General features: G+C 41.1%; 6 protein-coding genes across 11 annotated transcripts; 2 read left to right on the forward strand and 4 right to left on the reverse strand.

Annotated features, from left to right (window-relative positions):
* Nucleotides 1-9,169: 9,169 nt before the first annotated feature.
* On the reverse strand, nucleotides 9,170-19,554 carry LOC117451355 (B-cell receptor CD22-like). 2 transcript variants are annotated; one of them, XM_071203858.1, is made up of 11 exons: nucleotides 19,389-19,554; nucleotides 17,941-18,288; nucleotides 17,592-17,819; nucleotides 17,126-17,452; nucleotides 16,709-16,918; nucleotides 16,009-16,263; nucleotides 15,500-15,760; nucleotides 14,514-14,777; nucleotides 12,963-13,187; nucleotides 10,292-10,491; nucleotides 9,170-10,059 (listed from the first exon to the last, which is right to left on the reverse strand). In XM_071203858.1, exons 1-9 carry the CDS (start codon nucleotides 19,441-19,443, stop codon nucleotides 13,090-13,092), a joined length of 2,046 nt encoding a protein of 681 aa, XP_071059959.1. In that variant the 5' UTR covers nucleotides 19,444-19,554; the 3' UTR covers nucleotides 9,170-10,059; nucleotides 10,292-10,491; nucleotides 12,963-13,089. The 2 variants fall into 2 exon arrangements, with proteins under 2 accessions (XP_071059959.1, XP_071059961.1); XM_071203860.1 differs by lacking the exon at nucleotides 15,500-15,760.
* A 1,184-nt stretch (nucleotides 19,555-20,738) lies between these two features.
* LOC117451339 (B-cell receptor CD22-like) lies at nucleotides 20,739-39,655 on the reverse strand. Of its 2 annotated transcripts, XM_034089604.1 has the most exons (14): nucleotides 39,476-39,655; nucleotides 36,659-37,015; nucleotides 36,307-36,522; nucleotides 35,835-36,188; nucleotides 35,412-35,636; nucleotides 34,382-34,651; nucleotides 32,331-32,600; nucleotides 31,787-32,056; nucleotides 28,594-28,863; nucleotides 27,625-27,885; nucleotides 25,691-25,772; nucleotides 25,534-25,594; nucleotides 21,358-21,581; nucleotides 20,739-21,243 (listed from the first exon to the last, which is right to left on the reverse strand). In XM_034089604.1, exons 1-14 carry the CDS (start codon nucleotides 39,528-39,530, stop codon nucleotides 21,165-21,167), a joined length of 2,994 nt encoding a protein of 997 aa, XP_033945495.1. In that variant the 5' UTR covers nucleotides 39,531-39,655; the 3' UTR covers nucleotides 20,739-21,164. The 2 variants fall into 2 exon arrangements, with proteins under 2 accessions (XP_033945495.1, XP_033945503.1); XM_034089612.1 differs by lacking the exons at nucleotides 31,787-32,056; nucleotides 32,331-32,600.
* Nucleotides 39,656-50,520: 10,865 nt separating this feature from the next.
* On the reverse strand, nucleotides 50,521-55,417 carry LOC117451395 (gamma-glutamylcyclotransferase-like). The gene is made up of 4 exons (XM_034089672.2): nucleotides 55,172-55,417; nucleotides 52,227-52,375; nucleotides 52,007-52,139; nucleotides 50,521-51,119 (listed from the first exon to the last, which is right to left on the reverse strand). Exons 1-4 carry the CDS (start codon nucleotides 55,286-55,288, stop codon nucleotides 50,994-50,996), a joined length of 525 nt encoding a protein of 174 aa, XP_033945563.1. The 5' UTR covers nucleotides 55,289-55,417; the 3' UTR covers nucleotides 50,521-50,993.
* Nucleotides 55,418-59,688: 4,271 nt separating this feature from the next.
* LOC117451386 (lysozyme g-like) lies at nucleotides 59,689-62,646 on the forward strand. Its single transcript, XM_034089661.1, has 5 exons — nucleotides 59,689-59,784; nucleotides 60,612-60,689; nucleotides 61,578-61,774; nucleotides 61,861-62,011; nucleotides 62,084-62,646. The coding sequence occupies exons 1-5, from the start codon at nucleotides 59,781-59,783 to the stop codon at nucleotides 62,215-62,217; spliced, it is 564 nt and encodes a 187-aa protein (XP_033945552.1). The 5' UTR covers nucleotides 59,689-59,780; the 3' UTR covers nucleotides 62,218-62,646.
* A 3-nt stretch (nucleotides 62,647-62,649) lies between these two features.
* LOC117451371 (B-cell receptor CD22-like) lies at nucleotides 62,650-68,369 on the reverse strand. The gene is made up of 10 exons (XM_034089643.2): nucleotides 68,279-68,369; nucleotides 66,781-67,128; nucleotides 66,481-66,705; nucleotides 65,751-66,020; nucleotides 65,229-65,489; nucleotides 64,875-65,135; nucleotides 63,297-63,384; nucleotides 63,153-63,210; nucleotides 62,833-62,930; nucleotides 62,650-62,738 (listed from the first exon to the last, which is right to left on the reverse strand). Exons 1-9 carry the CDS (start codon nucleotides 68,331-68,333, stop codon nucleotides 62,835-62,837), a joined length of 1,662 nt encoding a protein of 553 aa, XP_033945534.1. The 5' UTR covers nucleotides 68,334-68,369; the 3' UTR covers nucleotides 62,650-62,738; nucleotides 62,833-62,834.
* Nucleotides 68,370-69,404: 1,035 nt separating this feature from the next.
* Nucleotides 69,405-88,186, forward strand: LOC117451418 (rho GTPase-activating protein 19-like). Of its 4 annotated transcripts, none has more exons than XM_034089722.2 (12): nucleotides 69,405-69,491; nucleotides 70,705-70,979; nucleotides 76,810-76,890; nucleotides 77,163-77,372; nucleotides 78,063-78,289; nucleotides 79,215-79,301; nucleotides 79,420-79,485; nucleotides 79,771-79,965; nucleotides 80,168-80,275; nucleotides 82,171-82,284; nucleotides 82,444-82,542; nucleotides 87,747-88,186. In XM_034089722.2, exons 1-12 carry the CDS (start codon nucleotides 69,448-69,450, stop codon nucleotides 87,774-87,776), a joined length of 1,536 nt encoding a protein of 511 aa, XP_033945613.1. In that variant the 5' UTR covers nucleotides 69,405-69,447; the 3' UTR covers nucleotides 87,777-88,186. The 4 variants fall into 4 exon arrangements, with proteins under 4 accessions (XP_033945613.1, XP_033945600.1, XP_033945607.1 ...); XM_034089709.2 differs by lacking the exon at nucleotides 87,747-88,186 and adding an exon at nucleotides 84,277-87,232; XM_034089716.2 differs by lacking the exon at nucleotides 87,747-88,186 and adding an exon at nucleotides 84,280-87,232.
* The last annotated feature ends 55,993 nt before the right edge of the window (nucleotides 88,187-144,179 follow it).

Here is a 144,179-nt window from a genome sequence, read left to right on the forward strand (position 1 = left end):
AGCAGAAATAAGGCAACACTGGATTTCTGTGCTGCAACCTCAATCAAAAGAGGATATGGGCATGCGGATCAGAAGATCCTGGTGCTCTGCAATACTTTTCAAAGTATTAAAATATTCCAAACCGGAATTCTTTGTTGTGCGGATATATCTGTGTCAACATTCCACATAGTGTTTGTAGAAAACAGTGCAAAGGAAGTAACCTACTTTATGTCTAACTATTCTGATGCCTTTGTAATGTTATAATTTTTGTACTTAATATATGGTAAATATTTGTTCTCAATGTTATTTTTCTTCTGTCCGTGTGACGAAGGTAACTTCGTCACTATGGACTGACGGCTTCAGGCCGGGTAATATGGCACTTTATTAGCGTGATTGCACAGTATATGTTGTCTGTGGCTGATGATTGTGTGCACCTGGTGTCCTGTGTTGTCTCCTCCCCCCTCACCTGTGTCTTGTTGTGATGATTGGAGTGTGGGTATTTAGGCTCTGTTGCCCTGTCTGTTGAGAGGGCTGGGTGTGTGTGTGAGATCCTTGTGGCTGCAGGAGGTGGACAAGGAGAACAGCAGGATTGAGGCTGTGAACTTTGTGCCCATGTTTTTAATAAATGCCCACGTCGGGTTATATTTTTGGACGTTCTGCCTCTGCCTCCTTGCTTGGTCTGGGCCGCTCAACGGTCAGCTTCACAGTCCGTAAAGTTGCATTAGGAACTTCTTTAGTCATGTTATGGACATTAAAAAAATTGATTAAATCCCTCCTCCCCAAATACATTACAAATGTTAAACTTTGTGTGTTTAATCTACAGATTAATTTTTCTAGATTCATTGAAATAAAGTTATAGAACAAAACATTTGCGACCTAGCTTATTTGTCATGTTTTTATAGACCAAGCCCAAAAGATGTTGACTTTAGGTGATATATGCAAGTCCTCTTGTGGAATTGATTAACTGTAAGTCAAGTTACTTTACAATGTGTTTGTTGCACTATATCTTAATGTTTTTTTATAAAGCTCGTTGTGTTCCCTTTTGCAATACAAATACACTTACCTTTCCTTGTTGGATTTACTGAAGGACCATCATGACTTTGTTCCTTGGGGGGGTCGCGGTAGTACTGCAGACATATCGGGTGCCAGGAATAGTAATACAAACTGGTCAGTAGGCACACTACTCAGTTGCCTACTTACCAACAAAATACATTAATCAGGAGTGGAAATACACAGTAATAATATTGACTCTAGAAGAGAGAATACTATAGCTAAAATAGTACAATACACCATACAAGGAATACATTATAATAAACTTGTTTAATTTAGAGCAAAATATTTATGCTGAACTACAATGAACCCATGAGTAGGTGACTGAAATGTAGTAGACGTACTATTATCAACTAAGCAAATGTGGCTCTTTACCACCATCTAGCAGCAGCATTCAAAAACCACAACTACATCAGAAAATTACATTATGTCCCCTCCCTGTTTTTTGTGTTAACTAAATGCATAATCTATAGACATTTCTAAAGCTTAAAGGTGGGGTAGGTACGTTTGAGAAACCGGCTCGAGATACACTTGTTGTTATATTCCATGGAATGCTCTTAACATCCCGATAGCAATGAATATCCTAAGTGCTTTGACAATAAATACATAAAAAAACGTCATCTGTGGAAGCCGTGGCGCTGTAAAAAGCACGACTAATAATTGTAGCCAGCCCGGCTAAAATAACTGGATGGCCTACATGCCTGTCAGTCTTCCATCTGTGCACAAACTTATCTCGTGCCCTCATTGGTCATGTGTGCGTTCGTGTGTGTTGGAGGAGGGGCTCTGAAAGGAAGTGGCAGATTTTATCCGAACTCCAGCTGGTTTCTCCAAAATGACCTACCCCATCTTTAAGGTCAAAACAATCCTTAAAAGGCTATATTCACACAAACCAAACAATACATTTTACACATGTTATGTTTGGATCCTTAGTAGCTCAACAACTAGCTTACAAGACAACACTGTTAAATCCCCATAAAAACACACAATGCGTTATAAATAATTGGTTACTTACCCTTTACGCAGACATGAAGCAACACTGGAGTTATGTGTTGCAATCTCAATCAGAAGAGAATATGGGCACGCTAATCAGAAGAGCCTGGTGATTGTCAAAACGTCACAAAGCATTCAAATGATTTCATCTGGAGCATTTTTGGTCCGCCAATGTTTTACTTTGTACACTCCACAAAGCCTATTTGGAGGACAGATCAATGTTTAATCTGGAGAACTGGATAATTGTAGGCACCCTGAGCTTTAAAATATGTCCAGTGTTTCCCCTATATTCATTTTATGAGCACCACTGCTAAATGTCACAAGATAATTTACATCCTCTGGTCTTGTGTTTCAAGTGGCAGTCTCTGGCATGCACATAAGTAAGCAAAGAGCAGAGCGGAATAGAGCTGAACTACAACTCAAATACAAACACCAGTTACCTACTAAAGCTGGCTTTATCTAATAACTGATTGCCAGTTAATTATAATCAAAAGTTTAGATTGTATGAACCCATTCGTAGGTGACAAATGTTCTAGAAATACTTCATTATATTTACAAGTCAAATGTGGCTCCTTACCACCATCTGGCGGCAGGAGTCAAAAACTACATCTACATATAACCCCTCCATGTTTTTAACTTCTTAATTGGAATTTCACTTTTGAATAATAATCTCCTGTTAGCTAAATGCATAGTCTATAGACATTTCTAAAGCTTAAGGTCATAACAATCACTAAAAGGCTATATTTACTCTAACCAAACAATACATTTTACACACGTTATGTTTGGATCCGGAGTAACTCATCAACTAGCTTACAAGACACCACTGTTAAAGACCCCGTGAAGTGTGCGCCTGTGCATGATCTGTTATGCTAATACATATAGTAATGACCAAAATTGTCCATTGAAACCCATATCAAAAGATGTTGGAATAGCAACTAATTTGATGAGTTTTGAATTTGCTGCCGTGAAATCCGCAGTTGACCTCCGCCTTCGTGGGCGTGGCTTGCGAGCTACTGCGTGACGTCACAAGATGGTCGCCTCCGAAGTGTTTACATTCATCACAGTGTATTGTTTCTCTGTTTCAAAGTCGAATTTATCAAAGTTTTTGAGCGAGTATTTTACTGGAAAGTGTGTCGGAGTCGACTGGAAGTGATTGCCAATCGAGAAAACCTGACAATGGAGGCGACAGTGAAGAAAAAGGGAGGAAAAACACACGGGAAGCGATGCATTGCCGCTGGCTGTAGTAATGTCAAGTCTGCCGAAGTGGCGATGTTTCTGTTCCCAAAAGATGAAGGTGAGTCTGGCTGGTGTCATTGTTTCGTAGATTCGTTGATTGTTCATGACAAATAAAGGCCACTGGTCGATTCGAGAGAGAGAGAGAAAGAGAGACTGAGAGAGTTACAGGGTTGTTGTTAGCATCTAGTGCTAGCTCGGAGCTAACGGAGATTAGCTGTTTCAAGAGGGAGAGTCCTCTCCTGTTGGACTGAGAGAGATAATGTCAGCTCAGGGAGGTAAAGGACTGTGATTAGATTGTAAACTGTAGCCTAAGTTATCTCAGTTGGTTTGGTCATCTATGTAAACAAATATTTCCATCTATGTTAGTTGTGTAAAATAGGTTAAGAAATCCTTCCAATGTTTTTTGATTATTGAAATATATGTTTGATATGAGTGTTGAGAGCTGTATCCATAAATCTCTTAATGTTGCCCTCAAAGTGCACCAGATTGATGCCTTTAACTTCAATTTAAAGAAAAACATCTTCCCGGGTGAGGGTATGAGGTCATCACAAATAAAACAGGTTCACATGGATAGGATACTAGATAAGTGTGCACACTCATTATGTACATTACACATTTTTCTTGGATTTGTTAACACTATAGTCCCTAATATATTTGTAGAAAGGCAGGAAATGGAATTAAATCGAGAAAAACTGTCAAAATCAATCATTTCTCTCACACTTGTATCACTTTCCAAAGTCTCCGCCATGTTTACAATCACAACTGGGCCCATCTTGTGACGTCACCGCCGCTATCGTCTGCAACTTCCGGTAGGCTCAGACGGCCGTTATTATTATTATTTTTTTTAATTTTTCATAATTAATTAATCAATAATTAAAATTATTTTAGCCATGAACAGGCACAATGATATGTAAGGAATGAAACTGCCATTTCATTTTGGCGCAAAAAAATGCACTTCACTGGCACTTTAAATCACCATTAAAACACAAAAGGCATTATAAATAATTGCTTACTTACCCTTCCAGCAGACATGAGGCAACACTGGAGATCTGTGTTGCAACCTCAATCAGAAGAGGATATGGGCGCGCGAATCAGAAGAGCCTGGCGCTCGTCAAAACTTTACAAAGCAATCAAATGCTTTCATTGGGAGCTTTTTTCGATCCGCCAACGTATGTGTTTGTACACTCTACAAAGCCTATGCGGAAGACTGATCATGTTAGACACCCTGAGCTTTAAAATCAGTCCAGTGTTTCCCTTAAAGAGCCTGTGACACCATCCCAACAACTGTTGTGCAATGAAATATTGGGCTACTAGTAATCTCGAACCGTCAGTTTAAAAAAGAAAAAGCGATACCGTTTCGTTAAATATCAATAATTTCGAACATCGCGGGGAAATTCCTTCACTCATTTTGAAGTTTTGGGGGAAGCCGGAAGTGACGTCAATGCGGGAACGCTTCGAGAGCCAAACACGGACAAAGTGTGTTGTCATGCGTAGAAATGGTGAATTACTGAGTTTAGGCACGTTAATAACGTTTTAATGAAGTTGACGACAGTATATTCATATTTGTCAGTGCTTTCATGTCAATTCGGCGACATAAACATAAATGATCGTGGTGAAGATGATGATTAAAAATCGGGAGTGAGAGCTGCTGAATTTCCTCCCGTCGGATGTGATATAAAAACAAATCGATTATTTTTATGGTTATAAACTCAAGTGGATGAAACTACATTTATTAGTGCTTTCATGTCAATTCGGCGAACATATGATACATTAAATGATGAGTGAGGATGATGATTAAAAATCGTTTGTTTGAGCCGGTCTGCATTTACTGATGAGAAAACAAACCGATGCTTTTTGTAGTTGTAGTACACCAACAACGTGGATTAAACGTGTGTTTTTTTTACCACAATGTTGGGGAAATTAATGGATAAAATGCACGGATTATTATTATTATTCCCACTCCGATCGGGACACTAGGTCCACCGTTTCCCCGCAGCGAGGCTCCCCGGCTGGGTGCAGTGGCGGACTGGCCATCTGGACGAATCCCGATGGGCCGGTACCGAAGTGGGCCGGTCGGATAAGTAACTAGCACATCCCCCATAGGCGGCGCGTGAGGCTCAGGTTTGAGAAGGCTAAATAACTTCTTTTACCTGACGCTGCCCGCCTCCGGCGTCTATAGAAAAGAGATCAACTCAGTGTGCGGAGTTTAAATCTCTCAAGTCATATTACAGGATAAAGGAAATACAGTTTAAACTGCCGTATGCAGAGAAGACGCCGACGTGTCGCACTTATCATTCATATTACATCATCGATCAGATCATCGATCATATAATATCATAATATATCATATATTTCCTTATCTGAGTCAGCTTCTCCAGCCTCATCTGGCCGTGCAACACTCACAGTGTCACAGACTGGATGCAGAAGTATTATTTAACACATTATGTTGACGAAACACTCGAGACAAATGTAATTAAAGTCAGATCCACTCGTGTCTTAGACGTGAACGCGCTCTCAGCTGGAGAGAGAAACCCTGGCTTGATTTACCGAGTTGATAACCAGCGTCGTAGGACCGCTTAGCGAGATCTCGTTTGTTAGTTTGTTGTTAGTTTGTTTGTTACTCAAACATATCCAGGGTCTGTTGAACTGGTTTCGTAGTAGGCCTACAGGGCACAGGTGGCTAGCAGCGCTAATGTCAAAGACACAGACATTATATTTGTATTTTACATCCCCCGCTCCCCCCGTTGACAATTTACTAGCGGTACCGAAGTGGGCCGGTCGAGAGTCCCGGGATGATTTTTAGTCCCAGTCCACCACTGGCTACATGACCATATGATCGCCCATTGACGCACCTCATTCCTAAACTTCTAACAGATACAACATAAACCGATCCTTCAGCCTCATATGAGCTCTCAGACACGTTCAACATTAACCTGTCATCGCTGTCTGAGCGTGCTGCTGTGTGCGCCGTCGTGCGTTTACATCTGACTGTATATATATAAAGGTTTACATGCAGATGCTGGGATCCTGGACCGTGCAGCTGGAGCGCTGTGCCCGCAATGACGTCACCCATCATTTGGCGGGACTTGAAGAATCCGCGAGAAGATCCAGAAAATGGTCAACATTGAAGGCAGATTAATGGTTATCAAAGTACAAATATCCAAAATCAGTTCAGTAACGGTTTTCAAGGGGACAATATGTACTCAAATTGATGGGTTTGGATGATGGGGGAAAACCGTGTCACAGGCTCTTTAAATACATGTTATGAGTGCCACTGCTATACTTAATATATGGTAAATATTTGTTCTCAATGTTATTTTTCTTCTGTCCGTAAAGTTGCATTAGGAACTTCTTTAATCATTTTATGGACATTAAAAAAATTGATTAAATCCCTCCTCCCCAAATACATTACAAATGTTAAACTTTGTGTGTTTAATCTACAGATTAATTTTTCTAGATTCATTGAAATAAAGTTATAGAACAAAACATTTGCGACCTAGCTTATTTGTCATGTTTTTATAGACCAAACCCAAAAGATGTTGACTTTAGGTGATATATGCAAGTCCTCTTGTGGAATTGATTAACTGTAAGTCAAGTTACTTTACAATGTGTTTGTTGCACTATATCTTAATGTTTTTTTATAAAGCTCTTTGTGTTCCCTTGTGCAATACAAATACACTTACCTTTCCTTGTTGGATTTACTGAAGGACCATCATGACTTTGTTCCTTGGGGGGGTCGCGGTAGTACTGCAGACATATCGGGTGCCAGGAATAGTAATACAAACTGGTCCGTAGGCACACTACTCAGTTGCCTACTGACCAACAAAATACATTAATCAGGAGTGGAAATACACAGTAATAATATTGACTCTAGAAGAGAGAATACTATAGCTAAAATAGTACAATACACCATACAAGGAATACATTATAATAAACTTGTTTAATTTAGAGCAAAATATTTATGCTGAACTACAATGAACCCATGAGTAGGTGACAGAAATGTAGTAGACGTACTATTATCAACTAAGCAAATGTGGCTCTTTACCACCATCTAGCAGCAGCATTCAAAAACCACAACTACATCAGAAAATTACATTATGTCCCCTCCCTGTTTTTCGTGTTAACTAAATGCATAATCTATAGACATTTCTAAAGCTTAAAGGTGGGGTAGGTACGTTTGAGAAACCGGCTCGAGATACACTTGTTGTTATATTCCATGGAATGCTCTTAACATCCCGATAGCAATGAATATTTGAAGTGCTTTGATAATAAATGTGCTGTAAAAAGCTGTAAATGTGCTGTAAAAAGCACGACCAATAATTTTAGCCAGCCCGGCTAAAGTAACTGGATGGCCTACCTGCCTGTCAGCCTTCCATCCGGGCACAAATTTATCTCGTGCCCTCATTGGTCATGTGCGCGTTCGTGTGTGTTGGAGGAGGGGCTCTGTGAGGAAGTGGCAGATGTTCTCCGGTTGTGTATTTTCAAATTCTAGCGATCTCGAGCCGGTTTCTCAAACGTACCTACCCCACCTTTAAGTATGAGAAAATTGTGAAAGATGTACACCACAGCTTAAAAAAAAAGGCAAATCCCTTTTATGTGATGGAAAGATAACATTTCCATATTGCAAAAAACTGCATTTTCTGCTATTTTTGCATAAAAGATTAGCCTTAAACAATTCTCAAAACAGTCACCCAATACCAATTAAGCTAATCATTGCAGCTCTTAAAAAAATAAAATGTATTGGCAAACGATTTCAAAGTAATAAAGTATAAAGAAAAAACGTAGTTTACCTCAGTTCTTCTGTTCTCCAGTAGGTCTTTTGTCGCGCTGCGTGGTCTCCAATGCTAAGTGCAGATAGCTTAGCTTAGCATTTACCCAACGACCACCCCAATGCCCCCAGCCCCCCGTTCGGGCAGAGGTGCACATGCGTTCATCCTCTCAGGCGCAAACACTCACCTGCACACAGTTCCCCTCACTACAGTAATAACAGTTAAAAGAACTGATATGGACAGCTAACGTTTTATTAGCTGCATGTGTGCATATTCGTCTCCTACCATACACACGCGTGTCTGGACAGTACAAAAGTTAAAAAAAACTCTTTCAAAATCATCGCACTGGGTAGTTCAGGGAAGCTCGGAAATTCGAGTGTCGCAACAAAAATATACAGATGCCTACACGTTTTATTCTACTTTTTTATATATGTGGTATTTTATCCTGTCTCTTTACCTTACACTTTTTACTTGTGTGTTATTTTTACATTTTGAGGTGGAAAAATTACTCAGAAAGTGAAAGTAGAAATACCAGAGTGTAGGAATACTCTGATACAAGTAAAAGTCCTGCATTAAAAATGTTACTCAAGTTAAAGTACAAAATGATTGGCATCAAAATATACTTAAAGTACCAAAAGTAGAAGTAGTCTTTATGCAAATTGGCACATTACAAAATAGTATATTATATTTTGTTGTTATGATTATTGATGCATTTAAGTGCAGGAGCCATTGTATGGGTGTTGTTGGCATGTCAGTTTTTTTAATTTATATATAGTGCAATATTATTTTTGAACACTTGGTGGCGGGGGTTAGCTACACAAAAACAAAGTTGCTAAACAAAAACAAAGTGTTAAAAAAGCTTGTAAAGGTGCAGCTAGTTTTAATTACTTAGTTCGATTGTGGTAGTTACTCCAAGTCTAAATAAAGTATTAATTAAGTGATGTTTATCACTTAAATCCTTCATACAAATCTGCAAAGTATCTAGATATTAAATAAATGTAATACAAGTACAATATTTACCTCTGAATTGTAGTGGGGTTGAAGTACAAAGTAGCAAAAATGGATATACTCAAGTAAAGTACATGTCAGATGTTGGCAAGATTGCGGACCCAAAAGCAGTATAAATAAGGAGGCAGGTAAGGGGATGTAAATTAAGATATTTTAATTAAATAAAAGCTGTTACAATACAAAAACAACTGGAGCAGGCAACGGGGAACAAAGTAACAAACAAACAAACAAACCAGGACCATAGGAGGGCAGAACAGGGAAATCCAGAACACCAGGAACAGGAACCAAACCACTGTCAAACAACAATGAATTGACAAGGGACACAAGGGCAAGCAAGACTAAATACACAAGAGGGTAATCACAGGAGAATACACCGCTGGGCAGGGGAGGCAGAAACACAACATGTGAGCACAATGAGAACATTTGACACAGGAAGGAAGACCAGCGACAGGGAGAACAGAACTTTAAAATAAAACCATGACTAAACAGACAAAACTAAATATCATGACAGTACAAGCCCCTCAAAATTGTACTTAAGTACACCATGGCAATAGTTAAGATATTAATATGCATACATTATACAACTTTCAATACAGTAAAATAATCCGACGACTGAGAAATATAACACACATTTATGAACGTATTTGTATTTTATTGACTTTTGTTTGCACTCACTGTAGAATGATGATATAGTATTACGGTAAGTGACAGGAAGAGTTTACCCAAATAAAAAATACGGAGAAAAAACCCTGCTGTTATGGAGGTGGAAAAATAAATATCCACAGGGACAGGTAACTTTATATTTTTCTGTAATTTGGTTCAAGAAATCCTTGCAGAAATAATAACCAAGCAAACAGATATTTACAATTTATATTTTGTATGGGTGCATAAATAGTACAAATAGACTGATTCCTGATATATATTTGTTTAACTTGGTACAATAAATAACCGGTGACCGATCCATTTTCATTTATTGACAGTGCTGTACAGTGCAAATGAATCCTCCCCATCTTCTTGACGTCTCAGGCTGTGAAGAGAAAAATAAAACAATAATATCCAACCAAATGTGTGTGTCCTTAATCACGTAGAGATGTTTTTGTTTTGTTTCTTTCCGTTTACTGTCAAGTGGGAAATAAGTATTGTTTGTGTTTCTCTTATTATCCTAAGATACCGTTATGTTTGGCTGTGAATAAGTTTGGTTATGGACATGTTTTGGATACCATGAACGGCAAAAATAAAAATGAAATTAAGATGCTCACCCTGGAGTTTTGACAGCAGTATATTCAACCATATCCTCATCTTCCTCTGTTTGTCTTTGGGGTTGCACTCTCCCGATGTTAGAGTACAGAGCTTCTTCCTGGTTCTGAGGGAAGCGGATGTTCGAGTAGTGAAGGTCATGCTGCTCTTCTGCTGGTTGTGCTGTATCTGAAGGGACGTCATGCACCGGGCCCATGTTTAGCTGACGGGAAAAAACAGGCCGCAAGCAAAAATGCAGTTTGTATTGCTGTTGCACAGAATAACCTTACCGTTGTCATTAATCATGCTTACATATATGTCATCTAATGTTTGTTAATATTTGCTTTGCTCTATAGTATTTCACCACAAGAGGGTAGCATGTGCCAGTTTATCTGTTCAGGTGTTTCAAGGTCACAATTTCTGTCTGTAAGAATCTCATTTTGCATCAATAAAAAAGGTATTGTCACCATAATTGTCTCATGGTTTGGCCTTACTTGATACACATAAACAACAGTATTTTTCACTTATGTAAGTAACTGTTATTTGAGATAAATGTCCTAGGTTGATGTCATTGAAAGAAAACATTCAAGAGCACATACAGTAAGCACAGAAAAGTCATGAGCACAATGTGAGCACATGAAACCAGTAAAACCTGTTGGATTAAGGTTGTTCTTTAATTCTTTACTATTTCTACCTAAGTCTCTGGTCCGCCTTGAAATGGTGTTCGCAGACCGCTGTGAAGTGTTTTATTTTCCAGAAGGGGAAAGGTAAGCTGAAAGTGGGGGCTTTTTATTTATCCTACTGTATATGGACATTACATTACATTACATGTCACTTGTTAGCAGTGTTGGGACTAACGCGTTACAAGTAACGCGTTACTGTAACGTCGTTATTTTTGGCAGTAACTAGTACTCTAACGCATTACTTTTTAAATTCAGTAACTCAGTTACCGTTACTACATGGTGCGTTACTCCGTTACTGCGTTAGTTTTTTTATATAGTCAACAGCCAGGTGAAAAGAGATGAGAACTGTACTTAAGTACTTGAGTAAATGTACTTAGATACTTCCTGTGTCACATGCGGAGACGGGCTGTGGGCGTGTTTGTGTTGTTTACTAACAGGACTGTCATGGCGGCGGCGGCGGAGCTCAAGTCAAGTTTCTCCACCTGGAGATATTCTCACTATTTCACTTTTGTCGAGCACAAAGAAAAGAACGTTTTAGTTAAATGTAAGTTGTGTCCTGGCGGGTCAAAGAGCCTATCTACTGCCCAAACCAGTCATTCACATCTCTTAAAACATCTGCAGAAACAACATGCTGGGACGAAGCTAGTAGCTAAGACCACAGAGACTCAGCCGACGCCACTCCACCTCCACCTGCACCTAAGCAACAGCGGCTGGATTTTAACCAAGGGACTGCTAGCCAGGGGAAAGTCGATAAAGCCATTGCACGGTATGTTGTAGAACACATGCAGGCTGTTGCTACAGTGGAGTCACCCGCTTCCAGGGAGCTAGTTAGCATGATAGCATGTCCGGGCGGCACGCGGCATATGGGACGGAAAACTTTTTCCAACTACTTGGAGAAAGAATATACAAAAATGTAAAGCCAGCTAATATCGATGCTATCCAGATTGCATATAGTGCATGTGAAGTTGATCAACAGATTGTATTATTCTCCAATGCAATAACAGTACTGACATGAAGGCTGTAAGGGCATTAATATAATGGGAGCCCTTTTTTAAAGTAACTAAAACGTTACTTTTCACAGTAACGCATTACTTGTTGGTGTAAGTAATCAGTAAAGTAACTGAGTTACTTTTGAAATGAAGTAACTAGTAATGGTAACTAGTTACTGGTTTTCAGTAACTAGCACAACACTGCTTGTTAGACACTTTTATTCAAGGCGACTTTCATACTCAATACTATGGATAATCCCCACAGGAGCAATTTGGGGTGAAGTGTCTCAGGGACACAACCACATGCTGACTGCAGAGGGGTTTGAACCTGCTGTGACTCCCTGATCCCAACACCAACGCACAACCCACTGCACCACACGCCTCCCAGAGAAGAAACCACAATTCAGTTCAATGAACCCAAAAAAGTTAAAGTGAGACATTTTAAAGTCAATTATCTTAGCCTTGACGGTCTGCACATTCATAATTCTTAAGAAATGTCCCAAGCCAAAGCAATGGAGTTGACTGTGATTATGATTGTGATGCTGAAAAGATTAATAAACGTTCTCCAGAAACCAAATTATAATCCAAAGAACACAGTTTTAATCCATTGAACAATTTAAAATAAAAATGTACATTAAAACTTTTGCCAGCCTGCTTTAAGTGCTTCATTGATTTTGGGGAAATATATATTTTACTATGACTTTTTTCTTAAGAATAAATATATGTTATCTAAATCATATTCATTATCACTTTTTTTCTTCTATTTGTATTTTTCTATTGTTACTAGTATTAGTATTAGTTTAAGTATTAGTCTTAGTATATTCAATTCAATGAACCACAATTAAATGTGGGTCACCGCTGCTCAAAATCTCGACCTGAAAATATTCAAATAGGGAGTGGGTAACATTTGTATACTGATATAACTTTTAACTACTAATCATCTTTTATGAAATGAACCCCAGTACTGAGAGGGCGGGTTATTATTAAGCCATAAGAGGTACAGAAAGTGTGTGTTTTCTCACCTGTGCATTGTTGTCGGGCTTCTCTCCACCATTAGACTTATTTCTCCTGGATAATAGTTTGAGTAATCAAATTAATTAACTTCAACTGCATTAGAGACCACAATCATAGCGAGAGAAAATGGCTTACTTAAACCATAGGGAAGACAGCGATGAGGATGATAGCCAGGAGGACGGCAGTGATTGTTCCTGTAGCTGCTGATTTCCATGCACCTGAATATTCAAATTCTGAAAATAGTGAAGGAAATACAAGACGTTTGAGTATTTACAACTCATTACATTGCACCAAGATCATCTAAATGTGTTGCAAAGAATTAATTTACATTGGTTTTTCCCAGGACATTATTTTACTTTGATTGAATAGACAGTTGTTAGGTGCCATTTGCAGTGTAGTAGATATCTACCCTAGGGAAGTCGGCCTTTTCTAAAAGCTTGTGATGCTCAAAGCAGCAAAACCAACATTTGAAAAAATCGACATCAATGTCTCTCCGCAGAAGAAAGACACCTCGGTAGACCTTGATGAGAGTATTATTTTCTTTCTACATCCACCTGTTAGTGGCATGAATGAGAGTTCCTCTTCGACTGAGCTGTAATGTTATCTAGGTTTGTAGATGTACTCTTCCTCTTCACGGAAATATGATATCAAGACAAGGTCTGTGAATTATCTTCACTAGACGGGTCATGATTGTGTTTTTTCACATGTATCTTTTTGCCACTTTGAGCAAGCTAACTTTAAGCTATTTGCATTTAATTTGAGCGTAGGCAGAAACATTTGTTTGGTTAATAGCTTCAACATTCAACGCTTCACATAAAAACAATCTAGGTTCATAAACGGCACTACAGGTAAGAGGAAATATATGTAGTTCGGATTGAGGATAAACTGTTCCTTTAAGGCAGGGGTGTCCGAACTTTTTTCACCGAGGGCCACATACAAAAAAATATACGAAGGGCTGGGCCACTCACTAGAGACGAGGTATATTGCCTCATAAGTTAAGTTATAAGTCAGCAAAATTAATCAAATGTCGGTCAATGATGCTTGATACTTGAAAATGTCTGGAGAAAAAACCAGCCTATATCATAGCTCTCCTTAGGGTTTCATTTATTTTGTTGGCAGCGCATTCCTCAGTTTGCTTAGAGGAAATGTCTGGAGAAAAAAACAGTCTATATTTCAAGCTTGTTAGGTAAATACGTTTTTGGGCCTTTTTTGATCAACTAAGATATGTTAGAAAATGTTTCCAACTGTAATTGACTGAATTTATATGAAAAGTGGTCTTATTAACACCTGAATACTACTGTGTAATATATTTGTTACATATGTATTTAAGAAGTACAATATAAGACAAGCACAAGTTTCATTTGGGGGCCGTATTAAATTATACTTTTACAATTAGCTGAGGGCTGTTTCAAAATGGTCCGCGGGCCGCATTTGGCCCCCGGGCCGTAGTTTGGACACCCCTGGTTTAAGGGAAAGGATGTGAGAGGGGTTTCTGCAACCACCTGTCACAGATACATCTGTTGTAAAGAGGTGTATGTAGATACATTTAAAGATCTTACCTAAAGATCTAAAAAGTATAAGTAAGGAGGAGTTTTGACGTCCCATTTTGTTCTGGGCTTCACAGGAATAACTCCCACTGTGTTCAGCTCTGAAGTCAGTGATGTTGAAGATCTGTCCTGAAGCCTTTGGAGAGTCTTCATCCTCCTTGTACCAGGTGTAGTTAGCTGCTGGGTTAGCATCACTGCTACAGGTCAGAGTCACTGAACTGCCCTCCTCTCTCTCAGCAGAGGGACTCACTGACACAGAGGGGGGCTTTGGAGCATCTGGAGATTTAGAGAGACCCAGATGAGATGATGAAGTATGTTTTAAATGTTAACATTACTTTGCAAACAATGCTCATTTTGGACTTAGGTTATATATTTTGTTTAACTTATCTAGAACATTTATATACACTAAAGTATTGAGTCCTTGCTACTGTATATTTTTATATATATACTGATGCTGTTTATTGTTTTTAATTGTATTTAATTACGTTTATACCTTTTTTCCACCTTTAAGGTTTTTTAATGCATGAACACACTGCTGCTACTGTGACAACATAATTTGTGATCAATAAAGTACCTACCTACCTACCTACCTACCTACCTACCTACCTACCTACCTACCTACCTACCTACCTACCTACCTACCTACCTACCTACCTACCTACCTACCTACCTACCTACCTACCTACCTACCTACCTACCTACCTACCTACCTACCTACCTACCTACCTACCTACCTACCTACCTACCTACCTACCTACCTACCGACCGACCGACCGACCGACCTACCTACCTACCTACCTACCTACCTACCGACCGACCGACCGACCGACCTACCTACCTACCTACCTACCTACCTACCGACCTACCTACCTACCTACCTACCTACCTACCTACCTACCTACCTACCTACCTACCTACCTACCTACCTACCTACCTACCTACCTACCTACCTACCTACCTACCTACTAGCTACCTATTAGCTTATGTTTTGTACTCACACTGGACATCTACTGATAGAGGAGATGACTTGTTCTCTCCATATTGATTCTCAGACTTGCAGCAGTAGATCCCTCTGTCCTCTGAGCTGATGGAGGTGAAATTGTATCTTCCTTCTGCTCCCTGAAACACTGTTTGGTTCGCCTTGTACCAGGTGTAGCTAGCTGCTGGGTTAGCATCACTGCTACAGGTCAGAGTCACTGAACCGCCCTCCTCTATCCCAGCAGAGGGACTCACTGACACAGAGGGAGGCTTTGGAGCATCTGGAGGAGAATAGTTAGATTGTTATGAATTCATATTGCAGTATTTAAAACGTTGGACAAGGGCTTGTGAGGAAAAAGACGATGTAATTCCCTGAACAGTGCAGTCTTCACTTCTACTGAAACGTATCAATGAACGACAGCTACTGTACATGTAAAGAGAACAGCCATAATCTGCTAAACCTGTCCTTTGTGATCTAGACGCAACACATTTTACAGAGTAAAGCCTTTTAAAATACGTAATATCTCACATTTCACATCAATAAAGAAGCGTTTAGATGTCCTCCCCAGCTTGTTCTCAGCTGTACAGAAATACTGTCCAGATTCAGAGGAATTGATGGAGTTAAAGACAAGCTGTGAGGTCTCAATGCGCAGTTGTTGGTTCCTCTTGTACCAGGTGTAGTTAGCTGCTGGGTTAGCATCACTGCTACAGTTCAGGGTCACTGAACGGCCCTCGATAATATCACCAGAGGGACTCATCAACACCAAGGGGAGCTTTGGAGCATCTGGAGGAGATCAAATGAACAATAGTGATTGTTACTCATACACTTACAAACACCTATAGTACAAACTAAATCCATGTGTTGTTCTTTTGAAATATTGCAGTTGTCCTCTTCATTCTCTTTGCTGTCACATATTTAAGCTTCTTTTAGCATTACCACAGCCAAGCGTTGATCAGTGGAATCAGAATGAAAGCATCAGCAGTGTGTTAATTGAGAAGCCTGAATGCATGTTTACAAGATCACTCGTAAAAAAAACAATTCTCCATTGTACTAATAGTGGTCAAAATCTCCACAAAGTGCCTTGAAATGTAGCTTTTAGTTTACTGTGCTGCACTTCTATAGCTGTGAGAGACAATAAGGACATTAGCCCTAAATATTGAACGGATTTTAGGGTATTTGTACTTCACCAGATGAGATTTAGTTTGTGATGACGTGGAGTAAAACTCACACACTGGGCGAGAGCGGTGACCGTCATAGGCACAGGAATAATTGTTTGCAGAATCAACGTATTCTCCGTAAGAAGCAGATGTTTCTCCCCAAATCTCCGTTTCATTCTTGTACCAAACGAATGTAGGATGACCAGTGAGAAGACAGCTGCTGAGACAAACCAGCTTTGGACCAGAGGAAGACCCGATCACCTGCACCTCTAAATCTCGTTCTGTGAAGAAGAAACAGGGATTCTTTTTTTTAGGTCATTGAATAAATCATATTAACACTTTCCTAAAGACACTGCCTTATCTAAACATGGTCTAAAACATACACAAAAGCACTCTTAGGAATATCTTTCCCTGACAAATACATATATGTTAACAACCAATGTAATTCTGATACATTAACAACATTATCAGTGTGTGTTGGTCAGTACCTGTGACCGTCAGAGTGGTTCCAGGTAAAGCACTCCTCCATTCAAAGCTTGGTGTTTTGAATGTGAAGAGATACTGAGCTGAATCTGAGTCTCTCAGGTCAGAGATCCTCAGAGTGGATCCTCTCCATCGTGAAAAGAGCTGAACACGACCTGCATACTGGGAGTCTTCACTAAGGTCCTGATCTCTACGCTCAGGTCTGAACCAGAATTTAGATTGAACAGATTCATAACTGCTGTACGTGCAGGAAATGTCCACTGAGGATCCTTTGAAGGCACAGATGCTTCTTTCACTGTAAGCCACTGTATTGCAGGCTTGACCATTAACACCTGAAAATGAAATATCTTTGGTTAATCATTATGAAAATGTAATTGCCTTAACTCAGGGCTGAATGTTTTGCTGGGGACAGTGTCTCCCTTTTATGATAGGTAAGGCATCATGTTGATGGAAGACTGTAAGTGAACTCACACACTGAAGGAGAGGGGGAATTCTCATATCCTTTACCAGCACAGGCATAGCTTTCTTTGGGATAGAAATACGTATAAAAAGATTCTCTTGTTTCTGTCCATTTCAGTCCATTCTTGTACCAGATGTAGGGAGGACGAGAAGCTGGAGGACAACTGCTGAGACACTCCAGGTCTGCCCATATACAGCTTCCTCTGCAGGAACGTGTTTTGGTCACCTTCACCTGGAGACCTGGATTTGTGAGGAACAAACATGTTAAACTGATCTGTCATCGTACGTGTAGTAGATGCGGTAACATTCACTGCAGTGTTGACCAAATGTTGAGCTAACTTACATACAAACAAAGTGTTACCTGTGACAGACAGAGTGACCGGTTCACCAGCATACACGTCTTGGCTTGTTGTGATCCTGAACATGTACTCAGCTGAGTCGCTCTCTCTCAGGTTTCTGATTCTCAGAGTGCAGATGTTGTTTTCACAGCGATCCTCTACACGACCTGCGTACTCTGCGTCTGTGGTCAGATCTACAGGTTCACCATCTTCCTGTTTAGTGAACCAGAATGTTTTCTTAACTGTGTTAACACTTCCTCTCCATGTAGATGGGTATGTGAAGCTGCATCTTATCTCCACTGTTGATCCTTTCACTGCACAGATCTCAGTAGAAGAGCAAGTCACTCCCCAGACATCCAGACCCTGAACCACTGAAACACAGAGTACATCAGAAACATTCATCAGACTCATAACCATATAATTTGACTGAATTTAATATGTGCAGGTATATGAGCTTATTAAAAAAACATCGTCACAGCTCTTTTGGTGATACACTTACTATGCTTCTATGCTCACTGCTTTCTAAAACACTCTTTTCTTACTATGGACTGTTGCACATCGGCTCAATCGTGAATGTTTTTGCAGAAGTGTGATTAAGAGTCAAGTATGCAATCTTTTTGGAAGTAGTGAGCACACAAAGGAATAGACTTTGATTATAATGCACGAGTTGTTTGAAGCTTATAAATCGATGTTTTTATTCAGTTTTGTCTTTTATTAGACGCAGCCACCATTAACTTCCATTTTACATGACTTGTTTATATTGATATACAAATGCTCATTTCCATTTAAAGTATTCCTTTAAGCATCGTGCATTTCTTCAGTTATCTATCTGAGTAACAGAGAAGCAGGGCATCATAGTGTTTGAAGGATCAGTGAGGTAACAGGAAAGTGCTTTTCAGAAAAGAAGAAGTAGAGAATGAGTTGTTCGGGGCTGGCATGTCAAGACAAAGATAGAAAAGAGACATGCAACAAAAGAGATGTGAAACTGTTACTCTTGTTAATATAATGTCTTATTAGGGGAGCATAAATGGCTCAACGAGGTCAATGGCACTGTCTGGATAGTCTGCCTTTCAAGCACTTTGGGCATTTTCTTTTTTAAATCAGCATTTTACGTTTTTTAAGCCTTATGTTTTGAGCCTTTTGTCCATGAACACATGTTGTTCTTTCTCCGTATAAGCATGGCCGATCCAGACTAGATCTAAGCTAAAGAAACAGACATGTTGCTTTATACTAATGGAATTATAATTGTTTTCTAAACGACCAAGACTGATGACTTCCTCCACTAAGATACATAAAACTCAAATAAGTTCATTTTTCATTTCCAATTTCAACGATTGTGTTGTGTTGCATGATTTTAAAGGTTAATATCAAATAGATGATCAAATCTATCGGGGCTCCAGTGACTCATTACGGGTAATCACTCAGTCCTGTAGAATAGATCTTTAGAAATACAAATGAAGATGTACAGTACCTTGTAGAGAGATAAGAAGGAGAATAAACCCACGCACTGCTGCTGTTAGACTCATCGCTGCTCAACTCGTCTCTTTGTGTGTATAAACATGCCAGAAGGTACTGTGTGTTATCTGTTATTTAAATCTGCTCTGCTCAGAACAGAGAAGGATGTGGTGTTGAAACAAAACTTCTGTTATCTGGTGACATTACGAGACAGATGATAGAAGAGGGCCTGGCTTCCTTCCTCTTTACTTCGTTAGTATGCATGGGTTGCTGGATGCTGGGAATCCCCAAGTTGAAATGATGAAATTACCGTTGTTTTGCAAACTGGCTTATTCTAGCCCTTTACGGATAGAGGTCACTACAGTGGACAGATATTCAAAAGATGTTTTCTTGTATATGCATGGGTTTTGATGGCATAGTTGCGCATCAGACACTACAGTGGACGCTATGGCATCATCCCATACACTGCCACTCAGTGGCAAGTCGTTGTAAGTGCAGGATCCATTTATCAAAACCAAGATGGTCGACAGACAGCCAGACCCTATTGATGACTGACCCAGTCACACATCAATATCTTGCAAATCCTTCAATGGAAAGCGACCCTTGGAGGTATACAAATGTTTGTGACATCAAGTAACAACTAAGGAATCATATAATGCATAACATGTCACAGTAGTGATTTTTTGTTGGGAGGAAATTACGATTAATCATCTGTCCACTAAAGTGGACGTCATGCATCAATGGCTATATTTGAACTACAATTCATACAGTTACTGCTACTGTTGTTTTTGAAAGTACTTCATGTGCAGTAACTTTTTGGGCTGTAAATCAATATACTTATATTATTGAAGTGTAATTTGAAGTTTTTATATATACATTTTGAGGGAGTTGAGGCTGAGGAAGCTGATGGAATTGAGGATGAGGAAGAGGATGTAAATGCTGACATTGGCTCATATTACCCCACTCTCCCCTAAGTACAGAACTTTTCATTTCGTTCTTCAAGTATACTATGATGCTAATACTGTTAGTATTACTTACGTTAAATGTAATTTAGCTGACACTTTTATCCAAAGCAATACCTACACTTCAATACGGTAGACATGCAGGACCCAATGTGGCTTATACATCTTGCCAAAGGACAGTTTGACATGTTGACTGCAGGGGACAGAACCTCCGCCCCTTTGATTTATAGACATCCATGAGCCATCATAGCTCTCACCAATGTAGTCATAGTCACATTAGGAGTTCATAATAATACACTGTTTTGAGATGAAGCCCCTTATGAAACTATTAGGATGTCCCTCTGGCTCCCTTGTCACTTAAACATTAAACACCTGGCTTAGAAATGTTGACAATCAGTAACAGGTAATGAACTGAATAACTTTATTTAATGATATGATTACTTACAAACAATACACATCAGTGACATCAAATCAGTTTTACAAATTACAAAAAAATCTATTTAAGTTATGGGATGAGTACTTTAACAAAACACTAACTTATGATGATAATGAAGCAGAAGTTAAATATGAATAAAATGAAAATTATCAACATGTAAAACAATAAAAAGGCAATTAAACTGAACATCAGAGCATAAAAAGATGATGGTAAATATATATTGTACATAGAGAAATGTGGGCTACTTTGACAAGCTTCAAAATAGTTTTCTGTCTTGGAATTTATAAATTACAAGCTTCAGCATACGTTAGCTACATGATACTAGTAATCTAGCAGACCATATATTTATATGTATGTTTAAACTATTTGAACACGGTTTAAGAGAACACAGATGTTATGTCAATACTCTTGGTTTTTTGTTGACTACGCTGTACAATGCAGATGGATCCTCCGCAGCCTCATGACGCTCTGATCTGTTGATAAAGCAAAACATAAACTCACATTACTGACTAAGAACATGTTTTTGTAAAGAAGGATGAAACAACATAATAACTTTATGTAGGAAAGGAAAATGATATTTTACTCACTCTGCAGTAGCACTGTGACTTTTAAATGTGACAGTAGAGTACACAACATCTTCCTCCGTGTCCTTCTCGTCTTTCTTTTGTCTGCGGAGATGAGCGGGCTTGATGTTGGAGTAGAGAGCATCGTCCTGGTTTTTAATGAATCTCACGCTGGCATAGCAAACCTCGGCCTCCGGCTCTGGTGTTGCATTCTGTACTTCAGCTGAAGGGCGGTCATACATGCGTACCTGAAGGAAACATCACAAAGACAAACACAACATATATTTGTAGTTGATAGTGTCTCATAGATTGGCCTGTAAGACACAATTGCTTTTGCAATTTTTAAGGAAAAGGGCTTCTTTGAAATGTCAGTACATTTAAAAATTCCAAATCAGGCACCAAAAACTCCTCGATGTATTAAATGTCTTCATCTTTTAGGGTCAAGCGCAATTTTCAAAGCCTAAAAGTGATTAAAAGGTTTGAGGCATAGACTGTATTTAAGAAGTTATGAATTTAGCTAATTATGGTTTTGAAGCCTAGAATTTGGTATGTTGCCCACTGCCACCTCAATGTTCTGTTAGTGACATGAAAAGGTTTAGCAAAGAATAAAAAACATGTTACAACAATATTTAGGACTGCCAATGGGTTCAAGTTGTACAAAAAAACACTGTGAACAACATCATGTTTTTTGAGAACAAGTTGCCCAAAAAAATAAGTTATGCTGTATTAGAGAAGACTTTAAACCAGCAAGTAAGACCATAAACTCCTCAGGAAAATGTTTACTGAGGTCATAAATCATGTTAAAAGTAGGCAAATTCTCTCATAGAATTCTACACAATCAGATTCTGTGTTATAGCCAGTGGATTCGCTCTCTGCTGGCCATTGGAAAGAATGCAGCCTTAAGGCACTTTGGCATTGGCTTCATCTTTCAGACCTGAGGTGGCTGCTTGCTTTGAGATCACTTCTGTTATTGTCATTGTATCCCCCAATATTTAAAAAATGCTTACATGTATGGAAAGGTTTACATCCCAAGCAATGGAAAGACCAAAGATACCTTACACATAACGTTGATAACTGTATGACACAGAATGACTGAGGAAAAGCAAACTACGGCCCGTCCACACAGCGGCGTTAGAAGCTTCTGCCCATTCACTTTAAATGGGGTGACTTTTCACCGAATTGCATTGTGGGAAGCAGAGGGGAGCTTTCCTGCCGTTTCAGGCTGCAAAAGTTGAGCAATGTTCAACTTTTGAAGCCTTGGCAGAAGCATCAGCCAATCGAATCATATGCCAGTACAAGCTCTAGCCAATCAAACCGCTGCTTGTGTGTCAGGGGCGGGAGATTCATGTGATTGGTTGTTGGTCGAGTTTCAGACACGCCCGCCGGCAAGCTTCAACACACGCCGCTGTGTGGATGGGCTAACGGCCCGTCTACACTACATGCATCTACATAAATCTTGAAGCTGGGCGTGTCTGAGGCTTGGCGATTTCTCGCGCCCAAGGCGACCAACAACCAATCAGGAATCTCCCGCCCGCCCCCGGCATACAAAGCAATAGCAATGTTAAAACGAAGTAAACTGGATATAAAATCCCCAAACAGGCGAAAACCTACCAGTTTCATCCACTGTCTCTGCCACCTCCCTCCATGCCTCGCTCCTCCGGTTTGTATCCCGGTAGATGAACAGAGACTGATCAAACAGCACCGGGTGATTCACTACCGCTCCATTTTTTTGAATATGAGGAAATGACCTGCGTGGTCTCTCCCAGCATACACGCGGTTTGATTGGCTAGCGCTTGTACTGTCAGATTTGCATACGCATGATTTGATTGGCTGATGCCAAGCATCGAGCCTCAAAAGTTGAACATTGCTCAACTTTTGATGCTCGCGATGCTTGCAAAGCCATGCTCCGCTCCCCACAATGCAGTTGGCAAAGATTCAAAATCAACTACGTCACCCCATTCAAGTGAATGGGCGAAGCGTTGAAAGCATTTTTCGATGCCTGTAGTGTAGACGGGCCGTAAGGCAGGCCTATTCAACTAGCGGCCCACGGGCCGAATCAGGCCCTTCAGAACATTTTTCTGGCCCACAAGAGGTTGCCTGCAAATCGAAATGGCATATGTGTAATAGCATAAACAAAACTAATGTCTGATCACACTAAATCCGACGATGCGGCGAAAACGCTGGCTTTTCCATTCATTTGAATTATTTTGAATCCATTATTTTGCCTGCCGCGCTCTGCTCATTAAAAAAAACCCGCACTGTGTCCGCACTTGTCATTGGCTCAGTCAAACTCACGTTACACACTAGGTGCGCAGGCCACAGAGAAAGTGCTTTAGTTAACAACAGCTTCAAGATGTCTCTCTCCAAGCCCAAGAAACGTAAAGTTGATTCGGAAAATCGATAATTCCAGAATGAATGGACTGACAAATATGTATTTACTTTGCCAGCCGCAACAAGTAATAAACCGGTGTGTTTATTGTGCAACGAAAGTACCGTACTTTTCGGACTATAAGCCGCAACTTTTTTCCCCATTTTTTTTTACAGCTAACGGCCACTAGAGAACCTCCTAAATGTATGGATTTTACAGGTAAAATTAACCACCTTTAACTCTATGGGCTCTAGGACCGGTCCGCGCCCGCCACCTTTAAGCGGCGGGCTCCAGCAGGAAAAGCTGGAGGCCGGAAAAGAGTGAGACAGGTAGCGCGCCAAAGTAAAAGTGGAACCGAGAGACAGAACGAGAGCAAGACAGACGGACAATTTAGCTGCTGCGGCTTATCTGCAGGTGCGCTTTATAGTCCGAAAAGTACGGTATATCCGTGATGAAAGAATACAACGTAAAGTGACACTACAACTCAAATCACGGCTCGTTTTCTGCCAGTTTTCCCGTGGGCTCAGAGGAACAGAGAAGGAAAGTACAGGGACTGCTAGCATCATTTGATAGGAGTCAAGTGGCCAACAATGAGGAAGGTGGCCTTGCTTATACTGACAATGTTTGGATCTACCTATACTTGTGAGTCTAGCTTTTCTCATATGAATGCCATCAAAACAAGGGCACGTTGCTCCATGCCAATGAGAAGTTGCATGAGTGTCTCAGGATTGCTCTTACCATTTAGGAGCCAAACTATGCTGAAATAGCTCAATCAAGGCAGTGTAATTTCTCTCACTGACTCAAACAGGCTAAACATGACAGAAGTCTGATGCATGGTATGTATGCAGATCTGTTTTTATGGTCATTCATGTTATGGTCATTCAAACAAGCCTACTTACTGTTTTGAAAATTGTAAAAATGTTTCCAAGATATGTATGTTATTGTGAGTCTGATGGCTATTGTTTTACTATGTTCTATTTGCATTTAGTATTACATTGTATGGACTTGTGTTGTCTTCAAAGTACCTTATGTATGCTTGGAAGTGTTGAGGATATTATACACAGGGCTACTTGATGTGATGAATACTGTTTTATTATATTCATCTTGTTTTGTACATTAGTGGACATGGAACTGTTGGGGACAAAACCTCATGTCTCCTTAGTTTTAAAGATGCAACATTTTGCACTTTTGTGTCAAGACTTGTAACCGAAGTGTTCCTACTTTTTTATGGACTGGTTGCTTTCTGTAATGATTATGTTGATACAATTAAAGTAAAAAAAAAAGGGATGCACTTCACTAGTTCATTTAATGTATTAGTATCTATTAACACTACTGGAAGCAAGAGTTATTTGTAGTGATTCCTTGACAAAGTATTGTGTGGCCCACAAACCCCCAGTGATGTTCCTATTTGGCCCACTTGCTAATGAAGTTGAATAGCCCTGGCCTAAGGTATGACAAAAGCATAGCTATGGATTTATGAAATTGAATTTAACAGGAGGAACAAATAAAGGGACTGGAATGATAATCGACTGCACACTAGTAAGGCCTCTCATTCACCGATTCACCAAACTCACACACAGATGGCGACAAAGCTTCACAGAAAAAGTACCACATGGCCCATGAAGAGCATCTTGATTATGTTTATTTTGGTCTTTAAACCTACAGACAGGGATCAAAGCCTCAACACTGTGATTAATGGATGACTCACTCCACCTCCTGAATCATATTTAGTTTGGGAAAAGGACGTTTCCAAACAGGGACATGATGCACTGTTGAAATTAGTTTGCAGGTGATGGTTGACCCTTAGTGACACCTGAAATCTGCTTTCTCACCTGAGCGTCGTTGTCTGGTCTCTCTCCAGCTTCCGTGGTTGGTTTCGAGGACCTCTTTCTTCTGGAAAAGAAAGTGAATTAACAAAGAAATGAATCTTAACATTAAATAACTGTGTAGAATAACTGAACGTAATCAAAGTAAAACTGAACTGCTTACCTAATCAACAGAAAGGCAATGAGGAATATGATACCCACAATAACAGCAGTTATTAGTCCAGCAGCGACTGATTTCATTGAACCTGGGAAACAGTGACAATTAGCTTTTCTATTACAGGTATATTTGAGTTCCTTAACATGTAATGATTAGTCATTAAATCTGAGATCTTAAGAGAGAAGCATTTAAAATAGTAACTCATCAGTTTTTTTTTGCTTTTGCGTCCCATAAATGATCTACAGCACAATCAATCTCAATCTCAATCTTTATCTATTTATATAGCACATTTAAAACAACCTTCGGCTGACCAAAGTGCTGTACAGGGCAGGCAGTAACTACAATAGTGAATAGCCCAATGGGAGTACGATAATAATAATACGATAATAATAATTAAAAACATAATAAAAAGCACAATAACTAGAAACATATACAAAAATAAATAAATAAAAAAACACATAGGCCTACAAATATAAAAATGTAATGCTCAACTAGTATTAAAAGCCAGTGCAAAGAGGTGCGTTTTTAGCTGGGATTTAAAAAGTTCAATAGACTCAACAGTCCGGATATGTGCTGGGAGGCTGTTCCACAGTCTGGGAGCTGCAACACTGAAGGCCCTGTCACCTCTGGGTTTTTTCCTGCTCCGAGGAACCACCAACATATTCTGCTGAGCTGAGCGCAATGCTCGAGCAGGAGCATGGCGGTGCAACAACTCAGACAGGTAATGTGGTGCCAGTCCATGCAATGATTTAAAAACAACAAGTAAGTACTTGAACTGGATCCTGTAACTGACAGGAAGCCAATGAAGGTCTGCCAGAACGGGTGTGATGTGGTCATAACGTCTCTTCCCAGTAAGAAGGCGTGCAGCCGCATTTTGGACCAGCTGCAGGCGACGGATCAAACACTTGTCAACACCAATATAGAGGGAGTTACAGTAGTCTAAACGAGACGTGATAAATAAGTGGATTAGCTGTTCAAACTCCTTACTAGGAAGATAGGCTTTTACCTTCCCCAGAAGCCGCAGCTGGAAGAAGCTTGTCTTGACAACTGAGCTTATCTGTTTGTCAAATTTAAAACAGTTGTCAAAGATGACTCCAAGATTTCTGACAGAGGGACGGCTGTAGGAGGCTAAGGGGCCGAGCACACTATTAAAGCCATCCACAAGGGTGTTTTTAAACCGGGAACAATCATTGGTATTTGGTATTTGGTGGTCCCTAATGCTTTGACAATTGTGGGTCTGATTGTGGCCAACCTTGCTCCTCAGACTAAAGATTCATCTTGTACTCAAATGTTCAAATCTCTGTCTTGGATTATTTAGCAGAGCAGTCAGCTGATCCCAACTTAGTGATGAGGTTAATCACCTTATCAGGAATGCTGCCCACTCAAAATAAATATGTCATGGAACATTTGGGAAACTATAGTTTTCGATGCCAAAGAGAGGGACTCGATGATATTCTGGCAATCTGTCCGGTGACTGAAAAAAAGGAGTCAAGACCTTTCCTAGCATCTTGTCAAAAGTGAAGAAGTGCTGACCTCGACCAGGAGAGCAGTGTTGGAAGACTTGCAAGTATAGTCAAAAAGCCTCACTTTAGCAAGATGACAAAGGGTAAGGCAAAACAAATTATTGATTGGTTGTACTAGTTGACAACCCAATGCAGAGTAATGCAGAGGTTGTGGACGATGCCTGTGGCCTAGCAGAAAGGGGAAGTAGACTATGTGTGTGCTTGAAAAGATCGGGGTATCACAACAAGTCTGGCAACTTTGAGCAGCAAACCTCAGATTTAGAAAACAAAATACAAATTATGTCCAGAGAGTGTAACAGTAAATTGCATCTTGGCTCTTCAAAGAACTGTAGTGGTTCAGAGACTTTTCCACATGTATGATATCAACTTGGAAGTTGCTGTGGCTCTTGGGATGTCTTGTAGTGCGAAATGACTTACCTGACACATCAATCTGATGTAAGGTGGAGTTGCTACGTCCTAACTTGTTCTGGGCTCCACAGGAATAACTCCCACTGTGTTCAGCTCTGATGTCAGTGATGGTGAAGATCTGTCCTGAAGCTTTTGGAGAGTCTTCATTCTCCTTGTACCAGGTGTAGTTAGCTGCTGGGTTAGCATCACTGCTACAGGTCAGAGTCACTGAACGGCCCTCCTTTATCTCAGCGGAGGGACTCACTGACACAGAGGGAAGCTTTGGAGCATCTGGAGGAGATGCAAAAACAAATAATTTTCTAGGTTTAAATTAGTGTTTTTTATCCGGATCTTAATCTCAGTTGTTGAGTATCTCCTGAGAAATGCATAGTTCTCAATTGCTTCCGTGTACTGCACTAAACAGCACCCAATAACAAATCCTGACTTTATGATGAACCACATATGTGTTTTATATTTCTCTCTCCTCCAGTCAAATGGTGCCCAGTACTGATTCGTTGGTTGTTACTGAGTATGTTACCACCAATAACACAAATATATAAACAATTGGTGGGTCTTAAAAATAATAATTTGAGATACCTTAACATACATTAATTAAAGTAAACATTAGTTAATTTACAAAAATATTCATTAGGTGTTTCGCAATCAAGTAAACATTATCTGATCATAAGTAACGGCCTGTAAACAATTTGTTACCCATTTGTTTTCTCGATTCCATGCAATGTGTAGAGTTGTATAGAGTATTTATGACCATTCAAATCTTCTCATGCAAAAACTATACCGATTGAATCTCATTACCTTTAAATAAACTGTTTTACTATCATTTCAAATCATTAAAGATGTTTTTAGATGTGCTGCTATCCAGATGGATTGGTCATGGTTTTAATCTGGGCCCTTTAGCTGCACAAAGCTTCTATCTCCTAGAGTTCCCCAGTGAATTGCCGCAGACTGTAAATTACATCGATAATAACCAATACTCACATTTCACATCAAAAGAGATGTAATTAGATTTCCTCCTTCCCAGCTTGTTCTCAGCTGTACAGAAATACTGTCCAGAGTCAGAGGACTGGATGGAGCTGAAGACAAGCTGTGGTCCTTCACTGAGAGGAGGAAGGTCCGCATTTCCATTCTTCTTGTACCAGGTGTATGTAGCTGCTGGGTTAGCATCACTGTGACAGGTCCGAGTCACTGAACGCCCCTCATTTATCTCACCAGAGGGTCTCGCTGACACAGAGGGGAGCTTTGGAGGATCTGGAGGAGATGTGTGAATAGAAAATATTCAAAGTTAAGAATGTGTTGCTCACTAGATTAGCAAAAAGGGTATCTACATCATTGAATGCTGATTATAGCTGCATTTTGTCCAAAAGGTGCATCAAATGTCACTTTTATACTGCAATAAGGTAAACTCGAATGTAACCACTACTTGACGGACAGTTGTTGAGTATTTCCTAATCACATTTTTCAGTGTAGCTAATGATTACATTATAGAGAAACAACTGTTAAATATTATGTAAATGAATTAAAATATACTGTAAAATGTAAATAATTGTTCATGGGTATTTCAGAATAGTTATTGGTCATAATAAAGTAATGATTTGTCATTGGTTAAATACCATTGATTGTATTTGTTATGGACTCTGTTTTCTATCTGCTGTCATCTGTCTGTGAGTGTTCAGCGGGGTGAGTAGGACATGTAAATGAGCTGTGCGGTAGCCCTGACAACATTGGCTGCCTATTTCCTGGTCCGCCTCCTGAAGATGGTGATTGGAGCATGCCGGGCCCGACGCGCTCCAATCGCGGCGCACACCTGCTGCAGATGGTTACAAAGCCGGAGGACAACTACCACTCTGGAGGCTCTGTGTTGTGAGACAGACGACTCTAGCCTCTTGCTGTTCTATATCGTATAAGGCTTCGCCCTCTAAGGCTATCGCTATTGGGTAATCCCCACTGCACGTGTGCAGCACTGACAGACTTATTCCACGCCCACCTATGACGTGGGCCCCACCTCCAGGCTCACTTCCGTATAAATAGGAAGTAGGCCCGACAATCCACTCCAACAGCTTTTCTTCAGCACTCCGTTGCAGAAGCATTGACAGGCAAAACAAGTTATTGTAAGAGCTACTTACTGAAAAGCAAACATTCCTCCTAAAAAGCTTTGTTTTTCTGGTAAGGAAAGTCAAGGTTGCGTTAGGGATTGCCTCGTATGCGGGTCGGGCTACATTATGAGCTTTGACAGGCACTCACAGTTTGAGTCCTGCCTGGGAATAGAGCATGCGAACGCTGCTCTCACTCCCGGGGTATCATGCTCGCATTGTGCCCGTCTTCCGCTGGCCCTCTGACAGCAGAGAGCGGACGCTCTCGCTGCTGCAGCTGCCGAGGACGATTGGCCCGTCCAGGAGGAGTACTCCGAGGACAAAGCCCTTGATTTCTTGGATCCGAATGGCAGGCACGAGTCGGACGACTACGTCCCCTCCATTCAGGGATCACCGGGTGATTCCCCCATTATCTCTCCCCTCCGGACGGAGGAGACAGGTAGGGGACCCGGTGTAGGTCCGGTGTATGATCCCGTGATCCCTATCTCTGCCACAACGGCGTTGCCGTCGATTGGCGGGATTCTCCTGGAACTTCCGGAGATTATATCCAAGGCGGCCGCCTGGAGAAATCTCCCCGTTCCCCTAGCTCAGGAGAGCTCGCCTCCGGATGCTATGTCCGGGGTGTACACAGGGTAAGGAGTGACCCGGTCTGGCCACGCTTCCCGGCCATAAGGAAGTACCAGGAGGGGGTGGTGGCGGACCCTGGAGCAATGAGGGCTCCGATAGGGACATACGTGCCCCTCACGAGAGTGGTGGGATTCACGGATGTAGGTTTCCCGACCGTGCCTCCTCTAGAGCCGAACCTCACGGCGTTCTTTGGGGCTAGGCAGGCCAGCACAGTATTTGCCTTACCCCCCCCCCGCAGTTCGAGGGGATTCAGGAAACACTTCTGGCATCCCGAGAACAGTGTCTTGCGCTCCAGTCAGAGCTGCGGAAACTCCTGTTAAAGAGAGCAATTTCCAGGGTTCCTCAAGGGGAAGAAAATCAGGGGTTTTACTCCCGTTATTTTCTTATCCCGAAAAAGACCTTATACGATATAGCACTGGGGTTACGTAATGTAACCCAGCTTCTACGAGTATAGGCGCAGCCCTCTAAGGTTCGGGCCCACTGGTTCCGCGAATAGCTGAAGAAAAGCTGTAGGAGTGGATTGTAGGGCCTACTTCCTATTTATACGGAAGTGAGCCTGGAGGTGGGGCCCTCGTCATTGGTGGGCGTGGAATAAGTCTGTCAGTGCTGCACACGTGCAGTGAGGATTACCCAATAGCGATAGCCTTAGAGGGCTGCGCCTATACTCATAGAAGCTGGGTTTCAGTACGTAATCCCAGTGATTACTCGTTGTGTTTGATAATACTGTGAATCCTCTGTGTTTGTTATACTGCTTAGCAGGGTGTTAAGTAGTGTTCTGTGTTTAGTGAAGTGTGTTAGCTTAGATCCAGGTTAGCTTAGCGCCTGTTGACCAGCAGCAGCTGTGTTTTTGAACAGCCTTTTCATTTACACTTGTACCACGTTTAACGTGAGGGTTTTGTTTTCCCTTTTATTTAATTGTTACTCTGCATGAGCTGCCAAACTCCCTTTTGGAGTCCTCTTTTGTTTGTCCATAGTTAAGTCACCACCGTTGGCCCTTTTGTTTGTAACAGGCTGTTTGTCTGCCATTTTGTTCTACACTGGTTTATAATAAAGCCACTTATAATTATTACCAATCCCACTCTGGTTGTGTTGCTTCCCTTTGGTTCCCCTAGCCCATTAGGGAACGTAATAGTATTACTTAATCAATTACAAATGATTAATTGAGTTATGGAATGTCAGGATGTAGAGATAGCCTTGTAAAGTTAATAACAGTAAATATTAGTTAAATGTAACAATATTCAACAGTCGTTTCTCGATGATGTCATCATTAGCAACTCTATAAAATGTGATTAGAAGTTACTGCCAGTTCACTTTTCGTTACCCGCTTGTTCTCTGGATCCCATGTGATGTAAAGCAAGCTGAGCTGAAGAAAGTAGTGATGATAAGTAACATCTTCTCTTGAAACAACTAGACAGATTTAAGCTTGTTATCTTTAAATAAACTGTCTTACTCACATTTCAAGTCAATAGAGATGTTTTCAGATGTGCTACTCCCCAGATAATTTGTAGCTCTACAGAAATACTGTCCAGAGTCAGAGGACTGGATGGAGCTGAGGACGAGCTGTGTTCCTTCACTGAGAAGAGGAACGTTACGATTTCCATTCTCCTTGTACCAGGTGTATGTAGCTGCTGGGTTAGCATCACTGCTACAGGTCAGAGTCACTGAACTACCCTCCTTTATCTCAGCAGAGGCACTCACTGACACAGAGGGAAGCTTTGGAGCATCTGGAGGAGAAGTAAAAACAAATAATTTTCTAGGTTTAAATTAGTGTTTTAACAGTTCATTTTGTACAGAATATTTTAAATCACAAAATGTGAGAAGCTATGTGTAACTGCATTGTATACTTTGAAGGTGGTCTGACCAATGGATGGTTCACGGTTTAAATCTAAGTCCTTGAACTGCACTAAGCCTCTGTTATCTCCTGAAGCTGCTCAGTCTTGTACAGCAGACTGTAAATATAAAGCAAGTAGATGTAAGAAAGAAGTTAAGGTTACTCACATTTCACATTAATAAAGGTGTTTCCAGATGTCCTCCTCCCCAGCTTGTTCTCAGCTCTACAGAAATACTGTCCAGAGTCAGAGGACTGGATGGATCTGAAGACAAGCTGTGGTCGTTCACTGAGAAGAGGAACGTTACGATTTCCATTCTTCTTGTACCAGGTGTAGTTAGCTGCTGGGTTAGCATCACTGCTACAGGTCAGAGTCACTGAACTGCGCTCCTTTATCTCAGCAGAGGGACTCACTGACACAGAGGGAGGCCTCGGAGCATCTGGAGGAGATGTGTGAACAGTACATATTAACAATGTGTTGCTCACTGCATTAGCTCAAAGGTCTCTACATTATTGAACGCTGAATGAAGCTGCATTTCGAGTCATTACAGAGCATTGAACGAGGAACTCATTCCAAAATAACCCTAACTTGAAGGACAGTTGTTGAGTATTTACTAATCACATTTTGTAGAGTACACTGAAAACACTAAAACATTGACTTTAATTAAATGTATTATCTCATTAAATTAATAAATGTTGCATTAGGTGAGTTGAAAGAAATAATATTTAGTTGAACTTAATATTTTTCATTTAAAATGTATATTATTGCTTTCAACCAACCTAATACAATTATGTTTAATTTGTTGACATGATACATTTAATTATAGTCAACGTTTCAGTTTTTTCACTGTAGCTAAGGAATATATTTTAGAGAAACAACCGTTAGATATTATGTAAATGAATTAATATGTAATGTTAATAATTGTTCATGGGTATTTCTGAATTCTTATTAGTCATAATAAAGTAATGATTTGTCATTGGTTAAATGCCGTTTAGTGTATCACTTAATCAAGTCACAACTATGAATTGAGTCATGGAATTTAAGGATTTAGAGATAGCCTTGTAAAGTTAATAACAGTAAATATTAGTTAAATATAACAATATTCAACACTCGTTTCTCAATGATGTCATCATTAGCAACTCTATAAAATGTGATTAGAAGTTACTGCCAGTTCACATTTCGTTACCCGCTTGTTCCCTGGATCCCATGCAGTGATGTACCTGAACGCGTTCAATGAACGATCGTTCATGAACGCGTTCATATTTTGGGCGAACGTGAACTGAACGTACTGTATTTCCGCTAGATGAACGTAATTGAGAACGCGTTCATTCTCAGCGCTGTATAACGGCGTTCAAAAGTGCGTTCATTCTCAGCACTGTATTATAACGGCGTTCAAAAGTGTGCCAGATTTCATATGCCTTTCAGCCGAAAACCCAGTTAAAACACACCGTAAACAGGCTTCAAAATAATGCAGAAAACCACCCAATCTGGCAACAGCAAGCTGCCTGTGACGCGTACGCGCCTGTCACCCCTGGCTGTCGCACTAAAATATAAATATACTAAATATATCAGACTCCTCACAAGAAACAATGTGGAACCGCGGAACCGGCGAGCATTGAATGAATGAATGAATTAGTATGGACAAGCCGAGAGCAGCTGCAGCAGCACTCGCTCAGAGTGAGACTCTACGGCATCGGCGTATGAGCATTTAAAAGAGTTTTACGTTAAAGTCAGTACCGACTCAGACGGAACAAATCAAACGTTTGCCTGTAAACTGTGTCCGCCCAGTTTGAAAAAGCAAGTCCGTACATCGACGACGTCGACAACAAACCTTAAACGGCACATTGAGAATAAGCACACGACTAGCCTTTCACGGTATGTGCGAGTGGCGAATAAAAAAGAGAGCCAAAACAGATCCACTACCACCCAGATCCCATTAACATCGTACAGGAGACAAATAATAGCTCGCAGCAACGTATTGGAAAAATAACTATAAACTATAAATTAGTTCATTTTTGAAACCATGAACTTTAGTTCAACATTTTGAATTATGAACTGTGAACTGAACTAGTTCATGTAGAAAGTGAACTTTCCCAACACTGATCCCATGTAATGTAAAGCAAGCTGAGCTGAAGAAAGTAGTGATGATAAGTAACATCTTCTCTTGAAACAACTAGACAGATTTAAGCTTGTTATCTTTAAATAAACTGTCTTACTCACATTTCACGTCGATACGGAAGCTTTGAGATGCAGTCCCCCCCAGCTTGTTCCTAGCTGCACAGTAATACCGTGCAGAGTCAGAGGACTGGATGTAGCTGAAGACAAGCTGTGGTCCTTCATTGAAATAATAAAGGTGTCCATTGTTATCCCCCTTGTGCCATTTGTATTCAGCTGCTGGGTTAGCATCACTGCTACAGGTCAGAGTCACTGAATTGCCCTCCTCTATCCCACCAGAGACTGACACTGACACAGAGGGACGCTTTGGAGCATCTGGGGATACATAAATAAATGATGGGTGTAAATTGCAATCAAGCAACATGTAAATTCAAAGGATAAATAGTGTGTCCATATCCCAAGTATGTTTACATTGTAATGTAGATCCTGGATGTGTAACACGTCTCCTGCTGATGAGCACTGACAGCCAAAAACACGTGTTTATTCATTTGAAACCTGAACATCTTCATCTTGCTAGCAGACTAACTCTAACCCTGCATGGAGACAGTGATGTTAATCACGGTGCACTCAGTGTTCTTGGAGATTAGGATATTACACGTCATATTGAGCTGTACATCTCTCTGTAGGATAAACTGGTTCTTTTGATTTATAACTGTTTTTTCACCTCCTTAATGTTTATTTCAAAGTGGGCCCACATCATGATTACATTCTGTGGCAGCTGCCGACTGAGCTTTTTAGTGAGAATCCAGTTTTCCTTCATCTTGCTCCTGTAACTTGGAATAACATGAAGAACAATATAAAGCTAACCTTATTTATGATATATATTTGTGATGTTTCTTGCTGCCTACAGGATTTTCTGTTATTGTTGATATTTTGTATTTTTATCTCTGATATGTTGTTAATGCGGTCTCTACCAAAATCTATTTAATCTGTATGTTGTTTACCTGAGAAGCTTTTTGTTTGTATCAATAATACTGCTGCGTCTGCATTACGAATCAGAAGACTATTGTAAGGTTTCTATCTGAGATTGTCAATGTATTGAAATGTCAGTGTGTGTGTGTATGAGTGAACTCACACACTGTAGGAGAAGAGAAGGCTTCATGACCTTCCAGAGCACAAGAGATCATGTCTGTGAGTTGAATCCAGCCTTCAAAGGAAGATGTTGATATTTGAGTGACTTTCTCTCCGTTATGGAACCAGACGTAGGAAACACCAGCTGGACTGCAGCTGCTGTGACACTTCAGCTCTGCTAAGGTATTAGAGTTCTGGTAACTTATGTTGATCACCTGCACCTGGAGAGCTGGATATGAGAAAAATAAACAATATTATATCACTAGGTCTGAAATGAAACTGATGATAAATGTAACTTTAACACAACAGTCTAAAGTAGGTGAACACATATGATAACTCATCCAACAGTAATTACACAAACTCAACTTCCAGTATTCTCTAATTGTAATGTGTTGGTGTATACATACATCAGTGTGTTGGTCAGTACCTGTGACAGTCAGAGTGGTTCCAGGTAAATCACTCCTCCATTCAAAGCCTGGTGTTTTGAATGTGAAGAGATACTGAGCTGAATCTGAGTCTCTCAGGTCAGAGATCCTCAGAGTGGAGCGTCCTCTCTCTGTCTCAAGGATCTGAACACGACCTGGATACTGGGAGTCTTCACTAAGGTCCTCAGGTTGAGAGGGATTCTGTCCCTGATGACTACGCTTAGGACTGAACCAGAACTTTGATGTAATACAGTCATTACTGCTGTACGTGCAGGAAATGTCCACTGATGATCCTTTGGGGGCACAGATGCTTCCTTGAATGGAAGTCACCGTGTTGCTGTTTTGACCAGTGACACCTGAAACATTCAAACAAATTTTTAAACCAGAGTTGATGAGAAGTCACATACCCATAGAGTTAGCTAAGGCTTCCACTAGATGGTGCTATATTAGAATAAGGTAGTGAAGTGAACTCACACACTGAAGGGGAGGGAGAGTCCTCAAATCCTTTCAAGGCACAGGAATAGCTGTCCAGATAATTAAAGTCGACCTGAAGAGAAGATGTCCCTGTTTGAATCTTTCCTCCGTTCTTGTACCAGACGTAATCATTACCAGGTAAATCACAACTGCTCTGACACTTCAGGTTTGCTCTGATGGAATCTTTGCTTTCCACCTGCACCGAGAGATCTGTATCTGTGAAGAAGGAACAGGAAGGTTATTTAAGACAACTCTCAACATTCATGTATATAATTAAAAGCACATCACATTTATATTATTGTTTTCTTAAAGTTGAACGTTTGGAGATGATTGGCATGAATGAAAATATTACCTGTGAGAGACAAAGTGACTCCAGGTGAACCACTATATGTTCCTCCTGCTTGGTTTGTTATGAACCTGAACATGTACTCAGCTGAGTCGCTCTCTCTCAGGTTTCTGATTCTCAGAGTGCAGATGTTGTTTCCACAGCGATCCTCTACACGACCTGCGTACTCTGAGACTGTGGTCAGATCTACAGGTTCACCATCTTTCTTTTTAGTGAACCAGAATGTTTTCTTAACTGTGTTAACACTTCCTTTCCATGTAGATGGGTATGTGTAGCTGCAGCTTATCTCCACTGTTGATCCTTTCACTGCACAGATCTCAGGAGAAGAGCAAGTCACTCCCCAGACATCCAGACCCTGAACCACTGAAACACAGAGCACACCAGAAACATTCATCAGACTCGTCAGTAGGCAGACTTTCTTAGCATTATCAAACACATATTTTTACTATTTTATATTATATTGATTTACATACAGAGGAATGTTCTGATGTTTGTTTCTAACTGGGTTTATATTTTTAAAGGTTATATATAATGTTGACGTAGGACATCATGCAGCAGTGTATTTAACCTTTAACGCAGTATTTACTTGATAAATACTTAGATAAATACTTAGATTTCGAACCTTAGAAAAAGATCAGAATAAAATATTAGGGAAGACTAATTGTATTAGAGAACAATGAGTCTTCTTTCTGGCTTGCTTTTCTCTCAGTGATCCGGCTGCTGCAGGGCGTGAATGGAAACTTGAGGACGAAAACGGCTAAACGCATAGGATTAACGCAAACGCAATCACAAAAAAGCTTCCGTCCACACGCAATAGTTATCCGGATAGTGTCTGCCCACACGAGACCGCTCCGTTTAGCTCCAACCGCTGGAGAAGCTGCAGTACATATGCAGGAGCCTGTAGGTGGCGATGTAACTTCCTCCATAAAAGCAGCGAAGAAGCATGGTTGTCATGGTTGCCCTTCTGTTTATTCTCCGCAGTGGGGGCCGAGGGAACCGGGCAGAGTTTTTCGCCAGTCAACGTGTATTAAAGTTTAAATCTTCCGGACAAAATGATAAAAGTGCCGGTCAAAGGTCTTCTTTGTTATTTATTGAGCTTTAAAACAAATGAATAACGACTCTATATATTATAATAATAAAATACACGGAGCCTCTCTTTTTCCTCCCTCTCTTCGGACAGCGTCAGTGTCTGTCTCATGCAGCAGCTGATCCAGTAATGAGTGACCCGGCCGACAGTAAAAATAAACATATTTATAACTAGTTTAGGGAGTTTGAGAGGTAATTAAAATAGCTAAGGGCGATGATCTGACTTGAAGTGTGTGTTTTGCTGCAGCGGGAGGAGCTGCAGGTGAGCAGAGCTGCGTGTCTCCGTCCTGTCAGATTAGACTTCACTCGCGTTTAGGTCCATATCGAGAGAAAGATAAATAATCTGAATTCAGTGTGCAGTTTACTTTGAAGAGGGGGTGAGCAGCAGAGGTGGGGAGAGGCGGGGCTATTGCCTCATCATTATCAGAAAATGATTGCGTATGCCGTTCTATCCACCTTGGGACCCGTTATCGTTTCCTCAGTCGTTCAGTGCCGTATTCGGTCGTCCTCGTGTGGCCGAACGGTCTATATGACACTAAACAGTAACGCAAACGACCGTTTTCGTCCTCGTGTGGCCGCAGCCTGAGGCGTGTGATATTAAGATAACAAATAACTGACAGAGAGTTCATTTCTAAGTATTTTACTGCTAATTGCTTTCAAAAGTCGACACAAACGTTGCATGCTGCACGTAGGTCTCCTCGTTGTCAGGTAAAAGAAAGCATCTGGCTTCTCTGCTGAAATTAGATATTTATCAAAGCTACGATATCCACTAAACCACATGAGCATTTATTTAAAGTCATGTTTCTAAATGACTCTTAACATAAATCCAATGTTCAGTCTTGTTTTGTCAGATAAATACTGCTGTGTCCCCATCTTTACGCTGCAGTAACTTTGTCCATCCTTATTTCGGTGATGCCTGAAGTGTAGAGTTTTGAGAGGTCTTATCATTGAAAAAAGCTGCATATAGCACCTTGCGTTGATAGTGAGTTACAGAGCTAACTTGTTACTGTGATCGCCCCGGTTCCTTTTTAGCATGTCATACCCAGATCTCTCTTCCTGTTTCCAGTAAGTCTTTACACTTTTCACCGTCTAATGGAAGCAGAAATGAAGAAAATAAAAAAGCTATGATCATGTACATGCATGCAAACAGACGTTCATGCATTCACGGACACACACCTTCACACACACTTAACCTGCAGGGCCAAAACTGTGGCCGCCATGAAGAGAGAAAGAGCGTTCAGTTGCAGGGTGCAGCTGAAAAACAGTAGAGTTGTTTTCCATAAAAGCAAAACAGTACTCTAAAAGAAGAGTACACTTTAGTGAGGTGATTATCATTGTGTTTTCATTTCTACAAGCAACCCCTTATTCGTTTGACTCATTGTTCATTTAAAAGTATTCAATAGTGAAGCTTTTAGCCACGTTGCAACTCCCACCATAAGTTATCTCTTAGAACACTAAAGACATGACACAAGCTCATGTTATGTTTCTTATGTATTACATTATCAAATACTTGTAAATGTATTCTAATGCGGAGAAAGACTCGCTAAAGGCAAGTGTTGAGGACTGCGGGACGATAGAGGAAGTTCAACAGAGCGATGAATTCTAGATTGAAATTATTCAAAGCATCTTTTGTTTGCTAAAGCAATTATGTACAGTCATCATTTCTATCCACACGGACACACACTCAGTTTTTCTGAGGTGCATTAACTGACTTATATAAATGTAGCTGTACTGTACCTTGCACAGAGAGAAGGAAGACCACCAATCCACTCGCTGCTGCTTTTAAACTCATAGCTGCTCCTCACGTCTCTGTTAGATTTGCAGGTAGATCACACATGAGAAATACTCTATCAGTACATCACCAAAAACATTTCTACAGAAATAAGGAGGATATGGTCTTTGAAGACAGTGTGTTCCTTCTGCAGCTGGTACAGTTCTGTAAAATATACTCCAAGCTGTTTAAAACTAGCCTGGTTTCCTTCCTCTTTACATTATTAATATATATGAGCTCATGGATTACTGTAAATCCCCAAATAAAAGTTAAGTTAATGGAAATGACAAGCAGGGAGTCCTTTTGTCCCCTAAAGGGCATCTCACAATTCTCTTAAGGATATAAAAGAACAAGGTTAACCCCTATTTTATCTCTTTTTACCTTTTATTAAAAGTAAGGATCAGCGTATTTAAAACCCAGGTACAAAAGATATTTGTGCCATAAACATGCAGCCAGACGGCCATTGTAGTCTGAGTGTACGTGTAAAGTAAAAGACAACCACATTTACTTTATTTGTACCTCATGGCTTTCTAAATGTTAACATTAAGGTGGTAGGCAGAGTGCACGTTGTAGAGAGAATGTTTGAGAGCAGACGTTTGGATGTGATTTGCGTCTATAAATACCTCTACACAGCTGAGGTGGGAGGGATACAGCTGAGGTGGGAGGTGACAGCTGAGGTGGGAGGTGACAGCTGAGGTGGGAGGTCAGAGCTGAGGTGGGAGGGATACAGCTGAGGTGGGAGGTGACAGCTGAGGTGGGAGGTCAGAGCTGAGGTGGGAGGTACACAGCTGAGGTGGGAGGTATACACCTGAGGTGGGAGGTGACAGCTGAGGTGGGAGGTCACAGCCGAGGTGGGAGGTGACAGCTGAGGTGGGAGGTGACAGCTGAGGTGGGAGGTATACAGCTGAGGTGGTAGGGATACAGCTGAGGTGGGAGGTGACAGCTGAGGTGGGAGGTGACAGCTGAGGTGGGAGGTGACAGCTGAGGTGGGAGGTCACAGCTGAGGTGGGAGGTGACAGCTGAGGTGGGAGGTGACAGCTGAGGTGGAGGTATACAGCTGAGGTGGTAGGGATACAGCTGAGGTGGGAGGTGACAGCTGAGGTGGGAGGTATACAGCTGAGGTGGTAGGGATACAGCTGAGGTGGGAGGTGACAGCTGAGGTGGGAGGTGACAGCTGAGGTGGGAGGTGACAGCTGAGGTGGGAGGTGACAGCTGAGGTGGGAGGTCACAGCTGAGGTGGGAGGTGACAGCTGAGGTGGGAGGTGACAGCTGAGGTGGGAGGTGACAGCTGAGGTGGGAGGTCACAGCTGAGGTGGGAGGTGACAGCTGAGGTGGGAGGTGACAGCTGAGGTGGGAGGTCACAGCTGAGGTGGGAGGTGACAGCTGAGGTGGGAGGTGACAGCTGAGGTGGGAGGTGACAGCTGAGGTGGGAGGTCACAGCTGAGGTGGGAGGTCACAGCTGAGGTGGGAGGTGACAGCTGAGGTGGGAGGTCACAGCTGAGGTGGGAGGTGACAGCTGAGGTGGGAGGTCACAGCTGAGGTGGGAGGTATACAGCTGAGGTGGGAGGTCAGAGCTGAGGTGGGAGGTGACAGCTGAGGTGGGAGGTCACAGTTGAGGTGGGAGGTATACAGCTGAGGTGGGAGGTCAGAGCTGAGGTGGGAGGTGACAGCTGAGGTGGGAGGTCACAGTTGAGGTGGGAGGTATACAGCTGAGGTGGGAGGTATACAGATGAGGTGGGAGGTGACAGCTGAGGTGGGAGGTCACAGTTGAGGTGGGAGGTCACAGTTGAGGTGGGAGGTCACAGCTGAGGTGGGAGGTCACAGATGAGGTGGGAGGTGACAGCTGAGGTGGGAGGTATACAGCTGAGGTGGGAGGTATACAGCTGAGGTGGGAGGTCACAGCTGAGGTGGGAGGTCACAGCTGAGGTGGGAGGTCACAGCCGAGGTCGGAGGTCACAGCCGAGGTGGGCGGTGCTACCATCATTACTACAGACAGACGTGTCCCTTGAGAACAACGCCATAAAAATAGTTGCATCGTTGTATAGATACTGAGATAAAACGACTGAATAAGGAGAACGAAAGAAGTTGCAAAGTGAGAAACGTACTATCCGTCAACATGACATATCCTTGTTGATAGATGATCCAGTAGTATTAAACAAACCACCCGATAAAAAGGTGCTCTGTGGGGTTACTCAACAGTAGAGCTTAAAGGTCACCTGTCATGCAAAATACACGTTTTGATGTCTTTTATACATAAATATGTGCCGCTCAGTCAGGACACTCTGAAAGTGTCTGAAAATATAACCCCCTCTCTTTTCCTCCTTACCCACATCTCTAAAAATGGGGGTATGATGGAGACGATTTGCTGCGGTCATGACGACATTGCTAAAAATGTGGTCTGGGTTTACGCCCGCGGCCCTATCAGAAACGTTGCTATCAGAAACAATGCGCGGCGTGTTTTGGAAGTAATATGGTCTTTGTTTACATTAGCATCGCTAACACTCGGAGCTAACCTGTACTGGAGAGAGCGTGTGTAAAGTAGCAGGATGTTAAAGGAACTCACCTTGTGGTAAACGTGAGAGAGAAGAAGCATTTGAGCTCCATACTGCTTCAGAAATAATCTTTGATTATATTGGAACATAATATGCCGTTAAATCACGGCAGTATTTAGCTGAGAATCTGGGTAGAACTCTCCTGCATGAGCTCTACTCTCTTTCTTTTCTTTTTTTTAAAGCTACGGACGCAGAATCAGCACTTTAGTACAGGGCTGAAATAGAGGGATATGAGGCATGGCTAGAATGGGTGATCTGTTTGGTATGTTGAGCAAAACACTTCATAGACATGTTATATCTCGGACCTATAATATATGCCTAAAAATAGTATAACAGTAGACCTTTAAAGCTAAATGCTAACATCAGCATGCTAACATGCTCACAATGACAATGCTGCCATCCTGGTGGTTAGCAGGTTTATTGTTTACCACGTTTAACATTTGGATTTAACGTGTTAGCTGGCTAGCATTTGGTAATTAGCAGTTACCACAAATAAATAACTAAAGAAAAGTATAGGCCTGTTGTATATTGCATTACACAAGCTAACATGTGACAAAACAGGGACGTCTCGGCTAACCAAATGTTAAAATAACATTATCCCAGCGGTGGAAAGTAATTAAATACATTTACTGAAGTATTGTACTCAAGCACTATGTTGACATGCTTGTCTTTATTTTTGAAAGCATCCATTTTATGCTACCTTAACTTTTACTCCACTACATTTATTTATCAGTTTTAGCTACTATTTACATATAAACACTTGATATGACCTGATACAGTACTGTGCTACTTGGCGACAAGAGTACTTGAAACATTGCTTAACATTGAAATAGTACACTGGGGATAAAAACCCAATTATAATATTCTAAAATTCTAGACTAATACTTTGCTAATTCAATGCTGTTAAAGGAAAATTCTGCAATATGAGTACTTTTAGTTTGATATTTGAAATACAATTGACTGATTCTTCTGTACTTCTACTTAACTCTCATTTTCAATTCCTAACTTCAACTTGTGATCAAGTTCATTGTATTTCTACGTTTTCTAAAGTAGAGGATCTGAGTACTTCTCCCCACACTGCTTTGTTTCAAAGGTAAGACATTAGTAGAACAAATGTGTAATTATTCTAATAGGGACTTGAAGGCCTAAACCGGAGTTGCTTCGACTAACTAGTCTGTTTGATGTTGTAACACCTACTGGTCACCAGCAGAGGTCAATAATATTCACATTTTACTACACGCCTCATTGGGACCTGGAGTTAACTGAGACTAATGCTGGTTGGTAGAGTCTGACACTGTGGAGGTTACCAGTGAAAAGGTTTGATGGTTTATAAATAAATACACTTTAAATAGGTCTTTCCTTTAACTTCTTTATTTCACACATGTGTTTTTGTACTGTATACAATGTACTAATGATAACACAACAGCTAAGTGCTCTTTGATAGAAAATACACTGCACACTTGAAAGGGCAAAGCAGATGGAGTAGACATACAACTCAATATGAAAACATAAATGTATAATAATGACAATGTGACAAAGGTTTGGTCAAAAGGACTGCAAAAGTATTTAAAAATACTCATTCAGAATTAAAAGACAATTCACAACTTAAAAAATACTTTAACAATTTAAAAAAGAGAAAGCAAGCAAGAGCATACCCCTTTACAAGATCTATGGCTAAACATATTTCATAAGGACAAATAATAATAACATTTCCAAAAACACATAAAAAAGGCTTGTGCTACGCTGAAGGACAAGATGCTGAGGTTAAGACTCTGTTGAAAGAGGAAGAAAACATGTTACAGTTATTTATAAAGAATACTTAGAAGTAGAGCTAAGAGACATGAGGAACTGATTACAACTCAACCTTCATTTAACAACTAGAGGTCAAACGTGAACATCATTTTAGAACCAGAAAAAAAAATTGTTGAAAGTTGAAAATATTGATTAAATATGTGTGTGTGTGTGTGTGTGTGTGTGTGTGTGTGTGTGTGTGTGTGTGTGTGTGTGTGTGTGTGTGTGTGTGTGTGTGTGTGTGTGTGTGTGTGTGTGTGTGTGTGTGTGTGTGTGTGTGTGTGTGTGTGTGTGTGTGTGTGTGTGTGTGTGTGTGTGTGTGTGTGTGTGTGCATAGGTTTGTACAGAGGTATGCCTATATGTATATCAATATATATACCTAATATGTATAAGCCTTCTTTATTTCATTTTTTCCTCATTTGTTTTCTCTTCATTATTTTATATTTTCCCAACTTTACTAATATTATAACCTTTTGTCTATAACATGTATACACAATGAAGGAATGCTATACACATGATGCCTGTCCATCTCCTGCTGTGTGTGACTGCTGACTCCTACCTGCCGCTGACAATGAAAACTCTCATATTGAATGTAAAAGTGTCCTCTTCAATGCTTCACTTCCTCCTGTTTCCTTCCAGGTCAGTCTCCCTCTGGTTTAAAGCAGCAGAAGAAAAGCATGAGCGAATGTTAGTGAGTTATTTCTCAGTAATGGACCCGAGTAGTTGTTTTGAGTTTGTTTTTCGACACATGTAGCTTCTTATTGGCCTTTTTACTGCCATGCCATTCGTGTTAAAGTCCTTGCTGAAATTACACTAATTGTAAAAACGGCTATTTTTAAATCCAGGATGAAGACTCACACTGCACTGTAACTTGTGTTTATGTTGTATATACCTATCTTGTTCTATATAAGCCTGTTTATTTTATTCTCTTTGCTTTTTAATGAGTGTTTTTAATGGCATTATATAATGTGTTGCTGATTCACTATTTCTGAATGCTCTTAATGTTTCTCATTTTTGCTCTGAATTTCCTTTTGTTGAAAGGTGCTATATAAATAAACTGGCTTTGTTGAATACTCTATGCTGATTGGACCATTTTAAACATTCTGAGGTCTGCTCTTTTTTTTGCTTTGGTCGCTCTGATCAAGGGACTATGTGCCGTCAAATCAATCCGTCGATGGAAGTCCGGTCAATTTAACGTCAGCAATGGACAAAAAGTACATGTTTTCCTCCGTCAGAAGACATTGGTATTAAGCATTACGGCGTTTTGAAGCCCCATAAACTCTAAGGTGTGAACAGATATCACCTCCTGCAAAAGTCAGTCAGGAGGGCCATAACATTGTCCAGTAAATTGTCAGGAATCTCATGTTCTAGTCTAGAAAGCTTATGCAAGGACAGAGTTTTAAAAATGGCACACAATATTGTGAGTGACCTGAGGCACCCTCTTGCCTCTTATTTTGAACTGTTGCCATCCGGGCGGAGATATCGTGCCCCTCTGTTCAAAAAGAACAGATCTAGGCTGTCTTTCGTCCCACAAGCCATCAAACTCCTCAATAAATGATGGCTAGGACGCACTGTTTACCCAGCTGGTCTGGCACTGTCCCACCCCCCCCCCCCTCTTACAAGGGGGCCCCCTATGCCCCTTGTCATGATATCTGTTTCTGTATGTCTGTTATTTTTAATCTGTGTCTATGTAGTTGTTAGTGACGTATGTTTTATCTTTTTAAATGCCTTGTGATTTGCTGCAACCCATTTTCCCCTCGGACTACCCACATAGACAGGAATTAAATAAAAGATGACTCAACACCAAATGCTGTTGACTGAGAGCTGGCTGACCTTCACACCAGGTCCTCCTGCTCCTCTGGTTCTTCGCTCTGTTCTGCAGAGACCATGTTCAGGTCTGAGAGGTTAATATAGTCAGGATCGGACTCCAACTGAATAGTAGAGACAAGAAAAGAAGAACGTTCAAGTAATTTGGATACAATTACACCTTTGAATAACGGAAAGACTGTTTTATATATTTCTCTTTTGATACGAATGACAGGAGGATTAATACATATTGGTAATTGTATATCAAGAAGCAAGGCATGTTTACATTCTCCTTGTGAACACAATTATTAACAATTCTGTAATATCACTTTGCTGGAGTTGGATCTGTCACTGTCTCACCTCCACAGTGTCTATGGGTTCATTCGCTTCAGAGGTGGAGCTCACAGTCTTCTTCTTCCTGAATTGTGTTCAATCAGTCAGATAAATAAGTAAAAGTATAACTCTAAGTACCCAAATGATAAATGTCAATGCGGAAGTTGAATAGTCTCACCTCATCCAGAGACAGACAAGGAGCAGAGGAATCGGCACCAGAACCACCACAGAGAACCTGGTGATGTTCACGATCATTGGGGATGTATCTAGAAAAGGAGGTAAACAGTTGTCAGATACTTTACTGTGAGTGGGATCCAGGAACCCCTCAACAAACTCAGATGATTGGTCGTGCTTTTTACAGCGCTACGGCTTCCACAGACGTGTATTTATGGATTTTTTGTCAAAGCACTTCAGATATTCATTGCTATCGGGATGTTAAGAGCATTCCATGGAAAATAACAACAAGTGTATCTCGAGCCGGTTTCTCAAACTTGCCTACCCCACCTTTAAGGAATGTGCTCCAGCACTTACAACTAGACAGATATAAGCTTGTTATCTTTAAATACAGTAAACTGTCTTGCTCACATTTCACATCAATAAGGATGTTTTCAGATGTGCAACTCCCCAGCTCATTTGTAGCTTAGTTAGAACCATGTTTAGTAGTTAAAACATTAACATTAACATATCACATTAATAGAGATGTCTTTAGATGTCCTCGTCCCCAGCTTATTCTCAGCTCTACAGAAATACTGTCCCAGAGTCAAAGGACTGGATGGATCTGAAGGAAAGCTGCGGTCCTCCACTGAGAAGAGGAACGTTAGGATTTCCATCCTCCTTGTGCCAGGTGTAGTTAGCTGCTGGGTTAGCATCACTGCTACAGGTCAGAGTCACTGAACTGCCCTCATTTATCTCCCCAGAGGGTCTTGACAAAGAAGGAATCCTTGGAGCATCTGGGGATACATAAATACATTATGGGTGTAAATTGCAATTGTGCAACATGTACATTTAAAGGAGTAAATAGTGTGTCCATATCCCAAGTATGTTGACATTGTTATGTGTTTACCTCTGATATGTTGTAAATGCGGTCTCTACCAAAATCAATGTAATCTGTATGTTGCTTTACCTAGAAAAGCTTTTTGTTTCTATAAATAATACTGCTGCATCTGCATTACGATCATAAGATTACTGTCTGGTTGTTATCTGAGATTGTAATTGTATTGTATTGTCAGGGTTTGTGTATGAGTGAACTCACACACTGGAGGAGAGGGGGAGTCTTGATGTCCTTTCAGAGCACAAGAGATGTTGTCTCTGGGCTGAAACAAGCCTTCATAAGAAGATGTATTCATCGATGTGATTTTCTCTCCGTTCTTGAACCAGACGTAGTTCAGAGAACCAGATGGACTGCAGCTGCTGTGACATTTCAGCTCTGCCTCAGTAGAATAGTTGTAGACCTTTGCTCTGATCACCTGCACCTGGAGAGCTGGACGTTAGTAAAAGAAGCAATTTTATTTAATGTCTAAAACTGATGATAAAGTAAATACTTTTTTATTTTACTATATTTTGTATTATTTTTAATATTTTTGTAGATCTCTATCTGTGTTTTTAATATTTGTTTTACTTTTATGTATGCACCACGACATCAAGACAAATTCCTCGTACGTGTCAACCTACAGTACCTGGTAATAAACCTGATTCTAAGTCTGAAATGTGCATACCCATTAACACAACAGTCTAAAGTAGGTGAGCAAAAAAGAAAACTCATCCAACAGTAATTAAATTCAACTTCCAGTATTCTCTCATTGTAATGTGTTGGTGTATACAGCATACATCAGTGTGTGTTGATCAGTACCTGTGACAGTCAGAGTGGTTCCAGGTAAATCACTCCTCCATTCAAAGCCTGGTGTTTTGAATGTGAAGAGATACTGAGCTGAATCTGAGTCTCTCAGGTCAGAGATCCTCAGAGTGGAGCGTCCTCTCTCTGTCTCAAGGATCTGAACACGACCTGCATACTGGGAGTCTTCACTAAGGTCCTCAGGTTGAGAGGGATTGAACCAGAATTTAGATTGAATACTGTCATTACTGCTGTATGTGCAGGAAATGTCCACTGATGATCCTTTTGGGGGCGCAGATACTTCCTTCAGTGTAAGTCACCGTGTTGCTGTTTTGACCAGTGACACCTGAAAAATAAAAATACATTTTTAAACAATTGTTTTACCAGAGTTGATGAGAAGTCACATACCCGTAGAGTTAGCTATGGCTTCCACTAGATCAAGGGTTTTCAAAATGTGGGAAGGTGAGCCTCCCCTCAGAGAACATAAGAACAGCCGCAACCCCCCTCCCAATTATTATTGCTATTATTATTATTATTATTTTTGTTGTTGTTGTTGCTTTAATGCAGGGGTATTATTATCCAATGCCCTTACCTACTGGCCTAGTTCAATCAAAGTAGTTACTTTTTTTGGCTGGGCAGTGTACACACCGTCTTATTTGACTTTCTCAGGACTTAAAACAGTTTTTTGGAGGCAGACCACAAAGAAAAGAAAAATACACATATACAAGGTCATCATCTTAAAAAAATGTTATGCTCATCGAGTCATCCGTGAGCAGAGCATTAAGTTGGCAAGTTGTTATTTTTTTTTGACTGACCACACAGTTTTGTTTTTATGAGCCTCTACCAAATGGTCGAGCTGGCCTTCTATGGTAAAAGTACATTTTCAACAATCATCATATACAGTACAGTATTTGTATGCATCAAACTCAAATAAAACACAAACTCAAATACATTTGTTTCTTTTATGGAAAATGAGCAACATATACAACCAGATATATTCATAAAAGATAATAAATTATAATTGTAAAAAAAAAAAATGGAAAAAAGTAATGTAAAGTGTTTTTCATGATAAAAAAAAAGACTTGCTCATCTTACTGTATATGCTGAATTGGCCTAACAGGAAACCACTGGCCTAACAGCAAATGTCTATATCCTGTGTTTTGCCTAACTTGCTCATCTGTGTGCAATTTTGGGCTGAATGCCATGCATGAAAGCTGCTATATAAATGATTATCACTCTTTCACTCTGAGACTCATAAGGCAGTACTAGATTTAGTAATATTTCCATGAATCTAGTCGTTTATTTACCATATTTTATTGGAAAACATCACTGAAACTCTGAAAAAGTCATATTGCTATAGGAGAAAGTTACTGATGTGTTACAGGACGTGGAGCCAATGGAAATGTAAAACACAGCTAATGCAGATTTCCCTTAAGAATAATTTAAAGATAGCCTATTGTGTTGACAGTCACTAGAGAAACTCAACATACAGTGCATATAATGTATTATATGGATAGTGGTGGTCTAATGGATAGTGAGGTGGGGTGAAGATCGGAAGGTTGTGAGTTCAAATCCCGCCAGGAACACCACCACTAGTGTGCCCTTGAGTAAGGCACTTAGCCCTTAGTTACTCCAGGGAGAATGTCCCTGTAGTTGGTAATTGTAAGTCGCTTTGGATAAAAGCGTCAGCTAAATGAAATGTAATGTAATGTAATTATCTAACAAACATGTAACCTGTCAGTGAGGGCCGTCTCTTAATGTAGCTCACATTAGTAGTGCTTTGTTTGACTTCAGCATGTCGTCAGTGGTCCATATCCCAATTTCATCGGAGGCAGAGAATATAACCACACAGATGAGTTGTCCGGGATAAAATGGTGTCAAACTGCAGTATTCCGCTGGTTACAATCTGTTATTCAACAATGGCTACTGACTTCAAGTTGAGCAATGATTTTTTCTTGGTAGCTGCTTTTATTGGCACCCTTTTATTTATGCCCATTTCCACCATTGCTTGTCTGCTTGAAACAAGACTTAAGTGCAGACACTTTTAAGAGGACTTGGTTTATACTTTATACTATACACTTTTTTTACATATTTGGACCTATTTGTGTTATGTGCATTTTGGTTGTTTTCCTTGTTCGTTCACAGCACACCCCACTATTGTTTCTTGCTCACCAACTCCTGCAGATGGCAGTTTTGAAACCCAATTCTCTAAAACGTTCTCAGTAAAACTCTTGGTTAGTATACAACTCTGGACATTTCACTTGCATGGGCCTATGTTTGATTGTCAGAGGAAATTAAGATGTGTGCCATTATTTATTCTACATAAAATATTTACCTAGAGGTATAAAACAAGCTAGTTGGTGTTCACCATATATCTTCTGTTCTCCTGTCAGTGGTTTTTGTTTTTTCTACATATGTATTTTCTATAATTCCTAGAGGCTCTAAAATGTTGGGAGAGTTACAAATTATCATTATGTCCAAGACCACTGTGTCGTAACAAATAAAGTGGTATCATTTTGCGTAGATGATTCAGAGAATTGTTTTTTATTTAATTTTTACAATAAAACCTATTTTGAATTTAACAGTGTTTAATTCAACAAGTTTGTATGAATGGCCTGGAATATCATGAAAAACGTCTCAATGCCTTGATCATCAAAAGGAGAATAACAGAAAGTGGATGACGAGAGAGTCTCAAGGGTGTTTGTTACTCAGTCTTTAATATTACCCCGAGTAATCATGTTATCTTCCATTGTGATCGAATAAAATACAGTAATTTTTTAAAAACAACAGCTGGAAATAAAAGATAAGGATACTAGAGTGAATACATCGCCACCTTCTGGACACGTTGTGGTGCCGATTCATTTTCATATCTGATTCAGTTTTGACCTCAGGGTGCAGTTACTAACTTTTTCCACAGTCGGTTAATTAAATCCCACAGTTTTTGCAATGTCATACCTTATAATCCTTAATTTACATGATATCATTAGTACTTACATGGTTATGGTAATAATAAAGACTGGGAAATACAGGTCAAAAGCTCCAGAAACGTCGAGTAAGAGAAGTTAGGAACCTAAAATATATTCTGTACTTTATCTTGTTTTTAATTCTGCTACAAACGTGATGAAGATTTGTAAACTGATTTACAGAATTTGAAGAATGTTAATGTTCAATCTACTTTGTGACTGTTGTGATTTGATCAAGTAAGGAGGGGCCGCTGTAGTTGTTGGTTTCAATGGCCTGCAGCCTCTTCAGGTAATCCACCGGGAGTCCGTTCTGTTCGGCTCCCAAACACACCACCTGCAGAAACACATGCAGAGACTCACTCTGTTACACATGTCCATTTAGTCACAAAACATTGCACTAAGTCAATTGGAATGTGTCACTCATTGCTGTTGTAGCTTAAAAAGGAATACTTCACCAAAATGGCCTTTTCTTGTAAATCAATTACTCACCCTGTGTCACTTTGCATTTTTAAAGAAAACGTGTTGGTACATATTTCCACGGTAAACAAAGGACACTTAAAAAATGGGGGGCCAGTCATATACTAATTTCGCTGAAACCATTTAATTAAAAAAAACATCCAACTCAGGCAACTTCTCCCTGCATGTAATGTTTATGAAGTGTTTATGTTTATGAAGTTTAATATTTAGAAAGGTTTTCGTAAAAAATCTTTGGGAAGTATTGAGCATTCACCTGAATAAATGAGATGCCGATTATACTGCATTGTTGTGTGAGAAACAGATGTTATAATATAGTTTCTCAGATGTTGAACACAGCCCCAAATTGATCATTTGTTCATCACGGAGGCATGGGGGGAAAAAAAACTTTCTTCAAGAATTCAAAGTGAGTAATTGATATGAAAATGATTGTGTAACGGCCCGTCCACACAGCGGCGTGCGTTGAAGCTTCCATTCACTTTGAATGGGGTGATGTCACTTTTAGCCGAACTGCATTTTGGGAAGCGACGTGGAGCGTTGCTGGCGTTGCTCGCTTCAAAAGTTGAGCAATGTTCAATTTTTGACGCCAATCGAATCATATGCCAGTACAAGCTCTAGCCAATCAAACCGCGTGCTGGGGCGGGAGATTCATGTTATTGGTTGTCGGTCGAGTGTCAGACACGCCCGCCGGCAAGCGTCAACGCACGCCGCTGTGTGGACGGGCCGTTAGTGTTTGCATGCACACACCTGTTTGTACTGAGGCGAGGGAGGGCAGGCGTGGAAGTTGTTCATCTGATAAGTCCTGCACAGTAGGAGTCCTTTGTCAGTCTCTACTGAAAGTTCAAGAGGAGAGTAATAGCTTTCATGCACCCCTTCCTGTCTGAGGACATAAAGAGAACAACCAGACTGTAGTTAGTAAACAACACTACAATGAACTGATAAAAGGCTGGGTTAGTGAGTGTCTCACTTGTCCAGGCTCGGGAGGTTTTTGTTGCTCAAAGTCCAAATGACTCCCCACACCTCAGCCCCTCGACAGGGCTCAATGGTGGCCACTCCACCGTGCCAACTGTTGTCCACATATTTCTCGTACATGTAGCCAAAATTCAACTTATAGTCCTGCACACACAGGGAGGGGTGATGGGGGCGGGAGTAAAAGGACAAAAGGCTGTGAACAGTGATGAGCCATTACATTTTGAACAACATGCATTTATGACACTGTGATGGAGAGAGATGTGCTATGTTTGTGTCCCCAGTAGATAATCACAGCATGTCCCGTTGTTACAGCTGATGAAAAACTAGTCACTGAGATGGGGTAACAGAATACAAAATAGACACAGTGTTCAAATAACTTATTTACATGTGGGAACATTCTGAAATAATCTATCAGGTCACTTTCAAAAGAAAAAGAGGCCTGTATGTAAGGTTGTTGGTTACCAGTTGTACCCTCATTAACATGAGACTATGTTGTGAGATGTCCCGAGTTAAACGGGCACCTGTAAACAAACTATGAAACCCAATTAGCTATAGAGAAACTGGGCTTTACTGTGTAAGTAACCATCAGTAACTAAAATGATTTAAAACAACATGCTAAATAGTTTTTATTTCAATGTCGCCTCTTTAGTCCATGGTACATTCACGGACATTAAGCTAACACATGTGACAAGTCAATGCTGCATTCATAGGATAAACGACTATCATGGGTTAGACCCGTAAGCGTTTATATCGGTGCGAGTGTAAATAAGTGTAGCCTAATCAGCATTACCAATGAATGGTTGAACGCTATGTGTGTGTCATAGTTGCTGCACAAACATTGCCACAGGGTTGCCAACTCTCACGCATCACGCTGCCCAAACTATTCTCACGCCAGAAACAACATGAACCGGCGATCGTTTTTGGTTGGTTATTTACAATGTTGAGTTGACAGCTGCTCAAGCTGTCGATCCGCTCCCTCCCCGCCCCCACCACTCTTAGCAACGTTAACAGACAGCAGAGCAGAGGGAGCCGGTTGGTCAATCAGGTGTGTTGCGCATGCGCAGATCTAAGATCCAGTAGAAATGATAACGAGTAAAAGTCTGCTGCTTATTGTTCTACTTGGCCAAAATAGAGTCAAAGAGAATAAGAGTGAGAGTGTGTTAATTAATATATTTGGCAGTTTGGAGTAAGTCTGTGGATTTGTGTGTGTGTGTTTCATGTATAGGCCTCTCACGATAATTAATTTTGTTGGATTCATTTCCCCGGAAATTATTGCGATAAACGATAATATTGTCGGCACCGTTGTATGACCATTTTAGACCACTGACATAATGATAATATATAATAATAATTCAAGTACATCCTTTCAAGCTATAGTCACATCCTCATGTAAATGGCAATGTATCAAGTTCATTTTTATTTATTGTACGATAAGTCAATTAATTGCTTATCGCGACAGGCACACAATAAAACAGTGTGTTTGACTTTCATTCAGGCCCGGTTCCAGAACAAAATGACTAAGGGTGCATCTGAGATTAGAGAGGGTGCAGTGGTAAAGTGCTATTTTTATAAGTGGGGAGTGTACCTGACACCTTCTATGGGGGTCCCCACCCCCACGGGGGGGGGGGGGGGGGGGGAGGTCCGGGGGCATGCTCCCCCGGGAAGATTTTTTTTTAAATATTGAAGTTAAAACCATCAATCTGGTGCACTTTGAGAGCAACATTAAGAGATCTATGGATCTATGTGCTCTTTGCTTGATTCATGCCTTCCCAGTCCCTTATCACGTAGCCTATAAGAGCATGGCGCCAGTTGTTGTAGCCAGTTGTGGTGAAGGCATATGACTTACTTGAACCGAAATGTCTACATGCATAGCAGAAGATGGCATCTTTTTTACATGAATATTCCAGCCAATCTCTGTTTTGAAACCATGAGCTGCAAAATGAGCGCCTCACCCCACTGTACAGGCGAGTTGGGTACTTTTTTCAATATACCTGGGCAGGCTCTGTTTTGCAGAGGTCCTCTGGCACTTGCGGGCCGCCGAGGGGTGGCGGTGTTTGGGGCAACAAAGACGGCTGTGGCTGCTCCGCCTCTGTGGGCGAGGCGGGCAAAGCCGGCGAGTCGGGCAGGAGGACGTTAGTGTCCACGACAGTAACGTAATGTCCCCATGATCTGAACTGTTATTACCTGCAGTAGATGCAGTGTATGCTGAGGATAAGGGCTGGTTGTTTTAACCATTTTCTGATCCATCACTGACTGCTGTGTCAGCACCTTGCAGATGACGAATGTGCAGCGGCACAGGTCACGCGCACCTGACATAATAACGTTACTTACCGTTTAAATTGATCAAATAAATGCAGCAGACAATGCTATCCAACCACAATTACAATTTATTTTATTTCAACTAAATTCTTCTTCTTATTATTATTATTATTATTATTATTATTATTATTATTACTATTATTGTTAGTAATAGTAGGCAAAATGTAATATTTTTCACTTTTCATTTTTTTCACTTTTCATTTTTTTTTTTTTTACTTTTCATTTTTCAAATGAGGGTGCATAACGACTCAACTGAGGGTGCAATGCACCCTTATGCACCCCCGTAGAATCGGGCCTGCTTTCATTAGTGAATGAAACTGTGTGCCCTTTATAGTCTGTCCAATATTGTGTATTTGTATATATTGGATATATATCCTATATATATCTGCTAAGGTCCCACTGCTGACACGATAGCAGTCATTTAGTGCGCATATGTGTAATTAAACCCATGATATCAAAATCTCACTCCAGCCAGGTGCCCAAAGTCGGCAACCCTGCCTTAAGAAAAGAACACACACACACAGTCGCTCGAAACCACTTAACGACCTACTGAATTATCCAATTCCCTCATTACTTGAACACGGTATTATTGGTAATGTTGATACATGTGTTTTTTTTTACCTTGAGTCGCCCGGTTGTGCAGAATATTGCCGTTGGGTTGGCAAGTTGCAATCTTTCCTTCAGCAAATTACTTCCAAAAGCGAAATACATAAAGCGACCGGTTTCAATAACGGACATCGTTTTTATTCGTTGGTTCCGACCGGCTCGGTGGGACAGAAGTTAAGTTAAAACCAAGTGGCAAACTGTGGGGAAGAGCCGGTGTTTATATGGTGACGCGGGGGAACTCGTGACGTTCTATAACCGTAGTGTTACCTTTGTACTAACGGTATCTCGTCACCGAAACTGTAGTTTCGAATACACACCGGTGGTTTACTGCGGTCAAGCCAGCCTCCACTCGGGAAAACCTCAAGCCAGCCCGCACGTGATATTGCGGTGCGCGAATATCCTATGCATTACGGTAGAATCCTGGAACCACTGCCTCTGTGTTTAGATGAGAATAAAACAAAAACTGCCCAGTATCAAAGACTCATCTCACTCCAGGGTGATAGCAGGACACCCCATCTAGTCACTCAGAACAAATCAAGACATTCTGATTTACAGTTTCAATTTGGCTGTATGTAAACTCATTGTGCCTGACTCAATACAAAAATAATTAAAAATAAAAATTCAGATAATTAAATAACTTTACTGCAATGCAGCCTTTTAAACCAGCAAAAGACAAAACGTATGCCACATTATAAATAAATATAAATGATAAGTTGATGTCTTGCCTCATATTATGATATCGATATAATATTGATATATTGCCCAGCTCTATTAGGCTCCACATCAGAGGAAAGTTAAAAACAATACACATGCAATTTGAAAAATAATCAAATTTAGCTCTGCAACATTCCAAAAACAATATTGGCGAATTGTTCTCACTTCATTGAATAACTTAGCCTAATGTGTGTGCATATAATATCCTGCTTTATATTTTGTTTCCTGTAAATTGGTATTTCAACATTTATATGTTCTACTTTTTTCAATGCTATTTTATTTCTATTTGTGTCATTTTTTAAGTGTTTATTTCTAGTCTTTTAATTTCTCTTATGTGCCACGCCTTGTCTTTTATGCTGCTACGCAAACATTTCCCAATTGGGATCAATAAAGTACTTATCTTATCTATATCTAATTTTTCATATACGTTTATAACTCAATATGAATGAATGAGGTGAACTGAAGTAAACTAAGGCAAATAACAAAGGCTGCAGATGATATCAATACATACTATTAAGCTGATCAAAGAGAGAGCATTCATCTATAGCAAGTTGGTTTCTAGAAATGTCAAGAAAAACACTTTGTTTCCTCGCTGTTGTGAAAGAAGAAACCCAGAACATGTGCTCTCACCATAAACGGACCTTTCTCTCACAGGCGTTGAAATGCATGAGATGTATTTGGTATAAATGCACATATTGTAATAATAACAATATTTATATAAAGAAGTTTAACTAAGTTCTTGGATTTTTTGTTGGACGTGAGTACAGATCTACGTCTTAATTCTGCACTGACAGTACTCTGACACCAACGTTTTCCTTTTGCCAATAAGTCAACCACAAATGCGCATACAAGTCAGTGAGTCCTATTGTGGTGCATTAAAAACAGATTATATGGTTACTCAAAATGATTTCCACAATGATGAACTTTGAAATGTGGTGTTTGTGTCGAATTTATGAACAAGCTTTAGCCATTCAACTCAGCCAGCACACGTTACTCTCACTCTATATTGTGGTTGCCCAGACAACAAGTGAACGACGTTTACATATGGAGGTGTGTGGCGCAGTGGGGTAGTGCATTGGTGTTTGGATCAAGGGAGCACAGGTTCAAACCCCACTGCAGTCAGCATATCGTTGTGTCAAGTAACAAGTAATGTAAACAAATATAAAATGCCTGATCCAGAGAAACTGAAGACAATAAATCCAGCTGCTGATATTTTAAAACCCATAGCTGTTCATTTTGTGTTCTTTCTGCTCTTTGTGGTAAACAAGCGGTTAGTAACATCTGTGGTAAAAAAAGAAAATCAATTATATCGAAAATGGTTTCTGAATCCTTGGACCATACAGGAAGTATTGTAGTTAACGCGTGGGAAGATAAGGCTAGGTTTCTGACAGGGACGTCCCTGGAGTCAGGAGGCATACATGGTTATATGACATTTATCGTTTCGGTTGCATTTTGACTGTTTTATGGTCAGTTCTCTTTTTCTCTCGTTGTTCTGACTAAACTGTTTGCTTTGAGTAGGGTTTTGTTCCTCATCCACATTTTGAGGTTACTCTTCTCAGATTCTAGTCTTTTGTAATGTACGTTCTCTCACATGATAAAGGCTGTTTAGTAACCATCAGGCACATTTCATGGTCAGAATATTGTATTCATTCATTTCATTCTGGTCCCAAAGTCCAAGCAACACAAACAGCCAGCTCAAACTGAAAATGAAACAAAATTGTTTATCGAAAGCTGTTTCTTATGTCACCCTAATCATATGACCAATTACTTAATTTTGCACATGTATTCTTCGACCTGACACAGCCTTGGTGCCTAATGGTTATCGAATAAGGCTCATAATAATATCTGTAAAATAATTATTCCAGTGCTTTCAAGATTGTTTCTTTTGTATATTTCCAGCCAATACTGACATCTGTTTCAAGTAATTATGTACCCCCCCTGACTTAAATAACATGCATGTCCTCCTGCTTATGAATGGATTATGGGATAATGGGCCCCTGGAAACAGACTTGTAAAAGGTCATTTTACACGGAAATGAGGGGTGGATTTCGTCTTTTTGAATGTCTTTGCGGCCATTTCTTCATCTTTTAAGTCTTATTTTAGTCTGATTTTGATCGTTTAGAGTCATTTGATATTCTTCTTGAATAATTGTATTAATGCAGTGCGTCTTATTGTTTAGTTTCACCTTTCATTCAAATCCAAACATGATGTGGGACGGTGGTGGTCCATAGGGACTTGGTTTGGCAACTCGAAGGTCACCAGTTCAAGTCCCGGCAAGACCAAGTGCTTCCGAGGTGTCCCTGAGCAAGGCACCGTTCCCCGGGTGTGTGTTCGGTGTATGCTGCAGCGACAGTGTCAAAGTCTGAGACGTTTCATATGCAGCACATGAGTCTGACTCATATTGAATAATGACAAAATAAGCCTCATTTCATTCCTGGAAAAATGTGCAAAATTCTCTTGAATTTCTTCTTTGGTCCAGTTTTATTTAACGGTATGTTTTACCTCTTGTTGTTCTGGCTAAACACTGTTTCCTGTGAGTAGTGTTTGGTTCCTCTAAACCCACATCTTTAGGTTACACTTTGCAGATTGTGACTTTTGGTTAGCATAACGCACATTTTATTTTTAGCATATTAAAACAGGGTTTCTGTTTCTTGTCTCAAAGTCCAAGCAACAACTCATAGACGTTTTTACCAGCCAGCTAAAACTGAAACTGAAAACAGCTGTGTCTTATCTCAACTTTATGACTCCTTTAAGTTCTTTGGCTTTATGGCTTGTGAGGTTATTTTACAGCCTAATTTTTTTTTTCATTGTGTGTCTTGTGACACAAATAGTCAAATGTTATTAATGTTTGAACATTAAAGAGTTACCTAGAAACCCGAAATCAGAAATCACATTTTAATTACACGACATTTTTTCAGCATTACAGCAAAAGTGATATTGCAGATAAAAGGCAAACAATAAAGAGAGTAAGCTAACATATTCAATATAGAGAAGCACATGTTAGTAGAAATACAAATACAGACAACTAACATACATGTTTGGACATTAGTACCAGCATTTCAAGGCTACGTAAACATATCAAGGTGATTGTTAAAAATGTATGTTTTGCACATAACAGTCATTATTGCACTATTTATGTAACTGCAGAATAGGCTTATTTGATCTCGTTCATCTTATCACAGTCAGTACTGCACAACCCTTCAAATGTTGCCCATTGTAACTGCACACGGGTATATCTACATTTCATCCATATTCAATGTAAATATTGCTATATTTTAATGTTGTTTTAGTTTTCTTAACATAGTTTTATCATTGTTTTATTTGATGGTCCTTTTCTTACAATGTATCTTCTTTAACTGTTTATGTATGCAACAAATACACCATGGCAAATTCCTCATATGTGTTAACCTACTTGGCAATAAACCGGTTTCTGATATTTTGATTCACATTTCTATTCAACAAGATTGTAACAGTCTGTATTGTGTGGTGGTCTACCAGGTGCCATGGTGCTTATTAAAGTCTGACCGCTGCAGGAAGGAAGGACCTGCAGTATCTCTCCGTGAGACACAGCAAGGAGTAAATATTGAACTTGCAATTCTTTAAATTCCTCAAATTATTGGGACTTTCCTTGTGGAATATGTATGATTCATGCAGCATGCTTTCTGAAAGTCACATGTCCTGTATACCTGGTTCACAGCATGCTCCAATCGACTACATAATGAGCAGCATTATGTGTTGCAATGCCCTTGTTACAGTCACTGTGGACTGTTTCTTGTAAATCAGCTGCTCTCCTGTGATTGGCTGCTTTGCTTTCACTTTCTGTGAGCTTGAATAAAAGCTCAGAGGGAGCTCAGTGTTCTTCCCTCACTTTCCAATTTCAAGGAAACCATCAGAAGAGATAACAAGCTAAATGGGTGAGTGCTAATATATACTTTTCTGTTTATACAACTTCATTCAAAAAGTGTAATATAGTAACACGCGCCTCGACTGCACCTGTCTTTTATAATCGTTTCATTTGTACTTCGTATATTGTACTTAAGGAAGTGGTTCACAGTAGCTATTTACTTAAAGGGTTATAAAGGACTGGATTATGATTGTTGGATTACTTCATTATAATTAGATGTAAATTGTGACTTAGTACTTCATTTATATTTGGAATTAGGTAATATTCTGAACCTGTAAATGATAAAATAGCTAAATAAGTACCTCTAAATTCTATTTAAGTGCTGGAGTAAATGCACTTTATTATATTCCCATACTGCCGAAAAGTCCCCTCAAGTCAATGTGTCCAGTGGTGGAACGCAATTAACTTGCATATAAGTACAAATGTGAGGTAATTGTACTTTATTTGAGTATTTTCTTTATGGACTTTTACTTTACTGCAATTCAAAAGAAATATTAAAATTTGTACTTTCTTTTAACAGCTACTTGAGACATTTAGATTGTTGTTTACAATATATTGTAGTGATATTTTATTTAAACATCATAACATTATATATTATAAACAGACAGGAAATTATTTTCCATCTTTAAACAATAAAATAATCGTCTTGTTTATTGTCGAATGATTATCGAGTTTTAATCTTGCTTTTGAAAAGAAAATGTCTTGTAATACTTTGAGTAGATTTTGCTTTTTATACTTACTAATAATTTAACATTTGAAATGTAAGAATGAATTTAGAGTATTAGTATTTTGACTTAAGTAAAAGCTTTTAAACTCTTCCTGCAACATCATTACCAGGTTACGCCAGCGTAATGCGTGTTGAAACCAGTGGGGCTTCCTGGTCAACATCTCAGCAGGACAGACTTGGATGTACAGGTAATCACTACAAGACACACACGCTGAATAATCAGAAATTCTATAAAAAGTTATCATATATCTCCATGTTAAAGGGATCGTAGTCTGCTTTTTGGCTTCTTAACATTTAACAACCTAATAATGTGTCATAGCCACCTAGCGGGAAGAAACTCAGCTAACTGACGATATGAACCATTTTTACCGAAACAAAACACAACTATAAAACCAAGCCTCTGAATTTATCGGATCTGCACAAACAAGATATCAGATTAAAGTTGAGATTCCACAGATTCTATAGGTATAGGTATCATCACAAATGATACATCAATCCATACATCACACAACGTAGCTTCAAAAATATGCCTTACCTTTGTTGTTTTCTGATCAAAAGTTGTGATCAATGGCATTCAAACGATAAAAACGGTGCTGAAGGTTAATCCATAGATTAATCCAATGTGTCTGTGTCACTTTGAAATTATTACTGATAATCCATCTTCATATTTATGGCCTAAGCCTAGGTTTCAGTTTTCAGAGCGTAACAAGCTTTTAGTCTACTATCCCATCATTCAAGGGTGGTTTTCACTATAAGTCATATTTTTTTTGGACGGACAGTATAATTTACATAATAATTGTACTATGTTCAATCTGAATTTGCTTTAAAATAAAAAAATGCTATATTGATTCTGACTTTTCTACATCCAACTCATAGGTTTATCACTGCTTTGAGAAAAAAGATTATTAAGGTACCCCTTTTAGAAGTGAAGATATAGTCCTTTGTTCTGGGAATGTCCTTTTCGAGCCTGAGACCTGAAAAACAGGCTCAGGGCTGAACATAGTATCAACTTTTCTGTATGTTCACATGGAAATAGATTTGTTGCACTAAGGGCACATTTTGGTTTCTCTCTAAAGGTGTGGCGGCATCTCACACCATGGCACAGACTGATAGTGGAAGAATGGCAAAATATAGGTCTAAAATCAACAGTGTGGGAGGTCAATCTGGAATTGAGCCAGCTCTCATCGCTGCCATCATCTCCAGAGAGTCCAGGGCTGGAAATGCATTACAGAATGGCTGGGGAGACCATGGTAACGCCTGGGGACTGATGCAGGTTGTTAGAACTTCTTCTGTTTTGTATCGCATCGTCTTAGTAGAGCTTCACATTACAATAAAATAAAATCGTTTCCATTTCTTTAGGTCGATGTGAATCCAAATGGAGGTGGACACACTGCACGTGGTAGTTGGGACAGTGAGGAGCACCTCAGCCAAGCCACGGGAATATTGGTTCATTTTATCGATCGGATCAGTACGAAATTTCCGAGCTGGAGCAGCGAGCAGAAGCTGAAAGGTTGGTTTCACTGGATCAGAAATTGTCGTGACAATCTTCTGCTGTGTTTCTCATTTGTGTTTGTCTTTACAGGAGGGATCGCAGCCTACAATATGGGTGATGGAAAAGTCCATTCCTACGATAGCGTGGATGCCAACACAACTGGTAAAGACTACTCCAACGATGTTGTTGCCAGAGCTCAGTGGTATAAAAGAAATGGCTTTTAAACACTGAAGCTGCCAACAAATAGACATTCTCCTGTTGTACTTGCATCGTGTTATTAAAGACTCACAATAACAATGCCTGTCAGTGAAATCCAGAAATACCGTAGGTTTATTACAGAGATGTTACAGGGGTCATACACATTCATATTTCATAGTTTTCTTACTCCTGAAAGACTGTTAAAGACTATTCTATTCATGATGCCAAAACTAGAATTACAATTGTTTGATGGAGGAAATAAAGAAGAGAAACCGGGATTACATTTTCATTGATTTTGAATATCATATAAACTCCTTTTAAGATGATACAAAAAATGGTTTAAAAGCAATTTATTACATTACAATCTGAATGAAAAAGCATGTTGCACATCAAGTTAAATCATGAACATATATATAATGTACCTGCACATGTAAAAATAAAGCATTATAATTATATTCTCTGGTTGTTTCTGACTTTTACTGCAAACTCCTCCCACTACTTCGAATAGCTGTGTCATCCAGGTGAGTCTCCCTCTGGTTTGATGCATCTAAAATAAATCATGTAAAGTTCTGGTGAGTTATTTCTCAGGAAGTTGTTTTGGGTTTGTTTTCATAAATACAGCTGAGTGAGAGCTTGCTGACCTTCACACCAGGTCCTCCTGCTCCCCTGGTTCTTCTGTCTGTTCTGCAGAGACCATGTTCAGGTCTGAGACGTTCTCATACACAGGACAAGGGTCGAACTGATGGAGAGACAACGAGAGGAGAGTCAGAGGCCAAACTGTTTTTTCAAACTGTTTCCTTAAATTGCTTTCTGCTACAACATCTAGTTGGACAGCCTTTAAAAGGTAAATACACAATGGTGCATCTATTAAGAAAGGTGTTACTCATCAAGTTACATTTCAATCCTCTTTATATTTTCATAAACATTAATGACAGAATAAGTGCACGAGTCTCTCTCCCACCTCCCAAGTCTCTATGGGTTCATTCAGTTCAGTGTTGAAGCTCACAGCTTTCTCCTTCCTGAGTTAAATCAACACAAAAAAACATCGAAACATTTAATCGAAAAACTCTAAAAGTAAGTAAATATTTTAAGGTTTTTTTCTCACCTCATCAAGAGACAGAAAAGAAGAAGAAGAATCAGCATCTCAACCATCAGAGTCAACCTGGTGATGTTCATGATCATTATGGATTCATCTAGACATGGAGATAGTTGTGAGATACTGTACTGGTATTTACCTGCTGAATTTCACGTGTAGGTTAAATACTCAATTCTGATTGGCCAATTTGGACATTCCAAATATCTGCTATTTTTGCTAAGAGACTCTTGCTAAGGAGAACAGACCGATGATAAGGGACTATGTGCAGACATATGAATCCACAGAAAGTTCACTGGTCAATTTAACAGTAGCTGTGGACACCAAACATGTTGTCCATCAGAAATCACCATGGAGTTCTTTTTGAATAATCAATAGTGTTTTTGTGGAGGGCACAACACTTTAGATTCAATATGGCTAAACTGTCCCGAGTAAAAAAAAAAGTAGCGCAAGAGAAGGAAAGCGGTTTAAAGACACAGGGCGCTGGATAGCAGAGATATCAATAGAAGAAGACAGACAGGAAGTAAACACTAAAGGGAACAGCAGAAAAAGACAGACAGAAGAAACAGACTATTTTTTTCTTAGCGGAGGCCATACGATCAGTTTAATAACTATTTTGTGAATCATTGCTTATTCAGTACGTAGCCATGTATTAAACCACTTCATGTTCCTGCTCTACCTGTTGGCTTTCTTTTTTCATGAATGACCGGCTCGCTGCACAATATTCTTTCACACACAGTGACGTCACGAGCTACCCACAATGCAACGCGTGCCATAGATATATATATAAATCCGCCATTTTCCTGGAGGTGCTAATATCCTGGAGATGCTAATGTAAACAGTTAGCTAACGTAGCCAGGCAGAGCGCACTAGATTTTTTTTCTGAATTAACAACCGAAGAAATCGCTGCATGTCTTCGGATTACATCTCTGGACTTGAGGGGTGTGCTCGAGGTCGTTACCAGCGTGAACTAGAGCTGTGTGGGTTGTCCGATTGCCCTTACAGACTGCCTGCAGATGTATGGAAAAACGACCCTCGAAAGTGGCCTTCGGTCGATTTTGGCAGCATCTACGTCTAATTTCTGGAAACACCAGGTGAATACCCCACTTGTCAAAATAATATTATCATGCCAATGCATATATGTGGTATTTTAGAGTTGACTAGATATTGATTAAGGCAATAGACTATGATATTCTGCTTGCACCTCGCGTGAAATGGCGGATACCGGAAGTACGGTGTCGCCCTCGGCTCAAAACCCGTATGTGTGTGTGAAAGAATCCCACACACATCTTTTTCTTTGTTAATTATCAAAATCTGTAAAGTAGTGAGTTTCTCAAGATGTACAATTAATGTGATGTATACAGTTACGCAAAATACAAATACTAATATAAAGTTTATACTCAAGTTACGTTTATTCTCAAGTAAAGTTTATAACTTTTCTAAAATGTACTGTTCTTAAAGAAATGATCTAGGCTACTTTCCACCACTGGTTAAAGGTGATAGGTTTCCAGAGGATCTGAGTATCTCTATAGTTTGCTGGGTGATGCGATCTGTTAATCATACAATCAAAAAGTCAGGTGGAGAATTTACCGGCCAAAATAATCTGATGTAAAGTGGAGTTACTCCGTCCTAACTTGTTCTGGGCTCCGCAGGAATAACTCCCACTGTGTTCAGCTCTGAAGTACGTGATGGTGAAGATCTGTCCTGAAGCCTTTGGAGAGTCTTCATCCTCCTTGTACCAGGTGTAGTTAGCTGCTGGGTTAGCATCACTGCTACAGGTCAGAGTCACTGAACTGCCCTCCTCTCTCTCAGCAGAGGGACTCACTGACACAGAGGGGGGCTTTGGAGCGTCTGGAAGAAAAGGTGTAGAAATGGTTCTATTTAAGACAGGCTATGTTGTCTTTAGTGCCCCCTACAGGACAACTCACTTATCGTTTTACTCACACTGGACATCTACAAATAGAGACGTAGAGTTGACCTCTCCGTATTGATTCTCAGCCCTGCAGTAGTAGTTCCCTCTGTCCTCAGAGCTGATGGAGGTGAAATGATAACTTCCTACTGCTCCCAGAAACACTGTTCTGTTCTCCTTGTACCAGGTGTAGCTAGCTGCTGGGTTAGCATCACAGCTACAGGTCAGAGTCACTGCACTGCCCTCCTCTCTCTCAGCAGAGGCACTCACTGACACAGAGGGAGGCTTTGGAGCATCTGCAGGAGAAGTGCCACAAAGGTTATTTTAAGTTTAGGGTGTTTTACAGTACGTGTGGTGTTACAAACTGAGCTGTGTGTAGCTGCATTTTAGATTTAGAAGCTGGTCTGACAATTGAATGTTTGATCCCAAAACACCTGGAATCTGTTGAAGCTGCTCAGAGAATTACAGCAGACTGTATGTGTAAAACAAGCAGAGTTCAAGAAAGAAGTTATACTTATTAGAATCTTCTTCTGCAAAGACTGGACAGATTCACTCACATTTCACATGAATAAAGATGTCTTTAGATGTCCTCCTCCCCAGCTTGTTTTTAACTGAACAGTAATACTGTCCAGAGTCAGAGGAATGGATGGAGCTGAAGACAAGCTGTGGTCCTTTCTTGAAAGGAGGAAGGATTGGTTTGCCATCCTTCTTGTACCAGGTGTAGCTAGCTGCTGGGTTAGCATCACTGCTACAGGTCAGAGTCACTGCACTGCCCTCCTCTGTCTCAGCAGAGGGACTCACTGACACAGAGGGGAGCTTTGGAGGATCTGGAGGAGAAATAATAACATACATTTTCCCAGGGTAGTGTGTTTGAAAGTGCAGATCCTGGACCCATCACACCTTAGACCCGAAAACATGTGATTAAAGTCTATTGGGGGATGCACACAGTAAACCTTAAGGTTGATTTGGAAAAAGGTTCTCGTTAATATTTTCGTTGGGCTCTTGCAATGAATTTGAAAAATGCAACAAATTCCCTGTCAAAATTCCTGTTGCTTCGCTTGCTGTTTGCAAATGTTTCCGACCAGTTTCGTGTTATTGTGTCCAGCTTAACTCTGCAGCACATCACAACATGTATCTCAATATTGCATTTATTTTGGTAATTTAGCTTTTTGTTGTAATACTTAATGCTGCTGTGTCTACATTAAGATGTGGAAAGTCAATTGAAATGTCTCTATGTCTTATTGTGATTGTACTCTGTGAACATGTGTCCGTACTGAGTGAACTCACACACTGAAGGAGAACGGTGGTTCTCATGTCCGTTTACAGCACAGGAATAGTTGTCTGCAGGATGAGGATCATAGTAGACTGAATAAGAAGAAGATATCCATCCAGTCTGAACTCTCTCGTTCTTGTACCAGACGTAGGAAGAACTATCAGGTAGACGACAACTGCTCTGACACTTCAGCTCTGCCTTGAGAAAACGGCTGCTCATCTGGACTTGCACCATGACACCTGGATTCATGAAGAGAACGTTATGTTTCTATGTGCTAAACATTTGGAAATAACTAACATAAATGAAAATGTTACCTGTGACAGACAAAGTGACTCCAAGTGAACCAGTATATTGAATAGCTTCTTGCTTTGATTCACTCCTGAACCAGTACTCAGCTGAGTCGCTCTCTCTCAGGTCGGAGATTCTCAGAGTGCAGTCTCTGTTGTTATAACTGTACTGCACACGACCTGCATAGTCTGAGACTGAGCTAAGATCTACAAATTCACCATTATTTATTTTAGTAAACCAGATTCCTTTTCTCAAACTGAAATACGGTCCAGACGGGGGTGTGTAGCTGCAGCCTATTTCCACTGTTGATCCTTTCACGGCACAGATCTCAGTAGAAGTGTAAGTCACTCGCCAGCCGTTCTGACCCTGAACCACTGAAACACAGAGCACACCAGAAACTATGATCAGACTCATAACAACATCACATATGAGAATGGAGTAAGGCTGTGTGTGTGTGTGTGTGTGTGTGTGTGTGTGTGTGTGTGTGTGTGTGTGTGTGTGTGCGTGCGTGCGTGCGTGCGTGTGTGTGTGTGTGTGTGTGTCGGTGTGTGTTGGTGTCTTTGTATGCTTTGATTTTTGTGACATCGTCACAACATGCAGGTACGACACATTATAGATGTGAAGTGTGTCTAATGCATCGAGGAAGGACATCATACCGAGGAACTAAAGGATTTATTGAGACTGCGTTCTCTAACTTTGGTGATGCATCTGTTTTTAACTTTAAATGAATGCTGTGTCCTGCATTGAGGTAAATTGTACCTGTATATTTGTAAGCATTTAACTGGTAATGGCTTTCAGAGGTCATCGCAAACATACAATTAAGATTAATGATAACTATTTTTGTGAACCCGAAACACAGAATTGTAATTTTGCTCTACTCAAACCTAAACAATCTGTGTCTGAAATTGAATCTACAAAAACAGTAAAGATTACTTTAACACCACGCTAATCTCATTAATCTGCAATAAGAAATCTCTTTTTTCTGTGTTTTATTGCATTATTTTATTTGTAATGTATTTTATGTTTTATGTATTATTGATCATTATAAGTCAGAGATCTAAAAGTCTCTAAACGTAAAGAAACACTGCCTTTAAGATGAGTTAACGACCGCAGGTAGATGGAGGAAGTTCCACTGAACGATGAATTTATTTAGTTGGTTATTTTTTCTGTTAATGAAGCAATCATTACTTTCATCCACACCAACACAGTTTTACTATCTTTAAAGGGGCACAATACTTGACTTTAGAGAGGGAAGTGTACAAAGATGCTGCTTGTGTTGATAAAAACATGTTCTTGAAAACTGAAAGACCCCAATTCTTGTTGTGCTAAGTACAATGAAAACATACACTGCAATGTATAGGTCCTTGAACTGGCTTTTAAAGCTGAGTTGAAATAATAACAACGTATGGAATTCAGTAGAAATGGCATAATTGTTATATGAAGTGAAAGTAATTTAAAGAAAAAAATAACGATAAATTATTGATGAAATCTTTTTATACAGTGTAGAATCTAGATGTACAGTACCTTGTGCAGAGAGCAGGAAGACGACAAACCCTCTCGTTGCTGCAGTTAAACTCATAGCTGCTCCTCACCTCTCTGATAAATCAGCTGGTAGATCAAGCACATAAGAGACACTAAGTCACCAAAAACAAATTCTATATTCAAAAGGAGGATGTGGTCTTTTCGACTGCGTTAGAAAATAAACTGTTTAAAACTGGCCAGGCTTTCTTCCCCTTTACGTTATAAATGTGCATGAACAGGTGGATGCGTGTTAATCCCCACGTAGAAAGAAGAAATGATCCTTGGGCCCGACATGCTAAGAGTGTTGCCTTGATGGTTTCAATCAAAAAACGTTCCATAAAATAAACATATACTTGACTTGCTTTGCTAAATAATTGCTTAATATTGTCGTTACGTTAATATTTTTGTTTTACATTCTTATTTTTCTATTCTTTTTTTGTTTTGTAGGTCTGTAACTTTGTCATTTACTCAACTATCTATCTATCTATCTATCTATCTATCTATCTATCTATCTATCTATCTATCTATCTATCTATCTATCTATCTATCTGTCTAGAAAAAAGCAAAGTATCTTTCAACTAAACTCTGAAATGAATGTAGTGGTCAAAATGACAATGAGAATATGTCCCTATAAAAAGTATTGGGAGTAAAAGCTAGACTGTATAAATTAAAGTAGAACGAAGCACACAATCAAAATACTCAATAAATTACAAGGACCTCTAACTTATATTAATACGATAATACTTAAGTAAAGTTCTTGAGTAAATGTCGTTTTTACCACCACTACTGTCTGTACCCCTTTTTCCAACAAAAGTAGGAGACAACATGATTAAGGAGATTTAGATATGTGTGTGATATTTCACAAATAACCCTTCAACTGAAATACAGTAAGGAATTGCGATTTAGCATGTATGTATAACTGCAGTTTTTAAAATGTATTTATGAATAGCATTTAGGTAAATGTTACAATAGATAGACTTTCTTATAAGGATGTTACAGGCAGAAGCTGTTTTCCTTGATAAAGCTTGATACAAATTCAAACCGACCAATCACAGTGAGGAACATGCAAATCAAGACCCGTTGCGTCACGCCCACATTCGGCAAGTGACCAATCGGCGACTAGGAGGGCGGGGCCTACACGATAACAGCGGAGGATTCAAACCAAACCGAACATGGCTGCGGGCAAGGATGTCGATGAAAACACACAAAATAGAAGGTAAGAAAAAAATACAAACATTAATATTATAACGTTATCTGCATTAACCCAGCTTTACTCAAGGGCTACACTAAACTTGACACATTTTAAAGTGGGGAACATACGTGTGTGACACTGATAACAAAGGGGCTGTCAATCTCGAACGTTAGCCGTCAACAAAGTCATTTGTTTGCTAGCTAGCTAACGTTAGCTGTTCAACGTTACCGTAAAACAACTGACAATCAGTTTGGTTAAATACAACTTTGTGGCTAGACATTGTTGCTATTTATTCAACTGTTTACTTCGGAAATAAGTTGAGCAACGTTGGTGGGAATGTTTAGGTTGTATTAGCTAACGTTAGCCCTGTTGTCGTTACCAACTGACTATACCCGTTAGCTAAATACAATGTTGGTTAGCTAGTTTTAAGCATTGTGTGCAGACCAGAGAAGTACTTGAGTAAAAGTAGAAGTACCACAGTGTAGGAATACTCTGTTACAGTAAAAGTACTGCATTCAAAATGTTCCTCAAGTAAAAGTAGAAAGTATTATCATCAAAATATAGTTAAAGTAGCGACAGTAAAAGTACTCATTGTGTAGATTGGTCCATTTCAGAATAATATATATGATATGTTTTATAATGATTGATCATTAAAGTGTTCTCAAAGCTGGTGAAGGTGCAGCTAGTCTGAAGTACTTTGTAGACTGCAGGGTAGCTGGTGGATTTACTCCAGGTGGAACTAAAGTCTGATTCAACACTTGATTATATTTCACATCATTCATCCACATCTGTGAAGTAACTTAACAGTTAATGGAGTAAAAGAGGTGGAAGAAATACTCAGATCTTGTACTTTACTAAATGTAGAAGTACCAGAGTTTAGGAATACTCAGTTACAAATATAAGCACTGCAATCGAAAGGTTACTCGTACTAATTTACTTGTATAGAGGAGTACTGCGGCATGTGAAAACCATAGGATATTGTCTTGTGTGGTTCTGGAGGGAGCTTTTTAAAGTCTTGAAAAATAACCCTAATGTCATTGGGATTGTGATATCTCTGGCTTTTGAGCGCAGCATCTTAATATTTTAATTGGTTATGTAGTTGATTTTCTGCAGACGCGTATACAACAAAGAACCCTTAGTATTACAGACTTTTTAAAGAACAGATGGATCCATAAAGCTGCAGTTTTCAATATTACCCAGCCTATGTGTCTAACCTATTTCCCGTGTCTCCCCTCAGCGGTCCAGTGAGCAGTATGGTGATCAATCATGAAGAATCACCTGGTGGCTCTCGTCCCAGCCGACCTCCAGTCATATTCAACCCAGACTTTTTTGTGGAAAAACTCCGTCACGAGAACCCGGATATATTCTTGGAGCTGGTACTAAGTAACATCACTCGCCTCATAGATCTTCCCGGGACAGAGTTTGCACAGCTCCTTGGTGAGGAGGGCCCGAAGATCCCAACAGGTGGAAATGGAGGCTTCTTTCGCTCTTTCAACTTCCTCAAACGCAAAGGTAAAAGGTCACCTATGTGACCGGTAGAAATGAACTCTTGCAATAGGAACTGTGAAAGCCCCTCTCTGTTTTGGTTTTCACAATTTGATATTTACAGAACTATTTATAAGAACAATTGTAATTTTCATCTGAAAACCCTCCCAACAGTTGTAAACTAGTAATTGTTGGTTTGTTGTTTTTAGTTTTAACATTTACCTATAATGAAGGGAAAATGTAAAACAAACATTCATAAAATTCCCAATTTGTGATGAATAACGTCTATTGAATTTCATCTACTAATACTTCCTTCAATGGGATGTATAGATGAGATGGTCATTGGTTTTAAAGAGCCTGTGGCACGAGTTTCCCCCATCATCCAAACCCATCAATTTGAGTAAATATCGTCCCCTTGAAAACCATTACTGAACTGATTTTGGATATTTGTACTTTGATAACCATTAATCCTTCAATGTCGACCATTTTCTGGATCTTCTCGGGATTCTTCAAGTCCCGCCAAATGATGTGTGACGTTATTGCGGGCACAGCGCTCCAGCTGCACCGTTCAGGATCCCAGCTTCTGCATGTAAACGCGCGATGACAGTTTAATTTTGAACGTGTCTGAGAGCTCATATGAGGCTGAAGGATCGGTTTATGTTGTATCTGTTAGAAGTTTAGGAATGAGGTGCGTCAATATGGGCGATCATATGGTCATGTAGCCAGTGGTGGACTGGGACTAAAAATCATCCCGGGACTCTCGACCGGCCCACTTCGGTACCGCTAGTAAGTTGTCAACGGGGGGAGTGGGGGATGTGCTAGTGACTTATTCGACCGGCCCACTTCGGTACCGGCCCATCGAGATTCGTCCCGATGGGCCACTGCACCCAGCCCACGTAAACTTTCAACGGGGGGAGCTTCGCTGCGGGGAAACGGTGGACCTAGTATCCCGATCGGAGTGGGAATAATAATAATAATAATAATAATCCGTGCATTTTATCCATTAATTTTCCCAACATTGTGGTAAAAAAAACACGTTTAATCCATGTTGTTGGTGTACTACAACTACAAAAAGCATCGGTTTGTTTTCTCATCAGGAAATGCAGACCGGCTCAAACAAACGATTTTTCAATCATCCTCCTCACGATTATTTAATGTATCATATGTTCGCCGAATTGACATGAAAGCACTAATAAATGTAGTTTCATCCACTTGAGTTTACAACTACAAAAATAATCGATTTGTTTTTATATCACATCCAACGGGAGGAAATTCAGCAGCTCTCACTCCCGATTTTTAATCTTAATGTAATCATCATCTTCACCACGATCATTTATGTTTATGTCGCCGAATTGACATGAAAGCACTGACAAAAATGAATATACTGTAGTCAACTTCATTAAAACGTTATTAACGTGCCTAAACTCAGTAATTCACCATTTCTACACATGACAACACACTTTGTCCGTGTTTGGCTCTCGAAGCGTTCCCGCATTGACGTCACTTCCGGCTTCCCCCAAAACTTCAAAATGAGTCGAAGGAATTTCCCCGCGATGTTCGAAATTATTTATATTTATCGGAACGGTATCGCACCTTCTTTTTTAAGCTGACGGTTCGAGATGACTAGTAGCCCAATATCTCATTGCACAACAGTTGTTGGGAGGCTGCCACAGGCTCTTTAATGTCCGCTGCGTTAACCAGCTTGTATATGATGCGGCTTTTGTGTTGTCTTTGTACCAGAAATCAAATAACTATTTTAGTAAGTTATACAGGGTTCTTACGGTCATTAAAAACCTGGAAATGTAACTGAAGTTGCATCAAATATAATTTATATTTTATCTAATCGCAGAAATAGTAATACTATAATGATAATAAATACTGTATCGTAATTAGGGCTGTCAGTCGATTCAAATATTTAATCGCATGATTGTCCATAGTTAATTGCACATTTCTTATCTGTTCTTAATGTACCTTCGAGGGATGTTTTTCAAGCTTTGAATACTCGTATCATTACATTGCATTTAGCTGACGCTTTTGTCCAAAGCGACTTACAATAAGTACATTCGACCAGGAAGACACAACCTTGAGGAAAACAGAATCATATAAGAACATCAGGTTTCAAAGAGCCAAGCATTTCAAGTGCTACTCAACTGGCTTTAGATACGCCAGTCCTTTATTAGTATATAAGTGCTCTGTTAGCAGTTCTTTGTTAGTCATTCTATCGCTCGAAGTGGAGTCGAAAGAGATGAGTTTTCAGTCTGCGCCGGAAGGTGTGTAAGCTTTCTGCGGTCCTGATTTCAATGGGGAGCTCATTCCACCATTTTGGAGCCAGGATAGCAAACCCACGTGTTTTTGCTGATGGGAACTTGGGTCCCCCTCGCAGCGAGGGTGCAGCGAGCTGATTGGTTGATGCAGAGCGTAGTGATCAACATATGAGTGGACAAATATGCTTTATGCAAATGTTTTGTTTATTATCATTTAGGGATGTAACGATACCAAAAACTCACGGCACGATATTCATCGCGATATTGAAAAAGAAAGAAGAAAAATGCGAATTTTTTTTTTTAACTTGATTTAAAAAAAAAAAAAAAATTTAAATAGTACATCTGATTTGTACAGCATTATAGTAGTATTTTAAAGTGTCAACAATATAATAATCAGACCCTGCAATAGAATAAATCAAGTTTCACTTTAGTTTTTCAAGTAACGCGTCATCAAGGTTATCTTTCAGGAATATGAGAATGTCCACATGTCCAGGTAGAAGCTGGGATGTTTGGGCGTTTGCAAAATCCCCTGCTGTGGAAACAACTCTCTTGCTTGGTACTGATGTTGCTGAGACGGAGAGATATGCTTTGGCCATGGGTGACAGCAGTGGGTCAAACTGTGAATCGTCTCTCCACCACTTCAAAAACAATACAGTTTATTCCAAGAAGGTGAGGCTTATTGACAGAGATATACATGTACATGTCAATGTCTCTAGGTGTGTACATGTAGCACTGTAAATACAATGTCCTTTATCGTTATCTGTTGTTTTATGTTCATGTTGTAACAACTTGCTGCCATGTTGGACAGGTCTCCCTTGAAAAAGAGATTGATGATCTCAATGGGACCATCTGGTTAAATAAAGGTTTAAAAAAAAAATATATATATATATAAACAAAAATCGCGGTATATTTTGTCAGTCTCACGACGGTATTGAGAAATGTATTTACCGGGATATTCGATATATCGTTGCATCCCTATTTTCATTTGAACAGTGACACATATTCTCATGAATATTAAACGCAACAACCTCTGAACATTACAAATATTCACCTCAATTCAACATGGAACCTCTCTCATACAATACAATAATGTGTGTGTGTGTAAAAATATCTAATTGCGATTTTTCTGACAGATATTTCGATTCGATTTGCGATATTTGTTTTTAAGCGGCCCAACGGAAGTTTATTGTAAAATGCGGCCATATCTCCGGCTAGGAAGGTCGCATCAACATGCTCCCGTCTCTATTAGGGATGGGAATTTGAAAGCAAATGTATATTCGACCGCCCAAAAAACGATTAACCGGTTAACCGAAATGTACATATCCTATAAAAAACATTTTTTCAGAATTTCTTTTTTCTTTTTTACCCAATGTGTTTTCAAGAATTTTTGGAAATAAATACATACATGTTCAAATAAGTGTAGAAACCAAGTTGAATTTGTCAAATGTATTGAACTGGTGATCACAGTTTGACAGCTATAGGCCTACAGCTTTCATGTGCAGAGGCGATTCACAATCAGCCCAGCTGTAGAGAAGACTCTCTCATATATATATATATATATATATATATATATTGAATTATTCAATTTGATAATCAACTTAGGCATCACTCCCAAAAAAATAAAAATATTCATAACTTATATTCGAATACCTGAATAATTTCGAATATTCGATTAATCGTTCCCATCCCTAGTCTCTAGCAGCCCCGCAGCCCGAGCTACGAGTGAAATAACTAAACTTACATGAAACTTCCGTTGGGTTGCTTTAAAGGGTACCTATCATGCAAAATGCACTTTGTGATGTCTTTTTGTTTTATGCAGAAATATGTGTCCCCGGTGTGTCGGGGAACTCACGCAGCGTCAGAAAATACAGCCCTCTCTCTTTTCCGCCGTACCCAAATCTCTACAAACGGGGCTACAGCGGAGCTGATCCAGATTTCCATCCGCTGTGACATGTCCATCCGATCTGACGTCATATCGGCAGCAGACCCACAGAAAATTGCTATCAGAAACAATGCCTGACGTGTTTTGGACGTAATCTCGTTTTTGTTTACATTAGCAAGCCTCGCTAACACTCGGAGCTAACCTGTGCTGGAGAGCACGTGTTTAAAAAGCAGGAAATAAAGAAAGGAACTCACCTTGTGATAAACCTGAGAGAGAAAAAGCATTTGAGCTCCATACTGTTTCAGAGATAATCCTTGACGTGGTTTAAACAGGATGGCGTTTTATCACAGCAGAATTTAACTTTATCTCCGCTAGAATTCTGATCAGGCATTAGCTCCGCCTCTGCTTTCTTTTTTTTTCAAGCTAAGGACCCAAAATCTGCGTTTCTCTAACAGGGCTTCAAAAGAGGGGTTTGAGCAGTATGAGGCACGGCTGCAATGGGGGATCTGTTTGGTATTTTTTTTAAAAACCAGAAATGTTTTATATAGGTATAGCTCTACAATATATTTTTCGAATATAGCATGATAGGTCCACTTTAAAGTCAAGCTTCAGTTTAAGATTCACCCTGTAATAGAAACATGTGATGGAGCATTACTAACCTGACTCAGATGGTTTGTTTCACCAAACCATCTAGGAGAGCTCCATTGGAAGTCATTTGGAAAGGGCAGGCACCTGCAAAAATACTTGGCAGGTGATTGGATCAATCTGTCTATCACCTTCTATCATGGGCCACTTCTGATTGGTTAACAATGGCTGGTACATGTGGAGCACAGCACTTCTGATTGGTGTGGATGACTGACACACAAGAAGAACAAAAAAAATGTTAAAAAAAATCGCAGACAATCTTAAAACCGATCAATCGTTCAGTGTGTGTGTGATGCCGCTCCTCCTCTGTTTTCATAACAGGTCACCCTTGAAAAAGAGATCTTTTGATGTTAAGGGAGTTTCACCTGGTTTAAATAAAGGCTACAAACAAACAACTGTCAAAGCATGAGACTGAAGTTCCCACTGTGGGTCAAAATAATGCGCTGTGGCCCGAGGTAACTGTCATTACTGAGTGAAGTCCAATAGTCTCAAGTGAACGCAACTGTGGAAGTCTTTCTTAAATCTTCCTCTACTTTCGCTTTTTGGACTTCATACAAGTTGTGTATTTTCGACACAGTGGTGGCTCTGGAAGGCAATCCATAAGTGCAGCCGTTGGATGCGACCCGATTTATATCACGCAGCCCCTCGTCCTCCACGATGTTAATTGGCCTGCAAGCTGTCGCCACCCATTTAGAGATCTTTGTTGAAAGTTTGCTGCTCGTAGACGTGTCCACTGTCCTGGCGTCTCCCCCGCACACTTTCAAGTGTGGTCGGCAGGAGCTGGGGTCAGCATCAGCAGTGTGCTTGGATTGTATAGATGGTATTTTGCTGGTGAGAGATTTTAGTTGCTTCAGCGTGTAGAAGCTAGTTAGCCTACTATTTGATTTGTTTTAGATAGGCACAACCTGATGCAGACCTTATTTTCCTGTTCCATGTTTAAAAAAAAAAACATTTTCAGTGGTACCGCTGAGAAAGGGTAATGTTTTTGGTCATGGAAAAGTCATTAGTGAAAGTGTATGAACCCTGGTTATAATATGATCACTCATGTCTCCTATTACTTTCGCAGAAAAAGGGGTTGTGTTTGGAACCCCGCTAACAGAAATCTGCATTGCCCAGATCTACCAGCTCATCGAGTACCTCAGCAAAAGTAAGTTATTTTGAATAAATACATTAATAAAAGTTTGTTTAGTGATGTTTAAAGAGAACGACTTCCTGACACATAGATAATACACTTCCTTCTGTACAAAGAACAAGCCTTTTGTCCTGCAGTAATTCAGCTCCACTGATCAACCCGGACAGAAGTTCTTTCTCTTTGTTTTAAAATCATGTGGATGGCATGTTTTCCGTTTGTCCTAGCAAAAGAAACACACAAATAAATGATCAGATGTTTTACGTTTTTTCCTGCTCTTACTCACTCAGATCTGCACGTGGAGGGTCTGTTTCGGGTGCCGGGGAACAGCGTCCGGCAGCAGACCCTGAAGGAGCTCCTGAACAGCGGGGTGGATGTGGACCTGGAGTCTGGAGACTTTCACCCCAATGACGTGGCCACGCTGCTCAAGACTTTCCTGGGAGAGCTGCCCGAGCCCCTGCTCACACAAAGACACTTTCACGCACACCTCAAGATAGCCGGTATGAATACACAAACATACAATCCCATTTTAGTCTAGTTTCCAGAATACTGAACCTGAAAATGTTGAGTACACCAACATTTTATGTTAGAAATGTATATTCTGGGTCCCCAGCACATATAAACTGCTTGATGCTAACTTGCATATATTGGGCAATTTGCACAATTAGCATAAGTTGTGTTAATTAAAAGCATATGTTGCATTTTTTTATACTGTACTCCATGGGTCGGCCATTGTTGGCTCGCCAGCAATAATATTTGGCCCGGAAAATTAGCTTTGTTTTGAAAGAAAAGTTTTGGCTCATCGGACATTTATGAGAGAAAATCCCTAATGTCCGAGTGCAAGTGAATGCAGCACAAGACTCGATCCTTGTAACCGAGCTTGGAAATGTGATTGGCGGCGATTTCATTTGAACGGGACGGTGACGGAGAAGAGACTGTCAGGTTTGTCTGTACTCGGCATTGAATCAAAACGCACTAAAGCTTTGGATCTTAACAAGTTTGAGGCGTTTTGCTGAACAAGATGGTATTCGCCGCATTCAGCTGTTATAGGCAACTTGATGCTCTGCTCACGGATGAGTCGATGAGCATAAAACACTGTTAATATGATGACCTTATGTGTGTATATTTCTATTTTTATTTGTGGGGGTCTGAATGTAAATTCATTCATGACTTACTTCCTCCCCCTTCAGATCTGACTCTGTTTGACGAACTCGGGAACAAGACTGCGTTGCCCAACAAGGAGCGTCAGATAGAAGCCCTGCAGCTCCTCTTCCTGCTGTTACCTCAGGCCAACCGGTCCCTGCTCAAACTGCTCCTGGACCTGCTCTATCACACCGCCAGGCAGCAGGACAAGAACAAGATGTCCGCCTTCAACCTGGCCCTCATGTTCGCGCCGCACGTCGTCTGGCCCAGAAACGTAAGCTTTATCAGTGGAACTACATGACCAGGGTTCGAGGACCAAGCGGCTTCACGCTGACCGAAATCGTAGATCTAATTTTGATTTTTGTTCAATTTGGGATCAGACTTATTTAACACAAATCAGATTCTGTTTTATTACAAATAGGTTTACGCATGTGAGGAATTTGCTTTGGTATAAATTAGGGCTGCTCAATTACTCGCAATTACGATTTTGGCTTGCAACGATTATGAAAACGACGTAATCGAAATAAAACGATTATTATTAATCAACTGTTAAAAACATACTGTTCACATTTTATTTTCAATAAATGGATGTTTTCAAAGTAAATGGATAATCGTTTTTAATAATCGTGATATCAATTATTGACCCAAATAATGGAGATTATGATTTTTGCCATAATCGAGCCGCCCTAGTATAAATGTTGCACACAGAAAGCAGAATATGTAGCAAATTACATTACTATTACAAAAGCTTTAAACAAAACGAATTAAAGACAATCTTGACAAATAAAAAGATAAATACAATATTTACACAATATGTGGGAAACCGAGTAAAGTATAATATTCATACATTATATGAAAACGACCATTTAAACAGTGTCTTTAAAGCTACTCTGTGTTTAATTTAGAAGCAGTTTCATTTTGTCGCAGTGTTATAGGGAGGGGTAGCATGCTGCTTTTCAGTATGAATACACAGCTCTCTTCCAGCTGCCGTTGCATCAATTAACTAAGCAAATAATATTCGTACAAATAAATAACCTGAATAAAGCAATCCTATTCTTTTTAAAGCAAAGGCAATATAAAGAAACAACTCGTATGTACTACCCTGCCATCTGTTGGTGAAATGATATTGTATTCCTGTCCAGTAGTGGTCTAAATCTCTAAATGGCACTTCCTGTATTCTGTTTTCTCTCCTGCTGTAGATGACCGCGTGTGACCTGAAAGACAATCTGAAGAAACTGAACAGCAGCATGGCCTTCCTCATCAAACACTCACAGAAGCTCTTCAGGGTGATTTATTATTCTCCTTTACTCGAGCACAGAAACAAATGTGGCTTCAGAAACGTAACATGTGACGGGTTAAACGTTTACCGTGTGGATGAGTGACTGTTTGCTGCATGTTGTTCAGGCTCCAGTCTACCTGCGGGAATACGCCAGAATGCACTTCACTGGCTCCAAGGCTCTGCAGACCAAGGTTAGCAAACATCATCGCAGTGGTTCCCAACCTGGGGTATGTGGACCCCTAGGGGTACTTGAGAAGGTACAATTGAATCAGATGGGTTTGCGACAGAAGACATGCAGAGTTTCTGCTGTCCTGTTGTCATTCCACCATTTAAGAGCCGCTAGCAGACGGGTGTGTTTTTGAGCGGTACCCGAAACGGTACAATTGCAAACAAGTGTCTGAATCAAATATCAACACCGCAGTTCCATCCTCAAAGTCCACAGCCAGTCTGACCCCCCCCCCCCTCTCCTCACTCAGGATGATCTGGAGTTGTTTGCAGCCAGCCGATCTCCTGCTCAGCGGACCGTGTTGCCCCTAAAGAGGTCGGCCCCCCCCCAGGAGCAGTGCCAGTCCCCGGCCCAGCAGTACACAGAGGAGGCTCTGAAGGACCTCTTCAGACACGTCAACCACAGCATGCCGGACTCCGCCAAGAAGAAGAAACTCGTCCGACAGGTTCAACTCGGGGTCTTATTTTACCGTCTTAAAGCTCTGCTAGATGAACTGAAAACATGTATAACCTGAATGCATCAGAATACCTTTATTCTTCCCACGCAGCATGAAAGAGCCAAAGACAGCTTGCATGTCACTATGATTCAGTGTGTGTGTGTGTGAGAAATGTGAAACTAAGTGATGTTTTTCTTCTTTCTATGTGCAGTTAGTCAAACAGACAACCTCAGGGACGCCCACCAACGACCGGCTTCAGGTCCCCACCACTGCCAGCAAGAAACACCCACGTTCCCGCTCCTTTGGAGGCTTCATCAAGGTACTTAACCATCAGGGAAAGTCACAATGACGAGAGCAACAAAATATATGATTTTCACTTTTATTAGCATTATGTTATATGGAACCAAGGGTGTGACTTTGGTTTGAGAAGTGGGGGGGGTGTTGTGTAATGGAAGCTTCGAATGAAGAACCAAGCGCAGTCTATTTCAAACTGAACCATTACTTTATATTCCTTAAACACACAAAACAGGGGGTCCTCTGCATTGAAACATTGTTCTCGATTTAATTCCATTTCCTGCCTTTCTACTAATATATTAGGGACTATGGTATTAAAAATGTGTAGTGTATATAATGAGTGCCTAAACTTATCTAGTATCCATCCATGTGAGCCTGTTTTATTTGTGGGTGGACCTCACCACACAAATAGGGGGGTCCGGGGGCATGCAGATTTTTTTCTTTAAATTGAAGTTAAAGGCATCAATCTGGTGCACAAATGAAGAGATTTATGGATACAGCTCTCAACACAATATGAAACAGAACTGTATATATTTCAATACTCCAAAAACCATTAGAATATGCTCACAAGCAATATCAAATCATTGATCAACTCCTCTCTCCTATCTGTATCTTACCTAGTCTGCATTCTTTCTTTTTATGTATGCATATTTTACTAATCACTCCCCTTTCAAACTGTGTTTTTTATTTTTTACTGACATTGGAAGGATTTCTTAACTTATTTTGAACAACTATATTAAATAGATAGAAACATACATAGACGTTTACATAGACGACCAAACCGTTTGAGGCCCACTGAGATAACTTGGACTAAAGTTTACAATCTAATCACTCGGAGTCCTTTAGCTCACCTAAACTGACGTTATCTCAGCCTCTCAGTCCGACAGAAGAGAGCTCTCCCTCTCCTTATTGTTGAAACGGCTTCTAATCTCCGTTAGCTCCGAGCTAGCATCAGATGCTAACAACAACCCCGTAACTCTCTCTCTCTGACAAAATGTGCTCGTGCCACACACAGACGCTCCTCCGTGACGATGACCGCTTGCGTAAAAAACACATTTGAAAAGTGAGGGGGACACAAACGGGATTTTGAAAAGTGGGGGGGCCATGTCCCCCCCTGTCCCCAGTGGAAAGTACGCCCATGTATGGAACCAAGATCATGTTAAACTTCGGAGTCATTGCTGTAATGTTTTACAAGAGTTAAGAGTGCTTTTTAGTCATGAACATCAAGGATATGGTTGCGGTAAGCTTTCATGAATAAAATTGGCCAGGCTATATTATTATAAATACATTATGTTGGACTCATGGAGGTTTAAAATAGCAAAAACTTGGTGCACCAATCAAAAGCCAAGCCAAACAAAAACTATTACTGAGTATTAGGGATGCTCCGATCCGCCGAGATATTCACTCTCTGCCGATCGATCGGTGCTCTCTATAAAGGCCGTTCACATGACGTAAAATACATGATGCTTTTCTCTGTGCGCGGCAAAAAAAGCTCGCCACAATGGCTTGACCAGTCTGGCAGTATTTTAAGGTGTCCAAAAATGACAATAAAATAGCGGTATGCAGCGTGTGTGTGTGTGTGTGTGAAGCAGAAATCCGGCTGCTCCACCCGCTGTGATGGACCGGTGAGCGGAGCAGAACACACACGGAGAGTTGTGTGTATCGGCAAGCTCCAAATGTGCCTGAACATTGATTACAATTTGTTTTAGATGTTTAACATTGCAAATGTTAAGAAGAATTGAAAACAAACGCCTGCTTAAATTTGTATGGTCCAACTGGTGGTCTAACAACTAACTGTGATTCGAGTCCTTGAATAAAGCCATGCATCTCTTTGTGTCGAATATTTCAGCAACATGACTTTGATATTTTCTAAACTAAACTTATAACCGTTTTTTCTCCACCTGGTACTTTTGGTAACAGCGCAAAGCTCGCGGTGAGCAGCCGACGGCGGAGAGGCGGCTCCGACAAATCTCCCCAGATATCGACTCCAAGTCGGGAAGAAAAGCTGGTAAAGAGAACGTCATCCTACAGGGGGTAAGACTTGGTATTTTTTTGTTTTAGAAATTGTCTTAGGATTACTATCTAATGCATTTTGTATTTTTGTTGTACTTTGTATTCTTTAATTTATCTTTTTCTCTTGGAAGATATTCAATCCGCCAAAAATATTAATAATCTTCTTAATTGTGTGTACAGGTGAACAGCCCTTTAAATGGTCACATGTTGGGGAAGGGAGGGCTGATAGTCAAGAACCCAGACTTTGCTTTCAAGGACAGAGTTCGGAAGGTTTCCAAGGTATGACACGGTTTCCAAACAAAGCAAATCACTGCTGTGCCACATATACATTTCAGCAAACATCCCAGTATGACTTCATGCAACAAAAAGAAGTGTCTTAAATTTGAAGGCATCCAATAAATATATATATATATATATTAGGGATGTATATTAGGGATGTAACGATATATGGTTGTATCGCGATAAATAAACGTCTCGATGCCGTCGTGAGACTGACAAAATCTACAGCGATATTACATGGTTATTAAAAAAACAAAAACTTTATTCAACCAGGTGGTCCCATTGTCACGGTGTTATGTATGCCCACCGAGATATGCATGCACCTCGCGGGAGCGCGCACAGCGTAAAGCAGAAACTCCCAGACATTTCAATGATCTGTTCGGCAAAGTTCGGTTTGGAAACTATATCATTTCCTTTTGGAGGGCATGCATAACACGGCAAACACCAGAGCCTCGCTGCGGGGAAACTTTGGCGCTGTTCCGAGTTTGTTCTAATCCGTCAAAATGACAGACTGCTTTCACATTTTTCCATCATTGTTAAAACAAATTTTAGGTTAACGCGACCACTGCTGTCCCGGCAACATCAGTACCAAGCAAGAGTTTTTTCCACAGCAGGGGATTTTGTAAACGCCCAAACATCCCAGCTTCTACCTGGAAATGTGGACATTCTCATATTCCTAAAAAAAAAAAGCGAGTGTTTGAGTTACTTGAAAAACTAAAGTGAAACTTGATTTATTTTATTGCAGGGTCTGATTATTAAATGTCCTTGTTTATTTGTGAGATGCAGTGGCACAAAGAAAATGCCTACTTTGTCTGGTAGTACTAGTAAAAAAAAAAAAACTGGTTCTCTTGTTCCCGTCTGTTACTGTCACTTTGTTTTTGACACTTTAAAATACTGCTATCCTACTAACATGCTGAACAAATCAGATTTATTATTTAATAAAGAAAATGTTTTCAAGTAAAAAATAAATACATTTCAAAATAAATTGTTCCAAAAGAAAATTCTATATTTTATTGCATTTATTTTTTCAATATCGCGATAAATACCGTACCGTGGACTTGTTATCGCGATATTATCGTACCGTGAGTTTTTGGTATCGTTACGGCCCGTCCACACAGCGGCGTGCGTTGACGCTTCACCATTCACTTTTAATGGGGTTACGTCACTTTTCGCCGAACTGCATTGTGGGAAGCGACGCGGAGCTTTGCTGGCGTGGCTCGCTGCAAAAGTTGAGCAATGTTCAACTTTTGAAGCCTCGGCAGAAGCGTCAGCCAATCGAATCGCATGCCAGTACAAGCTCTAGCCAATCAAACCGCTGCCTGTGTGTCAGGGGCAGGAGATTCATATGATTGGTTGTTGGTCGAGTTTCAGACACGCCCGCCGGCAAGCGTCAACGCACGCCGCTGTGTGGACGGGCCGTAATAGAATATTATTATTATATCAGTCATGCACAGAAGTTTCCTGTGTCTTTAAATAAGGGGTCATCATACTGAAATGTAATTTGGCAGAACTATATGGTGAAGATCTTTGTGTGTCAGCAGTTTTTAAGTTGTTAAAAAAATCTTTTCAAATGTAGAAACCCTGTGGCGCTTTGTGGGAAACGGCTCCACCACATCCTCATTTAGTTTAACATGTTGGACAAATGTGATACTTCTTAGCGTAAACTGTATTTATGAGTCTCTCCATCCATCCATCTCCTCCCCTCCTCCTCTCCTCCTCCCTCTCCCTCTCCAGCAGAGCTCCCCCTCTGTGACCCGGATGTGTTTCTCTCCTGCTCAGGAGATCTCGCTGTAAAAACCCAACGCCTCCTCCTCCTTGTCTCAGACAGGACTCGAGCAGTATTAATATTAATATTCCTCTTATCATGTTTTCATCGTAGTCAGTCTCTTTTAACTGTGACTAATATAAAGCAGCATTCAGCCTCTGCCAGAGCAGCCAAACCAAAGCCAGGAAATCCCTGCTGGACGTGAGTGGTACTTCCAGTTGATTTAAACCCTCCCCCTCTTAGATACCCTTGATGTAAAGATGCCTAATGGGGGAAAAATGACTTTCTCGTACTTCTACTATTCAGATTATATTGCATTGTGCATCAGGTTGGACAATACTTATTTTATCAAGGTTTAGTTTAGTAATCATATCTGAAATATCTTGAATAAAGTAATGATGACGAGCAACACTTTAAGTTGAACTGGGTGCAAGGATAATTGGTTTGTTTTAATTTAAATGCATCAGTTTCTGTGACGAATGCAAATGTATCTTTTTGTAACATTCCTAATTTAGTTTCTATACCACTTATTTGTCAGGTTTCAATAATGTTGTTGCGTTACTCGGCTATCAAAGTTATACATTTGAATCTGAACTTTTCAAATTCCATTGTGACTTTTTGAATGGATTTATCAACAAGTCTGCATTATAAGATCTGCTCAGAGATCAGTTTAAACTTAAAAGCATTAACGCTCGTCACATTGCATGCTGCTCGGTTTTGAATAACACTTCCTGTTTCTTTGGTTTGGCTCCACTGGCTCGGACCTGCTTATTGAAACTCTTATTTGTAGCTACTGTATCAAACTCTATGACCACTAGTAAGTGTAGGATATGTATACATGTTGTACAGTGTGTGTGTGTGTGTGTGTGTGTGTTTTTAACTGGGAGATGTGATGTCTACGGTACGATATGTTGGTTACTGAATGATACTTTTGGGTGATGTTCTCTTTGTTGTGCCGCTGATGCCGAGTCAGTGAGCAGGGCACTTTATATTTCAAATGTTTTTTAAATCCGGATATGAAAAATAGGTTTCATTTGATAATCACTCCTCTCACAGACTGTGAAAATACCCACTGTTAACGAATCCGTCAAATATGAAATGTTACAGTCGAACAGGACTTTAAATACTTTAATTTGTTTTACTTTTGCGTCAGCTGGATGATGGGAATGTGGTGTGTTGATGGTTTAAAGGAAAGTCTAAAGAAAGTTTTTGTACGATTTGAGAAGGTTGAAATGAGCAGTAATGTTAGTCTGATCTTTTTAACATGTGCGTGGACTGTAAGGCTGGGTTATATAGAGTATGTGCTGATGGTGCTTTTTGATAAATAGTCATTCGTAGTTACAACTAATAGATCTAGAAAATCAAATCTCATCTAAGCCAAGAAACACTATTTTACGATATCCCAAATCTAACACGATCTGACGATATGGATATCAATATATTGCCCTAATGTAATGTCCAGTATCTGGGTATATTTGGTCAACACTCAAGAAGCACTTGTACCTGATGAAGGCCCTGTTGTTGAAAACAAATTAAGGGACTTGGATATTAATAATTGTTTGTTTTGCAGAAAATGTTACGTACGTAAAGCCCATTTTCTACATTTTGTGGGGCGGCCATTTTGTACGCACACTTCCTATGTATGTTCCTCCAGCTTTACTTGTCATGGCTTGATTTTACTGACATCTGCTCATTTTGTTGTATGGGAGTACGCATGCACCGGTATCAACATTTCTACAACTAAATAACTTTTGAAAACGGTGCTGCCCTTCAGGAAGCAACTGTGGATTTCTCCAACTACTTCACTACCCTAACTGCTACATTTGTGTTCATAGAATCTGGAAATGCCAAGGAGACTTCCTCAAGTTGTTCTCCTATTCCTGCTGTTCATCATGTATTATTACTAATTGGAAATACATAGGAATCTGATACTGGTGCATCCTGTTTTGAAAGAGTGGTGGATGTTGAAACGATGGGTTTGTTGAAGGCGATTGAACATGCATGACATGTCAGGTGCAGATGGACACACAGTTATTACCTCCTTTTGTTATTTTACCGTTTATTGTCATATTCTGAAGGTCACTTTGTACTATGGTCTTCTCAATAGCTTTTTTATCTCTAAATAACCCTGACTGAATTCATCTCGGCAGGCTTTTGAAACTGAACTGGGATCTCTGGACGTCGTCTTTTCGTCATGAAGTCCTTTTCAGTTCTCTAGGCTGCAGTTTTACCAACATGTTTTTAAGGGAGAGAATTATTGTATTTTTTATTTTTATTTATTGCCTTTTGGGAAACAAGTCTTTGGGCCAGATTTAAGGTACTTCCATTTTTATTTTTGTTACCTCGGCACGCAGATGAGAGCAGTTGCATTCTGCATGATGTGGAAATGCTGTTTTATTTGTAACACGGAAGTCTCCAGAGCCGTTCTGTTTTAAGTCTGTCTGTCTTTTTCTTGTTTTTCTCTGTACATAAATGTGAAACATTTAGGCACTGATTTCTACTTTCTATCTGTACATGGTCACTGATATGTTTGTTTAACACTGAGAACAACAGAATGGCATTATATGACAAAAGTAAGGGAATACATGTTAAGGTACCTAAATGATTGCATACGTCTGTGTCAATGAGGGTCAATGAGACGGGAGATATGTCAACGTTACGAGTTTTATGGGTTAATCAAAAACACTGTTATTCAAATTTGTCAATGCTCTGTTCTTCCAGTGTGATAATGAACGTATCTGTGACTTTTGTTCCGCCTGGTTTGAACTGTGGTAACCTTTTTTTATTTGTATTTTAGTGTAAAATAAGTTAACCTTGTACAGTTCCTTGGCGAACCCTCCGCTTCGGATTAAAACTTTTTATGTTTCCTACACAAAGTCTGTCATGTTTGAATTATTTTTTCACTTGATAATGTTTATTTCTTCATTTGTACAATGCATTATAAAGTTGGTATGAGGAAATGAGTGCTCAGAAGTAGTCTAGCTGTAACCGAGACGTTCCTTCAATGTGTCGTGTGCCCACTAGAGGGTGCTGTTAGATAGCATGGAGGTGAAAGTCGAAGGACAGATATTGCAAAAATGTTTTTTAATTAGTTTTAGCAATGGTAATGTGGTACTTTCTTGTGTCATAGAAGCACTCACAAGTACATGTGAAACTATAGCTTTGCTTTTTGAGGTTTTCAATCAGTTGTATTAATTTAAACGGTCAATAAGGTGGATTTCACGTTGCATTAACACAAATATATTCCGTTATTTATCATGAATTTAAAGTCATTTCCAAAGGTACAGAATAGACTTTGCTTGTTTTGCTATTTTGATTGAGCTTTGATTGTCATTCACTCTGTTGCACATCTTGACATCTACTATTTATCACCATTTTAAATATTGTGATATTAAATGTTCGTCGTTCCCATTTGAGAAACTCTTTCTTTCTCCTGCAGGAAGCTCAGAGGTCAGAGGTCAGGCAGTGAAGTGTCCCGGCTGGTAGGCATTCAGCAGTGCAGGCAGAGTGAGTCTCAGGGTTAGATGGCAGCCTTAAGCCTCCTATACATCGCAACCTACTTCAGCTTGTGATGTATTAAAAGAATACACATCTCTAGAGAACAGAACACGATAAGTTGAGGAAGGTTTAAGTACGATGAGTTACACGGTCTATAACATCTTATTAAATCAGTATGCTTGGAAAGGAATTTTGATTTGACAGGTACCTTAATGAGGTCTGGGTATTGGGTCTCCCCTAAAACAGTTTGAATGCTTTATTCAGGTCAATGCATTGCTTAGTAAAACATCTACATGACCAAAGAAACTACTGTTACTAAATGATCAGTGCACTTTGAATTATGATCTAATGACGAGCCCAAAAGAACATTAACTGGATGAACATATGCAAAGATTTGGAGAAAGGTACACAGTTAAAGGGCATTCGACTTCCTCGTGAATATATTGATGTCAGAATTTGTTTTTAAGTAGGTTTACACATACGAGGCATTTGCTTTGGTATATGTGGTACATGTGATATCCACTTGATACAATATTCTCTGCTGGTTAGTTATGTCTGAGGTTTGCACTTAAGTCTGAACAGAAATGACCACATCATACTGTATGTTTGAACCCGTGTCGTCGGTCGCAAAGATTAGAAGTGCAGAGTAAATGTTAAGGGCTTTCTTAATGATCTAATCTGTTCATTGCTTTTTGTTGTATTAAATGTCAGAAAATCGTCTACGCTGTAGTCGGAATTTACCACAATCCATGGTGACCTCTTCACATTGCTTTCTTTCCAACCAATACTTAAAAACGAAATGGTCTATTGCAAGGGTCTTCAACTAAAATTCAACGAGGTCCAGTTAGAGAAAATGTCCCCATGCCAAGGTCCGGAACATCAAAATGTCTAAGTTGCTTCATGAATTAGTGTGATATATATATATTGAAGTAGCTGCAGCTTTATCAACGTCTGCATGTAATCAACAACTGAAAGTACAATTCATAAACAACTATGTATTGTAAATGAACATTACTTAAATACTGTGGATACGTGTAATGTTCCTCTCGGGCTGCATTTACAAATAAAATAGAGACAATAAATGAAATAGCTTTTGAAAAATGTGTGCATCTTAAAAGTGCTTCATTTTAGATAAATAAAATAAAGTGTAGCAGCAGCTTGAGTTTCCCTTTTTCTTAACAGTTTCAGACGATTAGAGCACAATATCAGTCTTTACACATAACAATTGAACACTTTTAAAGTTTCTCTTTCTTTCCCTCTTATATTCATATTTATTTGAATCCAAAATAGGTGGTTTGTGTCAGTGTTGTAGTCAAGTCACCAATTCACGAGTCCAAGTCACCACTCTTCGAGTCACCAAGGGAGAGTCGTAGTCGAGTCCGAGTCCAAGTCCGAGTCACCCAAGGAGTGTCCAAGTCGAGTCCGAGTCGTCATTACCTGTGTTCGAGTCCAATTCCGAGTCACTTAAGAAGAGTCCAAGTCAAGTCCGAGTCACAAGTCTTCATGTATTAATCTTCGTGGATATATGTTTTGAAATGTAGCTGCTCCTCTACATTGCTGTTATCCTGTCTATTGAACTGCTGTGAAGCGAGTTTGGCTACAATTCTTGTAATAGGTGCTATACAAATATAAAGCTTATTTCTAATATTCATATTATTATATATAAATAAACTATATTTAAAATGAGTTACCTTTTAGAGAAGTGATTATATTTGTATGCCAATATTTTCCTATGGTAAAGTTTTCGTTTTGCACTTTTATTTTGATAGTAATAAGATCGGGACTCTTATTTGAAGGGAACTTTTACGGGTTAAATCAGTTTACTGATAAAGCTTTATCCCCAGAAAGCACATGGCTACTTAGCATGCAAAATGACGTCATTCTGCATGTTAAGTATGTGCTTTCGTTATCGGCTGAATCTTTATTTATTGATTAGATCACGTTACTCTGATGACAGTGTTCAAGACAGCCTATATGTCTGAACTCGATCCTTAGAGTAATGTGTTACGGAGCCTTCTCTTCTATATTGTTTCCACATAACGAGCATTTTGCTCTTTTCCAATGTGGAAGCAGAATGTGTGAAGCATACAGCACGATGCGGGGTGTGTCTGTAGACATCTCTAGACTGGAACAGCGGGGGCCCAGTACGTGAACTCGCATACAGGATAGAGGACATCAGACCTCCAGAGAAAATGTGCTCGAGTCCGAGTCCAAGTCGGAGCGTCAATGTACGAGTCATCGTGGGGGGGGGAATTCACGAGTCCGAGTCCAAGTCATCCTGTGCGAGAATTCACGAGTCCAAGTCCGAGTCGCGTCAATCAGTGCGCGAGTCCCAGTCGAGTCACGAGTCCCGAAAATCGGCACTCAAGTCCGACTCGAGTCCGAGTCCAGGACTCGAGTACTCCATCTCTGGCTTGTGTGATTCATGTAGATCTGCAATAAAAATATTTGTGGGGTATGGCGGGGGGGGGGGGGTTCTGGGACCCGGAGTAATCTGCGGCCACGAGCCGTTGTGTGCCATCATGAACACGCATGGTGTTTCTTTTTTTTATATATTATAATGAAGCTCGAGTCTTCCTGCCTGTCGGCTCTGCTCATGGATGTATAATAAGGCTCTGCTGCTCGGGTATATGAGGGTCTAGCTTCAGCATCTACATTACCTACGGGTGCGTTCGTTAATATTAACTGTGTGGTCCGAGTCACTGTGGCACAGACTGGACCGCTGGTGAACAGCTGTTAGCACGGGCCGTTCAGGTGTTCAGAGCAGAGCGTGATGTAAACTGAAAAGTTTTTCTGTCGCAATATTATCGTTGAGCTAGCTAACTAGCATACATTGTCACTATCTGCTAACGGTAGCTTTAGCCTTCGTTTTCTAATAGTTTTTTTCATAGGCTATAAACGGGTGGTATAAGTATAGATCTTGTACTTGAGTAAAAGTAGAAGTACTCAGGTCTTGTACTTGAGTAGAAGTACCAGAATGTAGGAAAAGTCTGCATTCAAAAATGTTCCTCAAATAAAAGTACAAAAGTATTCTCATCAAAATATAGTGAAAGTAGCGACAGTAAAAGTAGTCGTTGTGCAGATTGGTCCATTTCAGAATAATATATGATATGTTTTTATAATGATTGATCATGAAAGTGTTCTCAAAGCTGGTGAAGGTGCAGCTAGTTTGAATGACTTTGTAGACTGCAGGGTAGCTTGTGGATTTACTCCAGGTGGAACTAAAGTCTGATTCAACACTTGATTAGATTTCACACATTCATCCACATCTGTGAAGTAACTAAAGGTATTAAATACATGTAGTGGAGTAAAAGTACACTTTTTACCACTGAACTGTATGAGGAGAAGAAGAAGAACAAAGTAGCAAAAACATTGAAATACTTAAATAAAGTACAAGTATCTCAAAATTGTACCCAAGTAGTACTTGAGTTTATGAACTTAGTTACTTTACACCAGTGGCTATAAGATAGAAAGACTAAGCCTTGAACAGAGGCATGAAAATACATTTTCAAAATGCTCAACAGTGCTGCCAAAATGTAAACTCACTGCTACACAATTAAAATAAATGCTTTTATATATTTTATATTAGATATGACTCTTTGGCGTTTCTGTTATTATTACACTGCTGCTTTAGTTGTTCTGACTGCTAAAATCCTGTTATTCCTAATTTTAAAGCCGATATTCCGTGGGGTCGAGGGGCTCGGATCCTTGTCACCTTTTCATACCTGATGAGTTTGCATCCCTGTATATTGCAGTCCCTCTCTCGCTTTTTTGAATTTAGTGTGAGAATTGAGCTGGAGCTTGTCCTGCCAGGAGTTTGTAAATCTGGGCTGAAATGGTGTCAGGGCCATTCTCACACACATGCAGGTGCTCATTGGTGACAGTGATGCAAACACATGGTGAAAAAAGAGGGAACTATTCGAAGCAGAAAAAGAACAGCTTAATACCATCTGACAAAGGCCTGTGCTATAATGCTTCAATTAACTGGCTATTCTTTATAATATACTCAGATCAATAGGAGACAGAGATGTTAAGTTACAAATCAAGGGTTTTTATTATTATTTACAGCAGGGGTGGGGAACCTTTTTCCTTTACATTTTTACAACATCCTCCGAGGGCCGTACAAATTATTGAACTCAACCTCTGCTTAAAAAAACTAAAATCACAGCCCATTCATTTCGCCTTTCTTTCATGCTGTGCAAAGAAAAAGCAACCTCTTAATCCAGATATCTCACCATGACTCACGCATGCATGTGCAGAGTGTGGCATGACCAACAAAACAGAAAGATATGGACACAAGATGTGTGCAAATGTATTTAGTATCCTATCCATGAGAACATGATTTAAGTGGGGGGGGACCTAACTCCTCTAGGGGGGTCCGGGGCATGCTCCCCGGGAAGATTTTTTTTTTTTTTTTTAAATATTGAAGTTAAAAGCATCAATCTGGTACACTTTGAGAGCAACATTAAGAGATCTATGGATACATCTCTCAACACATATGAAACAGAACTGTAAGCATATTTTACAAATCACTCTCCTTTTAAACTCTATTCTTGTTATTTTTAACAATTTTTTGTTACGGTCATATAGTATTTTATACCTGTTTTCATTTAGTCTCATTAATAACTATAATGATCATATCAAGGTGTGCCTTAACCTCACTGAGGCTGAGCTGAGGTTATTTGAGCTCTCAGGAGAGAGCTCTCTTCCACCTGGTTGTGGAAAAGCGCTTTAAATTCGTTAGCATAGCTAGCTAACCAGATGCTAATAACGGATCGCCACTGTGCTTACAACTAAAGACACAGCCACGCAAACACTGCGGCATGTGTACGGCTCCTTATGGGTATTGCAATATTTGAAGGGCTGGAGCGGCGTTCCGGTGCTCTCTGTCAGCACTCCTTTCAGACGAGACATATACCCACCCAGTCTCATGGCATTTCGTGTTCACCAACACGATTTCCCACTTTTTTTCGTGTTGCACAGCACGATTTTAAAAGCAATGTATTTCTACTGGTAATGTGTTTCATGCCTGCAGCACGTCTTTTTCTCCGGTCGGGTCGTGGAAGACCGGAAGCTGTGTGGTTCATAAAAACATGTTCTTACTCAATATCACGCCACAATTATTGTTATTTATTTTAAATCGTATAATTTCGGACTTTGGTTGCCGTCTGTGGGGAAAAAAATGGGGCTCAGAGCCTCAGTGAAATCTGTATTTTTTAATCTTTTTTTCCTTCTAATTTGTTATTCTTTTCAAATAACACACTGTTATTTACTCACCAATAACAAACAATATCCTTGCTTTTATTTATTGGTTTAATTCCATAATCTCGGGCTTTTTTGGTGTCCGTCAGGAACTGAATTTAAAAATAAAAATAACCGGAAACAGACGTAGGCCTATAAGGGACATTTCGAGCATCATTGCGATTGTCAACATTTCTGAGTTTAGGATGGCCGAAGACACTACACTACCCATAATCCCCAGCTATCGTTTAGGACTACAGTTCCCGTAAGGTTACGCAGAGCGTCAAACAGCTGTGTGAAATGGAACGAAACCACGCCAGATTATCCAAAACTGGAATCGAACGCCCCCCCGAACTACACATGCTGTCTATTGTGTTTCGCAAAATGTTCTATGGGACGTCTCTACTGAACGTTTTCGTTTTTCCCACAATTAGAAGTTGCCAGTATTAAACACATTGGTGTTATCAAATGTAAAACATATAATTAATAAATGGGTGAAGATCGCTTGTGTCCATAATGCGCAGCATCAATATATAGCATTAATATACCCACATGACAGCTCATTGATACTTTGTAATTCTACTCTACTACAATTCAGAGGTTAACCTGGTATTTTTACTCCACTGCATTTATTTGAGTTACTTTGCAGATTCTGATTAATGATGTGAAATAAACAACCCTTAAATCAGACTTTAGTTACACCTGAGTAAAATTCAGGTAAGGTGATTGTCAAGTGCCAACAATCAGGAGAGATATTTGATACTTGTGCTTGAGAAGACTAAACATTTCTGCAATTGACATGAATGGAAACAAGTAATAAAGTATATTCATTACTCGTTATTCTCTACTAAGAGTTAATTAAAGACTGTATATTATGACTATTTGCACATCCCTTTCAAGATTTTCAAAGGTTTATTGACATATCATACACAACTACGTGTAGTATGCAATGAATGAAAAACTTGGGTCACAGGTTCCTCAACAGTGCATTACAAGACATCTATCAATATGTGTGTACCTCCACCATTAAACTGTCATATTCTGCACATTTCTTATTCTATCTACATAAGAGTATAATTCATGTGTATAATATCAGTTAAAATAAGTGCTTCAACATAGTTAACATTGCAGGAAAGCAATATATTAGACGTTAAGTACTTTGTCAGGCTTAATATTTATCTGTAGATAGATACCCCCAATGTTTTTTTCTTATTTAAAAGAAGACCTTAATGTTATTTAATGTTTAAATAAAGGTTAATTCGTTTTTCTGTTTTGCACCTCCTCCTATTAATATCTGTGTACATCCTGCACTAAACTGTTTTATTGTAGAGATCACTTATAGTATCTTCTTGATTTTTTATATTCTATATTTCTATATTTATACTTTCCCCCTATGAAAGTATGTACTCTTAATATTTTTTTAATCAAATATAACACATAAAACAATAATTCAATAACGTGCTTTAACCACTAGGAGGTGCACACAAGGTGCACACAGCCATAATAACTTTGTATTATTAGTGTGTATGTACAACATCTGAAGATGTATAGTTTCATGCATGCTTTCACATCATTTTACATATTACTATTTCAGACTCAGTATTTACATTCTTACATTCAAAGAAAATCAGTAATATCTTTCAAAACTACAGTCCTTTTCTATCAGCTGTGCACCGTTATGGTGTAAATATAACCTATCTATGAATTAGATCAAATGTAAAAGTCAGCCGAATTAGTGTTGATACTGCAAGGAGACGTATTGTGTGAAGAGAAATTGAAGATGTTGTTTAATTGTTGATATATATATGATCCATGTCAAGTATTCAGTTTCGGCGCCATTTCTTCCAGTTCTTCCAAAGGTCTTCTCATCAGGGCTCTTAAATAAATAACTACGGCAGATCTGTAATATGTAATGCAGCCGAACCGTGTATTACAATGCCGTTATGTGATGACTTTCAAAGAGAAAAGTAAGAGCACTCGGAATTAAGTATTATTTTATTCTTTTAAAATGTTTCCGGATTTCATATCATATAAACACCAAATCCCAGCATGCATTGCGGCTAACACATCCAATCAGCGAGTTTAAAACCTAATAATATAATAGCTGAGGATCTTGGGAATCGCTCGAAATGCCTACGTCTGTTTCCCGTTTTTTTATTTTGAAATTCAGTTCCTGACGAACGCCAAAAAAGCCGAGATTATGGAATTAAACCAATAAATAAAAGCAAGGATAATTGTGTGTGTATTGGTGAGTAAATAACAGTGTGTTATTTTGAAAAGAATAACAAATTAGAAGGAAAAAAATATTTAAAAAATACAGATTTCAGTATCCTGAGGCTCTGAGCCCCATTTATTTTCCTCACAGACGGCAACAAAAGTCCGAAATTATACGATTTAAAATAAAAGCAATAACTGTGGCTTGATATTGAGTAAGAACATGTTTTTATGAACCACACAGCTTCCGGTCTTCCACGACCCGACCGGAAAAAGACGTGCTGCAGCCTGCAGGCACGAAACACGTTACCAGTAGAAATACATTGCTTTTAAAATCGTGCTGTGCAACACGAAAAAAAGTGGGAAATCGTGATGGTGAACACGAATCAATAGATTAAAAATCGTGTTGGTCAACACGAAATGTCATGAGACTGGGTTGATATACCACGTGAAGACACGTTACGCTCGTGTTTGTGTTCAAGTCGGACTGACTCCCCCCCCCCCCCCCCCCCCCTTTTTCACTGATGTTTTCTTCATTTGTACAATGCATTATAAAGTTGGTATGAGGAAATGAGTGCTCAGAAGTAGTCTAGCTGTAACCGAGACGTTCCTTCAATGTGTCGTGTGCCCACTAGAGGGTGCTGTTAGATAGCATGGAGGTGAAAGTCGAAGGACAGATATTGCAAAAATGTTTTTTAATTAGTTTCAGCAATGGTAATGTGGTACTTTCTTGTGTCATAGAAGCACTCACAAGTACATGTGAAACTATAGCTTTGCTTTTTGAGGTTTTCAATCAGTTGTATTAATTTAAACGGTCAATAAGGTGGATTTCACGTTGCATTAACACAAATATATTCCGTTATTTATCATGACTTTAAAGCCATTTCCAAAGGTACAGAATAGACTTTGCTTGTTTTGCTATTTTGATTGAGCTTTGATTGTCATTCACTCTGTTGCACATCTTGACATCTACTATTTATCACCATTTTAAATATTGTGATATTAAATGTTCGTCGTTCCCATTTGAGAAACTCTTTCTTTCTCCTGCAGGAAGCTCAGAGGTCAGAGGTCAGGCAGTGAAGTGTCCCGGCTGGTAGGCATTCAGCAGTGCAGGCAGAGTGAGTCTCAGGGTTAGATGGCAGCCTTAAGCCTCCTATACATCGCAACCTACTTCAGCTTGTGATGTATTAAAAGAATACACATCTCTAGAGAACAGAACACGATAAGTTGAGGAAGGTTTAAGTACGATGAGTTACACGGTCTATAACATCTTATTAAATCAGTATGCTTGGAAAGGAATTTTGATTTGACAGGTACCTTAATGAGGTCTGGGTATTGGGTCTCCCCTAAAACAGTTTGAATGCTTTATTCAGGTCAATGCATTGCTTAGTAAAACATCTACATGACCAAAGAAACTACTGTTACTAAATGATCAGTGCACTTTGAATTATGATCTAATGACGAGCCCAAAAGAACATTAACTGGATGAACATATGCAACGATTTGGAGAAAGGTACACAGTTAAAGAGCATTCGACTTCCTCGTGAATATATTGATGTCAGAATTTGTTTTTAAGTAGGTTTACACATACGAGGCATTTGCTTTGGTATATGTGGTACATGTGATATCCACTTGATACAATATTCTCTGCTGGTTAGTTATGTCTGAGGTTTGCACTTAAGTCTGAACAGAAATGACCACATCATACTGTATGTTTGAACCCGTGTCGTCGGTCGCAAAGATTAGAAGTGCAGAGTAAATGTTAAGGGCTTTCTTAATGATCTAATCTGTTCATTGCTTTTTGTTGTATTAAATGTCAGAAAATCGTCTACGCTGTAGTCGGAATTTACCACAATCCATGGTGACCTCTTCACATTGCTTTCTTTCCAACCAATACTTAAAAACGAAATGGTCTATTGCAAGGGGTCTTCAACTAAAATTCAACGAGGTCCAGTTAGAGAAAATGTCCCCATGCCAAGGTCCGGAACATCAAAATGTCTAAGTTGCTTCATGAATTAGTGTGATATATATATATTGAAGTAGCTGCAGCTTTATCAACGTCTGCATGTAATCAACAACTGAAAGTACAATTCATAAACAACTATGTATTGTAAATGAACATTACTTAAATACTGTGGATACGTGTAATGTTCCTCTCGGGCTGCATTTACAAATAAAATAGAGACAATAAATGAAATAGCTTTTGAAAATGTGTGCATCTTAAAAGTGCTTCATTTTAGATAAATAAAATAAAGTGTAGCAGCAGCTTGAGTTTCCCTTTTTCTTAACAGTTTCAGACGATTAGAGCACAATATCAGTCTTTACACATAACAATTGAACACTTTTAAAGTTTCTCTTTCTTTCCCTCTTATATTCATATTTATTTGAATCCAAAATAGGTGGTTTGTGTCAGTGTTGTAGTCAAGTCACCAATTCACGAGTCCAAGTCACCACTCTTCGAGTCACCAAGGGAGAGTCGTAGTCGAGTCCGAGTCCAAGTCCGAGTCACCCAAGGAGTGTCCAAGTCGAGTCCGAGTCGTCATTACCTGTGTTCGAGTCCAATTCCGAGTCACTTAAGAAGAGTCCAAGTCAAGTCCGAGTCACAAGTCTTCATGTATTAATCTTCGTGGATATATGTTTTGAAATGTAGCTGCTCCTCTACATTGCTGTTATCCTGTCTATTGAACTGCTGTGAAGCGAGTTTGGCTACAATTCTTGTAATAGGTGCTATACAAATATAAAGCTTATTTCTAATATTCATATTATTATATATAAATAAACTATATTTAAAATGAGTTACCTTTTAGAGAAGTGATTATATTTGTATGCCAATATTTTCCTATGGTAAAGTTTTCGTTTTGCACTTTTATTTTGATAGTAATAAGATCGGGACTCTTATTTTGAAGGAACTTTTACGGGTTAAATCAGTTTACTGATAAAGCTTTATCCCCAGAAAGCACATGGCTACTTAGCATGCAAAATGACGTCATTCTGCATGTTAAGTATGTGCTTTCGTTATCGGCTGAATCTTTATTTATTGATTAGATCACGTTACTCTGATGACAGTGTTCAAGACAGCCTATATGTCTGAACTCGATCCTTAGAGTAATGTGTTACGGAGCCTTCTCTTCTATATTGTTTCCACATAACGAGCATTTTGCTCTTTTCCAATGTGGAAGCAGAATGTGTGAAAGCATACAGCACGATGCGGGGTGTGTCTGTAGACATCTCTAGACTGGAACAGCGGGGCCCAGTACGTGAACTCGCCATACAGGATAGAGGACATCAGACTCCAGAGAAAATGTGCTCGAGTCCGAGTCCAAGTCGGAGCGTCAATGTACGAGTCATCGTGGGGGGGGGAATTCACGAGTCCGAGTCCAAGTCATCCTGTGCGAGAATTCACGAGTCCAAGTCCGAGTCGCGTCAATCAGTGCGCGAGTCCCAGTCGAGTCACGAGTCCCGAAAATCGGCACTCAAGTCCGACTCGAGTCCGAGTCCAGGACTCGAGTACTCCATCTCTGGCTTGTGTGATTCATGTAGATCTGCAATAAAAATATTTGTGGGGTATGGCGGGGGGGGGGGGGGGTTCTGGGACCCGGAGTAATCTGCGGCCACGAGCCGTTGTGTGCCATCATGACACGCATGGTGTTCTTTTTTTATATATTATAATGAAGCTCGAGTCTTCCTGCCTGTCGGCTCTGCTCATGGATGTATAATAAGGCTCTGCTGCTCGGGTATGAGGGTCTAGCTTCAGCATCTACATTACCTACGGGTGCGTTCGTTAATATTAACTGTGTGGTCCGAGTCACTGTGGCACAGACTGGACCGCTGGTGAACAGCTGTTAGCACGGGCCGTTCAGGTGTTCAGAGCAGAGCGTGATGTAAACTGAAAAGTTTTTCTGTCGCAATATTATCGTTGAGCTAGCTAACTAGCATACATTGTCACTATCTGCTAACGGTAGCTTTAGCCTTCGTTTTCTAATAGTTTTTTTCATAGGCTATAAACGGGTGGTATAAGTATAGATCTTGTACTTGAGTAAAAGTAGAAGTACTCAGGTCTTGTACTTGAGTAGAAGTACCAGAATGTAGGAACAATTCTGCATTCAAAATGTTCCTCAAATAAAAGTACAAAAGTATTCTCATCAAAATATAGTGAAAGTAGCGACAGTAAAAGTAGTCGTTGTGCAGATTGGTCCATTTCAGAATAATATATGATATGTTTTTATAATGATTGATCATGAAAGTGTTCTCAAAGCTGGTGAAGGTGCAGCTAGTTTGAATGACTTTGTAGACTGCAGGGTAGCTTGTGGATTTACTCCAGGTGGAACTAAAGTCTGATTCAACACTTGATTAGATTTCACACCATTCATCCACATCTGTGAAGTAACTAAAGGTATTAAATACATGTAGTGGAGTAAAAGTACACTTTTTACCACTGAACTGTAGAGGAGAAGAAGAAGAACAAAGTAGCAAAACATTGAAATACTTAAATAAAGTACAAGTATCTCAAAATTGTACCCAAGTAGTACTTGAGTTTATGAACTTAGTTACTTTACACCAGTGGCTATAAAGATAGAAAGACTAAGCCTTGAACAGAGGCATGAAAATACATTTTCAAAATGCTCAACAGTGCTGCCAAAATGTTAAACTCACTGCTACACAATTAAAATAAATGCTTTTATATATATTTATATTAGATATGACTCTTTGGCGTTTCTGTTATTATTGACACTGCTGCTTTAGTTGTTCTGACTGCTAAAATCCTGTTATTCCTAATTTTAAAGCCGATATTCCGTGGGGTCGAGGGGCTCGGATCCTTGTCACCTTTTTCATACCTGATGAGTTTGCATCCCTGTATATTGCAGTCCCTCTCTCGCTTTTTTTGAATTTAGTGTGAGAATTGAGCTGGAGCTTGTCCTGCCAGGAGTTTGTAAATCTGGGCTGAAATGGTGTCAGGGCCATTCTCACACACATGCAGGTGCTCATTGGTGACAGTGATGCAAACACATGGTGAAAAAAGAGGGAACTATTCGAAGCAGAAAAAGAACAGCTTAATACCATCTGACAAAGGCCTGTGCTATAATGCTTCAATTAACTGGCTATTCTTTATAATATACTCAGATCAATAGGAGACAGAGATGTTAAGTTACAAATCAAGGGTTTTTATTATTATTTACAGCAGGGGTGGGGAACCTTTTTCCTTTACATTTTTACAACATCCTCCGAGGGCCGTACAAATTATTGAACTCAACCTCTGCTTAAAAAAACTAAAATCACAGCCCATTCATTTCGCCTTTCTTTCATGCTGTGCAAAGAAAAAGCAACCTCTTAATCCAGATATCTCACCATGACTCACGCATGCATGTGCAGAGTGTGGCATGACCAACAAAACAGAAAGATATGGACACAAGATGTGTGCAAATGTATTTAGTATCCTATCCATGAGAACATGATTTAAGTGGGGGGGGGACCTAACCTCCTCTAGGGGGGTCCGGGGGCATGCTCCCCGGGAAGATTTTTTTTTTTTTTTTTTAAATATTGAAGTTAAAAGCATCAATCTGGTACACTTTGAGAGCAACATTAAGAGATCTATGGATACATCTCTCAACACATATGAAACAGAACTGTAAGCATATTTTACAAATCACTCTCCTTTTAAACTCTATTCTTGTTATTTTTAACAACTTTTTTGTTACGGTCATATAGTATTTTATACCTGTTTTTCATTTAGTCTCATTAATAACTATAATGATCATATCAAGGTGTGCCTTAACCTCACTGAGGCTGAGCTGAGGTTATTTGAGCTCTCAGGAGAGAGCTCTCTTCCACCTGGTTGTGGAAAAGCGCTTTAAATTCGTTAGCATAGCTAGCTAACCAGATGCTAATAACGGATCGCCACTGTGCTTACAACTAAAGACACAGCCACGCAAACACTGCGGCATGTGTACGGCTCCTTATGGGTATTGCAATATTTGAAGGGCTGGAGCGGCGTTCCGGTGCTCTCTGTCAGCACTCCTTTCAGACGAGACATATACCCAACCCAGTCTCATGGCATTTCGTGTTCACCAACACGATTTCCCACTTTTTTTCGTGTTGCACAGCACGATTTTAAAAGCAATGTATTTCTACTGGTAATGTGTTTCATGCCTGCAGCACGTCTTTTTCTCCGGTCGGGTCGTGGAAGACCGGAAGCTGTGTGGTTCATAAAAACATGTTCTTACTCAATATCACGCCACAATTATTGTTATTTATTTTAAATCGTATAATTTCGGACTTTGGTTGCCGTCTGTGGGGAAAATAAATGGGGCTCAGAGCCTCAGGATACTGAAATCTGTATTTTTTAATCTTTTTTTCCTTCTAATTTGTTATTCTTTTCAAAATAACACACTGTTATTTACTCACCAATAACAAACAATTATCCTTGCTTTTATTTATTGGTTTAATTCCATAATCTCGGGCTTTTTTGGTGTCCGTCAGGAACTGAATTTAAAAATAAAAATAACCGGAAACAGACGTAGGCCTATAAGGGACATTTCGAGCATCATTGCGATTGTCAACATTTCTGAGTTTAGGATGGCCGAAGACACTACACTACCCATAATCCCCAGCTATCGTTTAGGACTACAGTTCCCGTAAGGTTACGCAGAGCGTCAAACAGCTGTGTGAAATGGAACGAAACCACGCCAGATTATCCAAAACTGGAATCGAACGCCCCCCCAGAACTACACATGCTGTCTATTGTGTTTCGCAAAATGTTCTATGGGACGTCTCTACTGAACGTTTTCGTTTTTCCCACAATTAGAAGTTGCCAGTATTAAACACATTGGTGTTATCAAATGTAAAACATATAATTAATAAATGGGTGAAGATCGCTTGTGTCCATAATGCGCAGCATCAATATATAGCATTAATATACCCACATGACAGCTCATTGATACTTTGTAATTCTACTCTACTACAATTCAGAGGTTAACCTGGTATTTTTACTCCACTGCATTTATTTGAGTTACTTTGCAGATTCTGATTAATGATGTGAAATATAAACAACCCTTAAATCAGACTTTAGTTACACCTGAGTAAAATTCAGGTAAGGTGATTGTCAAGTGCCAACAATCAGGAGAGATATTTGATACTTGTGCTTGAGAAGACTAAACATGTATCTGCAATTGACATGAATGGAAACAAGTAATAAAGTATATTCATTACTCGTTATTCTCTACTAATAGTTAATTAAAGACTGTATATTATGACTATTTTGCACATCCCTTTCAAGATTTTCAAAGGTTTATTGACATATCATACACAACTACGGTGTAGTTATGCAATGAATGAAAAACTTGGGTCACAGGTTCCTCAACAGTGCATTACAAGACATCTATCAATATGTGTGTACCTCCACCATTAAACTGTCATATTCTGCACATTTCTTATTCTATCTACATAAGAGTATAATTCATGTGTATAATATCAGTTAAAATAAGTGCTTCAACATAGTTAACATTGCAGGAAAGCAATATATTAGACGTTAAGTACTTTGTCAGGCTTAATATTTATCTGTAGATAGATACCCCCAATGTTTTTTTCTTATTTAAAAGAAGACCTTAATCTGTTATTTAATGTTTAAATAAAGGTTAATTCGTTTTTCTGTTTTGCACCTCCTCCTATTAATATCTGTGTACATCCTGCACTAAACTGTTTTATTGTAGAGATCACTTATAGTATCTTCTTGATTTTTTATATTCTATATTTCTATATTTATACTTTCCCCCTATGAAAGTATGTACTCTTAATATTTTTTTAATCAAATATAACACATAAAAACAATAATTCAATAACGTGCTTTAACCACTAGGAGGTGCACACAAGGTGCACACAGCCATAATAACTTTGTATTATTAGTGTGTATGTACAACATCTGAAGATGTATAGTTTCATGCATGCTTTCACATCATTTTACATATTACTATTTCAGACTCAGTATTTACATTCTTACATTCAAAGAAAATCAGTAATATCTTTCAAAACTACAGTCCTTTTCTATCAGCTGTGCACCGTTATGGTGTAAATATAACCTATCTATGAATTAGATCAAATGTAAAAGTCAGCCGAATTAGTGTTGATACTGCAAGGAGACGTATTGTGTGAAGAGAAATTGAAGATGTTGTTTAATTGTTGATATATATATGATCCATGTCAAGTATTCAGTTTCGGCGCCATTTCTTCCAGTTCTTCCAAAGGTCTTCTCATCAGGGCTCTCTAAATAAATAACTACGGCAGATCTGTAATATGTAATGCAGCCGAACCGTGTATTACAATGCCGTTATGTGATGACTTTCAAAGAGAAAAGTAAGAGCACTCGGAATTAAGTATTATTTTATTCTTTTAAAATGTTTTCCGGATTTCATATCATATAAACACCAAATCCCAGCATGCATTGCGGCTAACACATCCAATCAGCGAGTTTAAAACCATATAATATATAATAGCTGAGGATCTTGGGTAATCGCTCGAAATGCCTACGTCTGTTTCCCGTTATTTTTATTTTGAAATTCAGTTCCTGACGAACGCCAAAAAAGCCCGAGATTATGGAATTAAACCAATAAATAAAAGCAAGGATAATTGTGTGTTATTGGTGAGTAAATAACAGTGTGTTATTTTGAAAAGAATAACAAATTAGAAGGAAAAAAATATTTAAAAAATACAGATTTCAGTATCCTGAGGCTCTGAGCCCCATTTATTTTCCTCACAGACGGCAACAAAAGTCCGAAATTATACGATTTAAAATAAAAGCAATAACTGTGGCTTGATATTGAGTAAGAACATGTTTTTATGAACCACACAGCTTCCGGTCTTCCACGACCCGACCGGAGAAAAAGACGTGCTGCAGGCTGCAGGCACGAAACACGTTACCAGTAGAAATACATTGCTTTTAAAATCGTGCTGTGCAACACGAAAAAAAGTGGGAAATCGTGATGGTGAACACGAATCAATAGATTAAAAATCGTGTTGGTCAACACGAAATGTCATGAGACTGGGTTGATATACCACGTGAAGACACGTTACGCTCGTGTTGTGTTCAAGTCGGACTGACTCCCCCCCCCCCCCCCCCCCCCCCAAACGAAAACTCTTCGGTTCTCCACGAAAAGTCACCCAAATCAGCGTTAAAAAAGCGGGAGGCGCTGAAAAATCCCCTATTAAAGTATTGATATAGCTCCGTAGGCCTATAGGTCGGCATCCGGACCGCGGTCCGCCTGTTGCCGACCCCTGGACTGTGTAACGGAGACAAAAGCAATACATCCTCACATCATGGAATCTGAACGAAGTAGTTGGCTTGTTTTCTTAAACAGATATGCACTTGAATGTGTGAATATCAAGTTGATTAATCGACTACTTCTATTGGCGTTAGACATGTGTTACATCTTGTTGCCATGCTAGAACATAAGCAGTATCTTGAGTAATAATATATTTCTCCTAACCTGCATACAAAACAGTGCATGTGTAAATATTGTTTTTCCATGCTCCAATCGTTTCTTTACATTACATTACATTTAGCTGACGCTTTTATCCAAAGCGACTTACAATAAGTACATTCGACCAGGAAGACACAACCTTGAGGAAAACAGAATCATATAAGAACATCAGGTTTCAAAGAGCCAATCGTTTCAAGTGCTGCTCAACTGGCTAAGCCAGTCCTTTATTAGTATATAAGTGCTCTGTTAGCAGTTCTTTGTTAGTCATTCTATCGCTCGAAGTGGAGTCGAAAGAGATGAGTTTTCAGTCTGCGCCGGAAGGTGTGTAAGCTATCTGCGGTCCTGATTTCAATGGGAGCTCATTCCACCATCTTGGAGCCAGGATAGCAAACCCACGTGTTTCTGCTGATGGGAACTTGGGTCCCCCTCGCAGCGAGGGTGCAGCGAGTCGTTTGGTTGATGCAGAGCGTAGTGCACGTGCTGGGGTGTACGGTTTAACCATGTCCTGGATGTAGGAAGGGCCAGATCCATTCGCAGCATGGTACGCAAGCACCAGTGTCTTGAAGTGGATTCTAGCAGTTACCGGAAGCCAGTGGAGGGAGCGGAGGAGCGGCGTGGTGTGGGAAAATTTTGGAAGGTTGAAGACCAGACGAGCCGCTGCATTCTGGATGAGCTGCAGAGGTCTCTTATCTTATCTTATCTTTAATAATAAAAAATCAGCTGGGTGCTTGTACCCATTTAGATCTGAAAGTCTAATTTGATCAAATCAATCAAATAATTCAGTTATCTGCATTGCTAACAGAAAAGTCCTCCTGTTTGTTCGTCGGATCAAAAGGTTTTCTTTTTGCCAAATGATATAAAAAGCAGGGACCTGATCTGAAGGTTTTGTGAATTGACGCGTTCGACACAAAAGCATCTGCTCTGTCGTTTCAGAAATCAATTTAGACGCGTCTGGAGTAAAAGCCCCCCCCCCCTCACCCCTGCTTCAGAAAGCTATTATGGCCCCCAGAAATGAAGGGTCCTCCCCCATGGAGATGTCAAACTCTCTTCCCTCCCTTTGTTGCAGATTATCGCCCAAATGACTCATTCAATTCAGCTGCAGCCGGGCGCTGCCTGTGGCCAATTTGTTTTCCATCACTTGTGTGGAGCGCCCGGTTAAATTACCGCGTCATTGCGAGTCCGCAGGGAGGAGACACGGCGAGTCCGCAGGGAGGAGACAGCGAGTCCGCAGGGAGGAGACACGGCGAGTCCGCAGGGAGGAGACAGCGAGTCGGCAGGGAGGAGACAGCGAGTCGGCAGGGAGGAGACACGGCGAGTCCGCAGGGAGGAGACACGGCGAGTCCGCAGGGAGGAGACAGCGAGTCGGCAGGGAGGAGACACGGCGAGTCCGCAGGGAGGAGACAGCGAGTCGGCAGGGAGGAGACACGGCGAGTCCGCAGGGAGGAGACAGCGAGTCCGCAGGGAGGAGACACGGCGAGTCCGCAGGGAGGAGACAGCGAGTCGGCAGGGAGGAGACAGCGAGTCGGCAGGGAGGAGACACGGCGAGTCCGCAGGGAGGAGACACGGCGAGTCCGCAGGGAGGAGACAGCGAGTCGGCAGGGAGGAGACACGGCGAGTCCGCAGGGAGGAGACAGCGAGTCGGCAGGGAGGAGACACGGCGAGTCCGCAGGGAGGAGACAGCGAGTCCGCAGGGAGGAGACACGGCGAGTCCGCAGGGAGGAGACAGCGAGTCCGCAGGGAGGAGACAGCGAGTCGGCAGGGAGGAGACACGGCGAGTCCGCAGGGAGGAGACAGCGAGTCCGCAGGGAGGAGACACGGCGAGTCCGCAGGGAGGAGACAGCGAGTCCGCAGGGAGGAGACAGCGAGTCGGCAGGGAGGAGACACGGCGAGTCCGCAGGGAGGAGACAGCGAGTCCGCAGGGAGGAGACACGGCGAGTCCGCAGGGAGGAGACAGCGAGTCCGCAGGGAGGAGACAGCGAGTCCGCAGGGAGGAGACAGCGAGTCGGCAGGGAGGAGACACCGTGTGGCCGCCAGCAATAATCACTCATGTGAGGAGGTAAAGAAAAAGCTGGGTAAACTGTGCCCTCCAGTTGTTGGTCGTCACACCGCAGAGAACATCTAATTATACTCCACATAGCCCCATCATATGTTCCATAAATCCCAGATGGGATAATATGACAGGAAACAACAAGTCCATTACACATTTCTTTCTACCTGTAATATACTTTCCAATTACATCAGTCATTTTGTAAACAATTCATAACGTTTGCAGCGTTCAGATTCCCAACTTTCTGCCGATTTCCTTTGTTTTTATGGATGTATGTTTAATATATTTCTGTTAGACAAAACCTGGTTTCATTTTGAGAGTGATGTCAATGTTAGTCATACTGCAAACGGATGGTAAATCAAATCTGTTATTTAAAAACAAATCGTAGTCACATAACCCCATCTATCGTATCCCCGATGGTATATTGATGGATATGACATTGCTACAAACAACGTCAAGGACACACAATTCCATTATTCAATTCTGCTTTTTTCCTGATTACTGAAGACCCCGAATGCCACTATACTTCCAATATTAAACGAAAGTCCGTTATGATGCAACAAATCCACATATTTGCAGGCTTCAGATTCTGAATTATGAAGTTGAGTATCTTGTAATAATTGGTTAGACAGGTTTCGTCTTTGGGCTGTGGAACATTGGTTGCTTAGCATTAACAGCTTTATCTTTCGGGATAAAAGCAGATTAATGATGAAGAGAAAACTATATTTTCAGTCCTTCAGTTTTAGTTTGTTTCTCTTTCAGTGGTACATACTGATAATTCAGATTTCCCCCTCTTCTCTTTTCCTCGTTAAAATGGTGAAATGGCAAAGCTGAAGCCTTTTGGAGATTAACCAAAAAAAGAAACCTCAGCCAGGCCCCATTTGCATTTCAGAGCCATTGAATTCCTAATAGACTCCTGAGTAAGCTCTGTGGCAGCTTATGGCATTCCAGTTATGCCAGCATCTCAAGAACCCCCCCTCCTCTCCCCCAAAACAACCTTCTTCAAGTTGTTTCTCCGTCTCTTATGGAGCTTCCCGGTCGGATGCGTCAGAGTGATCACGATCTCCTCTCTTTCTTCCTTCCTCTCCTCTCATCATGTCCTTGCAGCCTTCGGGCTCTTGTTCTCCCCCAAGGGAGGAGAGCGCATGTGGGCGAGAGAAATAGACAAACAAGGAAAAAGGGGAAGAGAGGGAGAAAAGGGCTGCCGTCACTGGAGGTGGCTGCAGTCACAGAATAGATGTGAGTTCACTCCGGGTGCTGTGTGTGTGTGTGTGTGTGTGTGTGTGTGTGTGTGTGTGTGTGTGTGTGTGTGTGTGTGTGTGTGTGTGTGTGTGTGTGTGTGTGTGTGTGTGTGTGTGTGTGTGTGTGTGTGTGTGTGTGTGTGTGTGTGTGTGTGTGTGTGTGTGTGTGTGTGTGTGTGTGTGTGTGTGTGTGTGTGTGTGTGTGTGTGTGTGTGTGTGTGTGTGTGTGCAACGGGGGGGGGTGTGTACAACTGGGTGTGTGTGTACATGTGTGTGTAACTGGGGGTGTGTGTGTACATGTGTGTGTAACTGGGGGTGTGTGTGTACATGTGTGTGTAACGGGGGGGGGGGTGTACATGTGTGTAACTGGGGGTGTGTGTGTGTGTAACTGGGGGGGTGTGTGTGTGTGTGGGAGGAGTCTGCTGTTATTTGTAAAAGCTTTTGATGGATGATTGCTGTGTGTGTGTGTGTGTGTGTGTGTGTGTGTGTGTGTGTGTGTGTGTGTGTGTGTGTGTGTGTGTGTGTGTGTGTGTGTGTGTGTGTGTGTGTGTGTGTGTGTGTGTGTGTGTGTGTGTGTGTGTGTGTGTGTGTGTGTGTGTGTGTGTGTGTGTGTGTGTGTGTGTGTGTGTGTGTGTGTGTGTGTGTGTGTGTGTGTGTGTGTGTGAGATAGAGGGAGTGAGTGAGGGAGACCCCCCCCTTCTTTCTAGTGGCTCACTGTTCGCTGCACAATGACTCAATGAAAAGTGGAGGGGAGAGGCAAACACTGTACGGCTGCACGAGAGAGGAGAGGGAGAGCAGAGAACACACAGGAGAGTAGAAGAAGAGAAGCCAATTGGAAGGAGCTCTAAAGCCGGGAAGAAGAAGAAGAAGAAGAAGAAGAAGAAGTGGATATACTTGTCTCTTTCTGTCCTTTATCTCTCTCTGAAAAGCCACTTTGGCATCAAGTGGCAGCCGAGCTCGACCTCACCTGGTCTCAGCCTCTGTAAGCCTTTTCCTCATTGTACTCTGAGCAACTGTGTCCACTTCTGGAGGTGTGTGTGCTGCAGCTGCTGGTGCTCACTCACCCCTGGAGGAAGCAGAGTACAGCAGAGGTTTCTGCAGGCAGGTCTCTGATCTGCAGTGTGCCGCAGGATGCCAGGAAGCAGGGATGCAGCCGGGTCAGGAGGCTGCGGGGCGATGATGGTGTGGGGCGTCCTGGTGCTGGTGGCAGGATGGGGGTCCGTGGAGGCCTGCCCGACCCCCTGCAGCTGCCTGGGGAACACGGTGGACTGCCACGGCCTGGGGATCCACTCCATACCCAGAAACATCCCCAGAGGCACCGAGAGGCTGTGAGTACTCGTGCACGCACTCACAACGTGTGTGTGTGCAGACGGTTTTACTGTAGCGTGTGTGCAGAACGTATGATGATGATAACAATACGCTTATTTAGCATAGCACCTTTCACAGGAATACAATTCACAAGAAAGAACAAAAGTTAAAATGAAGACCACAGAAACATGAATACAATATCAGCATGAGGAAATGTAAGGTCAGCATAAAAACAAAACACAGCCCACGTGGAGTCCTGAAAGGAACACACACGAGCACAGAACACACACGAGAACAGAACACACACATCTCAAATAGAAATGCAAGCCAATGCGTCTTCAGCTGTTTTTAAAAGCTTCTGAGAGACTGCAGAGCGGCTGTCTTTGATTAGGATGATAATGATTAAACAAATGCATGATGGAGAAGTGAAGAAGAAACAATTTGTTAATATTACTTAAATGTTTATGGAATAAAAGTGAAGTATAGCAAATGGAAAATCATTTAGGTGCAGATAGTTTAAGTAAAACTACTTTACAATACTGAGTAAAATGTACTTAAAAAGACAGACATTTTAGTGTAAAATGCAGATGACCACCTCTTAACTTTCATTTTAAGTATTACAAATATACTTATATACTAATATTTCAAATCCACTTTTGTACCTTAGCTTAGTACATTTCAGTTTTAGTGTACTTCTAAGAATAGCAATTCATATTAGAATCAGGAAACGGTATCAATCCCAGGGGGAATAAGGTTTCGAGTCAGTTGCACTCGAATAGAATAAATACATATTTATAGAAACATCAGAAATTGAAAGAAAAAGGGCAACACGAGTCCGTTGAGCCGCTGGGACACAGCATCGAGCAGGAAGGGGATCCCGCAGTGGGCACGTTGCTCATCACTACACTTTAAACCTCAGATTAGGATCATGTTACAGATTAGGGTGTGAAGGTCCTCACACGTATCATCAACCGTGCGTCTATCTGATGGATATGTGTTGTATGTAGGTGAACATGAGTCAGTAGTGGTCAATTTTATTAACGGTGCGGCTGATTTTGTGTGTGTGTGTGTGTGTGTGTGTGTGTGTGTGTGTGTGCAAATACACACAAATAAAATTCCTGGTTTGACTCAGTGCCATGCTCCTTACAGCTCCGTTTACCAGCAGTCTGGTTAACTTCACACACACACACACACACACACACACACACACACACACACACACACACACACACACACACACACACACACACACACACACACACACACACACACACACACACACACACACACACACACACACACACACACACACACACACACACACACAGGTCCCTGTTTAATGTTTCTTTAATTGCCAGCTCTTCGTAACTCACCCATGCGATGCTCCGTACACATTCCTCATCACCTACGAGGGAGAAATGCCAAGCTTTTCATATTTTCTCTCCTTCTGCTCTTATTTTTATCCTATTCAAATCTCTGAATCTACTTTCAGCTTATACAGAATAACTGTAAACGTTTTTGTGCATGTGTTTCCCTGAAGTTGCTTCCTGTTAGGAAAGTCAGTTTTATGAGGAACCGTTAAGATACAACAATACAACGACATATGTCCAGCTGTTCATATGGTTGAGACTCTCTGTCGAATGGAGGAACCTCGCTTCACAATCAGTTGGTTGATTTGTCTTACATGTTAACGTCTGATGGCATCTTTTCTCTCTTCTCTCCATTCTATACTTTCCCATTACGGCAACCCTATACAGTCCAGACAGCCATTTGGGGTGTTACGATCTGATTGGTGTGCATCTTAGGTTAATCATTGCCTTCTGAATACCAAAGAACAATGATACAAGTCAACATTTTGAACTGGAGAACCAGTCTGAGGCACCGTCGATGCATTTTCACGCCAGTTTGGTGAGAATGAGACGTGTTGCTACATTCACTAGATCCCTATTTTGAACGCCTGTCATTGCTGCCCTACTGATTTCATTTGGATGAAACGTCCAGGAATCTAGCACTTGGATCATATTTGCAGACACACCAGCTGCTCTGTCTCAGTAGGAGGTTTCCAAAGCTGCCAGAGAAGCAGCGTGAAACCAATGCATTTCTCCGGTTTATATACGGTGAAAGTTACATATATTTTCTCGATGTTATATGCTTCACGTTATTCTGGAATGCTGTGATTGGCGTGTCTGCCTGTTCTGAAGAGCCATTCACTTTACGTAAGAGCTAAGTGTTGGTGCAGATCGGGGGCTAGACATCAGCCCTCGCTTTTGACGCTTTTTGGACTACCTCTGCTCTGAAACTCTGCTGTAGCCGACTGACACATTTAGGTGTGGCATTAGGGTGTGTTACCCTTTTCACAAATATGTCCAAGCAAACGCAAGGCAAGGCAAGTTCACTAATAAAGCTTGTTTCAACAATAAGGCAGTTCAAAGAGCAAACAGAAACCGATGATATAATGAAATCTGAATATGTTGAAAAAAGTCAGAAAAAGCCAATAGAATGGAAATAAAATTAGCTTAAAAAGGACAAGACAGTTTTAAAGAACAATAATACATGTTATAGGGCAGTGTAAGATATGAATAGTTATTTGATTTAATAAAAGGAAGTGGAAGAAAGAGACAAATATTCCCAAAAAAACATCTTTCGCGGAGTGCCGTTGCTTTGATTGGAGTTGCAGCAGACCTGCAGATTTTTTCTGTTTTGATCCAGATATTGAGAATGAAAAAACTGCTTCTCCATGTTTTCTTTTAGACTTCCGGCACAGAAAGCAGACCAAATGCATCCAAAAATAATCCCAGAACTGCAAGGCACGCCACCAATATCTTAACATTCTGTATTGGAGATTTCACTTCAACAACTGTGCTCTTCAAAAAAAAACCTAAGGACTATTGCAGAGTTGACTTATATATAAAAAGGTAATCTGTTTCTGTCCCTCTATAAATGTATGTACTGCATGGGGGTTGTCGGTGCATGTATGTGATTGTACGTTGTGAGTGTGTGTGTGTGTTTACTTCAGGTTCTCGAGTGCCTGTGTGTGAATAATTGATGATTGTCAGGGGGTGCCGGCAGAGATACATTATCCTTCCTCCTCTCTGGGTTACTGTAGCGTGGAGGATGTGTTCCCCTCTGAGGCTGATAGCTTTATGATCAGGGAAGAGGGCTCAGGCTCCCAGGTCAAAGAGAAATGGCCTGGAGAAAACTCTGAGCCTGCAAACCCACCCGCTCGTGTGTCTTTTTGTATATCGCTGAGATGGTACCAGTTCCTACGCTAAAGGTTTTCTTTCTGTACAGCCAAAAGAAAACTAACAAATTGAAAAACTGATGAAAATACTGTTGCATTTCCAGTTTCACCTGCAGACGTAAGTGTAATTGTCATAAATGTAGCTACAATTTCATTTAGCGGAGCAGAAAGGTGACATTTCCGCTAATAACATCAAAGTTAAATCGTAACATTTGATATTGTATGTCAGGAGCCATACCAGCACAGTACTGGCTGGATCCAACAAGTGTGAAATCAGACTCCAATCGGCAGAAATTAGCATCTGGCACTTTATTTAAAAAAAAAAAAAACATTGTTTGCGAGTTCAGGACGAACTTTGAGTCCCAAATGGAAAGACTTGCACACCAGAATTGTTGCTTTCTCCTTCCTAGTTGACAACTGTTAGCATTTGGCACCATTTTTCACGGAAGTCCCATCCTACGTCTTCACCTGTGAACATCACAAGCAATGATTGGCCTGTGCTGCAGTGTGACGTTTTGTATGTCAATAAGCAGTGTTTCCGCCAGACCAGGGCTGAGAGGGCGTCCACCCCGAGAGCGGGGGCGGGGGGGGGGGCGTCACGTGACTTGAATTTTGAATTGAGCCGTCCCTTATAGATAGGCTACTATCTCTTTACATATCCACACACACACACCATTTTGAATCGCGCCGTCCTTTATACTATCTCTTTACGTCTCCCTGCCGACAGGGACACCCCTCCTTGCGTGGTCCTTGGAAGATGCAGCGGTGTTTTGTTTTTTTCCGTCACAGGAACGCGCTTTGCTGGCGGCGAAAATAATCCCACCAGACTCCTTTGCCCCTCCAACAGACGGATGTCCTTTTTCCTTTTCGTAATTTCAAGCGATTTAAAAATCGATCTTCTCTCAAATTATTTATTTTTTTGGATGCCCGGCGTTCCGAGCTGAATAAGAGCGTGAAATGACGGCAAGACGCCCCCCCTGGCGGAAACGCTGTCAATAACTATGGCAGGAATTTGAGGCATTGCTGTCGGATAAACTGGAGTAGTGACTACATTGAAGTACACCGAAAATATATGTTCAAGCATCTTCTGTGTTATCTAGACATTCAGATATATCTAGACAACTCAGCCTCCCTCCTTATACAAGGGACCTGAATTAGTTTGCTCCAAATATTGCAAACACACTTCCCACGGATCAGAAGCGGGTCCTCCGGAAACCATGTCCTCTTTAATAATCTACATAACACATGTTCTACATTTGTCAAACGGACTATGACAGAAAGTACTTCCAAAGTAAACTCGTAGAGAGATCTGTGAACTGTCGAAATGAAACCGACCCATTGTGTCTGGAAGGTTTTTCAGTGCTTTGACAGCGCAGTGATGGCTGCCTCGTAAATCCAATGGGAATCTTCCGTTCCATTGAATATTGCAGAAAATAAGCTCTTTGGCAAACATGATGCTTACGGCCCGTCCACACGGCGGCGTGCGCTTCTGCCCATTCACTTTGAATGGGGTGACGTCACGCTTTGCCGAACTGCATTCGCGTTGCTCGCTTCAAAAGTTGAGCAATGTTCAACCTTTGAAGCTCCGACGGAGGCGTCAGCCAATCATATGCCAGTACACGCTCTAGCCAATCAAACCGCGTGCTTGTGTGTCCGGGGCGGGAGATTCATGTGATTGGTTGTTGGTCGAGTTTCAGACACGTTCACCGGCGAGCTTCAACGCACGCCGCCGTGTGGACGCTGCGTTACGCATCTGTTAAGCAGGATAATCTCCACATGTGAAAACCACTTTATGTGTTTTCAAATGTAAGTGCAGTCATCGGAAGGCAACGTTATAAACACTATGAGCTACATCACGATCACATGACCTCCAAGTCACCGCAGCTGAGCTCAAGGCGGACTCATGTTCATCTTGATGACATTTAGACACTTGTTAGCAACCACCCGCGGGATATTTAATGAAGTATTATATGTTGTGGAACAAAACGTTAACATCTCTTCGGCTTGCGTTAACCGCAGACCTTATTTCAACCAACTAACCAAAAGTACTGAATCATCTCCGGGTCTCAAGACGTATTCCTGCAGCATTGGATTCCATTGTACCCCATGGTATTGGGATGGCAACAGACATTTCAGAGACCTCAAAAACCTTCCCATGGTTGTTCTGCGATGTGTGTGAACTGACCCTTTTAAAAGTACAAGTCCTCCATGAGCAAATGACCAATGCCGGGTTACTCCGCGCATGTACACACAGCCAGCGTGACCTCTGCTCAGACGGTCTCCCATCCTGCAGACTCAGACAGTAACTCATTACATAGCTATTTGTTAGAGGGCTTGTCTCCAATTAGCATGTAAAGTGATCTGAGTGTGTGTGTCAGCTGGACAGCTAGCCACTGGGGGGAGGAGAGCAAGTGGTGTGTGTGAGAGAGAGGGAGAAGCGGAGTGTGTGGACAGTATTCCCTGGGAGACGGGCAGCAATAAGAGGGTCGTTTATCAAGGTGACTGCAGTCAAACCAAACACCCCCTCCTCGTTGGATTGTCATGGCAACACTGAAAAATGGATGCCCCTTTGGGCCATGATGAGCATGGTTATTTGAGCTGGGGAAAAGGGGAAAGGGAGTGTGAGAGAATCTGTGAAGTGAATGCACTGGCATTCGAGGAAAGAATGGACGTTTCTTGTCAATTACTTAGCAATCCTTTATGTGAACTAATGAAAAATCATACATTTATCATTGTTAGGAAGTTTTGGAATAAAACCCAGACTCGTTTTAACCTTCTTTCACCCAGATATTATGTCTCCTGCTCAGAGACCACACTCTTAACCAGTTCTACAAGTTTATAGTTGACTACCATAGGGCCATTTGCAAAAAAAGCTGCTGATCGTGCACAATCGTCCCTTTAAAAAAAAAGAAGAAGTTCTTTCAGGCAGAAAAAGTTAAATTTGATTGTCGCCTGGACCTTTGCGAGGTTATATTTATTTATTATAAAACTATACTGTCATTTTCTGCAGTTTTAAATAAGTCAACAGTTTACTACAATTATTACGACTTGTTGTTCTGGGAAATATATACTTTTTAAAATCTCCTGTGGTTTGCTAGGGTTTAGGAAGTAGTATTAGCATAAAGGCGGGGTAGGTAATTCACTTCAGAAACACTTTTTGTTATATTCCATGGAATGCTCTTAACATCCCGATAGCATATACATAACAAAAATGTCATCTGTGGAAGCCGTGACGCTGTAAAAAGCACGACCAATCATCTGAGCCGGCTAAAGTAACTGGACGGCCTACCTGCCTGTCAGCCTTCCATCGGGGCACAGACTGACCTCGTGCCCTCATTGGTCATGTGCGCGTTCGTGTGTGTTGGAGGAGGGGCTCTGTGAGGAAGTCTGAAGGAAGGGGCAGATTTTTTTCGGCAGCGTATTTTCAAATTCTAGCGCACTCGAGCTGGTTTCTCCGTTCTTACCTACCCCACTTTTAATATTTTAATAACTAGACTAGATGGGCGTGCATGACTTGTACTACTGCTCTTCTTGATGCACAATTTATTTTTTCATATCATAGAGTTTTAAGGTCAACACTTTCAATGCTTCGTTGGATTAAGCAGTTGAACTCCTCTCTGGTAGGAATAAATTCATACAGTTTAAAGTGAACAGTTTATACGACATGATATTTAATAAACATACTGTATCTGTACATGTTTGATACTCAAGCGCTTCCCGTTTGACCTCCTGCTGCTTCGCTCTGAATGTAGGACATGGACAGGAAACGTTTAAACAGACTGTCGACGTGTGTGCGCCTGTGAAAGTGTGAGAAAGTGCAGGTCGAGGTCTGTGTCGGACTCTGATGTTTTACCTTCCTGTATCTAAGGGAGAGAGAGGTGTGTGTGCTCCATCAATGCAGAGTTCCTGGAAACTCACACCTCAAACATAAATATCTGAAGCGGCGTGACTCAGAGCTACACACAGCAGTCAGTCACACACTGCAAACTGAGAAAACACACTCCAACGCTCTCTGTTTATTTATTTTCCTATATGTCTTATCAGAAAAGTATTTATGAAGCTACATGTGTGTTTGTGTTGGGTTCCATTGTATATATTTAGCCGCCAATGAGGCAACTAATTACTGGACTAACTAATTGCTGGCAATCAACAAGGTTTATTTTTTAAGCTCACCTGGTTCATTAAAACAACTATTCACAATTTAAAGATATAGTAATGTCGTTTTGAGTAGAGATAGAAGTCTCTCTCTCTGGGTATTGTAATCCGAGTTTTGATGTGCTTGGTTAATATAGCCATGTATGCATGCGAGTCCATGTGTGTTGGCTCCAATGTAGAGCTAATGGCCGCCGCTCCCCCACTCTTACAGTATGTTAAACCGTACACCCCGGCACGTGCACTCCGCTCGGCATCGGCCAAACAGCTCGCTGCACCCTCGCTGCGAAGGGGACCCAAGTTCCCATCAGCTAAAACACGTGGGTTTGCTATCCTGGCTCCAAACTGGTGGAATGAGCTCCCCATTGAAATCAGGACAGCAGAAAGCTTACACAGCTTCCGGCGCAGACTGAAAGCTCTCTTTCGACTCCACCTCGAGCGATAGAACTATTAACAAAGCACTTATATACTAACTTAGCTTAGCTTATCTAAAGCCAGTTGAGTAGCACTTGAAATGTTTTGGCTCTATGAAACCTGAGGCAATCCCACAGTCTTAGATCTGCTCTGAATTCTACTCAAAGCAATACTAGAAATGAATTTGAAAAACAAAACGGAAACAGAACTTCATGAAACGGTGTCCATTTTACTCGAGATGATCCATAGATGTGAAGGTCTTTCATCGGTAACCATCAACGGTCAGATCTGTCGACCACCCTGAGAAACCTGGACATTGTTTTAATACGAAGACATGGTTTAATTTTCTTTAAAGCTCAACAGATTCCTAGAAATCATTTCGTAGAAGTGGAGAAACGCCAGTACTAATTGGTAGAATAAGAAGAAGGGCGGTGGTGGCGAAGTCGATAGGGACTTGGCTTGGCAACTGGAAGGGCACCAGTTCAAGTCCCGGAAAGACCAAGTGCTACCGAGGTGTCCCTGAGCAAGGCACCGTTCCCCACACTGCTCCTGGGCGCCGTTCAAAATGGCAGCTGCTCCTAACACTAGGATGGGTCGAATGCAGAGAAACAATTTCCCCACGGGGATTAATAAAAGTCCATCTTAATACTTTTCCACATGTGTTCGTCGGAAAGTAGTTGAATGATTTCATTTTCACTATCACTCGCTAGTCCTCGTCTCCCATTCTCTCTCAGTCTCACACACACACACACACACACACACACACACACACACACACACACACACACACACACACACACACACACACACACACACACACACACACACTTGTTTCCCAGTTTCATTAGCAATTACTGCCACCTCGGCCTCTCATCTCTCTCTCTGTCCATCTCTTATAATCATCTCACCATTTCCCCCGCAGCCTCTCAGTGGGGAAGACGCCGCTAATGAAGTGTCATTAGACGTGTGTGTGTGTGGTCTCTAATATCAGTCACATCCACTGTGCTGCATCAGGAGAACGCAAAGAAAAGGAAAAGGAGGAGGAGGCGAAGGGGAATGAAAGTTGTTTGAGGCTATCAGGGGGACAATGAGGAAGACGAGGGGTGAACATAAAGAAGAGAACTGGTGATGGGAAGGAGGGAGAGATGATGATAGGAAAGAGGTGTTGGAGGGGAAAGGGAGGGAAGGAGGAAAAGAACATTGCTTTTACATCTGCACTGCAGCCTTGTGTTGACTCGGTGATATTTCACACGGCACGTTACAGGAGTTCTCTTTCCTGGTCAGAGCAGGAGAATATCTGCTGTGTGCTGGACGGATGTTGGTCATGGTCAGATGTCGGTCCAAATGAAGCACCATTTACAAACCTCCCGCTCAGTCACATCTTGTACTGATTGCTCTCTTCTCACGTGACCAAACAAAGGAAGAAACCATCCCAGGTGTCCCAGAATGGCTCTGAATATGTATTCAAAAGGGTTAGTGGGTTTGGAGCAGTTACCATGGACTTAATAGTTGTCTGTCCTTATGGTGTGTTTGACTTTGTTTGAGAACTGCCATTTTAATACTGGGGGTCCCTACCCAAGATGGCCCTGACAGGGTGTGATCTGGATCATGGCTCTGCGGTGGGGTTTGTCAGGACTGAATCCAAACTACAGAAACAAGGTTTTTAGATTCAAGATTTCACTCGCAGTCCTTCGTCAGACCAGCTGCCAAACTGCACCACCAATGATCAAGTAAGAAAAGCAGCATTTGAGACCTGCAATATCTACAGCAGGGGGTCTAGCTCAATTTCATCGCAGGCCACATCAGAATTAAGGTTGCAACTTTAAGACTATATACACTACTTTTATCCAAAGCGACTTACATACTCAATACTGTGGGCAATCCCCACAGGAGCAATTCAGGGACACAACGACATGCTGACTGCAGTGGGGTTTGAACCTGTGCCCCCCTGGTCCCAACACCAACGCACTAATCCACTGCGCCACACGCCTACATAAATATACATATCAAATAATGTTTTATATTACATTATTGCCTCTGCATTGGATTATTATCGGATAGGGGAATAACTTCATAATTAATTACGTCTGAGAGCAGAAGTCTAGCGCATGTCACAAAATGAGATGCATTGTGGGGCATGTAGTTTATGGACATCGTGCTTCTCTAAAGTGGCATGAAACCTTATAATAAACGTATTATATTTTTGCGGGCCAATTAAAATGAAGTCCGGATTTGGCCCCCGGGCCTTGAGTTTGACACCCCTGATCTATAGGCGATGATGACTTTCAGGTTGAATTAAGACCGAGCGTTAGCCGTTTGAAAAGACGCAAGCACCTCATTCATTTGTGCGAAGACGGAGGGCTCACATCTGTTTTGGGGAAAGATTTTCTTGCCATAATATCTGTTTATAGTACAATCCTGTCTTTGAGTGTTACAACATGTTGTAAACATTGTGTTTGGCTAAGCCTGGAGTTCCTGTTGTGAAATGACTTGTCAGTTTATTACTTATGAGGACCATTAACATGCTTTTCTACAAATCCCCAAATGTGTATTTCAGAAAAATATGCATTCTCCATCATTCCATGACCATTGTTTGCGCCATAAGGTTTAAGGCATTGCCGTTTATGATACTCGTCAGGTCTTACAACTCAACCCTTTTGACACATTTCTGTTGCTCCCGGAAGACGATTGAGTTTAGAGGCCCGTCTCTTATCCTGGATCAGTGCTTCTGCTCTCTGTCCGTCTCTTATCTTTATTTCTCTCTCTCTAGCCACACCACGTATCTCATCATCTTCCTCCGTGGCCCCCTCCTGTTCTCCCTCCATGTCCGATCCCACAGTGGAGAGCAGAGCGGATCAACTGCCTCGCTGCCCACTGTGTGTGTGTGTGTGTGTGTGTGTGTGTGTGTGTGTGTGTGTGTGAGACGCGTTCTGCTTTAATGAGCTATTGTTTGGCAGAGTCGCCACTCGAGTGGAGTCTGTCGCTCAGCTGACCCCTGACCCCGCCATGCTGCACAAAACTCGATTAACCACGCCTCATCAGCGCTGTGTTTGTGTTCATCCTTCGCCTCGTGTCTCTCCCTTCCCCTCAGACCAACCTCACGAGGATTCTGCAATAAGTGGCTGATATGTTCCCGACTTAGCGTGTGTCCGAGGATCGCTTTGATAGTGTGTGACAATATGGCCGTCGCTCGCTTTACATCTCTCTCCCTGCTCTGGCTTTTTCTGCCAGTGCGGTCGAACTGTCAGGGTAACTTCACACACATCCAGGCAGTGATTCTGGACCCCCCGCCACGACCTGTCTCCATCCATCCTCCCCTCCCTCAATCCCGGCCAATCGCCTGCTTCTGCTCGCCCTTAGTCTCTAAGAAATACCTCTTCTACCAGCTTCGGACTGTAAGACCTCCACATATGTTATTTTGTTCCCACTGGGATGATATTATTTTACCTTGAAACATTTTCCATTCCCAAATGTCTTTGTATCGACTGTAGAGGAGCAATCTGCCGTGCCAGTGGGAGTTACATTGTGCAGAACAAGGCCACTACTTGAAGTGAGAGCCAAGGCAAACCATGCCATGATTCTCTGTGCCAAACTTCAACTAGATTGAACACTTTGGGTGGACACACTGGGCAGGATTACATGAGTCCATTGCCAATCAATAAATACCTACTATGCTGTCGAGTAGTGACTTCTCGTTGTGCTACTTAACTCTCCAATGTAGCTCAATCCTCATAAGAAGGAGGAGGCGGCCGGTTAAACCAAATTAAAGTCAGATTTTCCCAAGGTATAGTCTTTAGTATTCTCGTTAGGCTTCTGATAAACCTCACTACTTTTACTTACATGCTGTGTACCCTTGGTGAATTGAGCACTACTGGTTTGCAAAATACAGTCAAACCTGTCAATGGTGGGAGGAGCTTATCAGGCCCAGAAACAAATACAACGCTGTTCAACATGACACTCTTTTATAATGAGAAGTTAAGCGTTTTCCAACACCAAATAATAGGAAATAAGGTCATTACGGTAAATGTTTTTTTAGTTGCCTTCCGAGCGAAATGGGAACTTCTCCAGGGGGACTTTGTGGTGTCAACAGAGAGGATTTGACCCACATTGGCTTTCTAGTACACACACAAACCGTGCACAGACACTCTCAGGTGGTCAAATTCGTTTTGTTTAGCACAACATCCCCTCCTTGCTCTAAAGTAGCCATGCAAAGAAACAAAGATCGGGACAACTTGGAACTTAAAAGATCACTTTGGAGGTTAAACATTTAATTTTTTACTCAAAGGTTATCGTCAGCCAAACATTTATTTTGCTCGCTAACTGTGGATTTGTCCCAGCATAATTTGTCTTATATAGAAACATATATCATCTTTCAATGTACAAACGGTTACATGATTATTGTACTAGAATCATTTATACATTGTGAACCCTAGCCTTCACCTTAAATTCATAAAAGAGAAATGGGAACATACGGGGAAAGTATTTATTGAAAGCCAAAATCTTCTTTGCAAAGGTCCTGTTCACACACCCAAACCACAGCATCCACTCTCTCTCCTCCACTCTCTCTCTCCTTTATACAAGGGCACACTCGTCTCCACCCTTTACAGTAGTACAGGAACATGACACTCCAGGCACACACACACACACACACACACACACACACACACACACACACACACACACACACACACACACACACACACACACACACACACACACACACACACACACACACACACACACACACACACACACACACACACACACACACACACACACACACACACAGGTACGCACACAAGGTTCAGTTACCTCTCCTTCTACAAAGCCTCGTGGGAAGAATGACATCATCCCCTCTCTTTCTCCGCAGCTGTCAATCAAAGCAGACAATGAGGTTGAAGGGTTACATCTCTCCTGATGGAGCAACCTGTACCACTGTGTTGAAAAGAGAGCATGTCTAAGTGCAATATCACATTACACACACACTAACAGTTTTTACATAAAGTGAGTGATTTGGAATGAGTCATTTTTCAGATAGCTGTTAAAAAATGTAATGAACATTATACTAAAACAGAAACTGTCATTTTCAGTGTTGGGAGGGTTTTCTAAAAAGGTATTTAGTCGTAAAAATCTAATCTGAGTTTCACAATATAAATGAAATGTAACCTGATTACTTTCCGTCACTTTTGGATAACCTCAATATCAAATGCAATGCAAATAAACCCAAGAGAAAAACACGAGTGTTTTCTTAACCCTTAGATGCATAGTGGGTCTTTTTGGACCCGGTGAGGTGGTTTTCTGGAAGTATCTTTGTAATTACATTTTTTTATCATTTCATATTCCAGCTCTTCCTCAAAAAACATGTTTTGGATATCATGCCATTCACATTTTTTATTTACATTTTAAGAAATTGTAGTTTTTGTATTTCTACCCCGAGCTTCCATAAGTGGGTCGCAAATGACCCGCATGCATTTCGGATCCTCTGGGAACCTTTGATTCTTATCACCTGTTGCTGTCAGGAATACATTCACTGTAGGACACACAGACGACATCACAAGTGACACCTCTCAGGAAGATTATTTTACACCGCAAGATCTGAAACCTGGCAGTATAATAATAATACATTATATTTGTATAGGGCTTTTCAAGGACTCAAAATCGCTTTACAATATAAGGGAAGGTTTGGGTGGGGGGTATGGGACTATCAAACCTGATCAACCGACATGGATTGATGGGGGGGGGGGCTATGAGTAGACAAGAGGAGAAGAGATGAGTTTTGGAAAGGGACTGGAATACTGTGAGAGTCTCAGACTAGCGGAGATCTTTGCATCGATATGTTCAAAACGCTTTTTTTCAAAATGTAATTTTTTTTTCAATTATAAATAGTGAAAAGTTAAATATCAAATATTGCTAGTGTGAACCAAAATATAAAACTAGATATTATACAAGTGATTTTTTTTATCCAAAATGACATAGAAACACATATTATTCTTTTTGACCCACTTATGGAAGAGTGTAGGGTCCAGTCACTCGTGCATCTACAGTAAGGGGTTAGACCAGTGGTTCCCAAACTTTTTCAGTCGGGACCCCCTTGGGTATTGGAAATATTTTCGGGACCCCCCAAACCGGTTCCCATCTATATTGGTAGGATTAATTGTATATTGTTGTAAAAACATAACATTTTCTCTGCTAATAATAAGAAGATCCAACTATAATTGTATATTTTATTATGGATTACACATGAACTAAAGTGCTTGTAATAGATACTGTGAATTAATTTGGCCTAATTAAAACTGGTTGGCCTTCTTCCCTGAGTAGTAGATTTTTAAATCCAAATTTCTTTAAGGAAAATATATGAATTAACTACTATTTCTACTGCAGGTTGCAAACGATCACATCACTCTACCATTCCTATTCCACACTAGGTTATCAATGACTTGGGTGTGCTCGCTTTCCCTCGCAGATCTTCTCAAACCGGGGCTGTTGTTTTGAGACAGCCTCTCGGTTCATTCTCAATGTTCAGCTTTGATCCGTTTCGTTTTGATGGCAGCAACAGCAGAAAAAGCATATCTCACACAAGTAATGTTGCAAAAGGCAGCATTAGCCCACAGCTCTCTGACCGATGAGATATTTTCGAGCAGTGTTTGTTTACAATTGAATAATAACAATACATTTGATTTATATAGGTGCACTCTAAAAACAACGTCATCTCAAGGTGCTTCACAAAGCTAGAAGGAGAAAATAATAAAATAAATCTTCCCGCGATCCCCCTGCAGTACCTCCGCGACCCACCAGGGGTCGCGCCCCACAGTTTGAAAACCACTGGGTTAGACAATAGAGCAATGTGACCTTAGACCAGAAGGAACCAATATATTTAGCATCAACATGTAATTAGATTTATAGGAAAACCTGCCTTTCATGAAGCATATTCAGTTTATACTCCAACGATGATACACATGAGCACATACTACAGTTTAAAAAGCAGAAATACAATCTGAGTTAAGCTCACACACACCATTTTATGAATGTATAGCTTCACCAGCTCAATTAAAAACGGAACAAATGAAGCAAAGAAAGTGAAAACCATAAAGCAGATTCAGAAGTATAAATTCACACTTAAAGTATTATCCTACAGAACAGAACAGCTGACAGAGAAGAGAGAACATCTGATCCGTTCACAACGAACACTATGCTCTTTTAACATCCTGCTTGTAATCCACCATTTTTAGAAATGTAACAGTTATCTGATTAGTATCCTGATTAATCCCGTTACACGTAATCCCGTTACACGTAATCCCGTCACTCGTAATCCCGTTACACGTAATCCCGTTACTCTACAAGCCTGTTCATTTTGTAAGGAATCTTTACTGTACGTCTAAAAGACTTCGGAGAGAAACTGTTTCTGGCAACTCTCAGCTGACGTTGGCTGATTTACAGTAAAACCAACACCGACAAAAATGCGTCTTGTCCTCAAAATGAACTCCCACTGAAGTCCTTCTCCTCTCCATCTGAGTGAAAATAACTTCAAAGAGCAGAAACAATGTGCCGCCCAGCAGAGGGATATTTATACAGTGTGTATTCATAGTGAATGTCGTTGAGGAAAGATCTCGCTTGTAGTGAAAAGTTGAATACTTTAATGAGTGCTGTCCTAGCAGGCAGGGACTGCCAGTGGAGATGAATGTGCTGCTTTCACTAATTAATGCAGATGTACCGCTTGTTTGGCTTGAAAGCTTTAACATCCAATTGAGTTGTTGAAGGGAATACAAACCGTTTAAACATTTTGGATAGATCTTTGCTATTATTTCATAGCAGGAACAAATTGAAGACAGACAGAAGAATGGTTCAGTAAAACAAGTTCCCGAGTAGACTAATAGAGCGCCGCAGTGATGCGTTCTAAAAACAGGAAGTGAGTTAGCATTTTTAGCACTTCCGGTTCCTTCGCCAAAAAGCTATTAAATCTCTCCGTAGGGTTTAGGAAAAGAGCTGAACTCAGGTCTGTGGTTGAGACGCATTGAAGAGACGTTTTGTTCTACGACATTAAATCCATCAGCAGAGACCTCGCTGGTGATTTCTGAAGAGTTGGCGTGTCTGAGAAACGATGGTTGTTACCGAGTGGCTGAATAGGACTACAGAAGTCGTGGAGGTCGTTGTACGTCATTACGCAGAACACGTAAACACTCCTCTAAGTTAGTTTCTGTTCTGCTTGAAAGCAAGTCCCTGCCTCCTGCAAAGTGTTCAAACAAACGCTTCAACTCGTATCATTTAGAATCTGTATGTTTGAATATGGATCTTAAGTCGGCGTGACGTTGAAGCAGCGACCCGGCTGTAGCTCCTTTATAGCATAACGTTAGCATTTAGCTTCTGGTGACTAGATTTATGATTACAAAATTATAAAAGTAGAGTAGACATGTGGAGATTATCCGCTGAGCATTCTCTTAAATGTGTCTCAACCACAGACCTTAGTTCCAGCTATTCTTTATTGCGTCCTTTGTTTTTCTAAAGAGCTGGCGATGGAAGTTCGGATAGGCGTATTCGGATGTTCTGCCATTTTGTGTTGCCCAAAAAAAAGTACAGCAGGGTTCAAATGTTAACACAAAGCTTAACCTAAAACATGCGACTGTGTTTGCAATGTGCTGTACTTTATAGACATTTCATACAAAATTCATTCATTAAATTGAACTTTTGTACATTTTGAGGTTCAAATTATAACTGTCTCTTCTATTCTTCTATTTTTTACTTGTTTGCTTGTCCTTGTTTGTCTACCCTCCCTCATACTGTAAAGTGTCTTTGAGTTGTGAAAAGCGCTATATAAATAAAATGCATTATTATTATTATTATTATTACAAGTCAATATTTCTCTCAAAATATGAACCTATATGACGTTTGTATTATTGGACATGTCTTTATGGACTTTACCCTGCACCTGCCATTAGCCGCTTTCACACCAAGTACTTTGCCGTACTTAGTTCCCAGCTCTTAGTTCCCCCATGGTACTAAGTACAGATCGCGTTCACACCGGAATAAATTCCCTGGGGAAAGATTAGGCAAATGAAGCCGCCGACGTATTCAACTGCACGGCGTATACAACTTCACGGCGTATACAACTTCACGGCGTATACAACTTCACGGCGTATACTGCCACCCGAAGCCCCCGGCCGGAAGTCCCCGGAGTTGGGGACTGGCTTCAGTAGAAGCTGCTGGCCTTCCGAGTAAAGAACGCCGACACCTCCTCATCTCCACCGCTCCAATGTTTTATTTTGTGTTGCCATAAGTTAGTCTCTCTGCGTTGGTGCGGGGGGCTAATGCTAATGCTAATAATGCTAATGCCAGCAAATACAATGGCGGCTTCACAAAACTTTTCAGAGTTTTACGGGGCGTGGTTCGCCCAGCCAATCAGAAATTGGAACTTTTTTCTCCCCAGGAAAGTACCACCTCTAGCAGGCACTAACAATGGGGGTAAAAGTTCTCTCTTTGGTGTGAACGCAAAATCCCAGGAACTATCGGAACTAAAGGGGAAAAGTAGTCCGGTGTGAAAGCGCCTATTGCTAATTTCAAAGTACCTCAGTCCTCCGTGTACTTCCTGTTCTCTAATCTGTTTTCTTGTTTGTTTATTTTAGGGATCTGAACGGGAACAACCTGACAGCGATCACCAAGGCAGACTTCTCCGGTCTCAAACACCTCAGAGTCCTGTAAGTTTACTTATCTTTTACATGTCCATAGTATCGATAACATCTTTAAATCAACGTCTTTCAATTCAAAATGTGCCTTTTACTTATCTACGTTTGGTTCGGAACACTCTCATATCTGTACAATAAAGCGCTGTAAGCTTCTTCCACAGCTGCCAGGGTCTTTGTTGACGGTGCAGCAGCTCGTATGTATTCAGCAGATTCTTTCCCACAATGCTTTGCTAGTTTTATGTGTGAGGAATGTGGGAGTCCTGGCTGTGGCGGCACCATCAGCAGCCAGAGGGAACAGAGCTCTGCAGTGACACCCGAGCCACCCAGAGGTGCTTGTCGGGTGTCAGTCAGATTTACAACAGGGAGGGGTTTAGCTGTGACCTTTTCACCTGGAAACACAGTGCCCTGAGGGAGGGGCAGCAGTGATGGGAGTTTACCTGGGTGTCAGGGGGGGACATTAAGGTGGAGAAAGGATGACATGCCGGGAAGTAATGACATCTCCTGCGGCTCAGGGCAGATTATCAGCATGCTGGGAGCCCCGGGTCGTTTCTGTCAGGAGGGGATTGAGTGTTACACCAGAGGTTTGTAATGTGGAAGTCTGCAGAGGGCTTTTACCAAAGTACAGATCCCAGCGGACACAGTGGGAGACACATTGAGTGATGGGGATTTGGGTTTCCAGTTTGATTTATAGGAGGGTAAAGATGTATTTTTAAGTTTTAGTTTCATTTTCTTTTTTTTGCAAGGTGTTAAAAATCACCTTTTTTGTCTATGATATCACCCCAATACAGCTTGATGCTGCCGTTTGCTTTTATGTTTTTTACTAAATGGCAAATTGATGCCCACGTTTTTCCACAATAAGTAGCATTTCGTCGAATCAAGAATTAAATATTTTTTATTTCTGCTAACAGGGAACAACAAAATAAATGTTTACTACATAAGGGAAACATGACGAAGCAGAAGCAGTAGTGCATTCCTGTAGGGATTTATTTTACATGCATTACGAGACATGTTAACAGATGCAACCAAACACTGTTTAATTCCTGGGAAGATAATCGACCCGGCATTTTAAGATCAACAATTCGAAAAGTGGGAAAAACTTTACATCTTTGGAATTTGAGCTTTAAGCATCATAATAATAATAAATAATATATAATATTTTTATAGCGCCTTTCAGGAAACCCAAGGTCGCTTTACAAGTCGGGTAGGGGGGGGGAAGTAGCGGAAAAATAAACCTATTAAACTAACTATACAGTGGGGAAAGCCTCGGTGCGTTTTGAGGGCTTTTTTGAAAATGTCCAGGGTTGGGGCGCTGCGGATTTAAGTCACGAGTCCACATCCTTTTCTCACACGTCACATGTTCCTACCTTCATACACTGATGTCTGTTGTAATATATCCTGATGTTATACTTAGCTTAAAGTATTAGGGGTATTTGTGTAGGAAAATTATGTAATGGCAAACTATTCAGCTATTATTATAAAAGGAAAAAAGTTACAGCTATTCCATGAAATACACAATAATACATTAAGAATGAAAAATTATAATAAGTAATAATAATCAATAACAAATTGATTTTGATGTTCTTCAAATTGCATTTCTTCTCAAAGTGTTTTAATGATTGTTTTTTAAATGTTGTTTGTCATTGCAGTCATCTGATGGAGAACCAGATCGGCAACGTGGAGCGAGGAGCTTTTGATGAGCTGAAGGAGCTGGAGAGACTGTGAGAGAACACACACTCACGTTAATGTGCATGTACGACACATGTCCACTGAACAGACTTTAACTTGTCGATTATATATTTGTTGTCCCTCCAGTCGCCTCAATAAGAACCGTCTCAGCCAATTTCCAGAGCTGCTGTTCCAGAAGAACGAACTCCTCTCTCGACTGTAAGTGTCCAGCATCTCTGCTTAACTCTCAACCTGTTAAAGTGGTGCAGTGGTGACGCATCTCTGCACACCGACCCGAAGCTAGCATCAAAATGGCTTCCTCATTCCCGGGTTTAGGACTCACTCCACTCTACACTCTTACTTTGCTTCATCCGAGTGTACCTCCTGCTGTATTTTTATGGCACACTCCGAATATATGCCGTACAAGCATTTGGCCCGTGTTTGTTGATAGCTGGAATAATAATTATTTCTGTGCTTGCACATATTTTGTATATATTTGATTCTTACAGTTCAAACAAAACTAATAATGCCATGGCTGATGGAGTAACGGGGTGCTACATTAACTTGCAGGCTTATCTGCCAGTGGCTCAGTGTGCTGTGGGGAAGGAGGTCCATCTCAGCAACCTGCCAAAGGGCCGTTGACCTCATTTATTTTATTGCCAACATGGATGTTTACTCTGGTTTGGAGGAGGTCCCGTTGTGATGGACACGGTTCGCCACTGGATTCAATAAAAGGCAGCCGCTTTCCCGGACTTTGTTCCAGATATTTGGAGCATAAACACCGAACGCAGCTTCTCCATGTTTAGTTTTCACTTTGAGGACGTAGTGTAGCAGAAGATCAGACATGGTACCAAATGATTTTTCTAAAACGGTACATTCAATCTGAATTGTAGGAGAACCAAAACCCGATAAACTCACAATAATCTCACACCTTACAGTTTATACGCTCCCTGGCGGTATGCTAAAGTAGATTTTAACTGCATATTAGCTCATAAATAGACATGTGTCCTTTTTAAGCAATAAAGCATTCCGTGTACAGAAGAGACCGTTGTTGCTGCTTTAGGCTGCGTGCTCGCCGGTTTTCAGATCAAAACTTGACCCATTTCTCTCACCTAGAAAACTCTTCACATAGTCTCCCTTCGGACAGCGGAGGCACCGCAAATACTTCCCACAATCCCCCAGGAGCGGGAGGCGCAGCTAAACACTTTAATTTGACAACTAAACACACACACACACACACACACGGAGCTTTTTTTCCTTGTTTAATAACTGCAAGCTTGGAAGAAGTTGGTTACTATGCAGCTAAATGCACACACACACACACACACACACGCTGTTCACACACGCTGCTCACACACACGCTGCTCTGAAGTCTTTGTTGTAAGTGTGTGTTGGTAGTGTAGCACGGGGAATGTATCTGCTACTGCCTGGAGACGCCGATACACACACACACACACACACACACACACACACACACACACACACACACACACACACACACACACACACACACGGCTGCAGAGAGGGAAGGAAAAGCAAACACTCTTCAATTAACTTTTCTCAATGATTGATTCATTTGTGACACCGATGTCTTTTTGGACCTGTGTGTGTGTGTGTGTGTGTGTGTGTGTGTGTGTGTGTGTGTGTGTGTGTGTGTGTGTGTGTGTGTGTGTGTGTGTGTGTGTGTGTGTGTGTGTGTGTGTGTGTGTGTGTGTGTGTGTGCTGGTCCGTTTGTGGATGTGTGTGTCTGTCCTGATTATTTGCTGTTTGCCTTTTTGGCAATTTCACACTCTGGCTCCCATCAGGGAATGCCGAGATGGACTTGGCATGTTCGATCAATCAGCACACGCACGCACACACACACACACACACACACACACACACACACACACACACACACACACACACACACACACACGCACACGCACACGCACACATAAACCAGTGCAGAGCCATTAGCACTTGGTGGAGTGATTTCTTCTCCTCCCGCTGTGCTGATGGACTCTATAAAGCCTGGTGTGCCTCGGAAACACACACACACACACACACACACACACACACACACACACACACACACACACACACACACACTAACAAACCAAGCTTATTTTTGTTTCAGTGCATTGTTCTCTCTTCGGCCAACTTACCTCTCATACTTCAGTTTACATTCTTCGCCCTACATATCAATTTTTCGCTTTTAATCAAATCTATCGTTCTTGTGTTAGCCTTTGATAGTCGAGTGAGTTCAGACTTTTAATCATATTGTATGTACTCACACATCTAACGATCATATATTGGCTGCTGCATGCGAGTGGCTGCAACGGCCCACTGTGAATGTCCTCTGCTGCACACACACAGTGGTCCTTGTGAATCACTACATGGCAAAGGTCATAGCCATTCACTCTTAAAGGGGGCTGCTGTATTTATAGATCCTATATCATGTTGCATTTCTCCATACAGTCATAAGTCAGGTTTAACAGTTTAATCAACTGCTCAATGTTTCTTCTGATCAAAGCTTCCTCCTCAGGGTAGATGTACTGCCTTGTAAGTAAAGATGAAGATAAGGGGGGATGTTAAGGGAAGGGAGTTTCACCATTTCCTCATTTATCTCCACAACATATTTAGGGTCGCTTGTTTGATTGATTTATTTACTCATTGGCCGATTGATGCTTCCCTTGTTCAATAGTTAGCTGAATTTCAGATCATACATGTATCGTGATTTGGCGTCAGAGGGTTTCTCAACGAAAGGCAGTTTCATGTTAATACAGGCAACACACACTCACGTCAGCTTTTCAATGTTCCATCCCTCTTCCCCTTACGCCTCTCTTTTTGTGAAGGATTCTCTCCACACCCTGTAACAGCCCTTTGTGTGTGATGATGCCCAGAGGCTGCCTGGATGTGTGAAGCACCAGCGAGCCCCCTCCCTTTAGCCCAGGGGAACCCAAGCATTATGGGAGTGTGGTTTTAATGTCTCACTCTCACACACTCACCTTGACCGGGAGGTGACCTGTCTGCTCTGCTGGGGAACGCAGCGCTAATGGGATTTACTCCTCCAGACACTGTTGGACTAGTGCTACTACCTGTCAGTTTCATGTTTTAAGGAGAAATATTGGTAACATATAAAAGTAAAGCGAAACATGCTGGATAAACGGTGCCCCAAGCAAAGCAGTGATCGGAAGTGTTGATGTTTAATCTGCACAGATCTGAATGTGATCCCGTTTGAAATGTTCTTCAGGTGGAATTTGTAACCTCTGTTAGAGACTATGGAGCGATGTCTTTGTCCGCACGTGATGCAAAATGCACGAGCATATGGGCAATGCTTTGGACAAGAAACGTGCCAGAAAAATATAAAATTGTGCAACGCAACATTTTTGAACCTTCACTGGCTAATAACAGTTAGCAGCCAGCATAACATGTGTTGATCACACGTAGCAGCATCAGCAAGTGAACTGCATCTGAGATAAATGGTTCTACTTTGTCTGGGAAGACGAGATGCTCTTCAGGCGCGGACACACCAAGCCGATTTTCGGCGTCGATAGATGTCTGGCCGTCGATGAGCGTCCTGCCGCCCTACTCAGATTGGTGTGTCCCGCACCGTCGTGTCTTTTCGGCCGTGCCGACACCTTCCCTCTGATTGGCTGTTCAGCTTAGCGAATCAGTGCATGAGAAGCGAAACGGAAGTGAGGGACCCAAACAAACTATTAAGAAGGCAAATCTGAGATTTCATTTAACTCCAGCTCTCGACACAGGTTCGGGAAAGCCCCGTGAGCTTCTCGCTGGAGAGTAAAAATGGAACGCACAGTCGCACACGCTATTTGTTGTTTGTTTATATCACGCAGTCTGTTCTTCTCTCGGTTATCACGCAGTCTGTTCTTCTTCTCTCGGTTATCACGCAGTCTGTTCTTCTTCTCTCGGTTATCACGCAGTCTGTCTTCCGGTTGTTGCCTCTTTTGAATGACGAATACACACTACCGCCGCCTGCTGGTAAGGAGAGATATTGCCACTCACGCATGCACAGTTCGTACGTGCAACTTGGCCTTCGGCTGAAGTCTTTGCGGTGTGTTCCAGTGCGACTGTTGGCCAAGACGCAGAGACGTGAGGCGACACAACAGTCGTGTTCCGTCAGGACGTGTTCTTTGGTGTCAGTTTGGTGTGTAGGCCCCGTTAGACCTCTGAAAGTACCCGAGTTACTGTAAAAGAAAACTATAACCTAATATATAATATCATTTTTTTAACCCTAACTCCAGAATTAGTATCAGTTTTTGCTGACGTCTTTAGTACGTTCTATTATTCCATTTCTGCTTAATGTGGAGCTTCAGTTTTTAGCTTGAATTGAGCTGCTGGTGTTTTGTGTCAAATAATTTAACAAATAAGCGAACATAAATATCCAATTAATTTTTGTTATCAATGGTAGCAGTTTTTTTTACCCTATTTTGGTGAAAAAGTACACGTTATGAAATATTAAAAAAAAATCAAGTTAAGGGTCCAGTACAGACATTTCTTTGGTTGTTGGAACATCAGGAACTCGAACAAGGCCTTTCTGTTTCCAATCCACCGCGACAGTGTACTTGGAAATTCAGTGCACGCTTGATTTAATGTGTTTTTTCGAGTGTGTCCGTGCGGTTACAGTAACTTTCCCATCAGACACTTGAAGAGTTTCTCTCGTTAGGCACACAGGCAGAGCTGTCCTCATTAGAGCAGTTGATTGGCATCTGAGAAGCTAATTAGCGGCGTGAAGCTAACGGAGGTGCGGCGGCTGTATACAGGCTACCCGGAACGTGACCTCGCTGTTTACCCAACTAATTTACTGTGTGTGTGTGTGTGTGTGTGTGTGTGGGTGGGTGTGGGGAAGAGCATGCTGGAGGATTATCTGTGTGTGTGAGCCTGTGTGGGTGTGTGTGAGAGAGAGGAATAACACGCTGGAGGTGTGTGTGTGTGTGTGATAATTGCTTGCATTTGCAGTATCATGTTCAGTTTTTCTGTGCCTGCATTTACACATGCTAATTACTTACATTAACATCTGTACATGTATGACATGATTATTTATAGTGTCTGCTGTCTGTGTGTGCGATACAGTGAGAACAAAGAATGTCTGTCCATATGTATTTCATATTTAGTGTTTTCCTGGGGGACATTATTGCATTTTTGCAGTTGTAATTAGAGATGTCCCGATCCGATCACGTGATTTTCAAAAGATCGGAATCGGGAGAAAAGAATCGGGGATCGGGAATTTTTTTCGGGACAGAGAAAATGTCAGCAGTTTGGAAGTATTATAAAATTGAAAGCGAAGGCAGTGTAACAGCCAGATGCAATGTTTGCAAGGCGGAGGTTCTGCGTGGTGGAAAGAACAGAGCTACGTTCAACACGACCAATCTAATACGCCACCTGAGAAACAAACACCAACAACAACACGGCAAGTACACAGCGGCCACTCGGGTAACGGCACTGAAACAACCGACACTTTCAGAGACTTTCAAAAGGAAAGAGAAACTGCCCCAGAACAGAGAAAAGGCCAACACAATAACAGCCAAGATAGCTGAATTCATCGCGTTGGATGACCAGCCGTTATCTGTTACCTTTTTTTCTCTTAATGCATTGCATAAAGATCGGATCCGGAAAAATCGGTATCGGCAGATTGTCAAAATCAAATGATCGGAATCGGATCGGGAGCAAAAAAAGTTGATCGGGACATCCCTAGTTGTAATAAGTGTCTGCTGTCTCACTGTGTTGTGAGATGAGTGGATGCATGTAGATATTCGCAGTGTTTGATTGTGTCCTCTGCTTGTACCTGAAGAACAGTCAAATGTATGCCTTTAATACTTAAAGGTGGGGTAGGTAAGTTTGAGAAACCGGCTCGAGATACACTCTTTGTTATATTCCATGGAATGCTCTTAACATCCCGATAGCAATGAATATCTGAAGTGCTTTGACAAGAAATCCATAAAAAAATGTCATCTCTGGAAGCCGTGACGCTGTAAAAAGCACGACCAATCATCTGAGCCGGCTAAAGTAACTGGACGGCCTACCTGCCTGTCAGCCTTCCCTCTGAGCACACACTTATCTCGTGCCCTCATTGGTCATGTGCGCGTTCGTGTGTGTTGGAGGAGGGGCTCTGTGAGGAAGTGGCAGATTTTTTCCGGCTGTGTATTTTCAAATTCTAGCGATCTCAAGCTGCTTTCTCCAAAACGACCTACCCCACCTTTAATTGCAAAGCACATACACTAACTGAATGTATAAATTAGTAGCCACCACGTATACTCTGTAAAGAAAATCTTAGTGACACATTAATTAACCTTACTTGACATTGCACGCCCTGCAATATGACTATCGGCCATATTGCCCTATGTCGATGCTGAAACAACATATTGGGCAGCCGTTATCTAGCTGATGTTTGGGATGTTAATAAAAAGCATCTGCAGAAAGGTTAACAGGTTTGTGAAAAGGTCTTCATCTCTTCTGGTAGTTTCATTTTTGTTATAACTTCATGAATCCTTATCAGATGTCAGGACTCCATTCATGCTCTCTTATAGTTTTTTCACTGACATATTGAAGAGCACAGGTAGTGTGCCGTGGATGAATCAGTTGCATGGTGCAGCTAAAAAACAAGGTTGATGAAAGTGCACATGCAATACAATATGTGCCATCAAAGCAAAGAGCTGAAAGTGCCAACAATCTCAATAGAGTTGGGGATACATTTCTGTGTCATGTCTTTACAACACGTGTGGCCATTTGGTTCAGGGTGAATACAACAAAGAAAAAGAAACATGCAAGATTTTTATTTTTAAACGTACTTCATCCCAAATAGTGCTTCACATGCTTTAACCTTACAAACAGAATACACTTGTTCCAGCCGACAGCAGATATGCCTGTGTGTGTTCAGGCCTTTTGCTCATGCGTGCATTTCTATATTTACATTATCTCCAGGGCTCAAATCCGCCATCCCTGAACACACAGGAGCAGGATTTTCCCCAGAATTTTAGTTTTCCCAAAGCTGGGAATGCAGGACGCTCCCTGCTGCGTGCGGCAACAGCTTCACGCTGGATAACAGGATCTATGGCGAGGAAAGACACCTCACTCCCCTCTGAAAAAACCTGCTCAGCTGTTATTCTACAGCCCAGTGTGTGTGTGTGTGTGTGTGTGTGTGTGTGTGTGTGTGTGTGTGTGTGTGTGTGTGTGTGTGTGTGTGTGTGTTTTGGTATGTTAGACCAGCAACAGTGATTTCCCCTATTATGTCTGTCCAAAGTAAAGACGACCGATTAGCTCTGTCTCCTCTCGACTCTCTCATCCTCTCTGGACTCTCTCTGTCCTCTCACATCTCGGCAGGCTCGTCAGTCCCCTCCTGCTCCCTGGCTAAATGACGCACTGCGTGCTAATAGAACCGTCCTTCGGGCAGCAGAGCGGAAACGGTGGAAATCCAAACACCGCAACGACCTCCTAACCTATCAGGCTCTCCTCTCCTCTTTCTCTGCTTCCATCTCTCAGACAAAAAGCACTTTCTTTCAAGATAAGGTCCAATCTTCCTATTCCAATCCTAAAAAACTATTTTCCATCTTCTCCTCCCTCCTGGACCCCCCCAAAGCCCCTTCCCCCTCCTCCCTCTTGGACCCTCCCAAAGCCCCTCCCCCCTCCTCACTTCTGTCAAGCAACTTTGTTAACCACTTTGAAAAAAAGGTTGATGATATTCGCTCTTCTTTTTCTGACTCACATCTACTCACCGCTGGGTCACCACACACTGACCTCCTTCTCCCCTCTCTCTCCAAGTGAGGTTCTTACCCTCATTACCTCTGCCCGCCCTACCACCTGTCCTCTGGACCCTATCCCTTCAAACCTCCTTCAGACTATCGCTCCTGATATTCTACCGTTTCTCACCCATTTCATCAACACTTCTCTAACTTCTGGTCACTTTCCAAACAGTCTCAAGGAGGCAAGAGTAAACCCTCTCCTAAAGAAACCCACTCTCAACCCGTCTGATGTTATAAACTACAGGCCTGTCTCTCTCCTCCCGTTCCTGTCTAAAACACTTGAACGCGCTGTCTTTAAACAACTCTCCTGCTATCTCCATCAGAACAACCTTCTGGATCCGCACCAGTCTGGTTTCAAGGCAGGTCACTCCACAGAAACTGCCCTCCTTGCTGTCACTGAGGAACTGCACACTGCTAAAGCAGCCTCCCTCTCCTCTGTCCTCATCCTGTTGGACATGTCTGCTGCATTCGACACGGTGAACCATCAGATCCTCCTTCGCACTCTCCAAGAACTTGGAGTTTCAGGCTCTGCACTTTCCCTCCTCACCTCATACCTCAAAGACCGCACCTACAGGGTCACTTGGAGAGGGTCCGAGTCCGACCCTTGTCAATTAACTACAGGGGTCCCTCAGGGCTCTGTTCTTGGTCCTCTCCTCTTCTCCCTGTACACAAACTCGCTCGGATCTGTCATTAGCCCGCATGGTTTTTCATACCACTGCTACGCTGACGACACCCAATTAATTCTGTCCTTTCCCCGCTCAGAGACCCAGGTCGTAGCACGCATCTCTGCTTGTTTAGCTGACATCTCTCAGTGGATGTCTGCTCATCACCTCAAGCTCAACCTTGACAAAACTGAAGTGCTTTTTCTTCCTGGAAAAGATTGTCCCACTCTTGACCTGACTATCAACATCGGCCCCTCTGTTGTTTCCCCGACTCAGACTGCAAGGAATCTGGGTGTGACCCTAGATAACAAACTGCCCTTCACCGCAAACATCGCTGCTACAACCCGCTGCTGCAGATACACGCTCTACAGCATCAGGAGGATGCGTCCCCAGCTGACCCAGAAAGCCACGCAGGTTCTGGCCCAGGCTCTCGTCATCTCACGCCAAGACTACTCCCTCCTGGCTGGTCTACCTGCATGAGCCATCCGACCTCTGCAGCTCATCCAGAATGCAGCGGCTCCTCTGGTCTTCAACCTTCCTAAATTCTCCCGCTCCTCCGCTCCCTCCACTGGCTTCCAGTAACTGCTAGAATCCACTTCAAGACACTGGTACTTGCGTACCATGCTGTGAATGGATCTGGCCCTTCCTACATCAAGGACATGGTTAAACCGTACACCCCAGCACGTGCACTCCACTCTGCATCAGCCAAACAGCTCGCTGCACCCGCACTGTGAGGGGACCCAAGTTCCCATCAGCAAAAACACGTGGGTTTGCTATCCTGGCTCCAAAATGGTGGAATGAGCTCCCATTGAAATCAGGACAGCAGAAAGCTTACACACCTTCCGGCACAGACTGAAAACGCATCTCTTTCGACTCCACTTCGAGCGATAGAACTATTAACAAAGCTCTTATATACTAACAAAGGACTGGCTTACCTAAAGCCAGTTGAGTAGCACTTGAAATGTTTTAGCTCTCTGAAGCCTGATGTACTTATATGATTCTGTTTTCTTCAAGTTTGTATCTTGTTGGTCGAATGCATTTATTGTAAGTCGCTTTGGATAAAAGCGTCAGCTAAATGCAATGTAATATCTCAAATCATGTCTGTACCTTAGATTTTTTTTCATCTGGGTTACATGATGGAATTTGTGCAACAATCAGCGATTTTGGTTGCTCTGGTGGACACATCACAATCACACCAGTTTTTTCACAATTTAAGTATCGTACCACTACATTGATGTCGAAAAGAAGCCCCAATTAATTTATAGGATCAATTGAGCCGTCAGTAATGATTTGGTACCGGTGTGCGATGGTAGTTTACTAACTAAGGCTGGCGTCACACTGTCCCGAAATTGACACCAGATGGACACACGAAAATATGGAATTGTGAATTTCGCACGAAGATAGCCCCGAACTTGGTCAACAGCCAAGCAACAGCCGAAGCAAGTACGATGCCTACAGAAGGCCACACGATGGCACCCGAACCACACACTCCGTCATGTTGTTTCCATAGCAACAACAACTTCCTGTCAACAGCGTAAACTGTTAACCTAAATTACATTTAAGACCTACAACTGCAACGAAAGTAACAACAATAATGTAATATCCTTTTCAGTTTCACAGAACACAAATTGTACTATAATACGATGGCTACACGACGGCATTGCGAGGGCTTCACGTAGTCGTGTTGCCTTCCTAAGACAATCGGGCAGCTTCTTGTTTCCTTCGTATTGTCTTCGTGAGGCGAAAAATGCCCGATGGCACCGAAGATCACACGAAGTAAAGATGACACGATTTGACAAGATGCCCTCACGATGGCCTTACGAAGGGCAAAGTTCCACACAAAATGAACCTTCTCAAGGTCCTTCGGCAATTTTTTGACATGCCAAAGATTTTGCCACCGCTCACGAAGTTGCTGCCGGAGCCTGAGAAACTCCACCGGCGGGCATACGATGGCTTAAGATGCCCTCACGAATGGCCCGATGTTGCTACGATCAGAGCCGGATTTGAACATTTCCTTTATCGTGTGTCCATCGGGTGTCAATTTTGGGACAGTGTGACGCAGGCTTAAAGGAAGTAACTGATTTGAGGCAAGTGAGAGAGACAGAAAAGCATTATGGGAAGAAAACTGCTCAAATAGTCAGTCACTAAACTTAGATCGATATTAGGACAGACATTAGTGAGAGAAAACGGACGATCACAGTCAAACATCACAACGTTGAATCTTTATTTTTCTTTCTCCATTGTTTTGTCCTTCTGCCCCACTTTGTATTTTTCTTTCCCACCATCACCTTTGCCGGTGGGGGTTTTCAATTAAGCGCTCTGCTCCCCTGTAGATGGATGATGGGAAGAGAAATAAAGCAGGGAGGGAGAAAGAAGTCGAGCCCAAACTGATGATATTAATGGGGGGATATTTGCCACGGTTATTTACAGATTTATAGATAGATACAGAGGTATTACAGAAGTTGAATTATCTAACTAAGGGATATTTATTTTTACTGCCTGAGCTTAGTAGAAACGATTTTATATCACTAATTATAAAACGGATAAGTCAAATCAAGCAATCTGATTGGTTCTTAGCCGTGATATAATGAGCGTATATCACGGGTAGAATTGTAATATTTAAGGTTAACTTTGACCTCCGGGGTGGCCTTACTATGGAGGAGTGGATTGAGCAGTGCCTATCTCCAGAAAAAAAAGAACCTACAGTAAACGACGACATGCAGAGCTACGTGAAGAGCAGGTAGACCAACTGGAAAAAAAAACGAAACGAACAGAACACCGTGAAGCAAACCAAATGGGCAGTTAAGCTCTTTGAAGACTGGTGTCAGGATAAAGCTGTGGTCATAGACTTTCAGACGTCGACAAAACAACAGCTCAATAACATGTGGAGAGATTTCTATGCAACTGTCAAATAATAATAGCCAAATAATCGATCAACGCTGTCTGTCTAATTAATATGTTCGCTAGCTGTTAGTGTTGTTGCATAGCAACCACCTCACACTATGTGTTGTGCAGAAAGCAACGGAGGGACTATTTTCTTTTGAACATAATTATTTACTAATAAAAACTATTTCATTTGGAGTGTGTATTTTCTTTAATATTGTCACACCGTTTTATAAAAGCAATATTAAGAGAACTGGCTTAAAAGACTAACCTTCGATACAAAAATGTGAGGGTTTTACAAACTTTTAAGACTGTATTGCATTTACATTGGTGTTGAGAAGTAGATTTACCTTTTACAAAAGGTATATATGCTGATTAACAGTCATCTCTTTCCAAATGTAAGTCAACGAGAGGAAGCCTTTTTATGACCCATGGTATCACATCGAAGTTGTAATTCTACAATTTGGCCACCATGACATTTTGCTTCAACGCCCGCCACACTTCCTGAGGGCTTCATTCCTGCCATCAGGTCAAGAACTCGTTCAGTGAGTGTGTGTGAGGATACACTTACCCCCTTTATTCATGTTTGTGTCTCCTAAGAGGAACATATGTGTTTGTCACGCATACACTACACTGTGTGTGTTGTTGCGTGTTTGTGGTGTGATTTGCTCGGGTTGTGTTGAATTAAGAGGCAGCCATGTTTCTCCTGGATGTAGTGTGAGGCTAATATTTAGCATGTGTGTTTGTGATGTTTTTGCATGTTTAATCTCTGTGTGTGTGTGTGAGATGTTGTCCTTCATGCTGGGTTTTGTCTCTGTGAGCTCTCAGTGGTAGACAGAAAGGACATTTAGAAAAATAAATGTTTGTGGTCTTCAAATGTCTAACAAGAAGATTTTCTCTCACTCTAAGATGAGTTGTTCCTTGTTTATGCCGCCTGGACTTCTTTAAACTGTTACTACCGTTCCCAAACCGCAAAGTTAGAGACTCTATTCTGCTTTTTGGGTTAGGGGTTAGGGATTCCCCTTTTCTGTAGTTTGTTCTATAGGGTTTTGGTGCATGGTTGCAATGCCCCCCCCCCCCCCCGGTTTGGAAAGCCTCCATTGGACTATTTTGATTACTTCCAGAACATAGTGACACAACTATGTAACACTCGCGTTTCTATTGGCTAGTTCTCCGACATTTCACGTGATAGGCTAACGGGCGGGACATCTCTAAGCGGTTGATCAATTTATGTGTGATCCAGTCTTTCCTCCATCTGACATATTTTGACATTTAATCACCTGTGTGTGTGTGTGTGTTGTGTGTGTGTGTGTGTGTGTGTGTGTGTGTGTGTGTGTGTGTGTGTGTGTGTGTGTGTGTGTGTGTGTGTGTGTGGTGTGTGTGTGTGTGGTGTGTGTGTGTGTGTGTGTGTGTGTGTGTGTGTGTGTGTTGTGTGTGTGTGTGTGTGTGTGTGTGTGTGTGGTGTGTGTGTGTGTGTGTGTGTGTGTGTGTGTGTGTGTGTGTGTGTGTGTGTGTGTGTGTGTGTGTCAGGTCTTTTCGAGTTCATCCTCTCTAACTGTGGTTATTGGTCGACCACAGTTGTCTGCCTTTTGTTGCTGCATCACTTGCTCCACATCTGGTTTTCACTCTGTCGGGTCTCCCCTTCGATGTATTTGGTTTTCTCTCTTATTACTTTTCTTTCGTCCTTTGTCTTGTTTCTGTGTGCCCTCTTTTGAAAAAAAATTTCAGCCAAGTACACTCCCCAGTGTAATCATTTGTTGGTAGCAAATAAAAGCCTTTTATAAAGAGGAATAATACAGCGCTGCACCATCGGTACCTTGTAACAAAAGGTTGTGGTAGGTACATTACATTACATTACATTGCATTTAGCTGACGCTTTTATCCAAAGCGACTTACAATAAGTACATTCGACCAGGAAGACACAACCTTGAGGAAAACAGAATCATATAAGAACATCAGGTTTCAAAGAGCCAATCGTTTCAAGTGCTGCTCAACTGGCTATAGATAAGCCAGTCCTTTATTAGTATATAAGTGCTCTGTTAGCAGTTCTTTGTTAGTCATTCTATCGCTCGAAGTGGAGTCGAAAGAGATGAGTTTTCAGTCTGCGCCGGAAGGTGTGTAAGCTTTCTGCGGTCCTGATTCAATGGGGAGCTCATTCCACCATCTTGGAGCCAGGATAGCAAACCCACGTGTTTTTGCTGATGGGAACTTGGGTCCCCCTCGCAGCGAGGGTGCAGCGAGTCGTTTGGTTGATGCAGAGCGTAGTGCACGTGCTGGGGTGTACGGTTTAACCATGTCCTGGATGTAGGAAGGGCCAGATCCATTCGCAGCATGGTACGCAAGTACCAGTGTCTTGAAGTGGATTCTAGCAGTTACCGGAAGCCAGTGGAGGGAGCGGAGGAGCGGGCGTGGTGTGGGAGAATTTTGGAAGGTTGAAGACCAGACGAGCCGCTGCATTCTGGATGAGCTGCAGAGGTCGGATGGCACATGCAGGTAGACCAGCCAGGAGGGAGTTGCAGTAGTCTAGGCGTGAGGTGACGAGAGCCTGGACCAGAACCTGCGTCGATTTCTGGGTCAGCTGTGGACGTATCTTCCTGATGTTGAAAAGCGTGTATCTGCAGCAGCGGGTTGTAGCAGCGATGTTTGCAGTAAACGACAGGTTGTTATCTAGGATAACACCCAGATTCCTTGCAGTCTGAGTCGGGGAAACAACAGAGGGGCCGATGTTGATAGTTAGGTCAAGAGAGGGACAATCTTTTCCCGGAAGGAAAAGCACTTCAGTTTTGTCAAGGTTGAGCTTGAGATGATGAGCAGACATCCACTGAGAGATGTCAGCTAAACAAGCAGAGATGCGTGCGACGACCTGGGTCTCTGAGCGGGGAAAGGACAGAATTAATTGGGTGTCGTCAGCGTAGCAGTGGTATGAAAAACCATGTGGGCTAATGACAGATCCGAGCGAGTTTGTGTACAGGGAGAAGAGGAGAGGACCAAGAACAGAGCCCTGAGGGACCCCTGTAGTTAATTGACAAGGGTCGGACTCAGACCCTCTCCAAGTAACCCTGTAGGTGCGGTCTTTGAGGTATGAGGTGAGGAGGGAAAGTGCAGAGCCTGAAACTCCAAGTTCTTGGAGAGTGCGAAGGAGGATCTGATGATTCACCGTGTCGAATGCAGCAGACAGGTCCAACAGGATGATGACAGAGGAGAGGGATGCTGCTTTGGCAGTGTGCAGTTCCTCAGTGACAGCAATGAGAGCAGTTTCTGTGGAGTGACCTGCCTTGAAACCAGACTGGTGCGGATCCAGAAGGTTGTTCTGATGGAGATAGCAGGAGAGTTGTTTAAAGACAGCGCGTTCAAGTGTTTTAGACAGGAACGGGAGGAGAGAGACAGGCCTGTACTTTATAACATCAGACGGGTTGAGAGTGGGTTTCTTCAGGAGAGGGTTTACTCTCGCCTCCTTGAGAGTGTGTGGAAAGTGACCAGAAGTTAGAGAAGTGTTGATGAAATGGGTGAGAAACGGTAGAATATCAGGAGCGATAGTCTGAAGGAGGTTTGAAGGGATAGGGTCCAGAGGACAGGTGGTAGGGCGGGCAGAGGTAATGAGGGTAAGAACCTCACTTGGAGAGAGAGGGGGAAAGGAGGTTAGTGTGCCGGTTGAAGGTGGCTCAGGTGATCCGGCGGTGAGTAGGGGTGAGTCAGAAAAAGAAGAGCGAATGTCGTAAACCTTTTTTCAAAGGGGTTAACAAAGTCGCTTGACAGAAGGGAGGAGGGGGAGGGGGTTTGGGGGGGGTCCAAGAGGGTGGAGAAGATGGAAAATAGTTTTTAGGATTGGAATAGGAAGATTGGATCTTATCTTGAAAGAAAGTGCTTTTTGTCTGAGAGATGGAAGCAGAGAAAGAGGAGAGGAGAGCCTGATAGGTTAGGAGGGTCGTCACGGTGTTTGGATTTCCACCATTTCCGCTCTGCTGCCCTAAGGACGGTTTCTATTAGCACGCAGTGCGTCATTTAGCCAGGGAGCAGGAGGGGACTGACGAGCCTGCCGAGATGTGAGAGGACAGAGAGAGTCCAGAGAGGATGAGAGAGTAGAGAGGAGAGTTTCTGCAGCAGAGTTTGGAGGCAGGAGTTGGAACGAGTCAGAGGAAGGGAGGGCTGAGAGCACCGAGGAGGCAAAGGTAGAGGGGGAGAGGGAACGAAGGTTACGGCGGACAAGTGCAGGATGAGAAGAGATTAGTTTGTTATGTTTGGAAAGGGGTAAAGAGAATGAAATGAAGAAGTGATCGGATGTGTGGAGCGGGTTTACAGAGAGGTTAGTAGTAGTGCAGTTCCTTGAGAATATGAGATCGAGGACATTGCCAGCTTTATGAGTCGGTGGGGACGGAGACAGTGAGAAAGCAAAGGCGGTTAACAGAGATGTTAGTTT

The sequence above is a fragment of the Pseudochaenichthys georgianus genome, chromosome 1, assembly GCF_902827115.2.
Source record: "Pseudochaenichthys georgianus chromosome 1, fPseGeo1.2, whole genome shotgun sequence".
In the NCBI taxonomy this organism is placed as follows: Eukaryota; Metazoa; Chordata; class Actinopteri; order Perciformes; family Channichthyidae; genus Pseudochaenichthys; species Pseudochaenichthys georgianus.

Excerpts from the sequence above, each read along its gene's own strand:
- LOC117451386 (XM_034089661.1), top strand. Across the intron at positions 61,775-61,860 it reads ACGCCTGGGGACTGATGCAG|GTCGATGTGAATCCAAATGG; the intron begins GTTGTTAGAACT and ends CCATTTCTTTAG. Across the intron at positions 62,012-62,083 it reads CAGCGAGCAGAAGCTGAAAG|GAGGGATCGCAGCCTACAAT; the intron begins GTTGGTTTCACT and ends TTGTCTTTACAG.
- LOC117451355 (XM_071203858.1), bottom strand. The coding sequence starts at position 19,443 with ATGAGTCTAACAGCAGCAGTGCGTGGGTTTATTCTCCTTCTTATCTCT. Across the intron at positions 16,919-17,125 it reads AACCACTCTGACGGTCACAG|AACGAGATTTAGAGGTGCAG; the intron begins GTACTGACCAAC and ends TCTTCTTCACAG. Across the intron at positions 15,761-16,008 it reads CTTCTTTATTGATGTGAAAT|ATGCTCCAAAGCCTCCCTCT; the intron begins GTGAGATATTAC and ends ATTCTCCTCCAG.
- LOC117451339 (XM_034089604.1), bottom strand. The coding sequence starts at position 39,530 with ATGAGTTTAAAAGCAGCAGCGAGTGGATTGGTGGTCTTCCTTCTCTCT. Across the intron at positions 36,523-36,658 it reads AGTCACTTTGTCTCTCACAG|ATACAGATCTCTCGGTGCAG; the intron begins GTAATATTTTCA and ends CCTTCTTCACAG. Across the intron at positions 25,773-27,624 it reads ACATCAGATTGATGTGTCAG|GTTCAATGAAATCAGTCGCT; the intron begins GTAAGTCATTTC and ends ACTGTTTCCCAG.
- LOC117451371 (XM_034089643.2), bottom strand. The coding sequence starts at position 68,333 with ATGAGTTTAACTGCAGCAACGAGAGGGTTTGTCGTCTTCCTGCTCTCT. Across the intron at positions 66,021-66,480 it reads CCACCGTTCTCCTTCAGTGT|ATCCTCCAAAGCTCCCCTCT; the intron begins GTGAGTTCACTC and ends TTTCTCCTCCAG. Across the intron at positions 63,385-64,874 it reads ACATCAGATTATTTTGGCCG|ATGAATCCATAATGATCATG; the intron begins GTAAATTCTCCA and ends CTCCATGTCTAG.
- LOC117451395 (XM_034089672.2), bottom strand. The coding sequence starts at position 55,288 with ATGTCCGTTATTGAAACCGGTCGCTTTATGTATTTCGCTTTTGGAAGT. Across the intron at positions 52,376-55,171 it reads GCACAACCGGGCGACTCAAG|GACTATAAGTTGAATTTTGG; the intron begins GTAAAAAAAAAC and ends CTGTGTGTGCAG. Across the intron at positions 51,120-52,006 it reads CCTCGCCTCAGTACAAACAG|GTGGTGTGTTTGGGAGCCGA; the intron begins GTGTGTGCATGC and ends GTGTTTCTGCAG.
- LOC117451418 (XM_071203862.1), top strand. The coding sequence starts at position 69,448 with ATGGCTGCGGGCAAGGATGTCGATGAAAACACACAAAATAGAAG. Across the intron at positions 77,373-78,062 it reads CGCACACCTCAAGATAGCCG|ATCTGACTCTGTTTGACGAA; the intron begins GTATGAATACAC and ends CTCCCCCTTCAG. Across the intron at positions 79,486-79,770 it reads CCAAGGCTCTGCAGACCAAG|GATGATCTGGAGTTGTTTGC; the intron begins GTTAGCAAACAT and ends CTCCTCACTCAG.